Genomic DNA, 135,035 nt, shown 5'->3' on the forward strand with positions numbered 1-135,035 from the left:
AGTGGGCACCCCGGGAGCTGGGATCACAGAGCTGAGGTGGGAGAGGGGATCCCAGCCACCAGGATGCCGGGGGAGAGGATGCCAGGAGCGGGGTCCCAGGAGGGCGGAAGGATCTGGGGTCGCCAGACCCCGCCACTCCCCGCGTGGAGGTGGCCCCGCCGCCGTGGACTCGTTTGGGGTGGGGAGCCCCGGGGAGGGAGGTGCTGCTGGCCGGGCCGGGGTGCTGGACGGGGACCCCCGGTGCCGGCGGGCTCGGCCGCTGGCGGGGTGTCGGGGCAGCCGTGCCGGGGGGGCCGTGGTACCGGCTCGCCCCGATTTCGTTTGATTTCGTTTGATTTCTTTTGATTTCGTTTTATCCGAGCGGGTGCGGCGGGGCCGGGCGGGCCGGGCCGGGGGAAGCGCACCCACCCGCGGGGGAACCTGGCGGAGCGTGGGGAAGGCTTTGTCCCGGGGAGCGGTGACCCCCACCCGGGGAAGGGGTGTCCCCCGCCCGCCCGCTCCCGGGGCCGCCCTGGGCTCCCCGGACAGCCGGCTCCGCTAACGAAATCAGCGCTACCGGGGGCCCGGGGGGGGGCCACGTCGTGTCTGGGCACCCCCGGGAGGGCTCCGGGACGAGGGGGTGCCCCCGGGACCCCCAGCGCTCGGCGGGGTCCCCGGAGCAGCCGCCGGAGCCCGGGGCGGGCGAAGCCGCGGAAGCCTCCCGGTCCCCGCCTGTCCCGGCGAGCAGCCCCGGGGCCCGGCACGGGTGGGCGGGGGTGGCCCCGGGGGTGGCCCCGGGGCAGCCACCCACGCCCGGCCGTGGCAAAATGCACCGCAGCGCTGCAGGGGGGTACCCTCGTCTGCAGTCCCGCGGGGACCCCGCGGGCTGTGCACCCTGCCAGGGCACCCTGCACATCCACATCGTTATCTGCTGGCGGGTACGCTCTGTCCGTGCACACCCACCCGTGTCCGTGTACGGTGACACTCTGTCCGTGCATACTCACCCGTTGCCACGCACGGCTACTTCGTATCGATCCACACGTGCAGCGTGCGTGGTTATAGCGTGTCCGTGCATACTCACACTGCAGTCCGTGCACGGTGACATTGTGTCCATGCACACCCACCCGTGTCCGCGCACGGTTACGCTGCAGCCCTGCCCACGGCTGTGCACGGTTGCACTGTACCCGTGCGCACACGCACCCGCAGTGAATCCATCAATCTGGGCACGGGTACGGTGCATCCCTGCACACCCACGCCGTAACCTGGGCACGGGTACAACGGGGCTGTGCACACTCACCCGTGCCTGTGCACGGTTACAATGAGCCCATGCACACTCACTCGTGTCTGTGCGCCGTTCCGGTGTGTCCACGCACACTCACCCGTGTCTGGGCACGGCTATATCGAATAATTGGATACGCTGGATCGGGCGCGGCCATCCTGATTGCTTTAAAAACAACCAAACAACCAAACAACCAAACAATCAAACAATCAATCGAACACTCCCCCCAAACCAGCTACCCCACGAGAAGGGAGCGGTGCACGGTTACACTGTCCCCACGCGCGGGTGCCCCGTGTCCCTGTACAGCCGAGCACTTTCACACCGTGTCCGTGCACGATTACACTGCATTCGTGCACATTTCTCCCGTGCTCATGCACGGTTCCCCCGTGTCCGTGCACGTTTGCTTCGTGTGCTTGCACATTTACCCCGTGTCCACACATATTTACCCCATGTCCGTGCACGTTCCCCGTGTCTGCGCACAGTTCCCTCGTGTCCGTACGCGGTTCCTCCGTATCCGTGCACGTTTACCCCGTGTCCGTGCACATCTCCCGCGTGTGTATCCACGTTTACCCGTGCCCGTTCCCCCGTGTGCGTGCGCGTTTACTTCGTGTCCTTGCACATTTACCTGTGTCCTCGCACGTTTCCCCCGTGTCCGTGCACGTTTACCCCATGCCCGTGCATGTCCCCCGTGTCTGTGCACAGTTCCCTCGTGTCCGTACACCGCTCCCCCGTGTCTGTGCACAGTTCCCTCGTGTCCGTACACCGCTCCCCCGTGTCCATCCACGTTTACCCGTGTCCTTGCACGGTTCCCCCGTGTCTGTGCACAGTTCCCTCGTGTCCGTACACGGCTCCCCCGTGTCCATGCACGTTTACCCCGTGTCCGTACACGTTCTCCCGTGTCCATGCACGTTCACCCCGTGTCCGTGCACACTTACCCGTGTCCGTGCACAGTCCCCCCGTGGTTCCGCACGGTTCGCCCGTGTCCGCCCCGCAGCAGGTCCCGTGCTCCGCCGCGCTGCCCTGGCCTGGGCCCGGCTCCCCGGCTGCCTCCGGCCGCGGCCTCGCTGCTCCGGCACCGGGGGACGTTCGGCCGGGAGCCGCGGGTGGGGCCGGGGTTCTTCCCGGAGAAGACCGCCCGTCTGCGGGGAGGGAAAGGTGGAGGAGGGTCCCCGGGCGGCCCCGGTGTCCCCCGGGCCGGTAAAGCCGTGCTCGGCGGGTTTGGTGTCCGGGGAAGCCCCGGCTCCGCTCCCGGCGGACATCCCCTCCCGCAGCCCGGGACCGGGACCCGCAGGCCGCCGGCGTGGGCCGTGGGCCCGGGGAAACGCGACCGCACCGAGCCGTGCCTAACCGAGCCCAGCCTAGGCGAGCCCAGCCCAGCCGAGCCGAGCCGCACCGTGCCGAACCGGGCGGGCACCGGGCCGGCCCCGCGTTACCTTCATTTCCAGCGCGCCGGGGGTGCCGGGCCCGGGGAGCTCCGGGCAGCGGATCGGGCCCCTTCGCCAGGGCGTAAAACGGGAAAATGATGGAATATTGGGGGGGTTTGCCCCTTCGCCGCCCCGGGAACGGGAGCGGGGGAGCGGGGCGGCGGCTGAGGAGGGCCCCGGGGCCGCGGCACCGAGCAGCCGGGCTCGGCGGGGACGGCGGCGGTGTCGGGAGCCAGCGAGGGGCCGCTGGACACGGGGCTGCTCCCGGCGAGCACGGCCCCCCCCCCCCACGGCCGGGCTTCCCTGGGCTGGGGTCTGCTCCGCACGGCCCGAGCGAGAGAGAAAAAATAGCAATAAAAATAGCAATAATGACAACAATAAAGGTAATAGCAACGATAACACGAAATCAACAGCAGTAATAATGATATCCTCATCATCATCATAAATAATAATAATCAGCATAATTTTTATTATTCTGACGACTGTTCTGGTTTGCTAGGAGGGGACAGGTCAGGCAGAGGCTGCCGCAGCTCCGCTCCAGCCTGCGCAGCCCGCGGAGGAGCGCGGATCCCCTTCTCCGCTTCTCGGGAGCGGCGGAGCGGCGGCGCGGGCTCGCACCGGGTATTTCCCTTCCTCTGCTCCCCCGCAAGCTGAGACCCACCCGGAGCAAATCTATTATTATTATTAATGTTATTAATGTTAGCAATAGCCATAACGAGAAAAATAGCAGCAGGAGAGCAGGAGCCGGGGGTGGGCGATGTGGGGCGCGGCGGGGTCTGGGGGCTGACCGGGCTCCGGGGCCGCTTCTCGCCCGGTTGTATCGCTGCCGCCCGGTGCCGGGGCTCGGCGGAGGGAGGATATTTCGTTAGAGCAGCCCCGGGACGGCGGCTGCCCTCCGTCTTCCCCGCTGGAGACCGGCCCGGAGCCCTTCCCCACGCGTGGCCGCCGGGCATCGCCTCTGCAGGGCGGAGGGTGGGTTCGGGTCGTGGTTATTTTTCCTGGTTTTCGTTAGGAATCGTTTGCCAATGTCACGACATGAACCACCCTCCAGCCGGGCCCGGCGGCGGGGGAGAGCGGAGCCGAGCTGCCCGGCCCCAGCCCGGCCTGGCCTTGCGGCAGCTCCGGGAGCCGGGAGCGGGGAAGCGGGAGCGGGGAGCCGGTTGTCGCCGTCAGCGCCCGCCCCGAACCGGGGCTCCATCCCGCCGCCGCGCCCCGCTCGCCCCTCCCGGCCCCGCAGAGCCCAGGGTCCGGGACCACCGGCCCTCCGCGGAGACGGCTCGGCCCTTGCACCGCGCCCGCCCGGCCGCGTCCCGGCTGCCCGCTCTCCCCCTGCTCCACGTTATTCGTTTGCTTTATTGTCTTTTTTTAATTTTTTAAAAAATTTTATTTTTCTCCTTTTATTTTAATTTTTTTTTCTTTAAATTGTTTTCACTTGCTCCGCGCCGTTTCGGTTCTCTCAGGGACGGGCACAGGCTGCCGCAGACACGGACACTCGGGGCCCACCCCAGCCCAAGGGCACATCGGAGGCCTTGAACTCCCTGTGCCCGAGCCCGGCGCCTCCTGCCTCGGCCGGGCTCTCCCTCCGCGGAACCGGGCCGGACCGGGACCCCTCCGGGACACTCCAGCTCCGGCCGAACCCGCCGCAGCCCTGGGCTGCGGGAGCGGCGGAACCCGGGTGGGTGTCGGGGGGTTTGGAGCACCGGTGTGTCCTTCGTCAGGTCCCGGTCGCTGGGGATTGAGCTCCCGGGGATGTTGGGCTCTCGGCAATTGGATTAACAGCTAATTTATTTCTTTTTAATCCACCGTCATTACAACCGCTTCGATTTGAGGGGATTCAGGGCGAGACGAAGTGGGGTGCCGCCCGCCCCCGCCCGCTCCCCGAGGTGAAGCATCGCCGCCGCTTTTCTGTCCGGTTTTGCCCCGTTGCAGAGAGCGGCGGAACGGAGCCCCTCGAGGTGGGGGAGCTGCCCGGGACCCCCGGCCTGGGAAGGCCGCCCGGGAGCCCGTGCGCCCCGGCTGGGCACGGGGAGCCGCTCGCCCCGGTCCCGGTGCTCGATCCGGGGTCAGCACGGGGCGGGGGGGGCCGCGGCTGTGCCGGAGCAGGGGGGTTTGGGGGCTCCCTCCCTGCCCGATCCCGGGGAGGCGGTGGGGTAACTCCGGTAGCAGCGGGGACCCCCGGACTACCGGGCAGAGGGGCCGGACCCCCCCTCGGCCGGCCCGGAGGGGCGCGGGCAGCCCGGGAGGGGGGCAGAACCGCGCCGGGGTATTTCTTTATTCATTTCCATCTCGGCGGGCCCTTCTCCGCCGAGGCGGGGGTCCCCGCGGTGAGCCCCCCGAGAAGAAGGCACCCACGCCGCGGGAGCAGGAGCCAGAGCCGCCGCCCCCGGCCCTGCCCGGCCCTGCCGCCGCGCTGCCCGCACTCCCGGGGCCGGGCAGCGGCCGCCGAGGGGCTCTTTGTTTACCAATCGGTATCACGGACCGGGAGAGCAGGAAATTGCGTCTGTGCCGGGCCGTTAATTTAAAAACGCTCCTTTCCTCCTCCCGCCTCCCCCCGAGCCGCTCCCCGCCGCGGCGGGGGCTCGGCCGCCCGCTCCCGGCTCCGGCGGCGGCCGGGGGATGCGCAGAGGAGCGCGGCGGCGACGCGGGGGAGGGCCGGGCCGGAGGAATAAGGGCCCCGTCTTCTTCCCCGGTCCCACCCCCGCCTGCTTCCTCCGCATCTCCCTCCCCTCGGCCTCCCCTTCCCCTCCGCCCCCCCCAAATCATCACTACCCCCCCTCCCCATCTCCCGGTATTGATTTCCCCGCACGCGAATCCCAGCGCAGCGCGGCGAGCCCGGGCACCGGCGGCTCCCTCGCCCGCTCCCGCCGCCTCCCCGCCGCTCGCCTCCCCGCCGGGACCGGCGCTCCATGGAAGGGCAGCGGCGGCGGCCGGAGCGCCTGAAGTTTGCCCGGAGCGAGGTGCCGCGGGAGGTGGAGCTGGGGAGGGCGCGGAGGGTTGGGGGGGGGCTCAGCCTCCTGTCAAAGTTTTTGAGTCCTTTTTCCCCCCCTCGCACCCTCTCGGGACGCCCCGACGGGTCCCGCCGCCTCACCACCGCCCCCGACCCCGGCACCACCCCCGGCCGGTGGAGCGAGGAGGGGGGTGCGCTTTAAATGCCAGCCCCCCGGGTGGGAGAGGGCCGGCTCCGCCGCGGAGAGCCGGAAGGGCGACGGCCCCCGGCGGTCCCCGGCCATGGGGGTGAGCTGGGGCGCTGAGCCCCGGGGGGGTGCGGGGGGGCCGGGAGGGGCGGGGAGGGGAAGGGGTCTGGGGAAGGTGGGGGGGGCTCCCCTCCCCCCCCCCGCCTAGTCTTGCCTCCTCTCTCCCTCTCTCCGTCTCTCCCTCTCTCCCTCCTGATGTTTGATCCCGCCGCGGCGCCCGCAGGGATGAGCGATGGAGGGGCCGAGCCTGGCAGGAGCCCCGTGCTGCTGGCCGAGCCCGCAGCCACCGGGCGGGCCCGGGAGAAAGCGCCCACCCGGGCGGAGCTGGAGAGCGCCCTGCGCGGCGGAGGCGGCGGCAGCGGCTTCAAGGACATCCCGGGAACGTCGGCGGTCAGCCCCGGCTCCTCCAAGGAGTGCGCCCCGGACAGCGAGAGCCCGTCGGGAGCCGGCGAGGCGGACTACTGCCGCCGCATCCTGGTGCGAGGTACGGGCAGGGTCCCCGGGCCCCGGCTCTCCGCTTCCCCCACCGGGACACTTCCCGGCTGCGCTCGCCCCCGTCGGCCGGGTCCCCGCTCCTCTCCCCGGGGCCGGGTGGCAGCGGGCTGGGGGATGCTTCCCCCCTCCCGCCCCCCGGCTCCGCTTCCAGCGCATCCCCGGCCGCTCCCGGGCGCTGGCCGGCTGCGAGCTCCGGCCTCCCGGCCCCGCGGCCGCTTCCCCCGGCTCCGCTCCGTGCGGCGGGGCCCGGTCCCGGTCCCCCAGCCCGCTCCGCCGTGCGGCTCCCGGGAGCGCAGCCGGGCTTGCCGTGCGTGCCCGCCCCGGTTTGCGGCCGAGGGGCCGGGCTCAGCGGGCCGAGCCGGGGTCCGGGGAATCAGCCGCGGGGTCACGGACCCCCCGGGCCGGCTGAGCCCCGCCGGGGGTCGGGCAGGCAGCGGGAGAGGGGTGAAAGCATCAGCTTTGCTTTAAAAGCGTTGTCGCAGGAGAAAAGCGTCACGGAGCGGCGGCGAGTTAGGGGGCTATTTTTTTTTTTTTTCTCTTTATAATATCACTCGCTCGCCCGGGGATGGGGGGACGCGGCGGGTTCGGCCCGGGCTCGGAGCACGGCGGGACCCGGAGTCGGTGTATCCCGCCCCGCCGCCCGCGCTCTGCCCACCGCCGGCCCGGGGCTGGCCGGGATCAGATCGGCCTGGGTTGTAGCGAACCCCAAAAGTTTGGGGTGCCTCGGCGGGGACGCGGCAGGCGGGCAGGTGCCGAGCGCTCCCCGGCTCGGGGCTCCCGGGGCGGCAGCGCTGCTCCATCCCGGGCCCTCCCCGGGGCCGCGCTGGGGATGCTCGGCGTGTGTCCCCCCCCCCACATACTCCGCCGCTCCCCGAGCCCGGAGAAGCTCCGCGGCCGCTCGGTGAGCAGGGCCGAGGCCGCCCGGCCTTCGCCCCGGCTTCAGCCCAGCGCTCGGGCAGCGCGGCGGGGACCGGAGCCGCGGCCCCGGCTCGGCCGTGCCCTCGCTCCCTTGCTGCGGGGCCTGGGCCGGGTCCTGCCCGTTCGCCAGCAGCGGGGCCTGGCACGGCTCGGCTCGGGCATCCCGGCCCGCCCGGAGGCTGCGGCGCGGTTGGCAGCCGGGTTGCAAGCGGCCCCGCCGCCCACCGAAGCCTCTTTCCCGGTTGTCGCGATAGGCGCCTGTCGCCGACAGCCCGGCTGTCGCAGCCCGAGTCCTCCCGGGCACCTCGGCAGGGTAGCGGGCAGCGCTCGGAGCCGGTCCCGGGGTCTCGCCCAGGGTGTCTCCGGGTCCCCCGGTGGTCGCCGAGGCCGGGCCCGGCCGCCACAGCCCCGGCCGGGGTCAGGCGGGGGTCAGGCCTCCCCTCCGCCCGTTCTGGGCCCGACCGGGGCCGCCCCGACGGGCCCGGGGCTGGGAGCGGGGCGGGGGTCTGTCCCCTCCCCCGGGGCAGGGTCCCCCCATCTCCCGGCCCCGGGGACAGTCGCCCGGGAGCGGCCGGTCTCACCATCTTGCTGCAGCCGCCACGGCGCGGACAAAATGGTGGCGGGGAGAAACGCCGCAAATAAACGGGAACGGAGCCGAAATAAAGCGGGGGGATGTGGTGGGGAGACCCGGTCCGCGGGGCCACGGGCCCGCCGGCTCCCAGCCCTCCCCGGCCGGGGTCCCGCTCCCGGGGTAGGGGTCGGTGCCAAGCACGGGCCGGTGCCGGGGAAGCGCTTCCAGGTTGATTTTTCCGCAAGGTGCGTGTGGGGTTAAATTTTTATTTTAAAAAATATCTATATTTTAAAATATTTTTAATGTCCCCCTAGGCGAGGGGCGAGCCAGGTGCCGCAGGAGCCGCTCTCCCCCCACACCTCGCTGCCGGCCCCGGGGGCAGGGGCCGCATCCACCCCCCGCGCCCCGTCTTGCCCGCGGCCCCTCCGCAGCGCTGCCCGGTGCGGAGCCGCTGCCCCGGGGCCGCCTCCCCCCCCCCCTCCAGCGCACCCCCGGTGCCCGCCCGCGGTGCCCTTGGTGGGGACGGGGCTCTCGGGGGTGTCTCCCCGGTCGGTCGGGAAGCGGCGGGGTCCTCCGTGCCCTGGGACGGCCGGGAGGCCGGTACGGCACGGTACCGGGGACAGGCCCGTGCGGGACGGAGCCTCCAGCCGCCGCGATGGGACGGCTGTGCCCACGGAGGTGGCCCTGGCCGCCCGGCCATCCCCGTCCCGTCGAGGCGGCAGGGCCGGCGGGGTTGCAGGCCGGCGGCGGGCCGGTCCTCCGCGGGGATTAACGGCACAAGGACTCGCCGGCGGCGGCCAGAGTAGCCGGGCTGCTCGGGGCCGGACCCGCTGCACCGTGGGGGCTGCAGGGGCAGCTGGAAAAAGCGGGGGGCAGATCCCTGGGTCACCTCCCGGGACTGCCCCAGCGCTGTGCCCGGGGGAGAACGTGGATGCAGGGAGCTCTGAGGGACCGCGGTGCTGCTCGGGGTGTGCTGAGAAGGGCTGCGGACCCCTGTGCCCCCCAAGTGTGCCCCGGGGTGTGTGTGCCACCATGGCCACAGCAGCCTCCGGCATGGGGAGGGATGGGTGTACGTGTTTGGGGCTGGCAGGCGGGTGTGCGCCCCAGAAACGTCCTGGCAGCCATGTTGGTGCAGAGACCCCATATACACGGGTGTGCACGGTGTGTCCCTGTGCAGGGGAGAGGGGTCCCTCGTGCACACGGGTGTGCGCGGTGTGTCCCTGTGCAGGGGAGAGGGGTCCCTCGTGCACACGGGTGTGCGCGGTGTATCCCTGGGCGTACGGGGGCATCGGTGCGTGCCTTGCTCTGCTGCGTGTGTTGGTGTGCAGGATGTGTCCCTCCTGGCCTGCTGTGCTGCGCCGCAGCGTGCACGGGCTGTAAAATCGCTGTTTACCAGCTCGGGGGTCGGTGCCCCAAAGCTGCTGCCTGCTCTCCTTCCCTCTTGCCCCCCCCGGCCGGGTCTGCCTGTCCTGCCTCCTCATATTGAGCTGCTAAGGCAGAGGAGAGATTGATCCTCTTGGCACCAGACCTCTTTCCAAGGATTTCAGTGCCAGACCTTGTCCTGGACGTGCTGCCATCGGGTGTAGCCCCGTCCCCAAGAGCAGAACCTGTCACCGGCCCCGCCAGGGAGGCCAAGGGCTGTTGGCAAACCCCAGGGAAGCCGCGGCAGGACCCGGCGGGTGTTGGGGGTCTGGGATCCAGCTGGGGGAAGGCTCTCAGGAGTGGGTTCCTGATGCAGGATGGTGCTGTGCCCTTCCTGGCATGGGGCGATGGCTGTAGACCCCCCAAAACCCACACGGAGGGGCAGCGGGGAAGGTCTGCGGCATGCAATAGGGCTGCGACCTGCCTGCACCACGGCGGCTGGGGCAAGGGGTTTTTCCTCTCCCCTGCCGAGCTGGCACCGCAGGCTGTGCCCCTTTCCCTCCGGTGCTGTGCCCAGCCCGCTCCCCCCGCCCCGCTCCCCAGCTGCCAGGGGGAAATAACAATAAATAATACCCGTAATAATGCCGGCAGCGCCGTACGGAGCGGCGAGGGTGGAGGGGCAGATATTGCAGCTGCGGCTGGAAAGCATGAGCGTCTCTGTTAGCTGCTCCTTGCTGGCAGCCTCGGCTGTTGTTGTGTCGGGGGACCGTGGCATGGACGCGGGAGTGCGGACGTGGTCTGGGCATCATCTCTGCAAACGCTCTTTCCCTCACGAAATGATTCCCAGGCTGGCGTCCCGATCCCACCAGGGATACCCTGCTAAAGATACCTCCAATCCACCTCCAACCCCTTTCTTTTCTGACAGCCCCGTGCCCGCCCATGGGACTTGGGGATGCAGATCAGAGCCCGCGCTCCTGGTCCCACCGGACCCTCTCCCACCCTGGCCCTCCCCAAGCCCTCTGCGGTGCCATGCCCTGCTCCAGCGTGGCCCTGCTGGGATGGCGCCTCTGCCACATACCACAACGTGGTGGTGGGAAACCAGCTTCAGGATTGGGGTCCCTCTCCCAGGTCTGTGCTAGCTCCCCACTCCTGCTGTCCCCATGCCAGCTCCGCCGTCCCCGTGCCAGCTCCATCACCCTCTCCCAGGCTGCTCCTCACTATTTCCCCCCTTCCTACCCCAGCAATTTTATAATCCTTTCATGCCTGAGTCAGCCAGAAAGAGAAAAAGCAACTTACCTCCAGCCAGGGCTGCCGGGGACCTCGGGTCCCTCCGGGCACGGAGCGAGCAGCCCTGCTAGCAGGGCCTGGAACCGGGGCTGCTTGCCCAGCGTGGCTTCTGTGGCTGGTTTGTAACCTGCGGGAAAGCCACTGGGCAGAAATGGGGAGCTCTGCGGCCGGGGCTCACCCAAACCGGGCTCTTCACTGGTGTTGCTGGTGCTTAAGGAGAACTGGCAGCAAGGGACAAGGAGCACGAAGGGTTTGGGGTCTGGTGGGAACCCGGCGGGCAATTTCCAAGGCTCATTTTTAATACCCGGTGCTGCATCTGGCACACAGAGCCCGTCAGGGCACGTCCCAGCCCACGGAGGTGGGACAGGCTTCCTGGCACCTCGGGGCTCTGCGGATTTTTCTGGGAGAGCTCGGCCTTTCTCAGCAGAAAGTAAAAGCCGTGGCTCCTTTGGAGGGGCTGCAAGCGGCATCCCACGGCGTGGAAGGGGCCGTGCGGGGCTAACGTGGGAGCTAAACCCACGGGGGGGCTTTTGTTTCCCCACGGCCGGCTGTGGGCAGCGATAGTCCCAGTCTGGTAAAATCTGCTGCCATGAGTGGCTCAGGGGGTGCAGCACTTCCAAAACTTGTCCTTTAATAGAGAATTGACCCAAAGTAGGAGCTACTGCTTTTCAAGAAAATATTCCTTTGGGGAGAATAATTCTGGAAAGAAGGGAATTGTAATAGAGAGAAATTTTTCCCAGTATTCCCAAGGAAGGACAGAAATAAAAACCAAAATATAAATGTAATTAAAAAATCTTTAATTTGAACTCTTTCTTGGAATAGAACTTTTTTCTGTTTCTGGCTTTCAGAAACTATTATTTCTGTGATTAAGCGCTCTGTTTTCCTTGAAGACTTTTTGGTTTCTATTTATCTCTTTAACCCCCCCCGCCATTCACGAAGACTTGTCACGGTTCCCTGGAGGTTTAGAAACTGGCAGCGCTGGGGGCCGGAGGGAACAACCCAACTGTGGGATGTCGCCTCTTTCAGCCGCGGTTTGGGGGATTTTCACCGTTCCTCCTCCGGCGAGCCCGGTCACTCGCCCCCCCCCGGCGGGCACCAGCCCTGACGGTGCAGCCGCTGTTTAATTCAGCTTTTCCTCCCCTCCCGTAATGGCTGTTTTGCACCAGTTCCCCCAATCCCTTTCCTCCCCGGTCTGGTTTTTCTCCTCCCTGGAGACCTTTTCCTGATGGCCTTTCTCCCCTGCTTCCCTCCCAGATGCCAAAGGGACGATCCGGGAGATCGTGCTCCCCAAGGGTCTGGACCTGGACCGGCCCAAGCGGACGCGGACGTCCTTCACGGCGGAGCAGCTCTATCGCCTGGAGCTGGAGTTCCAGCGCTGCCAGTACGTGGTGGGCAGGGAGAGGACGGAGCTAGCGCGGCAGCTCAACCTCTCCGAGACCCAGGTAAGGGTCGTGGCGGCTCCTCCGTGGCGGGGACATCTCGATGGCCCCGTGGCGTGGCCACATGCGGCCCCTCGGGGACAGGCGTGCCGGCCACAGCGTGGTGAGGGCGGTGGGGGGAGGCAGGAGCAGGCAGAGAGCGGGCAGCAAGTGGGGCTGGGGTGGGCGAGAGCCACCCTGGGGGGAGCCGGGGCTGGGCCGAGCCTGCGGTCCCAAACCCGGGTGGAGGGGCTCGGTGCTTGCCGGGGTGGAGGGGCGCTGGCCGGTGTTTCGGTTGGGAGCTGGGCTGAGCGCGGCCGGGGGGGAGCGTGCGTGGTGCTGCGGGCAGTGGCTCTCCGTCACCCCTTTTGAGCCGAAGGAGCGGTTGGTTTAGGGTAAGGGGGGCGAGGGGCAGCCCTGAGTGGGGTCCGCAGGGACCCCCCAGGTCGCCCCGCTGCTCCCCCGTGGGCAGCATCCCCCGGCTTCCCTGGGGGGGGGTCTGGCAAAGCGGGGAGAAGAGCAGGAGGGCATCAGTGGGGACCCGAGGTCCTTCCGGCAGCACCCACAGCGCAGGGTGGGCGCCGTCGTGGGTGCAGTCGGGATCAGGCATTTGGCTGTGTACGAGCTGGACGGATCCTGCACCCCACCGCTCCCCCCTCTGCTGCCTCCGGGGCTTTGCTGTCCCGCTCCCAGCAGGGTGGGGATGCCGCTGGGGACTGTTCCCCCGAGCTGCGGCGTAGCCTGGGCATCTCTTCTCCATCACCCCGGAGCTTTGTCGGCAGGGAGGGATTTTCCCGGTTCTCCTCCGCTGAGGTTTGCCCGGTGCGGAGAGAGCTGGGGCAGCCTGGGCGAGCAGAGGCAGGAGAGGCTGCGCGTCGCTCGGGAGTTGGTGTGGATGTCTGCTAAGCAAAAAGTGCATCTGCTGGGGTTGCGATGGTTTCGGCTTGAAAATTTATATGGAAATAGCAATAATAATAATAATAAAATTATTGTGCAAAAGAGCACAGCTGGGAAGTACAGAGAAACCCCGTCAGCCCAGTCTGCCCCTTCTCTGGCCGGGAAGGTGCGTTTGGAGACAGCTACATGGTTTCTGTAAAATAATAATAATAATTTCAGGAAATAATTTCAGTTTTTCCAAACCCCTTGAGGAACAAGGTGCTTCAGCACTCGCTGTGCGGCTGCTGCACGGTCCTGGCAGGGGGAGCAGAACCTCAGCACGTTAAAATTAGCAGCTCTTGCCTCTTTTGGTGGCAGAGTGGGTTTTTTTGGTAAGGAGCAGGTTTCTGTCTGTGGGATACGTACCAGGAGGCGCTGGCAGCTGGTGCGGCTGTGCCGTGGTTAGGAGTGAAGCACCCCGCTGAGCTGGGCACTGCATGGGGGTCCCTCTTCCAGGGGGCCCAGCCGAAGCCCCAGTCCCAGCGTCACCTCCACGGAGCCCGGAGGGACCCGGCCGGGCTTGGCCATGCTGGGGGAAGAGCTGCGGCTCCCCGGGAGGCGCGGGAAGGGACGGGCAGCCCGTGCGGCCGGCAGCAGTGCGGGGCAGAGCGTTGTGCCGAGCGGGGTGCCGGCTGCCGCAGCCTGGGGCCGGGAGGGTGCAGCCTGTCCGTAGGGACTAATGTCCACTTGTGTACGGCTTGCTTGGTGCCTCATTGCTGCCTTCATCGCCCAGCGAGAAAATTCACACCCTGTAGGCCACGGCTGTCTCTTCTCCTCTTCTCTTCTCCTTCCCGCATCCTCTTTTTCCCATCTCTCTCCTTCATCTCTGTCTTTTTTAATCCCTTTCTGTGCTTTTCACAGCATTTCCTTCCCTGTGGCAAAGTCCCACTTGGACCTTCCCGGCTTCCCCCCTGCCGCCCGTCCCTCCGCAGCCACCACCGTGCCCGGGGACGGCAGTGCCAGGCTCGGTGCCCAGCCTCCTCCTCTCGTTATCGGGGTGCAGGTCCCCTTGGGTCATGGTTTCAGGCTCTCTGCACACTCAGGCATCGCCCCTCACCCCGGTCCCTGGCTGTTCATGGCTGGGAGGTTTCCTGGGTCGCTGCAAGAGCTGGGTGACGGCAGGGTTTTACAGGACCCCTTGGGTCTGGAGGGTACTGCACGGCTCCACGCAGCGTGCCGGTCCGCTCCGGATGCAGCCTGGAGACGGGATAGCCACCAGCACCACTCCTGTCCCACGGGGCTCCTCTGTGGCCCTCAGCCCAGACAGGGACAAATCCAACATTTGCAACAATCAGAGTATTTTGGGTACTTGTGGTGATTTTCCTCCCAGCGTTACCCGGGAGCAGCTCCCAGGATTTAGGGCAATTCACGGTCTAATTGCTCCATCTAAAGTTTTGTTGGGGGATTCCCAACCAGCAACATCTTGTGGCTCTTTCTTGGTCACCGTTTGCGTTGTGCTGGTGGTTGGCATGTTGGGACAGGTCCTTTCCGTCCTCTCGTTGAATGATATCCTGGTTTCAGATTTGCTCTCTGCAGGGACCCCTGGGTGCGATGGGAGCCCACCGCGTCGCACCACGGGAGGGGAGAGCAAAGCGGGGGGCACGAGGGAAGGGGCCGCCGAGGAGAGGTTTCTGTGCCTGCGAATGTTCGGGGGAGGAAGAATGATTCAGCTCCGCTCCTCTGCGAGGAGAGAGTGGTGCAAACAGCGTGATGAGATAGGAAGAGACACGATGTCATCGCAGCTGGGGAGCTGCAGCCAAGCGTCCCTGCAAGTGGGTCCGCTGATCAGGCTGCGCCCCTGAGAAATCCTGCCGGAGAAAAAAAAAAAAAAAAAAGCCTCTTTTAGGGTCTTATTTTACTTTCCTGGCATCTGATTCTGCTTTTTGGTAGACTTCGAGGCAGGAGGCTATCGCTGCCCCTTGCAGGGCAGCCAGAACGACTCACCTCCGTGTTGGGGAGCAGGGATCCTCCTGCTTTCTTGTCTCTGGCCCCCGACCCAGGGCAGGGGGGGCTCGCCCAGACTAAGGCAGGCAGCAGCAGCAGCAGCAGTGCCGGGCCGGGGGGATGCTCAGAGCCGCGCGTGTCCCCGCCGGTGCTGCCCGGCCCGGAGCAGCAGCAGCCGCCGCAGAGGCCGGTGCCCGTCGATGAGCCTGTCCTCTCCTCGCAGAGCCGCCCGCCGCCTTGCCCCGCACCTTGTCCCCGTGCCCGCCCGCTGCAGGGGCTCAGCCAAGCCGAGGGATACGGCGGGGGGGGGGGGGCAGTTTTGGAGCCACCCGCGCTCAGGTGAGGATGAGGAGGGTGCTTCCATCTACCCCAGCTCTCCCCAGCCCGGGGAACTGTCCTCCTCCCTCCAGGGAGCCGTGTACCTGTCCTGCCTCGCCGGGAGCTGCTCGGGCTCCAGCCCAATGCCATGTGTGCTTGTTCTAATTAACCCGGGGACATAGTCAGTGTTAAGCAAGTTTAATTAGCCAGTAGAATGTTTTCATTAACTTGTCAAGCCGCAGCCTGGAGGTGCGGATGTGCGTCCCAGGCGAGCTCCCACATCCCTGGCATGGAGAGCTGCGGAGGGGCTGCCCGAGCCCACCCCGGCACGACCCATCCAGAATCCGTTGCCGTGCTCCGAGCGGAGAGTAGCTGGTATCCGTGCGTCGGGCTTTCTCCAGGCAGCGCATCCCAAGGCGTTAGGGGAAAAGTGCCCCTTCTTAGTGTCATTAAGGGATAGAAAACGCAAGGCAGAGAGGAGGCTGCGAGGCAGAAGGACCACGGGGGGACGGCGGCGGGAGGAGGATAATTCCCACAAATCCCCCGGCGGGAGGAGAGGCGGGATGTGCTGGCCGGGGGGATTTGCCCGGGCTGGGAGGCTTTGCTTTCTGGGTCAGGAGTTCAATGCCAGGCTCAGGTTCAAGTGACCCGGCGTATTTGCCAGCTCTTCCTGCCCTCGTTAGGGCGAGGACGGAGGAGTGGCATCACTCGAACAAGGGTTCCTTTTGAGGTCAGGACAGGGCTGGGTGTGTGTGATGTTCTCCACGCAGCATCCAGCTCTGAGCCTTGTCCCTCTGCCGAGAGGTAGCTCATCCCCTCCCAACGGCCGGAGCTTTGGGGACAGGGATGTCCTCAGTCGAGGAGGCCCATGCCCAGGAGCGCTGCTGCCAGCTCTTGGACCTGCACACCTCCTGGAGGACACTGGTGAGCTCTTGGGCTCCTTGCAGCATCTGAAGACCCTTTGAAAAGGGATGCTGGGGCACAGAGTGGAGAGCGTTGTGCTTCTTGCGTGCCTGGCTGCTGGAAGGTCCGTGGGACCCCCATGGACCCCTTGGTGTTCCCCTCGCTGCGATGGGCTCCATCACAGCCAGCCTGGCAGATCTTCCTTGGGACAAACCCCTGGGCCACCTTGGCAGAGGAGGGTCCTACAGCTCTGTCACCGCCGGTGGCCCGATCCCCCTGATCCCCCTGCGCAGCGAGGGGAGGGCGCTCGCAGCACAGGGCTTTCGGGACTGCGATCCCCCCGACGTGGAGCAGAACATGTGAGAAAGCAGCTGAGCCAGAGAAGGGGCGGGCAGGTCTATTTATAGCCTGGCAATTAAGATGATGCCGTTAAAAATTAATCGCACCTCAAGTCATTAACAACTATCGGTCCCTGCAGCGAGAGAACAATGAAACAACGGTCGGTGCCAGCACAAGTGGTCCTCTCCTGGGGAGAAGTGCAGGAGAGCTGGGGGCCGGAGGGGTGAGGGTCACCCAGAGCCTGGCGATGGGGGCTGTGGGCTGGGGCTTCCCCAAGGCACGAGAGGCAGGTGGGACCGTGACGCTGGTCTGCTTGCCGCCGCGCTCCTCGGCCTTGGAGTCTCTGCAGTCCTCAGGGTACGGGGAAGCTGAGTTTCCAAAGCTTTGTTGGAAATCCCTTTTCTAGACCGTGAGAAAATACACGTGTCATAGCCAAGTGCGTTCTTTTCTGAGGAGACATCCATCCACCTGCCCCTCCATCCCTCCCTCCCTCCTCACACTCTGCCGTGCACAGAAAATAGTCTCCAACATCTTCCGTGGTTCGTCTCGCCTCCCCCCAGCTGCTTTTGTAGCGTCGCTGTTTCGCGCCGTGGGTGTTAGGCTTCCCGTTCTCCCGTGGGTGACTGCCCAGCGGGGAATGGTTTCTCCCCTCTGCTTGGGGAAGCCGCAGCCTCGCCGCACTGTGCTGCGGGTCGGGGTCCCCCATCCTAATGCAGCCCGGTTTGAGGGGTGCTGCTCCCACCCCCCCAGTGCCGTTCCCAGCTGGGTGCTCCCGTCCGTCCCCCTGGGCCACTTCTGGTGGAGCTTTTTTCTGGACGGGCTGAACTAACCGACCCAGCAGAAGGGTGCTGTGTGCTCTGCCAGACGGGGTCTGTCCCACCTCCTCGAGGTGCTCAGGGCTGGCCCAGGGGACGTGGGGACAGCGGGGCAGGGAGGGAGGTGGCCGGGGAAAGTGTCACGTCCAAACGCAGTAGCCCGCGGCCAGTTCCTGCCCCGAAAAACTCGGGTACCGAGTCTGTTCTGAAGCGGGTGGGTGGCAATGGGGGATGCCAGCCCGAGTGACCCTCTGTTGAATGCTTCCCAGGTCGGATCCCGATGCCGAGGGCATCTGGCTCCCACTGACCTGGAAGGGACGGGGGTCCTGGGTCCCGTTGCAGGAGGTGGCCGCCGGAGATGCCCAGGGTCACCCTGGAAGGAGCTGGGCATCTCCAGTAGCTTCTGGGTCCCCTTTCCGCACGCCAGCCCGTGTCAGAACACGCTTGTGGAGTAAACCTGCTCACGTGGACGAGCTAATCCCGTCCCCTCCTCGCGACGGGGGCACGTGGTGGGGTTTACCCTGCAGCCCGCAAGGTCCTGGGCTGGTGGCATTAAATCTGTGTCATAACCAGGTACCACGTAGCGGCAGGACCGGGCTGGCACAGCCCGCTGCCTCCCTCCGCCTGCCTGGCCCCAGCCCCGCCGGCCCCTCGGGTTCCTCAAAATTTCACCTTTTTGGCATTTTGTTTCCCAGAGCACATCAGGGAGCTCTCCTCAGGGGGAACAAGGGGATCCTCTTCTGCAGGCCAGCTTCTCCTGTGATAAATTAGATAACCCCAAATATCCCGGTACCTCTAGAGTTCCCCAGGCTCAGCTGGCATGAGGCAAAATGGCTAATGTAAGTAAATGTGCAATAATTAATTGAGATTTTTATCATTAAGCATTTTCAATTGAAAATGCCTGCACGGTAAAAAAAAAAAAAAAAAAAAAAAATTTCAAAATTTGTGATTGAAAGTTTCAGTCCTAAATGTCACGAGAGGGCTGGGTGTTTCCAGAGCGACCTCCAAGGCTTTCTCAGCATCCTCCTTAAGGGAGATCGTTTCCTAAGAATGACAGTTCCTGATGGAAATCGCTTTCCGTGACGGTTTTGGATCTGCCTTCCATAGTGGGGCAGGAGCCCCAAACACGAGAGCCTGAACCCTGGCCACTGCCCGGGGTCCCACCACCCACCCGCACCCTCCGGCCGGGTGCTCCCACCTCCCCAGTTATAGTTTGTTTTCCACTGGGAGAAAACCGCACCGGTTTGCCCCGTGCCTGGAACATGGGAGGGAGCAGCACCCAAACGGGGTGCCAGTGGCCGAGAGGCCGGGGAGGCTCTGCCCTGGGTGACACCGCCCCGCACACCCGCGCCGCAGCCCGTCCTGGGCAAATCCCGCTGGGTGTCGGAGCCCCGGGGCTGTACGGGGAATGTCCCTGCCGGGGGCGGGGGACGGACACGGCTGGTGCCAGGCGGTGTGTCCCATCCGTCCCAGGCCACACTTTCTGAATCCTCGCTGAATGGAGGAAAACAGCCGTCAGCCTTCGCCGGCACCTCCAAGGAGATGGGAGCTGTCTCTGCCCGATTTTGGGGTGTTGGAGGATGCTCCCGCCGGGACACCTCGCCCTGGGGCCAGCAGGATGGGTGGTGGGACCCTTTGCCCCCGGCAGACCTGCCCGCAGAGCCCAGCCCCTCTCTCCTTCACCCCGTTCCATTTGCAAAGGGCGCGGGAGCACCGGGGAGGTTCCGCTGCTGCAAAGCAGGAACTACCCTGAGTTATGGAGCAAAAGCAGGCCGAGGGCGTGTGTCTGGCTGGAGTTTGGGATCAGCTCCCAGTTTTGGGATCAGGGACGGGCTCCCGGCTGGGGGCACAGCCAGGTCCCAGCGGGTCGGGGACGGTTCCCACCTCGGCCATCCCCGGCACGCTGCCCGGCCGCGGGCTGGGGCTCGGTGCAGCTGGGGGCATGGCCCCAGGCACGTCTGCCCTGGGCTGTGGCAGCGGGTTCGGGGTGCGTGGCGCAGCTGGGGTGGCCCCAGGCGCTGTCAGGGCGCAGAGGGAAGCCGTGGGATGAATCCATCCCCGCTTGGTGCTGGGTCCCCATTCCCGCCGTGGCCGCGGCGAGGCAGATGGGCCGTGCAGCCGCCGCGCTGTTATGAAACCTCTGGCCGAGGCAGCTTTGGGCAGCGAGCCCACTGGCTTACGCAACGGCGGGAGCCCGAGCCTGCTCCGAGCCTCCGCCTGCCGCGGCCTCCATGGCTCTGCGAGCCCACGGTCCCGCTCGGGACCGAGGGAGGAGGAGGAGGAGGAGGAAGGGCGGCCAGGGTGCCGTGGGGAGATGGCGGTGCAGCAGGCTGGGTCCCACCTTCCCCCGTACCGCGGCGGGCGTCAGCTGATGGCGGCGGGGAGCTAATCCCGGTGAGGAAAATGGCCTCGTCTGGCGGCTATGAACAGTCCCGGGTGGCCGGCGTGCCAGAGGTGTGCACGGCGTGGGACGCGTGATGGCGCCGGGGTCAGCCCCGGGGCGGGGCTGCCAAATAATAAACCCCACTAAACGCCAGCAATATCTCCCCCAGCCCTGCCCGCGTGGCTGCCGGGGCCCGGGGCGACGCTCAGGGGTGTCCCGGGGCAGAACGAGGACCGTCCCGTCCCGCTCGGCCGCCGAGCACGGGGAGGCCGAGGGGCTCAGGGGCTTGGGGGCGGTGGGGGATGCTGGTGTGCGTGTGCGCTGGTGTGAGCAGGGTTTGATGAGCAGGCGTGACGTGCCCGCTGCCTGGGACCGGCGTGGGCTTGGGGGCTTGGGGCTCCCACCAGCAAAGCGGGATCGCTCAGGAGCCACGTCCCACTGCTGCTCAGCCACAAGCCGGCATCGGTTAGGTGCCGGGTGATATCAAAAATTGGCTGAAGAGAGGAGAGGGCACTGCCCGTTCCTCGGCTGACCAGCGTGGCCGCATCCTGCTCTGCAGGGACCGGAGCGGGCAGGGGAGCGCGCTGGGATGGACGAGCGGAGCAGGGGCAGTGTGGGGCAGGCACGGGGCTGAAACCCTCGGCAGATCCCTGGATCACCGTGGGGTGATGGGCTCCCATCCTGCGCCTCTCCAGCCCCTGGCGCACGCGGGGAGCTCAGCCTGCCGGCGGGGGGTCTCCGTCGGGATTAACCGCTTGGAAATAATTTGTTTTGGAGCTCGGAGGTGGTGGATGGAGGGCAGGGATCGGAGCAGCATCCCAGCATCGGCAGGGCAGGCACAGCCACCGGAGAAGGGGCTGGTGGAGGCGAAGCCCGGGCTCAGGCGCTCCTCAAGTTTGTGGCACAGGACAGCAGGGACCAAACCCCTCGTGTGCTCAGTCCCGGTGCCACCGCGCTGCCGGTAGCCGTGGAAAGCCGTGCTCACGGCACACAGTGCCCCACGGCTGCTCCTGCCGCTGCCGGGGCCAGGAGCGGAGCTGCCTGCTCCCGCCGTGCCATGGCACGGGTGCCGTATGCCACCGGCTACGCCGCGCTCCGGCGGGCAGGGAGATGCCGCGTCCCCGCTGCCCGGGTTTATTCCCTTCCCCGGAGCTCTGCCTGCGCTGCTGCCCTCACCCTGCCCCTGCCCAGGGAACGGGGCGCCCGGGCAGCTGCAGGGAGACGTGACCCTGTGCGGATATTCCGATTTTGGAGGGTCCGTGTGCACGTACGGGCACGCGTGGTGGGGCACGTGTGAGCACACGCGTGTGTGCAGGAGCGCGCGTGGAGCGGGGTGTGCGTGTGCACGCAGGCGTGCGGCCTTTGCACTAAAAGGCGTAGACCCCTGGGCGCAGGACGGGGCGCGCTGGCGGGGGTCTGGAGCGGAGGGGGAGGGCGGCTCAGCCGCCTGCGTGTCCGTCGCACTGCGGACAGACGGACAGACGGTGCCTTTGCAGAACGCCCCCGCAGCGGCGCCCCGAGAAGTTCAGATGCTCGGTGACATTTTGAATTGCTTCCCCTTTGCGAGGGCAGCAGGTGACACCGAAGACGCGGCTCTCCTGCCCGTGGGGAGGGACGGGGAGAGGCCGCGCTGCAGCACCGAGGGTCCGGGGGGCTCCTGGGGCCAGTTCCTGGGGGATGGATCCTTCCTCGTGGGATGGAAACCACATGCAGAGAAAAACCCGGTGGGTGGAGATGTCTGTGGGTACGTCTGTGTGACCCTTGGCAGCTCATTGAGTCGCGGAGCAGGCACTAGGGTGTGTGCATTTAAAATGAAATAAGACAATATAAAATAAAAAAAAAAAACTAAAATAAAGTAATAAAATAGAATAAACCAAAACAAAGCAAAATAAACTGAAATAAATCGAAGCAGAATAGAATAGAATAGAATAGAATAGAATAGAATAGAATAGAATAGAATAGAATAGAATAGAATAAAATAAAATAAAATAAAATAAAATAAACCAAACCAAACCAAACCAAACCAAACCAAACCAAACCAAACCAAACCAAACCAAACCTGGCTCAGACAGACTCAGGACCCGCAGGCAGCACAGCCAGGGGGACGCGGGGACCTCCTGCCAGGCTCGCCGAGGGCTCCGCTTCCCGCTCCCAGGCGTGCAGTTTCCGAGCCGGCCGGTGCCCCCGCGGACGCTCTCACTGCAGTGAAAGCTGCTCGGGAGCGGAGGGAATTGCAATATTGGTTTCCCGGCGGCGATCAGCGCTGTTCCTGCACTTTCCTTGCCTTTCTCCTTGGAGGGCTCGCTCGGTGTTTGGGCAGCATTAGCTTTGGTGTGAGCAGGGGGGAGCTGTTTTGGGGGGAAAGAGGGGAAAAAAAAATATATTCAGCCTTTGCGTCCCTGCCCCAGAGCGGCTGCGGCGCGCTGCCGGCTCCCCCGAGACCCTTCTCCCCGCAGTTTGGGGTTTGTCTGTTGTGATTTCTTTTTGCCTTACTCCCTGTAAGTGGGAACGTGATGGGAGTCACGTAGCCTGCGATGGATGAACTCGCAACTCGAGGTCCTCGGGGGGTCGGGCCCTCTCCTGTGCTGCTGGGTGACAGCAGGACTCGCAAGAGACGGGGAGAGGGCGACGGGGTGAGAGTCTCCGAGGTGCCGTGGGGAGGGCTACCAGCTGGTTTTCACACCGCGCCCTAGGAAGCATCTCCTGAAATGATCAGGCAGCAGGTTTCAACCTTCCAAACTGCTTTTCCACCCAATATGCAATTGAGGCTTCATACTCGTCGTCACTGGGAGTTGGACACCACGTCCAACCTCTCCGCCGGCAAGAAAAGGATTGACCTTGCTCCAGGGAGTAGGTAGCTTCAGCCTCTGATGTGGAGAAAAGAAAATCTTGCGTAGAGGGCAGGAAAAGTGTACCTGGGACCACCAGCGAGATGGTGGTGGTGGTTTATGGTATGCTGAGGACTGCTGTAGGGAGTCCTGAAGGCTTTGGGTGACTCTGGCAGTCTGGGACAGACTGGACGGACCTCTTAGGGTACTGGGGTGGTCTCCTTCCCTTTCTGCTGGTCGTTTTGCAGTTTGTGCTCTGGTAGCACCTACAGAACTCAGGGGAGGTGGGGACCCATCATCCTCAATACTCAGACACCGAAACATCCCTAAGCAGCACGTTTCCATGCAGGGTTGGGCAGAAAACAGAGGGGTGAGAGGTGCCAGCGTCCCAGCTGGTTGATGTCAGTGGTGGGAACGACCTGCCCGTGCCCCAGCTGGGTACCTTCGGACCTTGTCTTGTATCTACAACGTGGCAGGCTTAGACCTGGATAAGTCTTCTAGGAAGGAACATGCTTTTTTCCCCTCTGGTTAGGGTCTCTGCTCCTCCAGAACCACCACGTTGCTGTGTTAGCATCAAGCCATCCCATGCTGGCCAGGGCTCGATACGTTCATGGTGTTATCAGAGCGGGGAATGCATGACGGTGTGACCGCGTCTGTCACGCGTGACCCAAAGCCTGCAAGTCAACGTGGTGCTGGTGAGAGAGTTACGGGGCCCTTGTCCCTCCTTGGCGAGCGCACGCATGGCTGTTCTGGTGGATAGACTGAGATCTCTGCCCTGAATTTTTGATGGAAACATCCAGCCCAGGACAGAACAGATTTTCCTGCTGCAGGACCTGGAGAAGTCATAAACTTCCAAGCTCAAATGGACTCGAAAGGCAGATGGTCCTTTCTGATCAGCTCGTAGGATTTTCCTCCTCACTCTAGTCGATCCAGGACATCTCTGTTAGGAAAACCTCCTGCGCTAACCAGACAGCTCAGGCATGCGCCCCGGGAACGGTGCTCCGTGGGCAGTTCTCCGCAGGGTCCACCCGTAGTATCTCCGCCTTGCTTCAGCCCCGGGATCACGTCCTACCTCTGCCCACTCTGACAAGATGTTCCCTGCTCTTACCAGTCTCTCTCCTGCTGCAGAGACCGAGCAAAGCAGAATTTCCAGATCCAGAAACACGAGGGGCTTTACCCTGAGATCCCTCCAGCCAGTCACTGCCCTCATGGAAGCATGGACACTAGACCTGGTCACGGGAATTGAATATCCAGCACCAGGACTCCTCCAGACACTCGTGTAGACTGATAAATCTGCAGATCACGCTTATCATCATACCTTCAGCACCATACTGCGAGCTCTTGCATGCCGCGTCTCCTAGGGCTTTCAGAGCCATCTTCTCTCCGCGGCCTCCCTCCTCCCCGTCCTCTGAGAGTCACCTTCCTTTCCTGGTGCACGTGTGACCTCTCACGTCCTGCTCTTCAGTCGCATCCCAGTGCATGCTGTCATCTATTTGTCTGCATCCAGGCTTGACCTGACCCCCCCGCCACGTGTGGTCCTGGACCCCGCAGCCCCAGGCAGGGCACTGCCAGCCGCGGGAGCCGTGGGCTTTTCCTGGGGCTTCTCCCCCCTTCCTGTGCCCTCCCCAGCCGGCTGTCCTGGCTGTCCCCCCGAGTGGCACACCTGCGAACTGGCCGCTGTCTCCATTCCTAGGGAAAGGGTGTCCTTGGTCTCACTTTCTTCTCCCCCCCCACCCAGCCTGGCAGGAGAGCTGGAGGTGACGAGTTTCCTCCCACAGCCCTTCAGTTAGTACCGTAGCTCACTGGTCGGTGACCGAGGAACAAACCATCGCAGACGGGGCTACGTTACCTCCTCCATAGGTGCTGGAGATGTGGTGCCCACCAGGGATGTGCCAGCCTGGTCCTCCCTGCCCTTCCTCCAGGCCAGACCAGGAGGGGTGCCATCGCCACATTGCAAGCACGCACCAGTTCACCCAGTCACTTGGGTGAGGAAGAAGGCTGCTCTTTTAGAGAAGGAAACGAAGCCAATCTCATCAAAGCGGGCTTTGGCTAAGCACTGTGGTGGCTGATGGGGAGTGATGAATGGAGCAGAAGCTGACTGGAGAACTTGCCGTGCGGAGGAGAAACCGTAATCGAGGGGAGATGGTGGAGGATGCTGCTGAAAGACGAAGGATCAAGGCTGGAGGGAAATTACTCATGGACTTGTCAAGGACTGTGTCTGGCTGAGCTTATTTACATCTCCAGTGATAGGAACTCAGGGCTTGATCATAATGGAGGATGAAAAGGACATGGATCTACTAATTAACGACAAGCTGTATATGAGCTTTAGCCATGAAGGCAAATGTGATCCTGCTCATCTGATATGTCACCAGTGCAGATGGGGAAGAGCTCGTGTCAGTCTACGAGGCACGAGGAAGCCGTATTTAGCACAGCACGTTCAGCTGGGGTCACGGTGTTCGAGGGTGATGGGTGCAGAGAGGAACCACAGAGGTGGGTCGAGGATGGGAGAACCTCCTGCAGGAGGAGCCGACCTAGGATGAGGGCAGGGTGGGCTACAGAAAGTTTCTCTCTATAGCTGAATGGAGCTGCAATCACCACTGATGGCATCAGCCCGCCCTAGCAAAGGAGGAGCGAGAGCGGAGGATATTCCGGCTGGGAAGGGGCTCGGTGCTGGGATGGGGTCCCAGCAGCAGCGCTGGGGAGGAGGAACCCAATGGGGTGTGAGGACCATATTGCCACCCTTCCCCAGCTGAACCCCGTGTCGGGACATTTGAGACCGGTGTCACCTCCACCCTTTCTCCCTCCTGTCCTTCAGCATTTCCCCTCATGTCCCCAGGGGTGTGGAACAGGGGGTCAGCACCAGAAATTCATGCACATCACTTTATATCCATCTCTTTATTGGACTTGCCCGTCCGGATTGCTATTGATTGCTGGCATTGAGCGTCGTACCCGAACAGATGACTGCTGCCCCTGGAAGGTTCCTCCCCGGCTGACCAGGAGCTCCCAGGAGAAGCAGCAGCGCAGACCCAGCACAGACCAAAAGCCAAAACACCCAGGAGAAAGGAGCTTCCCCGGGAAGGGCCAAGGGCCCTTTGCTGTTACTGAGCTGTGCTTGTTTTTCACAACCTGGAGACGACAGCCAGAAGATAAGAGCTGGCCTGAGGGGACACCAGGGCTGCGGAGCCTGTCTCTGCTGGTGGCCAGGGGTGGAAAGAGTAGAGGAAGCAGTATGTGGGGTGAAAAGTGGTCCTGTCCTTGCCATGTCTTTCCAGCGTCGTAGGAAGCGCTCATCACGAGGGGGTACCCAGATCGTCACGTTAAATCTCGATGGCTCTGTTCTCCCGCGGTTTCTTTGAGTCTCCTTGTCAGCCCACTTGCGTTTTGGCATCCAGGGCGCCCTGTGGCAGGGACTAACACCGTCTGCTCAGGTTTCCAGCCGCTACCGGGTGACGGCACCTGATACCTCCTACTCCTTGCGTTAGGAGAAGCCCTGACTCCCGGCGGCCGGTCCCCTTGGCTGCACCAGCTGCCACGCTGCGGAGCGGGAGCCTGCCGCACCTGCCTCATCCCCGGGGGCTCGGTCCTCGCTCCCCTGTCTGTGCTTGTCCTCCTCTGACGTGCGGTGATGAGGCTGTGCTCTGCTCAGGTCGCTTGCTCCAAAGTCAGTAGGAGTGGTAACCGACGGAGCGACACCCTGCCCGGGCTGCTCAGCGGGATGGCGGAGTAGATGTGAGGCAGAAATCCTTCCCTGTGAGGGTGCTGAGGCCCTGGCACAGGGTGCCCAGAGAAGCTGTGACTGCCCCTGGCTCCCTGGCAGGGTTCAAGGCCAGGTTGGATGGGGCTTTGGGCAACCTGGGCTAGTGGAGGGTGTCCCTGCCCATGGCAGGGGTGGCACTGGGTGGGCTGGGAGGTCCCTTCCCACCCAAACCAGCCTGGGATTCTGTGATTCCGTGTCCTGCAGCCTCTTCCTGCCGTGTTAGGAGCCGCGATTCAGAGTGCTTTGCAGCGCAGAGCACTTTGCAGGGGCTGTCCGTGCCTCAGTTTCCCTTTGCACTGAAATCCGTGTGCAGCTGTGAAATCTCTGAGACCCATCAGCACCTCGGGGTGCCTGGAGGGGATGCACTCAAACCAGGAGGGTGCGGGGGGGGGCAGCTGGTGGTGGGTTCCCAGCCCTGGAGCCTCCGCAGCGGGCTTGGGTGGACGCTGGGCTGAAGGAATCAGGGTTCAGGTTGGGCTTGTGGCTGCGGGGCTCTGGAGCACCCAGGTTTGGGGCTCAGGGACGGAGGATGGTCCTCAGCCGAGAGGATGAGCTCCGACACATCCCTCCGTCTCCATCCTCTGTGGCACAGCAGGTCAGGAGATGCTGAGTGCGGTCTGCGGGCAGTGGTGTTGGGTGCTGGGTGGGTGCTGGGTGGGTGCTGGTGGGTGCTGGTGCGCCCTCCCTGCCGAGGAGACGAGCAGCCCACTGCCACCTCCCGCTGCGCACCTGGCTGGGCTGGGAAAACACGGGCAGCTCCGGGCACTTGGTGCCCATCCCCAGGGATATAATCCTGCTGACGGGGTTTCTTGAGCTCTCGCTCCCGCAGAGTTGGCTGGGGGATGCTTCGAGCGGAGAGCGCTGGGGGTCTGTGTTTCTGTATGGACTTACAGCAGACCTTCGTTAAGGTGTCAGTAATGACACGGGATTGGGGGGCTGCAGGAGTCCCACTGGGCCCCGCCGCCTGTGCCGGGGGGCTCTGTGCTCCCCCGAGTTTGCAGCTCTGGGAGGTCCCACCAGAAAAGCTGGTGGGCTGCTAATTCTGCGTCAGGTTGCCGTACCCCGGGACGCGGGACCGTGGGAGCACGCAGCCCTGCCCAAACCCGTCCCGCTCGCTGGCACGGAGGGACCGACGGGGACATGGGGAGGGGACGTCAGCCCAGGGCACCCGGCTGGGCTGTGACGTGGGCCCAGCGGTCCCGGTGGCAATGAGGGTCCCTGTGCGGGACCGAGGTGTGCACGGGCAGGGAACGTCCTCGAGAACTTCCACATGGGACCCCGTGGGTAAGGGGGGGGCAGGACGTGGGCTGGCAGTGGTCCGTGGTCCCAGGAGGTTTCGGCTGTGGGATCTTAGCTCAGCCCCGTGGTCCCGGTGTCCCCCCATCGCCCGGGAGCACCTCCCACCGCTCCTCCCGGAGCATCCCCAGCCTCCGGCCAGCTTCGCCCAGACGTCGTCTCCACTGTTATGTCCCCGGAAAGGGGCCGGGGGGCTGAGACGTCCTCCACCCCCACGCTCCATTAGCTCTGTACTGTGGGTCTATTGTGCCGGGGGACGCGCGAGGGCCGTGTCAGTGAGCGACTGTCCTGCCCCGATGAGTTTCCGATGACTCGGATGAGTTTGAGACCCGCTGGCCCCAGAGCGGACGGGGACGAAGCCTGTGCTGATGTGCTGGGGTTTATTCCCAGGGTCCTGGCCAGCGCCCGACTCGTCCGCTCCCGTCCGCCACGCTCTAATCCGAGTGTCTTCCCATCCGTCTCCTTCCCTCACCTCCATCTCCATCCGTCTGTCTGTCCCTCACGCCTCTCTCTGTCTCTCTCTCTGCCTCTCCTACCCCTCTGCTCTGCCAGGGAGGGACGGAAACGGGGGGCTGCCCTCCCAGGGGAGAGGTTAGGGGGTGCGGGGGCAGCCGCAGGGGGACGGGAGCTGTGGGCTGGGGACCGGGGACCACGTCCCACTGGGCGAGTCCGGGGCAGGGGGGTCCCATGGGGCCTCAGCCTGACCCACTCCTGACTTTGGCCAGAGGCAGGCGGGGGTGGGGATGTCCCCTGCTGGGTTTGGGCACAGAAGCGGGTCTGTGCCCAGAGATCCACGGCCACCAGAAGCCATCCTGTCCCCTAACGCGTTCCCCTGCACCGTAGCAAGGCCAGGGACCCTCCACCCTGCCTCGCGTCTTGGTCCGGCGAGGGAAGGGTTTGCAGGCGGGGACACAAACTTGGGTTTGATGACCATCGCAGAGGAGAACCCAGCACACCCCGTAGCTCAGCTCCCCCGGGAGAGCCAGCACAGCGGCAGGGTGGCTCAGCCCCGGGCTTCTGGCTCTGGGCTCCATCCCAGGGCTCCCATCCCTGGGCTCCCATCTCAGGGCTCCCATCCCAGGGCTCCCATCCCAGGGCTCCCATCCCAGGGCTCCCCATCCCAGGGCTCCCATATCAGGGCTCCCATCCCAGGGCTCCCATCCCAGGGCTCCCATCCCAGGGCTCCCCATCCCAGGGCTCCCATCTCAGGGCTCCCATCCCAGGGCTCCCATCCCAGGGCTCCCATCCCTGGTCTCCCCATCCCAGGGCTCCCATCCCTGGGCTCCCCATCCCAGGGCTCCCATCCCTGGGCTCCCATCCCCGGTCTCCCCATCCCAGGGCTCCCATATCAGGGCTCCCATCCCAGGGCTCCCCATCCCAGGGCTCCCATCCCAGGACTCCCCATCCCAGGGCTCCCATCCCTGGGCTCCCATCCCAGGGCTCCCCATCTCAGGGCTCCCATCCCTGGGCTCCCATCCCAGGGCTCCCATCCCAGGGCTCCCATCCCAGGGCTCCCATCCCAGGGCTCCCATCCCAGGGCTCCCATCCCAGGGCTCCCCATCCCAGGGCTCCCATCCCAGGGCTCCCATCCCAGGGCTCCCATCCCAGGGCTCCCATCCCAGGGCTCCCATCCCTGGGCTCCCCATCCCAGGGCTCCCATCCCTGGGCTCTCATCCCTGGTCTCCCCATCCCAGGGCTCCCATATCAGGGCTCCCATCCCAGGGCTCCCATCCCAGGGCTCCCATCCCAGGGCTCCCATCCCAGGGCTCCCCATCTCAGGGCTCCCCATCTCAGGGCTCCCATCTCAGGGCTCCCATCTCAGGGCTCCCATCCCAGGGCTCGCCATCCCAAGGCTCCCCATCCCCGGGCTCCCATCCCCAGGCTCCCATCCCGCTCCCTCCTGGCACCTGCAGAATTTGCCATTTCCCTGGAAGCGGCAGGCGGGAGCGACTTCTCCGCAGTCCCTGTGGTGGGGGATGGATCTCACTTGGGCGTTTATTTTAATACGTCTCTCTCTCTCGTATCTCTCACTCTCTCCTGGTTCTCACCTCTCTTTCCCCGGCCCCCCCCGCGCTCTCTTTCTGTCCGTGCCTTTCTGTCCCCCTGCCCCGTCCCCCCCCGTCCCCCCACCCCCAGGTCAAGGTCTGGTTCCAGAACCGACGCACGAAGCAGAAGAAGGACCAGAGCAGGGACTCTGAGAAACGCTCCACCGCCACCTCCGAGTCCTTCGCCACCTGCAACATCCTCCGGCTGCTGGAGCAAGGCCGGCTCCTCTCCGTCCCGGCCCCCCCCAGCCTCCTCTCTCCCACCTCCAACCCCATCAGCAGTCCGACGGGCAACGGATCCAGCTTGGCCACCCCGGGAACCACGTCCCCCGGGATCGGCAGCGGGAGCAGCCCCCCGGGGCCGGGAGCCTTCAGCCTGCAGGTCCCTTCTCTCGCCTCCTCCTCTTCCTCCTCCTCGCCCAGGCTGCCGGCCGCCCCGCTGTGCTTTGGGGGGCCGCTCCTGGGCAGCCTGCACGACCTCCCGGGCACTTACGGACTGGGCACTTCTGCTTTTGAGCCTTACACGCGCCTGGAAAGGAAAGACAATTCTATACCCAGCAAGAAACCAAGCCCTTAAATCAAAATGAGTGTCAAAAGGTCTCCCCCCCGCGCCCATCCCCGCGGCCCCCACGCCCCCCACGCCCCACACCGGGGTTTGATTTGGCAGGTGGGATGTGGAAGACCCTTTACCACCCACCCGGGTGTGTGTGCACGAGTGTGCGCACACGTGTGTGAGCGTGCACGCCTGGCCCCCGCCCCAGACACCCCGACACCGCCGTGGATGACACCCCGCAACTCCTCACCCCAGGGCTGACGCTGACCCCGGTCACGCCTTGGGGGGGTCCCCGGGGGTCCCGTGTCACCGGCGCTGTCCTGTCCCTCACCGACGCCGCTGGATCTGCCCGGGGCCGGGTCCCCCCTCCAGGTATCGCCCGTTCGGGGTTTGGAAGACGATGCTGTGGTCTGTGCTGGGCGGGCTGGGAGAGGAGCGGCTCCGGGGGGGGGGATGTTGGGGGGGTGCTGATGCCCCGTGGTCTTTCACCACCTTTGGTGGGTGAAACCGCAGAGCACCGGTCCCTCGGGACTGTCACCCTGGGGCCTGTGGCACTGGGGTCACCGCCGAGGCCCCGGGGAGCGGGAGGGCACCCCGAAAGGGAGAGCGCAGGGCAGTGCTGGGCTCGGTCTCTGCCCGGCCGTGGTGTCCTTGGGCAAGCGTCGGGCCTCAGTTTCCCCACCTGCCAAGGGCTTTGTGTTCTGGCTGAGGTGGTCTCGGCGCATCCCGGTGGCTGTGGGGTCCAGGTCCCCTCAGCCGGCGGGGAGCACTGCCCCCATGGGATGTTTGTCCTGCCGGACCCCCGGCCCGGGGAGGGGGGAGCTCTGGGGGGACCGATGGTGCCGGCGATGTCTCCAGCCCCCCCCACCAGTGGTCCCTGCGCGCAGGAGCAAGCGGCTGCCCTGACTCCCGGGACATCGCCAGGCTGCTCCATGCCTGCTCATGTAGAGCCAAACCGCTGCCCCAGACCCTGTTTTGGTGCTGTCCCACCCCGACACCCCCGGGGCTGCTGGAGGAGCCTCCGACCGCCCTGGGGGGGCTGTGCTGGGATGCAGCCAGGCCACCGTCCTGCCCCCGGCACGGAAACCCCTCCGAGGGGGATGCGGACGCGTGGGCAGTTGTGACACTGGGACCTGCCCCTCTGGGTCGGGTCAGGCCACGGGGGCTCTTTGTGGTGCCCAAAAGCACCCCCAGCCCTGTCCTGCAGTGAGCCCCATCCTGAGCACCCCCCGCCTTGCTCCCATCGCCTGGTCTAGTCCTGGGGGGTGCTGAGCCCCCACTGCCTGCGAAGGCAAGGGCTCTGCCCTGACTCCGGGGCAGCCTCAGCTGCTGCTCCCCCCTTGACACCCCAATCCCAGAGGGTGCCGATGGCTTCCCGCGGGGCAGGATTCGGCCTCAGGTGTGCGGTGCTGGGGGCCGTTCTCAGGCAGGGCACGGCTTGGGGATGTTGCGGGGGGAATGAGCTCCGTAGGGCTGATGGTGGGCTTGGAGCCCTGCCAGTGGCAAAAAACAAGAGGGGAATTGCATGAGGGGGACAGTGTGGCCCCCCGGCATCTGCTGAGGGGGGGGCTACGCCGGGCAGAGCCTGGCCGTTCCGTGGTGTGAGCATCGCCGTGGCAGGGGACCCTGCGGTGGCATCGCCGTGGCAGGATGCTCTGGTGACGCAGCCCCTGCAGGGACACCGCTGTGGCAGGAGCGGGGTGATACCCTCAGCCCCCTCCCGGCACCCAGGAGCTACCCTGGGGCTCGCCCCCCCCCCCCCCCCCCCCCGCTGTGGTTTAGTGTATAATAACAATAACGACCGCTGAGCAACCCCCCAGCCTGGCCCGGGCCGAGCATCGCTGCAGCCCCCCCGCCGAGGCCGCTGCTCTGTAGGGACCGGTCCCTCAGGGGGACACAGCCGCCCCGCCTGCGTGCTCCCAGGATTTTGCAGGGAAATATTTAAAATAAATGATTTCATGAAAAGGTTTAGGTGATTTTTTATTTTTCCTTTGAATCGAGTGTTTCTATGAAATAGCATTTATTGGTCACCTCACGTCCGGAGCACTTTACGGGAGCGAGCACTTAGGTCTCGTGCTGCTCTGCGAGCTCAGGAGGGGTCGGTACTCCCCGGCTGCAGGTAGGGAAACTGAGGCAGGGTTTGCCCAGGGATGCAGACAGCAGGGACAGAGTTTGGTTCACGGTGAGGAGCTCCCCTCTCCCATCCCGGCTCAGACCACAGCTCACTGCCAACACCTCCGTACCTCTCCCTACAAGTGGTATTTGCCAGATCCTCCTGGTGCCCCGGGGTGCTCAAACCCCGACACCCCGATGACGTGTTTGACTGAGGCTTCAGATCTTGACAGGACAAAGACGTTCTCCCTTCCCCTCGTCACTTAATTTATATTTATATTGCCGTTCTTCATCCTCCCCCGGTCTGCAAACGTGGTATTTAAAGACATCGAGCGGAGGCGGGCAGAGCGGGCAGCGGGGAAGCCGAGATGGGGGATTCTGCCTGCAAACCTCCCCCGGGACTTGGTCTGCTTCGGTTTTCCCTCTTCCCCCCGGGAGCAGCTGAACCGTGGGAATTTTCCGAGGTTACCGGACCCCGGTTCCTCCCACGCTGGGCTCACTGGGAGGAACCTTGGTCCGGTTTAACGGAAAAGTGACCTCCTTGCACCTTCACGGGTAGAGGAGGCTTTGGGGCGTTTCAGAGAAAGCAAGATCCAGTTGCATTTTCAAAAGAGCCCCCAAAGCCTGGGAGTTTTGGGGGGGGGGGGGTCCCCAGTGTGTTTGCCCAGCTCGGGGCATCTACACGGGTCTCCTGCGTCCTCCTCCCGCTGCCGGAGGGGAGAGGTGGGAAGCGAGGCGGGGAGGCCAGGGGCTGCCCTGCAATGAAACAGCAAGCCTCCTCTGCAAATTTAAACCTCAATGCTGCTTTCACAAAGCTGATCCAAAGCTGCTGCTTCTCCAAAGTCTCTTTTCCCAAAGCAAATATCCCCAGCGAAGCTGTCCCGGGGGGTTGAGAAGGTCCCGCGGGGAAGCCAGCTCGCCCCCAGCCCGCCCCGCTCTGCTCGCCTCCAGCAGCTCCTCCTGACCTGTACAATTGGAAAAAAAAAACAAAAAGTGGAAAAAAAAAAAAGTACTGGATATAAAACTTTAATGAATAATGTGATTTCTTATGGTTTCTAATGGTTAATAAAAGTTACGTCCTGCCTCATGCCTGCCTCCTCCTCCATTGCCTTCGGGGGCTGTGGCTGAGCCGCCCCCCCCCACGGCTCTCCCGGTACCAGCAACCTTTAGTGGGTGGCGTTGCGGGGAGGTGGTGTGAAGCCCAGCGTTGCCTGCTCTTCTGACCTCTGTGCATCGCCAGAGCCCCCTCCGTGCGTGCACACTTGGGGATATCGCCGCTACACCCCCAGCAGCCCCCCATGCCCCCCCTTTCGCAGCAGGCACAGGGCTGCCCTGTGCACAGGCCCCATCCCAGACGCTGCAAAACCCCCATCGCACCCCACACCACCCCCCCCGCCCCCCGGGCCTGATCCCAGCCCTGCTCTGCCTCTGCACCCGCACCCAGAGCCTGCAGAGTTGGGGGGGTGCAGACCCCTCACCCCTACCTGTCCCCATAACCCCAGCCTTACCCCAGCCCTCCCCCCAACACATCCCCACCCTTCCCCCTGCTCCTAATGCTGCCCCAAACGCCACCTTTATCCCATTTTTACATCCCATCCCCATCCCTATCCCATTCCCATCCGCATCTCCATCCCATCCTCATCCCATCCCCATTCCCATCCCATCCCCATTCCCATCCCTGTCCCCATCCCATCCCCATCCCCACCCCATTCCCATTCCCACCCCACCCCATTCCCATCCTCATCCCATCCCCATCCCATCCCCCTCCCATCCCCCCCATTCCCATCCCCACCCCACCCCATTCCCATCCCATCCCCATCCCATCCCTGTCCACATCCCATCCCATCCCCATTACCATTCCCCCCCACCCCATTCCCATCCCCACCCCATCCCACCCCATTCCCATCCCATCCCCATCCCCACCCCATTCCCATCCCCTTCCCACCCCATCCCCATCCCATCCCCACCCCATTCCCACCCCATCCCATCCCATCCCCACCCCATCCCCACCCCACCCCATTCCCATCCCATCCCCATCCCATCCCTGTCCCATCCCCATCCCCATCCCATTACCATTCCCCCCCACCCCATTCCCATTCCCATCCCATCCCCATCCCCATTCCCATCCCCATCCCCACCCCATCCCCATCCCATCCCCACCCCATTCCCATCCCATCCCATCCCTGTCCACATCCCATCCCACCCCATTACCATTCCCCACCACCCCATCCCACCCCATTCCCATCCCCATCCCCACCCCATTCCCATCCCATCCCCTTCCCACCCCATCCCCATCCCCATCCCATCCCCACCCCACCCTATTCCCATTCCCATTCCCATCCCCACCCCATTCCCATCCCCACCCCATCCCCACCCCACCCCATTCCCATCCCATTCCCATCCCCATCCCCATCCCATCCCCACCCCACCCCATTCCCATCCCATTCCCATTCCCATTCCCATCCCATCCCCACTCCTACCCCTACCGTCACTGTCCGGCTCACCCCTCCCTGGCGCCCCCCTCCCCGCCCCGCTGCCCCCACCCGGACCCCCCGGACCCGGCTCCGCCGCCCGGCTGAGGGGCTGGGGGGGGTGCGGGAGGGCCGCTCCCGCCGCTCCCTCACGCTGTTTACAGCCAACACGGGGCCGGGGCGGCTCTCGGGGCTGTCGGGGCTGCGGGCGGGGCGGCCCCGGCGGGACGGGACCGGCTCGGGCCGGTGCGGGGGGGTACAAAGCCCGGGGCGCTTTCCCCGGCCCCAGCTCCGGTTCCAGCCCCGGCCATGGCCGCCGCGAAGGTGCAGGCAGCGGCGGCAGCAGCAGCAGCAGCCCTGCCCGCCGCCCGGGAGCACGCCCTGGCCGTCACCCGCGACTACAGCAGCAGCCCCAGGCTGAGTGAGTGCCGGGGGGGGGGGGACACGGGGCGGGGGGCGCGGCACGGCACGGCACGGCCCCCCTCTGCCTCCGGGCCGGGGGGTACGATGGGTGCGGGATCCATCCCTCCCTGCGCCCTGCCCGCACGCAGGGGTCCTGCCTTCGCTGCCGAGACCCTGGGAGGGAGCGTGGGGCTGGGTGGGTCTCCTGGGGGGGGGGCACGGGGACTGTCGTGGGTCTGGGGGTCTGTCACCCCTCCTGGGGTCTGCAGCTGCAGGGGCTGCGGAAGGTGTCACGGTCCCCCAGGGCCCCCCAGGGCTGTGGGGTGCGCGCTGGGCTGCGGCCGATCCTGCAGCGGTGCTGGGCTGCACCGGGTGCCCTCCAGGCGATGGAGCCCCTCCTGACCCGCCATGGGGGGCAGATGGGGTTGACAGTCCTGAGACCTGGCAGCGAGGGACCACCCACCCCCGTGGCGGCTCCGAGTCCTCTCTGGGGGTCCACCTCCCCAGTGTGACCCTCTCCCCGGCCCCAGAAGGGTGCAGCGCTCCTGCGTGCCGGTGCAGGCCCTGCCAAGGTGACCCTGGGGTCAGCCGTGCGTGTGGGGAGCTGCGGGCGCAGCCTGGGCACGCAGCCGTGCAGGGAGGCACCGCGTCCCAGCGGCACGGGGACAGGGTCGAGGGACCTGCCGGGGAGGTGTTTGCCGAATGCGCTATTCCCGTGGCCTCTCCCGGCACGCTGCTTTGCTGGAGCCCGTGAGGACGGCCGCGGCCATCGAGGGGATGTCTGTGCGTCCGTACCACCAGGACTGCGTGCTGTGCCATGCAGGTCTCCCCCGTGCTGCACCCATGGGTGCTGGCAGCTCTCTCCATCCCCGTGCGCCCCGCTCACAGCAGCCCACGGGTCCTGCGGCTGCTGGCTCAACGCTGGCACCCTCAGCCCCCCCACCCCAGGCTGCACCCCCATCCCACCCTGACCTCAGGGAGTGGGGCGTCACACCAGCCCCACGTCGAGGGGTGGGCTGTGACCCCCGGCACCCCGTCCCTCGGCACGGCAGGCGCTGAGGCATCAAGGACGTTTGTGCGACCTTTGTGCCTTCGCTCTGGGCCAGGACAGCTGGAGGGAGCTTTGTTGTCACCTCCCTCGTCCCGAGCCGGGTGGCTCTGGGCTGGCACGGTCCCGGCTGCACCCTCCCGGCACAGCTGAGCGCAGCCGGCTCTGCCCAGCCGCCCGCCCGTGTTTGCTGTCAACACGGACCAGGGAGCAGCCACCCACGGGTGACTTCTGCCCGGCTCACGCTGGGTGACAGCCAGTCCTTGGCCCGGGGGGGGGCACTGGGTGGGCAGGGAGGGGGCCGCAGGGAGCCCAGGCTGTTTCTCGTGGCGTTAGGGACAGGTCCTACCCTCCCGGTGGGCTCCCTGGCCGGATCCTGCAGGCACAGGCTCCCGCCGCTGCGGCTGCTTCTTCGTGCACCCATGGGAGACAGTTTGCTGGGCTGGGAGAGCAGCCGCCCCCGTCGCCTGCCTGGAGGGTCCCGGCCTGGAGCGGTGCCCCCCCCCCGAGCAGCCCCCAACGAGCCTCTGAGCAGCCGCTCTGCCCCAGCCCGGAGGGGACAGGGCAGGGACCGAGGGCTGGCACGGCGGGCTCCAGCGGGCACCCGTGGGGTGCTGGGCCATCCTCCACAGGCGCAGCGTGGGGCCGAGCTCCCACGGGGTGTCTGTGGGCTTTCCCCTCCCTGGAGCTCAGCTGGACCCCTCTCGTTCCAACATCCTGGCTCAGGGCTCCTGCGCTCTTCCTGGCTTTTCAAGGCAAAACCGCTTGTTTCCAAGTTTCTTCCTGCCCGCCGTGACCGCGGCCAAGTACTTTTCTTTTAGAGGAAGCCGTGGTTTGCCCCCCCCATCGCTTGGCCCCGGGAGCTGCACGGGCAGTCCCAGCTTTGCCAGGCTGGCTCTGCAAAGCCGGACACCCCAGCAGCCACATCCAGGCTGGGACAAAGTCCTGCCCTGGGTGTCCTGTCACCACTGTACGTCAGAGAGAGTTGGGAGAGGTGCGTGTGAGGAGCACAGGACCGTAACCGAGGGCGGCTGAGCGGCTGGATGGTACCACGCCACGTGGGTGCAGCGTGGCAGGTCTGGGTGGGACGGGTGTCTGCACGCTGTGGGTATCGCCGGGGATGCCAGGCCCCTGTGCCAGGGAGGTCTCTGGCGTGTGCCACCGCGCCGGCTTCCCACCCTGCGTGCCCCGTGGCGATGCCACAGCCTGTCCGTAGCCCCACGGCTGGGTGCCCACCTGCACAGGGTGCCCGGGGTCCCGGCAGCATGGGATCCCAGCTGCACAGGAGCAGCTACATGATCCCCAACTACAGCCTGGCACCCTGACCCTGGCCCAGCACCCGGAGCTGGGGGAAGCCGGGGGGGGGCCGAGCAGGACCACGGGCAAGCAGGGCTGGCTGGCAGGAGCAGGCAGAGAGCTGCCTGCACTGCTCTGCTGGGGCCGGCTCTCCTGAGAGGCGGGAGAGGTATTAGCAGCTGCTTCCCAGCGCTGTGAATCCATTAGCACAAGCGAGTAGAAGAAGCACTTATCACCTCCTGGCCTTTGGCTTGACCCATCTTTACGAAAAACAACCCAGCAAACCATGCCGCTGCCCACACGTGGGCTCGGCGGCTGCTTGCGCAGAGTGGGGCGCCCCACGCCCTGCCCCACAGCGTGCTTTAAACTCAGCGAGCTTGAGGGCTGGGCTGCTCAGGGGTGGGTGGGTGGATGGGTGGGTGGGTGGGTGGGTGGATGGAGCAGGAGGTTACGGGCAGCAAGCCCGGTGACACAACGATCGTGCCGTGTGATCGCAGCCCGGGAAGGGGAGCTTGGTGGGACACATCTCATCTCCTCTGCCGTGTCCCGACAGCCCCGTTAGCCGTGACGCTCATCTCCTGCTGGGACTCAGCGCTGGGTCTGGGCACGGTGGCAGCGCTGGGCTGGCCGCAGACAGAGGACGGTGCCTTTGGGAGCTGTGGCTGGTGGGGTTTGGGACGTGGCGTTGCCCGCTGGGGACGTGGGAAGCAGGAGGAGAGGGACCAGGGAGATCCCCAAGTCCCGGGCACCCCGACACGTCTCTCCTTGGGTGCTGCTGCTGGGCAGGAGCTGGGTGCTGAGCCTCGTGGGGTCACATCAGGCTGTGCCCTCAGCCTGGGTCCCCCCAGCCTCCGGGGAGGAGCGAGGGGCTCGCGGGGCTCAGCACCGAGTCTCAGGACAGAGGAGCATTGAATTGTCTGCTCTCTTTGCTTTCTCTGCCCCTGCTGTTCCCTGCCTTGCCCAGCAACTTGGATTCAGTTCCAGACCTGAGATTGCTCCCTGGGGTTGTGACCCTGAGTCGCAGCTCGGCAGAGCCTCGGTGGAGGAGTCCAAATTTAGCTCCCCGAGAGCCTTGTGAAGGGTTTCCGGGACCCCGTCGGCTGCGGCAGAGCCTGGGGCTGCGCGGTGGGGACCGGGGAGGGAGGGGATGGTGGCATCGCAGAGCGGCACCACACAGAAATTGGATTTTTTTGTGTATACGCACACACGGGCCGCCTGTCCCTGGGCAGAGGGAGGTTGCTGGCGATGGAGAGCTCGCTGCTCCCGTGGCCCTTTTCCCATCTCATAACTAACCCAGCAGCTCACCCCCTCCCCGGCGCTGCCGCCGCAGCATCCCAGCGGTGCAGACGGGAAGGTCCTGGATGACCTGGAGAAGACGCCGGGATCCCCTTGCCCTCTGCGCTGGAGCTGCCGGGCCACTCGGAAGCGGAGCTGGACACGTGTCCTTGGCGTGGCTGCGGGAGGTGGCAGCTGCCATGGGTTTGCGGGGGTGGCCAAGGGGCTGGCGGGTTCCTGGGGGCTGCGGCCATTGCGCGCCCACATCCTGCTGCTGGCCGAGCCTGGGGACGATGGCTGGGTCTGTTCCCTGTGCTCCAGCCCCGGCTGCAGGAGCCGTGCATCCTCCCGCCCCCCCACCCAGCACCCCACGGTCCATCCTGCCGGGGTGGGATCCTCTGCCCCAGGGCAGGGTGGGATCCCCCAGCCCCGCAGCCCCCCTCTCCATCACTTCTCCCTTCCTCTTGGGGCCGTCTCCTCCCCTCAGCCTCTCCAAAATCCTCAGCCCAGCTGGTGCCTGCATCGCCCGCCCGGGGCCGGGGTCCGGCAGCCCCGCTCCTCGCCACCCGCCCCCCCTCCCCGTCCCTGTTTTGTCTGATAGAAAATGCGACAGCAAGCCCAGCAATTTATTTTTTTTTCTTTTTTTTTTTTTTTTCCTTGGGTTGGCTTGTTTGGTTCACGCTCGGCTGGTCCTGCCATTCTTTGCCTTTCCTCACATGACGTGCAGGTGTGTATGGGAACCCTCGGCCGCCGGGCCCTAATTAGTGGCATAGAGTGTGACCCCCCGCTGCGCCTTTCACCGGCTCCGCCGGGCTGGGACAGGCCGGTGGGTTTGACAGCGGCACAAAGTGACACATGGCACAATGGGCAGGTTGCGGAGGGGGAGAGCGGTCACTTAGGGACTGTCCGAAAAGTCCCAGGACGGCCCCGGGATTCTGCGTTTGCCACCCGGTGCAGGATGAGGCTGCCGGGCGATGCTGGCTCCTGCAGGGCCCAGGGGACCGGTCACCATCACGGCTCCGGGGACGAGGACGGGCAGCGCCGAGCGGGGTTTTGAGCTCAAAGTTGCCATCGGGGCCGGATTCCTGCCCCGTGCCGGGAGCTGGGCTGCGGCACCTCAAGTGTCGGCACGGCCCAGCGTTGTGGTTAAAACCTAGGTACGCGCGTGATGAAATGGCGAGTGGCACCTAGGGGGATGCAGGATGCATCCGGACCGGTCCGGAGCAGCCCAGGGACACCCTGCACCTTGTGCTCTGCACACCCAGACCCCTCTGCCCCACGGGGTGTCTGCTGCCCATTGGGGACCCCCACCCCACGCCTGCCACGTGTGAGCTGGGGGATGCCCGAGACCCGTCCCGGTGCCACGGGGTGGCTCAGGACCGGCTCAGGACCGGCTCAGGACCTCCTGAGCCGCCTGGGCTGGAGAGGAGAGATTTGGGGGCTGTTTATCAGCCCCGTTTCCTATCTTTGCTCCAGCTCGGTTCCTTCAGCCCCTGCGCGGAGCCGAAGATGGGAGAGGGTGTGGGGGGCTCCGACGGCGGCGTGCGAACCCCGGGCCCGTAATTTGGGGTGGGGGACGTGCGAAGCATCGCCCCTTGCACACCCTGACCTAGAAGCCGAGGTGACCGTCCCCGAGCAGGCGACAAATTTCTCCAAAATCAGCCTCGGAGAAGGCGATACCCTGGGCCGGGGCTGGGGCCGTGTCCGTGTCCGTCCCCCCGGGGCCGTGTCCCGGGACCCCCGGCGCACTTTGGAGCCGAGCCCTAAGGCGGGTGCGGGGCAGGGGGAGCGGGCGGCGGTGCCCGGGCAGGGGCAGGGGGCTGGGGAGGGCAGGGCGGCTGAGTGGCAGCAATTAGCGGCGGGTGTAGCGGGGTCGGGTCCCCTTTGTCACCGGCCCCCCCCCCGGCCGCCGCGGTGGTTAGTAGTGCGTGTCAGGGCTAACGGAGATTGCATCTGACAGGAGCTGTGAATTTGGGGCTGGGGGGGTGCAGGGACCAGGTTGAAAGGCTTTTCTTTTCTCCCGGCCCCTCTCCCCCCCCCTCGCCCCCGGCCCCCGCCTCGCCCCCCCCCCCCCCCCCGGGCCCGGCCGGCCGCCGCAGCCCACCCACCCCGCCGCCCCCCCCCCGCTTCTTCATAACAGCTCAACGTCTTAATTATCCGAATTAGTGCTTTCCGGTAGCAGGGGCTCCCCCTCCTCCGCCCCGTCCCTCCCCGTCCCTCTCCTCCTCCTCCTCGGTCCCCCCCACCCCCGCGCCCATTCGGTGGGCTGTCACTCGGCGTTACTGTCGTGATTTCCTTCTCTATCGCGATAGAGCCCTTTGCACCGCAGAGATGGGGACGGAGCAATGCAACAAGTGCTGCTGGCACCGGCGTGGCCGCAGCGGCCGGGGCTGGCCGGGTTTGGGGCAGGCAGGGGCTGGGGGGCGAAGCCCCGGGGCTCCCCCGTTTGTGAAGCCGGGAGCTGCCAGTTCCTTTGTAGAAAATGAGAATTTTTTGCAGAAAATTCCTTTGCGTGAGATGAACGTTTGCATGGTATCGGCTGGGGCGTTGCTCTGCCCGGGCAGGGAGAGGCAAGCCCAGCCCGGAGGGAAGCCCCCCAGGATGGCTGGCCAGGCGAAGCCCCCCTGAGGTTTGCGAGGGGCTTTTCAGTGGAAATGGTGAGGAACAGAGCGTCGTGGATGTCACCTCCCTGTTCCTTTCTCCATGAGCGAGTCTGGATGGCCGTCTGTCCATCCTCTGGAGGCCCACTCTCCAAAAAGCCTTTGCTTGGTGGGAAGGTGGCCGAGCACCAGACCCTCCATCTCTGGAGATCTTCAAACCCACCCTGGGAGCAGCTCTGGGTGCCCTTGCCTGAGCAGGGCTTGGACCAGAAGATCTCCAGAGGTCCCTGCCCACCTCCACCATGCCGTGACTCCGAGCCCGAGCCCGGATTGTTGTCACCGGAGTTAGAGGTGATGCTGCAGGGCTGTGTGGCCAAGCCCAGACCTTCGGGTTACATTTCTCCCTCCGTGCTGGAGATGCTGATGGTGTTGCCACCGCCCCACAACCCACCCCAAAGCAAAGTCACGAAGGGGGAGGTAAGGGGATCTGGGGACAGCAGCGGGCAGCTCCTTTGCAAACAGCCTGGTGTGGTCAGAGAGGAGCATGTGGGAAAGCCAGCGCTGAGCCCCTGCGCTGCCAGGGACCCCTGTGAGTCTGGACTGGGGAGCCTTCCCTGCCTCAGTTTCCCCATGAGGAAATGGGAGGAAGAGTGCTTCCCTCCCTGAGTGATGGCTGGAGGGCAAATACATGTATATGTGTTATTTAAAGGTAGATGGATGGAGGGAGGGAAGGATGCATGGATGGAAGGATGCATGGATGGATGGATGTAGAGCTGGATAGATGGATGGAGGGATGCATGGATGGAAGGATGGATAGATGGATGGATGGATGGATGGAAGGATGGATGGATAGATGGATGGATGGATGGATAGATGGATGGATGGATAGATGATGGATGGATGGATGGATGGATGGATAGATGGATGGATGGATGGATAGATGATGGATGGATGGATGGATGGATGGATAGATGGATGGATGGATGGATGGAAGGATGGATAGATGGATGGATGGATGGATGGATGGATGGATAGATGGATGGATGGATGGATAGATGGATGGATGGATGGAAGGATGGATAGATGGATGGATGGATGGATGGATGGATGGAAGGATGGATGGATAGATGGATGGATGGATGGATGGATAGATGGATGGATGGATAGATGATGGATGGATGGATGGAAGGATGGATGGATAGATGGATGGATGGATGGATGGATAGATGGATGGATGGATGGATAGATGATGGATGGATGGATAGATGGATGGATAGATGGATGGATGGATGGATAGATGGATGGATAGATGGATGGATGGATGGATAGATGATGGATGGATGGATGGATAGATGGATGGATGGATGGATAGATGGATGGATGGATGGATGGATAGATGGATGGATGGATGGATAGATGATGGATGGATGGATAGATGGATGGATAGATGGATGGATGGATGGATAGATGGATGGATAGATGGATGGATGGATGGATAGATGATGGATGGATGGATGGATAGATGGATGGATGGATGGATAGATGGATGGATGGATAGATGATGGATGGATGGATGGATAGATGGATGGATGGATGGATAGATGGATGGATGGATAGATGATGGATGGATGGATAGATGGATGGATGGATGGATGGATAGATGGATGGATAGATGGATGGATGGATGGATAGATGATGGATGGATGGATGGATGGATGGATGCAGAGCTGGCTGGCTGGATGCATGCATACATGCATGCAGAGCTGGATGGATGGAAGGATGAATGGGTGGATGGATGGAAGGATGGATGGATGGATGGATAGGCAGAGAGCTTGCCCAGTGACCCAGTGTCACAGCCACAGAGCACAAGCAGTGCTGCCAGAGGGTCTGATGCCCTTGCTGGGAGAAGACAGCCCGGTGCATTGGGAGGAAAGCCAGGAGGGTCCCGAGGGGCCTGGCAGCCATCGAGGCTGGGCTGGAGACCACCGTGCTTGGGGGAGAGGGACGAGCGTGTCCCACGTGGGTGGCTCCCCAACAGCTGGGGCTGCAGAGGAGAGAAGAAAAGAGCCCAACAAAACCTCCCGGGGGAGGGGAAGCAGGCGAGGCGGCGGCAGATATTTGTGAAGGAGTTGGAAGGGGAAATAAAAGGCAGAATGGTCACTTTGGGAATAAAGGAGACAAAAGGCGGGGAGGTTGGTGGCGGAGAGCCGGCTCCCCGGCGTGCCAGCCCCCCAGGCTGCTGAATGGGCGACCGGCAGGAACCGGGCGTAATTGGGTAACGGGGAGAAGGCTAATTGCAAAAATGGCAGGGATTACCGGCACCGGCAGCATCCGCACCGGGGCACGGGCTGGGCGAGGGAAGGGGGACGCTGGGGACCCCGTTGTGCCACGGGGGGTGACCCCACGCTGGGCTGTGGAGTGGCCAGGAATGGACGCTCCCTCTCGTGGGATGCGGCCGGCGAGGGGCAGACGAGATCGGTCCCCCAGAAATGACGTTCCCGGGGCTGGGCTGGTCGGGCTGCTGAGCACGCGTGCGGGGCCAGCTCCTGCGCCCAGGGAGCTGCGCCGGTGCCGGCATCGCCGGAAGGGCGACCGGGATGCTGCAGCGTGGGGACCCGCATCCCACTGCCGTGACGTGGACCACCCATCCCCGCAGCCGGCGGGAAGGAGGCCGGCGAGCTCGCCAGCTGGCCCGGCCTCTCCAATCCTATTAGGATCATGAGTAAATCAGAGAACCGGGTGCGAGAAGAGGGGGCAGAGGGATGAAAGGGCCCGGCGGGGTCAGCGAAGCCAGGCCGTGCCATGGCAGGCGTTACGGCGTTTGACACATCGGTAAAATGATCAAGGAGCGGCTTAGAGCCGGATCAGTTCCCCAGCACCTGCACTCGCCTGGGAAACCGCTCCTGACCCTGGCTCTGCCCGGCCCCGGGGACCTGCCTCCTCTCGCCGCGCTCGTACGCCGGTTCATCCCCGTTTGTCATCCCTGTGCTTCACGTCCCAGGTGCCTCCCTGCCCCGCGGTTGTCCTCAGGGTCTTTGTAGTCGCTTGCAGAAATCACATCCCCAGCACCCTCATTTCCTCGCCCGAATGCAGCGCTGTGCAAGCCGCCGGTGCCCTGAGGTCTCATCCTGAACCTCGGGGTCCCAGGCCAGCACCCCATAGCAGCGGGGCAGTGCCACGCAGCGGGCAGGACCAAGCGGGGTGCTCGGACCTCGCCTTGGCACTGGTGGCCCCGAAAGCTTGTCCCCCCTGCTCAGCAGCATCCAGCTGGGGTTGTGCACCCCGGGGTCTCCCCTCGGGACAAGGAGTGACCTGGCGAGACGGGGACACCCTGCTGGGACCTGCAGGAGCTACCGGAGCAGCCGACAGGTCACCGGGCTGAGGTGCCACCTCGCTTGGGCAGCTGTGCCGCCGGGATGGGGCTGCCCAAGGCTGGGAAGCAATCCTGGTGCTGCTCGGGGCGGGGAGCCAGGGAAGAGCTGGGGATGGGGAGGACATCGCTCATCTTGGGTCCAAAACCTGCCGGTTTGGGGGGAAACTGCCCCCCCGCTTCTGCGCTGCCCACTGGGCCCATCTCTGGGTGGGATGTGGCTCTTGTGACTTGGTAATAGCTTTTTTTCCATGAAAAGGTGTTTTGGTTTTGGTTGTTGTTTTTTGTTTTTTTTTTTTTAAAAAGCAAAATCTTGGTGTAATGAAAAACCGTGCTTGGAAAGGGAAAACACGGACTTGCAGCAAACCTTTCAGCTCGCTGGCTGGGGCAGGCTGCTGCTGCCGCCGTACTTCTGGCTTTAAATGTCCTGCCTTTCTGCGCGGTTTTTCTCTATAAATGTTTGATACGAACTGCAATGAACCTGATTTAGTTAAAGACGTTTCCTGCAGGATGGAGGTTCTGGGTCTCCAGTTTAGCAGCCGCCAGTTGCTTGGTCCGTAGCTAGGATAAGGAATGGGACAGCGGGACCCGATGGCACTGGGGTGGGACGGATCCTGCCCTGCCGAGGGTGCGGTCCCCCAGCGCCCGCTGTTTGGGGGTGCGGGGAGCGGCGTGGGAGCATCCCCGGCTCCGAGGGCTCACAGCGTGTCCTCTCCCCCCAGCCTACAGGACGGTGTGCGGTGTCAACGGGCCCTTGGTGGTGCTGGACAACGTGAAGGTAGGAGCCCGTCTGCCGCCGGGTGACGCGGGGACCCCTCGACGGTGTCACTGTTGGGGGCTGTGCGGGGACCACCGTGCTGTCCCTGCCTGGGCCTGGCTGCCAGCCCCTGTCCCGGGGCAGGGAGGGAGCAATGGGGAGCGTGTCCCCTGTCCCCTGGGCTGTCCCCTGGGCTGTCCCCTCCTCTCCGGGGTCCGTCAGCCAGCTCCGAGCTCCCTCCTCTGGACACGGCCGGCAGCAGAGCCCGGGTGCCAGCCTGCACACGCGTGTGGGCGTGCAAGTGTGCGTGCTTGCGTGTGTGCACAGGCAGTGGGGTCGCGTGTGCGCTCTGCCTGGCGCCTGCGGGCACCCTGCGCTCGCCCCGTGTCCCCCTGCACCCAGGCACCTGCTGGCCCCCATCCCCTGTGCCCCCATCCCCCTGTGCCCCCGTCCCCTGTGCCCCTGTCCCCCTGTGCCCCTGTCCCCCTGTGCCCCTGTCCCCCATCCCCCCTGTCCCCCATCCCCCCTGTGCCCCCGTTCCCCATGCCCCTGTCCCCCATGCCCCTGTCCCCTGTGCCCCTGTCCCCTGTCCCCCATCCCCCCTGTGCCCCTGTCCCCTGTGCCCCCGTCCCCTGTGCCCCTGTCCCCCGTGCCCCTGTCCCCCGTCCCCCCTGTGCCCCCATCCCCTGTCCCCCATCCCCCCTGTGCCCCTGTCCCCTGTGCCCCTGTCCCCTGTCCCCCATCCCCCCTGTGCCCCCGTCCCCTGCGCCCCTGTCCCCTGTGCCCCTGTCCCCTGTGCCCCTGTCCCCTGTCCCCCATCCCCCCTGTCCCCCATCCCCCCTGTGCCCCCGTCCCCTGTGCCCCTGTGCCCCCGTCCCCTGTGCCCCCGTCCCCTGTGCCCCCGTCCCCTGCGCCCCTGTCCCCTGTGCCCCTGTCCCCTGTCCCCCATCCCCCCTGTGCCCCTGTCCCCTGTGCCCCTGTCCCCTGTCCCCCATCCCCCCTGTGCCCCCGTCCCCTGTGCCCCCGTCCCCTGTGCCCCCGTCCCCTGTGCCCCCGTCCCCTGCGCCCCTACCCCTGCTCAGCTCCATCCAGGTCTGAGCGAGGCCACGTCATGAACCCCAGCTCAGCCCGTCCCCCCCCCCAGCACCGGGTGACACCGTGGTGGCACCCTGCCCGGCCCTGGAGCAGGCGCTGGGTTCACTTGGGTGGGCGCCGGGTGTCTCGGCATCCCCGCGTGGCCTGGCCAGCTGGGACCCTCCAAGGGCCTTTGTTGGCCGCTGGCTCGTTTCTATGGCCCCTTTCACGCCGAGCCCGGCAGGATGGAAATTAATAAGCTCAATTAAAGAGCCAGACCGTGGCGGGTGTTTCCTTTGCTTTGTTGTCCTTTATGCAAAGGTCTTTACAGAAGATTTAAAGTCCAAAGTTCACAGTGCCAGAGCCAGCCCCGGTGGCTGAGAGCGAGGAGGAGGAGGAGGAGGAGGAGGAGGAGGAGGAGGAAGAGAGCACAGGGCATGCAGGGCAGGCAGGGCTGGGCGGGCGCGCTCGTGGAGCGACCCCCCCTCCTTGGACGCTGTCTCTCAGCCCAAAAGTCCCCTCCATCACCCCGGGGGTCCTGGCTGGGTGGGGGGGCCGGTGAGGTTGGTGGGTGTCCCTGGGGGGCTGTGACCCTGGCCCTCCACGGGTGCTGGGTCCCGCTCGCCCCTCTGGCCCATGCGAGGTGGCGGCAGCGTGTTCCCCACCTTAACCTTTCCCAGCTCGGGGGGATTGCGGGGTCTGGAGCAGCACGGGCAGCCCGGGCCGCTCTGTCCCGCAGGGACTGGCAGCGGGGGGTCCCCGAGGGGTGCCACCAGCTCCGGGGGGTTTATCTGGGGCTGCAGATGGGCTTTGGGAGGCTCTCAGATGCTGCTTTCTGGCAGCGATGGCTCTGCTTCTGGTGGGACAGGGGTTTGCATCCATCAGTCATCGGGCTCTGGGGAGCCCACTGTGTCTGCGAGCACCCTTGGGGGAAGGGGGGCACCCTGCAATGTTGGGGAAACTGAGGCACGGAGCAGTGCCGCAGCCTGGAGCGTGCTCCGGGGATGGGGCAGGCTGCACCTTTGCCCCCCCCGCTCCTCCTGCCTGTGCTGGTGGTTCTGCCTGCGCCTGCCCGGCGTGGTGGGTGCTGCCCGGGTGCTCGCCGCAGCTGCTGAATGCCCCCCCGGTGTTCGGCGCTGTAGGGAGCATGAACCCCCCCCCACCACAGGAGGGGAAACTGAGGCAGCGCTGGTGGGCAGCCCCGTGCAGGCAGGGTTGCAGGCAGGGTTGGCAGGCAGGGGCTGCAAGGGGCCGTCTGAGGCGGGGGGAGAGGAGCCCCCCCCCCAATCTCACCCTGCCCCTGTCCCTGCAGTTTGCCCAGTATGCCGAGATCGTGAACTTCATGCTGCCCAACGGCACCAGCCGCAGCGGGCAGGTCCTGGAGGTGATGGGCTCCAAAGCCATCGTCCAGGTGAGCCCGGTATGGCGGGGCCGCGGGGGGACAGGGCACGCGTGGGTGCTGCGTGGCCTGGGGCTCTGTCCCGGGGCTCTGTCCCCCTCCAGCGGTGGCAGTCGCAGCCGGCAGGACCCTGCCGGACTCTTGTCCCGGCGTGGCAGGCTGCAGGACCGGTGTCCTGGCACGGGCAGTGTCCGGCGGTGCGGGTCCTCGCCGGCCCACAGCCCTTCGGCTGGAGCATGGGCCGGTGGAGCAGCACCGGTGGGGATGGAGCTGGTACCTGTGCCGGCAGCTCGGGGCAGGAGTGTCTGGGTGCCACAGCTAACCGACGGCATCGGCGCAGTTTCAGCAGCATGCAGGGGTCAGGCATGGGCATGGCCCCGTGCCGGGTCTCCGTCCCGCTGTGCCTGTCCTCCCCTCGCCTGAGCTGCCCACCCAGGTCCCCTTGCCCCCCATGTCCCCATCTGGGCGATGCCGCATCCTCCTCGGACCCCCCCCCCCCATCCCTCATCCCCACGTCCTTCCCGCCGGTCTCCCTGGGCTGCCTCCCCCTCCATCCCAGCAGGAAAACTTAGGACCCTCCTGCCATCGCCCCACGGCCACCAGCCCTCTGCGAGACCAGGACCGGGGCGGGGGGGGGGTTCCTAGGGTGCCCCCCCCAGAGCGGGCCAGCCAAGCGGCGGGGTTTCACCGCGAGCACCGGGGCCGTTCGGGACTGTCCTGCCCAATTAGCCCGGGTCCCCTCTGCCCGGGTCCCCCTCTAATCCGGGCCGGGTCCTGGCTGGCGAGCTGCCCAACCTCGCTCCTCTAATGCCGCCCGGACCTCTGCAGCGCCCTTTTAATCCTATTAGGGAGTCAGCCTCGGGAGGAAAAAAAAAACAGGGGGGGAAAAAAGGAAAAGAAAAAAAAAAAAAACCCAAACCCAAAAGCTGCTTTTGCAGGAGCAGCTTTGCCGGGGGCTGACCTGCGTGCACCTGCGCGCACCCGGGCGCTGCGGCCATCACCTGCCCTCGTGCCTGCCGGCATCCCCGCCAGCCAGGTGCCCCTGGATTTCCCAAGCTGGCCCTTCTCCCAGGGGCCGCACGGCTCTAATTAAAGCAGTGGTCTGGAGGTTAATTAATACAAATGGTGTCAAATATTATACCGATCAAAAATGCCTTTGGTTTCGCTGCCCTGCCCGAGGCCCTTCTGCTGCGCTCATTGCATTAACGAGAGCGTGGTTCCCCCTCCCCTGCTCCCCCCCCCTCCCTCCCCGAGCCAAAGCCCCTCAGAAGGGAGTTTTCTTAACCTTGGGGTCTCTCCCCCTCTTTTATCACCTCTCCCTAACGAGTTTTTCGGGTGAACGCGGATCCCGTCACCTCCCTGCGGAGAGCCTGGCCGCCCCTGACCCCCCCCCGGCCCTCTGCGCCCGCTAATCCCCACTAATTGCCACCCACCCGCCTCTTGCCCCGGGGTCTCCGCAGGTGTTTGAAGGAACATCTGGGATCGACGCCAAGAAGACCTCCTGCGAGTTTACGGGGGACATCCTCCGGACCCCAGTTTCTGAGGACATGCTGGGTAAGGCCAGCCCGCCGCTGAGCCCCGACACACCTCGGTGCATGGATGGTGGGGTAACCGGGGTGCCTGGGTGGGGCACAGACGTTTGGGGGTGTTGGGGTCTCGGGGTTTAGCTCTGCTGCTGCCCAGGGGCTGAGCACATCCCTGTGCACGCTCTCTGGTTCCTGGAGAGTCACATCCAGCGTGGAGAGGGGCGATGGTCACCTTCACACGGGGCTGAAACACCCCCCTGGGCCCACTCTGCCCAGTTATCCCAGGAGAAAAAGCTTGGGCTGGACTGGGAGAAGGTTTCAGCCCGTGGCCGTGCCATTAGCACTGTCATCACCTCGAGCTCAGGAGAGCTGGGGGCTGCCCGACATCTTCCCCGTCCACGCCGAGCCCTGAGACGTGGCCAGGCGTGAGGACGCATGGGGGGACCCATGGGCCGCCCCACGGGGACGCCCACCCGGCCAGAGCTGGGTGCTGGCAGACCCCCGTGCCCCGAGCAGCCTCCCCCAGCGCCGCTCAAGCTCAACCCTGGCCCCTTGCCCCCCTCCCCCCAGCCATGGTAGAGGCTCCTGAGGGTCCTACAGCCCCCAGAGCAGCCCCGGGGGCTCGCAGGGGTCGCAGCCGGTGACGGCGGTCGCTCGGGGTCCCGGTGGAGGGACCCTCGGCTCACGCACGGTCTCGCTCCGTGCTCAGGGGCCGAATGTCTCCTGCGATCTCCTTCCCGTCTCTGCCGGCAGCGCGAAGCCCGGCCAGAGCCCTGCCTGCAAAGGGCAGCGGGAAAGGGCAGCCTGTCTGGGGGGGGGCAGGTGTCGAGCGCGGTACGGCGGCGTGCGGTGACGGCCCGGCGGGTCCTGGCTCCCCGGCAGCGGTGGGGGGAGCCCCCCGCTCCTTTCGCAGGCAGGGTCCCCCTGTCCCCAGGCAGGGCCCAGCCGTGAGTCCCCCGGGAGCGGGCAGGGGCCGGGCAGGGGTACACAGAGTCCGTCCCGGGCTGTCCCCGCTGCCCCCCAAGCCACCCAGCCCCAGCTTGGGGCGGGGGTTCCCCTTCCTTCCCCCACCCCCCCACCCCCCCACCAGGCCAGGGTCCCCTGGGTGCTGGGCTGCATCGCCCCTTCCCTCCCCTCCGCCGCTCTTTGTGCCGCGACGCTGAACTAAGCGGCTGCGTGCCGGCGAGACGCGGGTGCCCGGCGAGCGCCAAGGTTACTGACCTTTCATGCTCCGTGCTCCCGCGCCCCGGCCCTGCCGTCAGCTTGATCTGCTCTGACAAGGGCGATGCTTCCCCGGCCCCGACGGGGACCACGGGAGAGTCCCATGAGGGCAGCAGCGGCACGCGGGGGTGCCGGGGGGGGCGACGTGGCCGGCACGTCAACTTCGTGGCTATCGATCCCACGGCTCGGAGCCGGTCGATGAGGCTGAGCGGGAATGCTGGTGCAGCGGCTCTCCGGGAGCCTTGTACCCACCCCACCCCCGGGACGGTATGGGGGGGGTGTTGGTGTCACCCCACCTACACGGAGCTGGGGACCCCATGGGGGAGGTGATGGTGGGGGGCTCGGATGGCGGGGGGGTCTCTGGGGACCTGGCCCCGTGTGCTGGCGTCTGCCTGCCCCGGGGGCTGTGGTGTCACCCAGCCCTTGGGTGCCATGCTCCTTGCCCTCCCTGTGCAGTGACATGGGAACACCTCGTCCCCCGTCCTGGGGGGTGGCTGTGGGACGCAAAGTCCTCTGCTCCTCACCCGCAGACACCCAGCGCGGGTACCCGTGTCCCCTGTGGGACAGCTGGGGCAGCTGAGATGGCCTGTGGCACCTATGGGTGCTCTCCGTTTGCCCACGGCCGGGGCGTACTGCGGAGGAGTTTGCCCACACCCGGTGTCTGGGAGCAGGAGGTGAAATGTTTCATGCTAAAAATGTCCTGACAAGGGTCTAGACCGACCGTGCCGCTGGCTGCCAGGGACCAGGGTGCTGCTTTCGGTGCCCCGCAGCCAGCGCAGCTCCCCAGACCCCTCCGCTGCCCACCCTGGGTGCTCAGACCCCCCATCCAGCCCTGCCGCGGGGCTTGGCCAGACCCGTCCCCTCCTGCCCTCGGGGGGGCTGGCAGCGAGCCCTGCTGCCCATCCCTGCCCTGCCTGCGCCCGGGATGGAAACCCTGCCCCAGAGCCATGGGGCAGGCAGCTGCCTGCTCGCAGGGCTCCGCACCGGGCTGCCTCGTCCTCCCCGCCCGGCTGGCGCGGTCAGCAGGGGCCGAGCAGCTCTCTCCTTGCAGGTCGGGTCTTCAACGGTTCTGCCAAGCCCATCGACAGCGGTCCCCCGGTGATGGCCGAGGATTTCCTGGACATTAACGGTGACGGCTCTGGGCACGGCGTTGCTTTCCCGGCTCCTTTCGCCAGCCACGGGCGATGCGGGAGGGTCTCGGGGACAGTCCGGCATCTGGGGATCATGCTGTGCCCTGATGGCCAGAGCAGCCCTGGGGTGCTACCCCCAGCCCAGCTCCCGGGGGGCGCCCATCCGTCCCCGCTGGGGTGCCCTGGGTGGGGGTACGGGTGCAGGGGTGGTGCTTGCTGATCCCATCTCTCCCCAGGGCCGGTGGGGGTGGCGGCACTGGTCGCAGGGCAGAGCGTGCTTCTTAGCTCCAGAAGCTCTTGCCTAATTTTTGGCACCAGCCGGGCTGATTCCTCCATTTCGGGGTGCCCCGCGGGTGCCTCATTCCCTTTCCTGCCCCAGGCCAGCCCATCAACCCCCACGGCCGCATCTACCCCGAGGAGATGATCCAGACCGGGATCTCGCCCATCGACGTGATGAACAGCATCGCCCGGGGCCAGAAGATCCCCATCTTCTCTGCTGCCGGTCTCCCCCACAACGAGGTGGGTCCCCACGGGGCACCGAGGTCCCGGTGCAGCAGGCAGAGGAGGAGGAGGAGGAGGAGGAGGATGGAGGAGGCAGCGCGGGGGGATTGGAGAGGGCTGGCGCCTGCCTTCTGCGTCTCTCCTCCTCTCCCCGCTGTGCTCTGGCTCCTTGTTCGGCTCTGCTCACCGTGACGGGCCAGATCCACCGTTTGGGGTGGCTGTTGTGTTCCCTGACCCCCCCAGCCACGCAGGGTGATGGGTGGTGCGTGCAGAAGAAGGGAGGCGCACGTTACCTCGTGCCTCAGTTTCCCCGTCTGCACAGCGAGGGGTAAAGCAAACCCTGCTACGCCAAGAGTTGCGCTGGAGGGGGCAGAGGTGATCTGGGCTTGTCCAACGTGGGGTCCCCAAGCCTGGGGAGGGGGGCACAGGCCACCCCACAGCACTGCGAGCGCAGCCGTGTCGGGCGCTGGAAATACCAACCTGATCCACGGGCGCACCGGTGCGGTGGATGGGCAGCGCCGCCCCGGCCCCCCCCGGCACAGACGGTGATGCGATGGGATGGAAAACCGGCCCTGACAGATCGGGAGCGACAGAGGAGGGTGACCACGGTCAAGTCGGGCGCCGTGCCATGGCGAGGGGACGTGGCTGGCTGCGGGGGGAGAAGCCCCTGCTCCCCCCCGACCCACAGGGCTGGGCACCCACCTGCGGGCTGGGTGGGCGGCTGGGGGTGCCGGTGCCCGTCCCAGGTCGCTCTCTCCTCTGCTGGTTCCTGTTCATCCTGTCTCCATCCCCAGCACCCCCTGCCCCTTGCTGCCGTGGGGGCCCTATCCTGGTCCCAGGGGGGATTGCGGCCCCTCTGGGGGGGAGTTGGCCACGGGCGCTGGCCCCGCGCTGCCCGCCTGTCCCTGTCCCGCTGCAGATCGCCGCACAGATCTGCCGGCAGGCTGGCCTGGTGAAGAAGTCCAAGGACGTGGTGGACTACCACGAGGACAACTTCGCCATCGTCTTTGCTGCCATGGGGGTGAGTCGGTCCCGGGACAGGACAGCCCAGCCAACCTCAGCAAATCCTGCCGGCGGGGAGCCCAAATTGCACGGGACGTGTAGGCAGCCTTGCTGCCACCTCCCTGCACCGCCTCGTCCCTCTCCTGCCTCAGTTTCCCTATGCTGAAGCCGCCCGCTCCTGCTGACTGGCTTCTCCCGCGTGGGCAGGTGAACATGGAGACGGCTCGCTTCTTCAAGTCGGACTTTGAGGAGAACGGCTCCATGGAGAACGTGTGCCTCTTCCTCAACCTGGCCAACGACCCCACGTGAGTCAGCACCATGGCTCTGGCATGTGGCTCTCCTCCTCCTCATCCTCCTCCTCATCCTTGTCCTCCTCCTCCTCATCCTCATTCTCCTCCTCATCCTTGTCCTCCTCCTCCTCATCCTCATTCTCCTCTTCATCCTCGTCCTCCTCCTCCTTTGTCCTTGTTCTTCTCCTCCTTTCTCCTCTCCGCCATCTGAGGACCTGATCCATCTCGGGGGGACCGAGGTGCAGGGGCTGGTGCTGGGTGCAGCTGGGGGGGTCATGAGGGTCCTGCCGTGCGTGGGAACCCCAAGGCTGTGGGTCCCTCTGCTCCTGGGGGCCAGCCCCGCTCCTGGGCTGAGTGGCAGAGGGGGACTGCAGCAGTGTGCGGGGGGCCATCCTGCACGGTGCTGAGTCCCTCGGGCTCCTCCGCGTGCCCTCCTGGCACCCCCAAACCAGCCTCCAGCGTGGTTCAGTGAGGGGCACCGTGGGCGTGCAGGGGGTGCGCGCAGGCTGGGCTCTGGACTGCCCCCACGAATGCCCTGCCCCACACGCTGCTGGGCGGGGGGACCCCCGGGCTGGGCTGGGGGACCCCTGGGCTGGGGCAGCCGTCCTGGGCTCTGGGCAGCGGGCGGCCCAGTGGGCAGCGAATGGGCAGGGGAGCTGGCCCCGAACCCGGCCGGCTTGTGGGTCGCCGTCCCTTCCCGCAGCGCTGGGAGCTGATCCCCTGGGGGGGCAGCGGGTGCCTCCCTCCTCCTCCGCGGCCATCGCCCGGTCCCAGCTTGGGGACCCCCAGACCTGGGGTCCCTGGGGGTGCCCGGTCCCCCGCGCTGCAGGGAGGCCGTGCGGCTCAGCGCCAGGTGCGGGGCTCCAGGGATGCTCCCCGGGGGGGTAACTGGGATCTGGGGGTGCCCACCCTGTCCCCCTCACAGGATCGAGCGGATCATAACCCCCCGCCTGGCCCTGACCACCGCCGAGTTCCTCGCCTACCAGTGCGAGAAGCACGTGCTGGTGATCCTGACGGACATGAGCTCCTACGCCGAGGCGCTGCGGGAGGTCAGCATGTGTCCCCCGCGCCTGCCCCGCTCCCCTGTGTCCTCCCCCAGTAGCAGGGGATGAGGACTGCCCTGTTTGGGTGCTGGGGGTGCCCGGGGTGCCTGGCCTTCCTGGGGTGCTTGGGGTGCCCGGGGTGTTTGGGATGCCCACGGTGCTCAGGGCGCCCATGGTGCTGGGGGTGCTTGACCCCCCTCCAGCACTGCCGCCAGCCCCCCATCCCGCAGGTGTCAGCAGCCCGGGAGGAGGTGCCCGGCCGCCGCGGCTTCCCCGGCTACATGTACACCGACCTGGCCACCATCTACGAGCGGGCCGGGCGCGTGGAGGGCAGGAACGGCTCCATCACGCAGATCCCCATCCTGACCATGCCCAACGATGGTCAGTGGCCCTGGAGGGGGGGGGCACGGGGGTCTCCGTGGGGTGTGCGGTGCCACTGCCATGCCCGCACTGGGAAACCGCAGGGCTGGGAAATGCCAAATTATTTTGTTTTAACAAATTCTGGGGGGGCTCGTGGGATCTGCCGGGGTACTGAACCCTGCTGGGATGCTTTAGGGTTATTTCCCCCCGAGTCGTCCCTCTGGGCCCCCCCAGCCGGAGCAGAGTGCTGGGTTTCAGCCAAAGGACACGGTCTGGGGAGACTCAGACTTGGGGTGCCTGGGGGTGCCTGCAGGTGTGGGGGTGCCCACGGGTGGGTGCAGGCACAGGCCGGTCTCTGCCTGCTGATGGGGGGACCTGACCCTCGCTCCCAGCCGCAGGCTGGTGCGGCTCCCCGGGGCCGTGCTGCTCCGGTCACCCCCCGGCGCGGGGCACGGCTATGTCCCAGCCCGGCTGGGCAGCCAGCCCCGCTTTGGGGGCTCACGGCACCCCGCCTCCCCCAGACATCACCCACCCCATCCCCGACCTGACGGGCTTCATCACCGAGGGGCAGATCTACGTCGACCGGCAGCTCCACAACAGGCAGGTTCGTTCCCGTGTCCCTTCCCGGCAGAGCGGGGATGGATCTGGCACCGCCGTGCCCGCCGGCATCGCCTGGGGCTGGAAACCGCCCGCGGGCACCGGGGTGGGGGGTACTGAGGGCGGGGGGAGCCCGGAGGGAGGGCAGCGGTCCCCTTGCCTGCATGGGGGTGCCTGGCAGGGCTGGCAGTGGGTGAACGCGGTGGGGGGGGTCCCTCTCGCCCTGCAGATCTACCCCCCCATCAACGTGCTGCCCTCCCTCTCCCGCCTGATGAAGTCGGCCATCGGGGAGGGCATGACCAGGAAGGACCACGGGGACGTCTCCAACCAGCTGGTAAGGATGGGCAGGAGGGGGACGACGGTGGAGGGGCATCGTTTGTCCCTTCCGAGCCCTCCTCCCCCTGCCTGGGGCTGAGAGCTTGGTGCTCTCGGCCGCCGTGGACTCGAGCGCTCGTAGTTTCACCACCTCCTCGACGTGAGGGGGAGTTGGGGTAAGGGGGGGGTTGCTTTACCCTGGGAACTGGAAAGTCCAGGGGACGCAAAGCCCCAAGGAGGGGGCAGAGCTGTAGCTGTCCTGCTGCAAGAGTCCCAGGCTGACGGCAAGCCGTGTTTTCTCCATGCAGCACATATTATTGTCTGTGATACAATTCTGTATAACTGGGGACGCTGCAGAGGCTTTGAAAAGTGCCTGCAAACTGGCCGAGCCCGGGCACGCAGACCCTGCGCGGGGCGGCCCCGGTGACACAACCGGGCAGCAAACGGCCGAGCGGAGGCTGATGTACCCCAAACCCGGGCACGGGGGGAGCCGGCGCTGCTGCCCCTGCTCTGCCCGCCCGGCGGGTCGCACGGGGCGTCCGGCTGCCCTGACGGCTGCCCGCCTGGCCCGCAGTACGCCTGCTACGCCATCGGGAAGGACGTGCAGGCCATGAAGGCGGTGGTGGGGGAAGAGGCGCTCTCGCCCGATGACCTGCTCTACCTGGAGTTCCTGCAGAAGTTCGAGAAGCAGTTCATCACCCAGGGTGAGCCGGGCGGCCGGACCCCAGCCCCGGAGCCGGGAGGGGGTTTTGGGCCGGGGCCAGACCCCCAGCATCTCCCCGCTCCTGCACCTCCCTTGTCTGCATCTTTTCCAGGGCCCTACGAGAACCGGAGCATCTTCGAGTCCCTGGACATCGGCTGGCAGCTGCTGCGCATCTTCCCCAAGCAGCTGCTGAAGCGCATCCCCGAGAGCATCCTGGCCGAGTACTACCCACGCGAGGCCAAGGCGCTGGGCCAGGGGCCGGCCAGCACGGCCCTCTAACCCCCCCCCCCCAGCGCCGGGCTGAGGAGGTCAGCTTTGGGGGGCAGCCTCGCCTCCCCCAAACCTCTACGGAGCAGCCAAAGGTCCCTGCGGCGGGGCTGGTCGGGCTCAGCTGGCGGGAGGGCGCGCACGCCTGCGGGTCCTCGGCACCGGCATCCCAAAGTGGCGAGAAACCTCTGCTCCTTCCTCAATAAAACCAAACCCCCCCCCGTGCTCTTTCGCTTCCCACTGTGGCTGTTTCCTTCCCACCCCCGGTCCGTTCCCATCCATGCCCAGCCCAGGCAGCCCCGTGCGGGCAGAGCTCCCTGCCTGGCAGGGCAGAGGTGCGGGAAGCTGCCCAGACTCCCACTGATGCAGCTGGCATCTCCTCAAACCACGGCATTTTTTTTTTTGTTTTAAGATGACCGGGGAGGTAAAGGCAGCGAGAAGGGGGGGGTGTTTGCTGCCGGGCTGCACGGGGAAGGGCCTGGTGGACTTGGCGGAGCGAGGTTTGCGGTTGGACTCCATGGTCTGAAAGGTCTTTTCTAACCTGAGTGATTCTGCGATTCTGTGCCCTGCGCATCTCCCTGGGCCAAAGCGACTCAGCCGGGGCAGAGCGAGTTTTGGTTCCCGCTGGCTTTTGCACCAGCACTTCTACCCTGCTATAAAAGCTGTCCTGCTCCGCTGGGTCCAGCTTTGCACCCACACCGAGGGCTCAGCCAGGTCCGGCTTTGCACCCACACCGAGGGCTCAGCCAGGTCTGGCTTTGCACCCACACCGAGGGCTCAGCCAGGTCTGGCTTTGCACCCACACCGAGGGCTCAGCCAGGTCCGGCTTTGCACCCACACCGAGGGCTCAGCTAGGTCTGGCTTTGCACCCACACCAAGGGCTCAGCCAGGTCTGGCTTTGCACCCACACCGAGGGCTCAGCCAGGTCTGGCTTTGCACCCACACCGAGGGCTCAGCCAGGTCTGGCTTTGCACCCACACCGAGGGCTCAGCTAGGTCTGGCTTTGCACCCACACCGAGGGCTCAGCCAGGTCCGGCTTTGCACCCACACCAAGGGCTCAGCTGCTGCTGCGGCAGCACCGACCCTGCCCGGCTCAGGGTGCTCAGCCCCGCCGTAGCTGGTGATGGGGATGCAGCCAACTGAGCCTGCGCCGGGACGATGTGGTTTCACTTCCCCATGGTGGGTGGGGAGGGCGAGGCGAGCGCCGGGGTGGGGGGCCAGCACCCTGCCGAGCTCGGGGTGTCGGGTGCCGCCAGCCGCACCACCATGGCCTGGGCTGGGGGGGGCGCGGGGCAGCTCTCAGGTAAGGTCCCCCGCGTTCGAGGACACGGTGGGTTCGGTGGGCTCACAGGGCGGGGGGGGGTGGCTCTGGCTGTCCCCTGTGACCATCACCATGGCCTCTGGGCACCATGGGCTGAAAGATGGTTTGCCGGGGGCAAAACCAGCCTCAAAATGGGCCTGGAGAGGGATTTTCTCAGCTCAGCCCTGTGTCGCGGAGGGGCGAGTGACTGGTGGGCTGTATTTAGGTGGTCCGGCAGCTCCGGGCTGGGGCCCGTCCCGGCTGCCAGCTGCGGTTCAGGGCTCTCGCTGGCGTTCGCACGCTCGCGCCCTTCACCTTGCGAAGCCGAGGCCACGGGGAGCAGCGCCCTGTGCACAGCCCGAGCCCCGCGGGGGTCCCGGCGCGGGGGGTCCCGGAGAAAGTCCTGGGGCCTTTGCTGGGCAGCACGCCCGTCCTGTGGGTCCCGGGGGGACCCCCGGCCCTTGCGGGTGGTGAAAGGTCCCAGCAGCAGCGGCTGGGTTACAAATGGGGGGGGATTTAGATTCCAGCGCGCGTTCCCCACCGGGTTAGGTCTGTTATGGGAAGGGTGGGAGGCAGGTGCCGGATTCCTGCCCTGCCGCCCCCCCAGGGCTGTGCCGCACCGCAGCCCCTCTGGGAGCTGCCCCGGGGGAGCCGGGTAAGCAGCCCCCCACCCTGGGGTGCCAGGAGGACCCCGGAGCACCTGGGGGTGCAGCAGCCCCCGTCCACCCTGGGTGCGTCCCCTGCGGAGCCCCCAGCCCCGACTGCTGGGGACCACCAGCCCCCGCCAGTGACTGTCCCAGGGACACGCTCCCGGTGCACACCCACGCACACTCACTGGGGTCTCGCACGGGGGTGTCCCCCCCCTCAGAGCAGTCGGTCACCCCCGGGGCTACGGGGCCGGCTCACCACGGCGTCCCCCCACAGCCGCGGGCACCAGCCGAGCCCGGCGAGGGCAGAGCTCTGCGGTGGCACCGCTCGGGCGGGCTGCGGGCGAGGGCAGCGGGGTGCTCTGGGGCGGCTTCTCCCTCGCCCAGGATCGCTCAGCCGGATTTTTCCCGGCTGTGCTCCCGCCTCCTCGAGCAGCCCCTTTCCTCCGACACTCTCCGCTCCTTTGCTGCCGCCTTCAAAGAGCTCCTTGCTGTCGGGTTGGATTTTTGCAGGCTGTTCCTCCTGCTCCGGGCTGTCCTGCCATACAGATTTCCCCATTTTCCTTAGGACACGGCCCCATTTTCCTTAGCGGCCGCAGAGGCATCGCCAGCCCCCGCAGCCCGCGGTGCCGGGGGTGCTCAGCCCCTGCCCCTTGCAGGCAGCGCGAGGCTGGGAAAAGCAAAGGGATTGAAACACCTCCCAGGCGTCCACCTGCACTGGTGACCTCGTGTCGTGCTCTCGGTTCCCCCGCAGCCATCCTGGAGTCAGACAGCAGTGAGGAGGAGGAGGATGAAGAGAAGGAGGAAGAGGGTGAAGAGGCAGCTATGGGGCAGGTATCACCCACAGGCTCATTTTCTGTTCATTTCCTCCTCCTGCCCGCGTAACTCCAAGGTGATGAAGAGCTGGTTCCCCTGTGCCATCCCCTCCGGCTGTGTGCCATGACGCCAGGGTGCTGGTCACCGGGTGTCACTGTCACAGCGTCCCCAGCACGGCTGGCGGTGTCCAGGCGGCTCGGGGCTCCCCCAGACCTGGTAGCACCGTGCCAACCCAATGCAATGCCGTGCCCATGCAATGCTGTGCCCATGCAATGCCATGCCAACACAATGCCGTACCAACACAATGCCGTGCCAATGCAATGCCGTGCCAATGCAATGCCGTACCAACACAATGCCATGCCGTTGCAATGCCGTGCCGATGCAATGCCATGCCCATGCAATGCCGTGCCGATGCAATGCCATGCCCATGCAATGCCGTGCCCATGCAATGCCGTGCCGACGCAATGCCGTGCCGACGCAATGCTGTGCCGACACAATGCTGTGCCGATGCAATGCCGTGCCCATGCAATGCCGTGCCCATGCAATGCCGTACCAACGCAATGCCGTACCAACGCAATGCCGTACACACCTCTCTCCCCCAGCAGCATCTGCCCCTTGGGCAGGAGGTGGACGAAGCGGAGGAGCGGCTGGCCGAGCTGGAGCAAGGTGAGCCCCGTCCCATCCCGGTGTCACATCCCGGCATGGTCCCATACGGGGACTCCGGGGCGGCTTCAGCCCCATCAGCTGCCTCAGCGGCGCCGGCGGTGATGGGGACAGCCCAGGGAGGACATCCAGTGGGAAAACCCCTGTCGTGGGGCAGAGCCGGGTGCCGTCCCTGGTTCTGGTCCTGGTGCGGCAGGGGGGGCTGAGGGCAGGGGGGAGGGCAGGGTGCCAGCCGGGACCCCCACTGGGCACCGAGGGCCGGGTGGGCGCCTGAATCCGGCCTCTGCCGCGCCCAGCGTCGCAGGCGCTGCTGGCCGAGCTCTCGGCGCTGGAGACGGAGTTTGAGATCGAGAGGACGTGCCGGCAGCAAGCCGAAGCCTACGCAGCCCAGGTAGGGGCGGGCAGCGTGCCCCTGCCGCCGTTCCCCCCCCCAGCACCCCCATGCCCGCAGCCCCTCGCTGTGGGTGCCTGGGTGCCGGCGCATCCCCCCGGCGCACCCGGCTCGGTGGTGCAGCAGAAACGCCGATGCTGGGGGCCGGGGGGGTCTCCATCCCACCCCAGGTGAAGCAGGAGAACAAGCAACTGAAGCGGCTCAGCCTGGCCCCGACGGCCCCCCTGGCCCTGCCCGATGAGGAGCCCCCCGAGGAGGACCCCGACCCTGCCCAGCGCTACGGGCAGCAGCTCGAGGGTGAGCCGGGCTGGGGGCTCCTGGCTAAGCCCCAGCCTCAAACAGTGAAGCCAGAGGCAAAGCACCGGCCCCTGCCTGCCCGCCCCGTCCCCGTGTCCCCTAAGCCTGGCTCAGCCCGGCCGTGCGGTTTTAAGATGTGCCTGGGCCTTGTTCTGGTTACACAGTGAGAAAGCGATACTGAAATCAAACGAAAAAAAGTGAAATGAAAGTGCTCTAGCTCTCGCTTCCTCCTTTCCCATCCTGTTTTCCCATGTCAGCAATATCAGCTGCATTTGCAGCCCGATGCTCCCTCTGCCTGTCAGTGCTGGGGGGGCTGGGGATGCACCCCTGGGCGGGATGGACCCCTCGGGGGGGGATGCACCCCTCGGGGGACGCCCCGCTCCAGCCAAACCCTCCATATTCAGGTGACGCTGTGACTTGGCCCACGGGCTGACCATGGGGGGTGCTCGGGGGCAGCTTCGGGCAGGGAGAAGGGTGCTGAGTACGGCCCCCGGTGTCCCGTGGGCTGCTGTTCCACCCCATTGCCATGTGTCTGTCCCTCTGGGTCACCTCCCAGAACCAGCTTCCAACAGGGTCACTGGTGACACGGCCAGGATGGGGGGGGGCAGCTGGGGGGGGTTGCTGTAGCCCCACCAGCCTGGTCCTCAGGGACCGACGCCGGGAGAGCTGCGCTGCCCTTTCCCACCCCTCGCTCCCCGCTTTGCTCCCAGATCTGCAGGAGAAGATCTCCTGGCTGCTGGCGCAGCGGAAGGACCTCACCATCCAGGTCCAGGAGCTGCAGAGGCAGAACAAGGACCTGCAGGACCAGGTACCTCCTGGGACCCCCTCTGCGATGCCCTGGCTGAGCGGGACCCCCCCGGGGCAAGGTCCTCCTTCATCACCCTCCTTCATCCCCTCCTTCCCTGGCTCCTGCTCGTCCTTGAAGCTCATTGCCAAGCTCAGGACAGGTTTTTGGGAGGAAAGACCTCCCTCTGCAGCCCCTCACCATCTCCCTGATGTCCTGGGGGCAGGGGGTGGGCTGGGCATGGTGGGACCCCCCCGGCTGAGCCTGGGGCTGAGCAGGGACTTGTCTGGCTGCAGCTGGAGATGGGGCAGGAGGAGCAGCAGCGCCTGCGGGCAGCCCTGGGCACCAGCCAGCGGGCGCTGAGGTCCTTCAAGAGAGGTGAGTTGGGTGCTGGGTCCCCACAGCCACGTCCCTTCCCCATCCCGCTGCGCCCTGGCGAGCCGGCGACGGAGCAGCTGGCAGCCCCCCAGTGCCACCAGTACCACCCAGTCCGGTGAAACGGTGAAGCCAAAGGCAACGGTGCAGCACTGGGGGCTGCAGCCGGGTTGCCGGGACGTGGGTGTCTCTGTCCACGGGAGGTGGCTGTGCCGAGGCCCCGGGGGGGCATGCAGCCCCCCCCTCCCCGTGCTGGTGTCACCCCCCCGAGCCCCCGCTCTCCCCGGCAGTGTCGCAGATCGTCACCCAGGATTACTGCGAGGCGATGCAGCAGCTGGAGCTGGAGCAGGACCTGCGCCTGCACGCCGAAGCCTTCGCCCACGAGGTGCGGCCAGGCCGGGGGTCACCCTGCCTATGGGTGCTGGGGGGAGGGACAGGCGCCTACGGGGGGTGGGAGAGCAGGGAGCTGCTTGCTCTCAGTGTCCCTTGGTGCAGACACCCCAATACTCAGCCCACGGCTGGCTTAGCCCTCCCGAGAGAATGGGGATGCTCCCGGGCACCCGTCGCGGTCCCCCGGGATGAGGTCGGAGAGGTTTTGCTCCCAGCCTCCCCGAAAAGGGTTTTTTCTCTCGCTGGGGTGAGCCCGGGGCCTCGGTCCCTCCCTGACCCCCGTCCTCGTGGGCAGATGCTGGTGCAAAAGAAGGAGGCGAACAGGCAGAGCTCGATCCTGCTGCAGAGCGCGGGGCCCAGCGCCCAGCTGCTGGCAGCCCTGCAGGAGGTGGGACGCCTGACCCGGGCGCTGGAGGAGGCCAGGCAGGAGCAGCAGCAGCGGGTGAGGAGCCGTCCCTGACGGGGGGTGACACGGGGTGGGGAGCGGGGCTGGGCTACGGCACGGCTCCGGGGCTGGTGGTGGCTTCCCCTGGGTGCAGGACCCAGCTGCGGTCAGGATCGGGCCCCTCCGTGCCCGTCCCACGCTGTGTCCAAGCCTGGAGAGGTTTTTTCCCATGGATTTCCACTAGCGCATTTCGAATGCCGGGGAGAGGGTCCCACGACCGGGCTACGCCACGATGGGACCCCCCCACACTGGGCTAGCACCCCCCAGCCCCCCGGGCTGCCATCGCCCAGCTCCAAAGTTCCTTGTAAGCGGCCAGTTTGTGGAGCTGTGGAGCATCCCTGTCCCTGGCAGGTGAAGGAGCTGGAGGAGCAGCTGGGGAGGCGGCCGGAGCCGGAGGAGCTGGATCTGGCCCGAGCCGCTCTGGCCGAGGCGGAGGACGAGAAGCTGCAGCTGAGGAAGCGGCTGCAGGAGGCTGAGAGGCGGCTGGCGGGGCTGGAGGAGGAAGGTGGGTGGTTTCCCCTGCCCGGCGCGGGCAGGAGCCGGAGGGATGCCCGTGGCACCGTCTGCCCGTGGCACCGTCTGCCCGTGGCCGGGGTGGGCTCAGGCTGCGAGGGGCACCGGCCCCCCGCACAGCCCCAACCGCACCCCGCTGCAGTGGCGTCGCTGCAGAAGAAGCTGGCGCAGGACCCGCTGCCGCAGAGCCAGACCCCCGAGCCGGTTGCGCCCGCGCCACCGCCGCCACCGCCGCTGCCACCACCCGCACCCGCCGTCCCCGTGGAGTAAGTGACACCGCCGGACACCCCGGTCACCTCCTGCAGAAGGCAGCTCCGGTGGCCACGGGCCTCCAGCTGTCTCTGTCGTAGCACATGAGCCGGGCTGGGGGCAAACCCTTCTCCCCCCACCCCGACCCCACCGCTCTCGCCCGCCATGCCAGGCTGGCCCCGCGCCGTGCCCGGGCATCGGCCCTGGCAGGAGGTGCAGGCTGGGGAGGGGGGGCAGAGCTGGCCGCAGGGGCCAGACCCCCTCAGGGTGTTGGGGAGGGTGAGGTGGGCACGGGTCCGAGGCGGGGGGGGCCAGGCGGCTCCGAGCCGAGAGGCGGTGGGTGCGCTGGGCATCGCACCCGGCTTTTTGTGGGCGAGGGGCGCAGCTCGTGGGGCTCTCACCTCCCCTCTCCCTTGCAGCCCGCTCTCGGCGATCAGGCAGAGGAAGGGGCTGGCAAACACCCGGTGCAGTAAGTCCCCCCCACGCTGCCCCGCTGCACCCCGGGGGGCTCCTGGCGCCGGGGGGCTCCCCTGGCAGTGCCGCGGGGACGGGGTTTCTCCGTGACAAAGGTTTGCCAATGCCGCGCTGGCTCGGGCATCTCCCACCCCAAGCTCCTGTTGTGGGGACACCCTGCCAGCCCCCCGCTCCCCAAAGGAGGGTGCTCGGGCCCCAGCACCCCTGTTCTGCCCGGCACGGGTGGGAGATGAGCCCTGGCAGGGTCGTACCCAGCCCTGGGTTGTGGCCGGGTTTGGCCTCGTGGGAAGGACCCCGGGCATGGGGGGGGCTGCAGGGAGGTGGCAGGTCCCCACCCCAGCAGGGACTGAGCCCTGTCATGAGTGCGTGGGGTCTCAGCGTGGTGCTCCCTGCACAGGCAAGCCAGAAGCGGACGATGCTAAAGCCCGCGCCGTGCAGGAGATGATGGAGCGGATAAAGAACGGGGTGGTCCTGAGGCCCGCGAAGGAGCGGGTGCCCCTGGACCAGGTATGCAGGGACCTGGGCTCGGCCGCTGCCACGCACCCCCCGTCCGTGGGGGAATGTCCCCGGGGAGCCCCGGGACTCAGGGCGAGTTTGGGCACCGTCAGCAGCCCCAGGGAGCTGCGGGGATGGCAGGATGCGGCCACATCTCCTCCCTCCCCTCCCGCAGGGTCCGGCGGTGGCAGCCGGCAAGCGGAGGAGCGCGGCTCTGGAGCTGCAGGGCATCCTGGTGAGCAGCCCCGTCCCAAGGGGGGGTCACACCACGCCATCGCGTGGGGACCCGGGTGCCATTGTCCCCAGCTGCAGCCGTCCTGCGTGGGGCTGCATCAGGGCTGAACTGGCTGGCTGGGAGCGGGGGCCCGGGGGTCCCGGCACCTGGACGTGATCCCTCAGCGTCTGGGCTCCGTGCGGTGTTCCCCAGGGTGCCATGAGGAGGGCAAGCAGGAGGCCCAGCGGGCGGCAGAGCAGCCTGAAGGGCAGGGACAGGCAGCTGGAGTCCATCCTGCAGCGGCGACGCCGGGCCGTGGATTCCTCCCTGCCCGCCCCGCCGCCTGCCCCCGGTCCCCAGCAGCAGGACCACGAGGATGCCGGGGCTGCGGGAAGGACGGAGCCTGGTACGGGGATGGGCATGGCGGGGAGGGGATGCGGGGGCCTGGCCTCGATGACCCCCCCTGGAGCGAGAACATCCCCAGGGACCGGTACAGAGGTGACACCCACACGTGTCCCCTCCCGTCACCGCTCCCGGTGATGCGCTGCCGGGCGCTGCCGCGGGTCCCACGGGCTCTGCTCTTGCTCTCGCCCCGCTCCACATCTCCATCTGTCTCTCCCCAGGGGACAAGGACATCGGCACGGCTTCATCTGGGCGCTCGCCAGGGAGCGGTGGGGACAGGGTCCCGTTCAGAGCCCGGGTGGCCAGCGGCCTCCCCAGGACCCGGCCCCTCGCCTGCCTGGCCAGGGACAGGGGGGAGCCGGGGTAGAGGCAGCTGCCCACCACGCTGCCGGAGCCACACGGCCACGGCGGGGCGAGGAGGGGGCACGGCCGCGTGGACGGCTGCTGCGAGCTTTCACCCTTGTTTTTGGGCAGCTCGCATCTTCTTGTGCTTTCATTAAACTGGGTCCCCATGCGCCGCGTTGTCACCGGAGAGGGACGTCTGCTGGGTGAGGGGGTGGCAGTGGGACGGGGCTGGGGCTGCTGCAAACTGGTCCTGGCAAGAGACCTCGTGGGACCGGAGCGGGGCACCCACCCCCCTGCCACCCAGGGGTGCCCGGCAGCCTGGCAGGACACAGCTAGCACGGCACTTACCTGCTGCGAGGACGTTATTTGTGTCCCCGCTCACCTTTGCGGTCTGAAGTCTCCCTGTTTAAGGAGGGAAATGGCGCCCAGACCCCGAAACAAAGGGACCCTGGGGAGCGAGACCCAGACCTCCTGCTTCTTGGGGGGGGAACCCCCAGACCCCTGAAGGTCTCTGGTTTTCCTGTGGAGGCGGCTGCACTGTTACAGCCCCCCTGTTCCCCCCAGCTCCCCCCGATCCCACAGGCAGCCCCCGCAGGGGGAGCCCCATCTCTGCAGCTCCAGCCCTGGGGGGGGGGGGCTTGTGGGGGGCCACACTCTGCACCCATCTCGATGTGGGGGGGGGGTTCAGGTTCAGGCCGGCCGTTCCTGGGTTCCCGGGGGAGCACAGTCCAGTTGAATCCACATCTCCCGGTACCCCCACGTCAGGCAGCGCCTGCGATCCAGCTCCCGGGCTTCACCCAGCAGCAGCTCGGGGTGACGGGTCCCCCCAGGGCTGGCAGACCCCTAGTTCCTCTCAGGAACGTCGCCCTTGAGCCCACACTTGTTTCTAAGCGTTGGGGTGCACAGGAGCTGGGGTTCCCTCGAGCTGCCGGCTCTAAGGCTGCTCCCAGCGAAGGGAAAGGCGTCCCTGCACCCTGCCCTGCCGCCGTCCCCCCGTCCCGTCCCCAATACTGGAACGTACTGGGAGACGGGGGGGGTTTAAGGGCTGGTTCCAGTGGCAGCGGCTCCCAAACCCTGCCGTACCCCTCCCTCAGTCCCAAGGAGCTTTTGAGCCACAGCTTTTCCTTTTAAACGCAAAGAACAAAAGCATTAAATTAATTGTGGTTTCTCCAGCTCGGCAGGAGACGCGGGGCAGGGGAAAGCGAGCGAGGGCCCCCTCAGCCCTTGAACCGGACGCTCAATCAGCCGGGGCAACTCCCTTTCTCCTCTCGGGGCTGGTTTCGTTGCAGATGGATTGCACGGGTCAGGTCCCGAACTTGTGGCAGGGAGGACGAGCTGGGTCGGTGCTAAAACCTGGGAGAAAACGGAGCTCGGCCATCAGCACCCCCCGGAGAGTGGTTTTGGGGGGAAGCTGGGTGCCGGGGGAGGCTGGTGGGTCCTCAACCCTCCCTTCCCCGGGTGCAGGGGCCACCCCTTCCTTCGGCGGGGACCACAGAGGATGCCAGGGCAGGTTCGTGCTGCCGGTCACTTGTGGGGGCTCGGGCCCCTGTAGAAGCAGGCACACGTGTCTGGCAGCCCCTGTGGATGGGGGACAGGCAGGACGCAGGCAGGACGCAGGCAGGACGCAGGCAGGACCCCTTCTTTCTTTTCTACGGAGTTGATTCAGTTGTGAATGAGGGCAGTCAGGGGCGGCCGGGACCGCGGCTGCTCCCCAGCGTCCCCCTCCCGTGTCACACCTCCTTCCAGGAGTTAATTATTCTCCCCGTTAAAAATGCACGCCTTGGCTGTAGTCTGCATGTAGGTACCTTCCAGCCAACGATCTCTCGTGCAATAATTAAAGAGCTGTCTGGGATCAGACTGAACAGCCCAAAGCAATAAGGACGTGCCAGGAAACCTGCTCCGCTGGCCACGGTGGCATCGGAGAAGGGGTGAGGGGACAGGTCCCTTCCCGGGGGACCCACGGTGGCTGCCGTCCCCATTTCCCAAGGACGGCCAGGACAGGCTGCCGTCTTACAGCACTCCATCTCTGCTTTGTGTTGTTTTTTTTTAAAATACATTTTCTTTCTCCTTCTCGAAGGCGTAGACAACTTGAACTGAAATATTTAAGGCAAGGAGGCTATCTTCGTAATTACCGAGCGTTTCTCATCCCGCCCTTTCGATTCTCCAGACACCTGAGGGCTGCCATGTGGAAAGCAGACAAGGCAAGGCTGCTCCTGAGCCGAACGAGCTCACCAGACTGAAGGATGAACGGCACTCTGTTGAACAGATCCTCTTACCCGAGAAGGCGGCAAGAGCCGCTGGGACCAGTTTGACCAGTTTGGAGAGCCCGGGGAGCTCCCCCCCCCCCCCCCCCCCATCCCTGGCCCAAGCTGAATGTCTCCAAATGCGGCTTTTTGGGCCATTCCCATCACGGGGGACCCAGCACCGCCCGGCTCTCGCGTTTCGATCCCCGCTGAATTGGGCCTCCCCCACGCACCCGCTCGGCGCCGTCGAGGGAAATGTCGCGGCCCGAGCGCGGTTACTCATCGGCAGCCTGCCCTTTCCCACCGCCGTGCTGCCTGCGCTCCGTATCGAGTGAATTCCTCTCCCCTGATTACACCCTCCAAACATCCATGAAAATCAATGCCGGCTCCGCTCCCGCGGGACGGGAAAGCCGTGCCCCGCCGGCTACACCAGCCCCAAGTCACTGGAGCCCCCACAGCCAGGGGAGAGCTGCCGAGAGCTGCTGAGCAGAGACGCTTCAGAGGGCAGCTGCGTATTAATATACATGACTTCTAAATACTTAATCAAAGTGGTAATTCACACTTCTTTTTAGAGCTGGAGCTTCTCGCAAACCCTCTGCGGGTGAACCCTGGAGCATCCTTGCCTCCTCCCTTGAACAACGTGAGATTTTCTCTCCAAGTCACCAGATTTCCCGGGGTCCCCAGGGCAGGGAACGGGGTGCTCTGACCGAGAGGGTGCATTTTCAGGAGCCATCCCCAAAGCTTTCCGCTTACGGCAGGAGCCGAGTGCGGGCCTCACAGCCCCTGTGGCCTTACGTTCTCCCCACGCAGCCGGAGTCTTCGAGGGGGCTTCTTCTGATGCTCACCTTTTAAATATTTATAGGGTTTCGCTCACTATCACCCGGTTATGCGACTTTGAGCTGAACCACATAAAGAAATGCGTGTCGTTAACATCTTAAACACTCCATGATCACAGGCAGTAGTCAGGAAAAATGGACTTGTCATCTGGAAAAAGACAAAGTGATCTACCCTCACTTTCTGGCTAAGGGAATGGGAAAACAAGGATTAAAAAAACCCGGTAGAAGGGACATTAAAGCTGCTGATCTTCCCCATTTACATCCTATCTGCTGACTCAGCGGCAGGAGTCCTGGGGCTCTGCCCTGCCCTCCCTGCCATGGCAGTGACAGCTCCCGAGGAGTTTTCCATCCCTCCCGCATCGTGTTCAGAGACAAAACTAAATTTAAAACCTGACCTGAGGCTGGCAAGAGCCACGGCACTTGCCCCGCCATCCTCGGCCGTGCCCTGCGCATCACGCAGCCCGGGGGGCTTTGCCTCCCCTGCCGCCCCGGGCCAGTGAATCTCGCCTGCCCTGGCCCACCTGGCTGCGCCCGAGGGGCTGGAAACTGTTAAACACAGCTTGGAGCAGAGCTGTGAACCCACATCCAGGGGCTTCCCCCCTCCCCGCGCCACCCCCAGCGCTGCCGGTGTCCACATCCCTCCTCCACCACTGGGAAGTTATTTTTCAAGCCTAAATTTGGTCAAACCTGTCCATCAGGGAAGGGAGCAAAAGCGCCTGGCTTGTCCCGCTGCTCGCCCAGGCGGCAGCGAGCTGGGGCAGGGGACAGAGCTCGGGCCCAGCATCCCCCACCCTGTGGCCTTGAAGCAAAATTACAGCACGGAGCAGCTTTTCCGGGAGCTTCCCAGCGCTAAGGGCACGGCCGATGGGTCTCTCCCACCCCTGCCCTTGCATCTCGTGTGCTTTGCCTGTGACTGATCACTCTGCTTTGCTTTCAGCGCTTTTACCTTCATTTGTCTCACTCCCCAAGAACAAAGAGCTCTGTACCGAAAATACACACCTCCTGCTGACCCCCCTCGGTGATCAGGGCCTCTGCGATGGGCCTTCTGCAGCCCTCGGGCGCTCGCGAGAGCTCTCTCGTCCTCCGCTATTTCGCAAATAAAATAAAAAATAACCAGCAGGCACACAGGACGGTTTTCCCACGCGACACCGACTCAACACGGGAGCCAAATGCTTGTGAGCCGGAGGGACAACACCGCACCGAGCCTCTCCGATACGGCGAGCTTCACCTATAGCCTTTTATTAGACGAGCAGCTCTCAAACAGCAACCACACTTCTACTAAATCAGCATCAAAACACGCCAGTGTTAGCGGGCCCTGAACAAACCCGGGGGCAGGGAGGGGTGCGTGGGACTCGGCACCTCACCTTCATCTTCTGGCCACAATATGAGCCATTTTCCACAGAAACTCCTCAAAAAGCTTTCCCGAACCGTGAAACTGCGCTGCCAGAGCCGGGGTGTTCCTGCGCTACAGGCACACACAGCTCCTGGCTGGCACGGGGAGATCTGGTTCTGGCACAGGCCGAAGGTGACCAACGACAAAGCAAAAAAGGGGGGAAAAAGGGGTGTTTTTTATGATTACAAGGAACAAGAATGAAGGGTTCACCTCCTTCTCAGTACGATCGTCTACGACGGCCAAGGGGAGCCGAGGCCACTCGCTCACCGTCTCGCTCCTCTCACGTGGAGGGAGAATCGCTCTCAGTGGAACAGCTTCCCAGGGCTCACCCCGCTGGCCGGCACTGCCGCAGCATCCCGGCCGCTCAGGGAGCCTTCCGGCAAAACCAGAAAAGAGAAAATGGGTATTTCTAACATGAAAATCAAAGAAAAAATGACATCGAGTCCTTCCAGGTCACCTCCCCGCAGCTGTGGAGAGGGGACGCCAGCATCCTCCAGCACTGGCAGGCTCCCAGCGGGAATACGTGGGAGTTTGACAGTTTGGTTACTTTATTTTTTTTTGTTTGTTTTGTTTAATTAATGGCTCTGTGTAAACCTCAGTTAAACGTCAAGCGCGTTCTGCCTCCACACCAAGGGAACGGTTCCCACAGCCAAACTACACCACGTGCAAACTCCTGGCTTTAAACCCCAGAAGATGACAACGATTTCCAGGTCCCTGAGCGGGGTGGGCAGCGCTGGGGAAAACAGACCCTCCTCGCGCTCGGCTGGAGCCAAACATCCTTCTCGCACGCAGTCCCGGGGATCAGCAGAGCTGTATAAAAAGGCGCGTGCCCTCCCCGTGCATCTGTCCAGCGCTGCTGGCACCTCTGGCCATCACCCGGTTTATACGTTTGTAGTAAAATCCCTTCGAGAGACATTGAGGAGGGTTGGAGCGAGGGCTGGGGACAGCGCTGCCTCGCAGCCCTCTGCACAGTTTGGGTCTGCCCTGCTCCTTCGCCGTGGCCGACACCGGCTGCATCTGGGGCTCAGTAAATCTTCTGTCGGCTGGGCAGGATGGCCTCCTTGATGCAGGAGAAGATGAGGAGGATACCGGAGCGCTTGCCCCTCTTTCCCTTGGTGAAGTAGTTGGAGACCACGTCGTCTGCGGAGAGAAGGGAAGAACAATCAAACACAAACCCGCCGACAGCTGCAGGAGCCCTGGGATGGGTCGACTCATTTCAGGGAGACACACGAGCTGCCTTCAAAGCCCAGAAGTTTCTGGTTCGCTCACATCCAGCCTACCTGGGCGCCTCCGTAAGCCACGGAGCCCAGGTCCTGAGCTCCCCTTTCTTATGCTGTAGGGAGAGTCCAGGGAAAGTGACCTGGCCCCAGGACTGGAGAGACGCAGGATGTAAAGCCGGAACAGAAGCCCCCCTCTTTTCCTGCCTCAGCTTTTGGAAGGGTTTACCCAACCCGCTGCCCCTTTCCCCGCTCTGTGGGGGGGCTGTTGAGCGCAGCCCCTGTCAAAAACCAGCGGGCGCCTGCCCGGGCCTCACCTCCAGGCTGCACCGTGGAAGGCAGGACGTTCTCTCCGGCCGACAAAGAGACGAAAAAAGCAACAGGAATTAACCACAGGCAGAAGGTGAAGTAGGCGAGAACCTGCGGGCAGAGCAAGAGAGGCAGTGAGAGCCGAGTGGCGACACACTCAGTGGCCTTTCACGCGCTGACTCCTGTCCGGGCTGATGCCTCAGCCCCAGCCGAACCTCCCTACGGTACACCCCAAATTTCTGCCCCAACCCCTTGAAAGAAAGGGCACTGAAGGGGCAGAACTGCCACTCGACCTCTCCTGAGTCTCTCAGGTGCTGATAAGGGGATAAAATTTACCCAGCAACTTCCGCAGAACGACAGGGTGTGCAGGGAAAGCCCTTGCTCCTGTCCAGGCGCCTGGAAACCTTTACCGTCCCAGAAACCAGAATTTTAAAGGGCACAAATAAACAGGCAGGAAATTGGCTGGGCCCTTATGACTAATTAAATCCTCTTCACACCTCCCAGGGACTAAAAGGAAGAGTCAAGACCTGGGCTTGCTCCTCCTGCCCCGGGGTGGGGTGCTGGCATAGCCCGAGGAGTTGGCACTTGGGGGAGCAGCCGCCGGGGTTTGGGGAGAGCTGAGCTGCCGCACCAGCGCAAACGCTGGAGAAGTGTTTAACTTCAAATAAAACAACAAGCTTTTTATATTTTGGTGGAGGTTTTTGTTTGTTTTTAAAATTTGCATTAGCCAGCAGCTACTGTTGGGCCCAAACGAACCCCTCTGTGAATTCAGACCTTTGTCTTGGCAGGTCTGAGGGCGGCGAGGCAGAAGAGTCAGTGTGGCAGAGACATAAAAATAACGAGAAGTAATAATGCCAAAGGGGAAGTGATTTGTGGTTAGCTTGTAAAAAAAATTAAAAATAGTATTATTTTCTATTTTTCCTAGTTTTTAGCATTTCAGAACAAAACTCTGCAGTTGAGATTCAGTATTTCTTCTGCCCTTCAGCTGGCTGAGAAAGCCCCAAGTCCACACCCAAGAAAAGAAACTGCGGCTTCCCTGGAACTGGGAACAGGAACAGAGGAACCCCCAGGGAAGGTCTGCAAAAAGTATGCTCAGCGTGTCTTACTGCTGACCAAAAAAAAAAAAAAAAAAAAAAAAGGCATTTCCCTCTTTTCCCCCTCCCAGCAGCAGCTCCACACTGGTTGGAAGAACACGGATCAACTCCTTCCCAAAGTCTCTCACCTCGGAGAAGAGGTAATACTCCTCAGCGAAGTACTGGAACGCTAAGTAGTGATTGAATATAACCAGCACTGCCGAAGGAAAACACAAAGTCAGTCCCCAGCCCAGAAGCAATACTGTCAGGTTATTGCAAGGCCCCCGAAGGAGGACATCCACCTCCAACAGCTCCTCCCTGCTGCCCGTCCCCTTCCCCACAGCCCCTGTGCACCTGGAATCCTACTGTGGCTAAACCATTTTCACACATCTAGTGAGAAATGGTGAGAGCAGCCGGAGTCCCCCCTCCCAGCTCCGTTCCGTTACTCTGTGGAGCCCTGGGCGAGTCCCTTGTCCCTCTGGTTTTTTATTCTCCATGTCCCAGAGGGCACCCTGGAGAGCCCAGGTCTGCCAAAAACACAGCTCTGAGCTACGCGCCACGGGGGAGCTACACTCATTTTCAGGTAGTGGATAAAATCCTGCCTATGTGATGGCTTTGAGGAGCAAAGGTGTTTTAGTCGTACACAGACAGCGCCCTGAAATATGCATAAGGATCCAGAAAGTCACGCTGGAAGAAATCTTGCCCGTTCGCTACTTAAGGCGTCACTACAAATCACTCAGAGAAGTCAGATCCGTGCACAGGACACCAAAACGCACGGGAGACTTGGCAGCTCTCCGTGGAAGGAAACCACCTGACCTACTCAAGCAGCCAAAACCCAGTTTAACCGGCAGAGCTACCGGCCCACCACCCCAGACCCAGCGGCAGACCTACTCCCCGGTTCAGCCTGCGACACGGCTCTGGCTGTGCATCGCCCGAGTGTGGCAAACGAACGACTAAGCTGCCCGCTTCGGCCACAACATCGGTGCTGCAAAGGGAAGCCCCTGCCCGACCCCGCGCTGCAGCCCTGCACCCGCCGCTCAGAGGACAGGGGAGACCCTCGTGCCCGTCTCAACCAGGGCTTGCCCAGCTGGGGACAGAGCCACGATGGCCGCAGACACGGGCTCAGCAAATACCACGGGAAAGGTGCAAACGTGAAGAATAAAAATCCCTGATTTAAGCTCTGCAATGCACTTTTCGAACAGGACTTTCTCCTGATGAATTTCTGCATTAATCGTGGATATTTGTCTCAAAGCTTTTCTTTCTTGGAACATCAGCTCCTTATGACGACACACACGCACGCGATGCCAGGCTGTAACTACACACGCCGGGTTTTTTAGTCTGCTTCAAAATCCTCCTGCTCTTTATCAGGACCCAGGACAGGAGGTCTGCAGGGAGGATGCCGAGCTTTGCGCCAGTCAGGATCTCATTTTCCTAGCGCTGCTGCCCGAGTTTGGAGCGGAGCTGCCCGGAGGGCGAAGCAGAAGATGCCCTGGGAAATCCTGGCCAGCTGGGGCACAAAACCAAAGGTGCTTCCCACACCACCAGGCCCAGCCCACAATTATCACAGCCACATCACAAAGCGCAATTAAAAAGCACCGCACAAAGATCAAAGTCCTTGTAGAGGCCACGAGGCGGGGGGGCTGCAACAGCAAAACCCAAACCTTTGCTGCCACCCAGAGCCTGCCCAGCAACGGGGGTGACAAGGTTTCCTCCGCCCAGGTGCCCACTCCCACGGGAAGGTGATGGCCCCACTCACCGCAGGACAGTATGAAATTGGAGGATGTCAGGACGATGAAGGGGAAGGTCTGCAGCAAACCGAAGTAGACTAGGTTGGTGAAGAGCCCCACGCCCACCAGGAAACCGGGAAAGTGTTCGAAGAGGTAGAGGCCGACCAGCACGGCCGAGGAGAACTGGAAGACAGAATGGGGGTTGCTGGGGTAAACGTGAGGTGCTGGCAGCAGGACATCTGTGCAGGCAGGAATCCTGTCGCAATCAGGGTGATTTTTAGTGCGCTCTGACGGCACCACATCTCCCCACGCACCTTCCACTCGGCACCGGCCCCGTGGGAAAGGTCCAAAAGGGAAACCCACCTTGCTGCTGCGGCTCCTGGGAGGACACGCCACGCTGGGCCTCAGTTTCCCCAGGCAGGGGGGAGAGGTGCCACCCAGGAGGGGCTAGGCAGGATCACCGCCTCCCGGTGAAGCGAGGCGCCGATTGAAGCAGCCTCTGCCAACCTCCCTCCTCGGGAGCCATCGCCGTCTTCGGAGCAGGGGAAGCCGGAGCTTCCTGACTCTTGTCCCCTCCGCCCAGAGCTGATGCCCCAGGCCACAGCGGCTCTGCCAGCCCCGCTGCTGCCCCAGGGGTGATTTTGGCAAGGAGCTGCCCGTTCCTGCAGGTGCAGGGACTTACCCAGATCATGTATTTGATTATCCTCCTGGTGACAACCGTGTACTCCTCGATCAGCTCCGCCAGGTAGTACAGCCCAGCAGCTGTGGGAGAAACGCCTGGCTCAGCCCCACGGGCCGGGGCAAACACTGGCACCTTCAGCCAGGGGGGTCCACGCTCACCCGGTCCGGGGGGGGACTGAAGGGCAGGGGTGCCCCCTCCTCCCCGCAACTCTCTGGGGCACCCAGGGAACCTCGGGGGCACCCCCAAACTCTGGGGCTTCCACAGGACCTCAGGAGCACTCAGGGGCCTCGCAGGCACCCACGGGACCCCCCCGATCTGTGGGGGATCCACAGGACCTCAGGGGCACCCAGGGGACCCCCAATCTCCGGAGCACCCAGGGGGCCTCGGGACACCCCTGCCCACGGGAGGCGCTGGCGCGGCGGCCCCGAACCCGGTCCCAGCAGAAGCCCAGGCTGCCTCCTCCCCGAAGCCACCCCCCTGCCGAGAAACACACGACATTATCGCGACAGGTGCCGGGAGGAGCCTGCGGCCGGGCCCAGACCCCGCGCGGCGGCACCCCCGAGAGTCCCGGCCCCTGGCAGACCCCCGGCGGCGGGCTCACCGATCGCCAGGGTGACGAAGGCCACCTGGATGAGCAGGGACAGCCAGCTCAGCGCGTAGATGAACCACATGGCGGTACGGGCCGGGCCGAGCCGGGCCCCGCCGCTGCCGGTTCCTGCTCCCGCTGTGGCGGCGGCGCGCGGCGCTGACCACGCGGCGCCGGAACAAGCGAGATGTACCCGGCTCGGCCCGGCCGCCGCCACCCGGCTCTATGGCGACCCCTGCCGGCGGGGAGGGCTCCCGCCACGCTGCTGGGGAACCCCGAACTGCGGGGGGACCCCGAAACGTACAGGGACCCCAAAACTGTACAGGGACCCCCAAACTGTACAGGGACCCCGAACTGCGGGGGGACCCCGAAACGTACAGGGACCCTCAGAACTGTACAGGGACCCCCAAACTGTACAGGGACCCCAAACTGTGGGGGGACCCCGAAACTGTACAGGGACCCCAAACTGCGGGGGGACCCCAAAACATACAGGGACCCCCAAACTGTACAGGGACCCCAAACTGCGGGGGGACCCCGAAACGTACAGGGACCCCCAAAACGTTCAGGGACCCCAAAACTGTACAGGGACCCCAAACTGCGGGGGGACCCCAAAACATACAGGGACCCCCAAACTGTACAGGGACCCCAAACTGTACAGGGACCCCAAAACGTACAGGGACCCTCAGAACTGTACAGGGACCCCCAAACTGTACAAGGACCCTGAACTGTGGGAGGACCCCAAAATGTACAGGGACCCCCAAACCATACAGGGACTCCTAAATGGTACAGCAACCCTGAACTATACAGGGACCCCCCCATGCTGTATAGGGACCCTGACCCCCCCAACTGCATAGAGATGCCCTAAAAATGGACAGGGTCCCCAAACCACACAGGGACCCCCCCAAACTGTACAGGGATGCCCCCAAAATGCACAGGGACCTCCGCACACCATATAGGGACCCCAAACCATATTGGGGACCCCCAGAAACCATTTGGGGACCCCCAAACCACACAAGGACCCCTCTAAACCATACAGGGACCCCAAACTGCATGTGGACCCCCCAAACTGTACAGGGAACCCCCCTAAACTTGGGTACAGGGACTCCCCCAAACCATATAGAAGCCCCCCTGCACCCCTATCGACCCCCTGCACCCTTATGGGACCCCCTGCAGCCATACAGAGATCCCCCGTCGTGTGTCTAGGGACCTCTCCTGCGGCTCTATAGGGGTCCCTGCACCTAAATAGGGACCCCCTGCCCATACAGGGTCCCCCCCCACCCATAGGAACCCCCTCTGTACCTGTGCAGGGACCCCTGACCTCTACAGGGACCCCTGCGTCCATCCAGGGATTCCTCTGCACCCATCCAGGGACCCCCCTGCAACTCACACCGGGACCCCCGCACCCACATAGAGTCCCTTCACCCGTATAGGGACCCTGTACCTGTATAGGGACCCCCGCACCCATATAGCGACCCCAGCACCCATATAGGGACCCCAGCACCCGTATGGGGACCCAGCACCCGTGTAGGTACCCCCGTATCCCTACAGAGACTCTGGGTGCCCATACGGGGACTCTGTCCATCCATACAGGGACCCCACACCTACCCAGGGCCCCTGGGCTGGGACCCCAGCACCCGTACAGGGCCCCTTCACCCACATGAGGACCCCCCGCATCCACACAGGGACTCCCTGCACCCCTACAGGGATCCTCGCGCCCACATGGGCACCCCAGGCCGGCACCCCCACACCCATGTAGGGACCTCGTGGGGACCCCCAGCCCAGCACCCTCACACCGGGCCAGATCCTGACCCACCCCAAAGCTCGGGGACCCCCGGGGGACCCTCAGCCTCTTCCCTCCCCTGCAGCTGTGGTGGGGTTGCACTGGGCTGCACTGGGCTGTACTGGGTGTCACTGGGCTGCATGGGGATACACTGGGCTGTGCTGGGCTGTACTGGGCTGCACTGGGCTGTACAGGATGTCACTGGGCTGTACCGGGCTGCACTGGGCTGTACCGGGCTGTGTTGGGCTGTACTGGGCTGTACTGGGCTGCATGGGGATACACTGGGCTGGTGCTGGGCTGCATGGGGTGTTACTGGGCTGTACTGGGCTGCACTGGGCTGTACCAGGCTGTACTGGGGATACACTGAGCTGCACTGAGCTGTACTGGGCTGTACTGGGCTGCACTGGGCTGCATGGGAATACGCTGAGCTGCACTGGGTGGCACTGGGCTGTACTGGGCTGCACTGGGTGGCACTGGGCTGTGTATCCAGGCCAAGGCTCTCCCTGGTGACATCCCCTCCTTCCCCCGCACCCGGGGGGTGCCTGGGACCCCCCCCAGCCCTGCCAGGGCACCCAGCAGCCCCCCATCCTGGATGCATCCCCGGGAGAACAACCACCGCGGGGAGGATTTTGGGGTGCTGGTGTGGAGGTCCTCACTGCTGGGTGCTGGGGTCCTCGCTGGGGTGCTCGCTGCGGGGGGCTGGGGTCCTTGCTGCGGGGTGGGGGGGTGGGGGGCTTAATGTCCCCCGGAGCTCGAGGTTAGGACAAGCTCACAGGCAGGACCTGTCACGCGTTCGCCTGTTTCTGCGCGTGCACCCACGCACGGGCACCCACGCGTGCACCTCTGCACCCCTGCACGGCCCCAGGGACAGAGCTGGTGTCCCCCGCTGGGAGCCGCTGGCTGTCCCCCCCTCCCCGGGGCTGGTGGGGGGCAGCGAGGGGGCTCAGACGAGCTCCTTGCACCCGCGTCTTGTCACCCTGTGCCTGGCACGGGCCGGTTCACGCTCACCTCCGTGGGTCTGCAGCTTTGGGGCACGCTTAGTACGCTCCTGGCAACACCCCGCGTCCCCCTGCCTTCCCCTTGCACCCGCCCTGCACCCCTCTGCACCCCCCTGCATCCCTCTGCACCCCTCTGCATCCCTCTGCATCCCCCTGCACCCCTCTGCACCTCCCTGCACCCCTCTGCACCCCCCTGCACCCCTTCTGCATCCCTCTGCACCCCTCTGCATCCCCCACACCCCTCTGCACCTCCCTGCATCCCCCTGCACCTCCCTGCACCCCTTCTGCATCCCCCTGCACCTCCCTGCACCCCCCTGCATCTCTCCTGCCCCCTCCTACATCCCCCACACCCCCTGCACCCCCCTGCACCCCTCTGCATCTCTCCTGCACCCCCTGCATCCCCCACACCCCCTGCACCCCCTGCATCCCCCACACCCCCTGCATCCCTCCTGCATCCCCCTGCACCCCCCATCTCCCCCTTGCCTCCCCCTGCACCCCCGCACCCCCCTGCACCCCCACCTCCCCCCGCAGGCGCTGCCCCCTCTCCACCATCTCCCACCTCCCCCGGCCCGCAGCTGTCGGTGCCCGGAGCACCCACGGGACAGTGGGGTGCAGCTCAGCCCCCCCACTCCACTGGGCAGGGGCAGGGGGGGGGCGAGGGGGGCAGAGCAGGCAGAGGGGGCGATGGAGGGAACCGCGCACCCCGTTACCGCAGGGTTGTGCGGGCAGCGAGCTGCGTGCCCAGCCTGTTATTGTAGGGTCGCAAGAGAAAATGGGTTGGGGGGGGAGAGGCAGCGCGTGTCCCCGGGCTGTTTGTTATTGTAGGGTTGCACGAGCAGCGTGCTGTGTACGTGACCCCTTGGTTATTGTGGGGTTGCACAAGCACCAGCCCGCGCACCTGAGCCGTTACTGTAGGGGTGCCCCGTGCCGTGCCCCCCCAGCGGGGCGGCCCCTGGGAGCACCCACCCGAGGGGGGCCGCGGGCAGCACCCACTGCGCGGGGCAGGGCCGAGTGGGGCGCGGGGTTCAGGCCACCCCCCCGGGGCTCCCGCTGCTGCCGCCGCCGCGTCCCCGCCGGCACCTCGGGGTGGGGGACCGTCCCTGTCCCCCGCCGAGCTCGGGGTGCCCCGTGGGGTGACAGGGAGCCAACGCGCGGGGTTTGCCCTGAGAGCACTCGGGGCGCAGCAGCAGCAGCGCTCTCCCACCCACCCGCCACCAGCTCCCAGCCCCGGGTGGGTACACGGGGGGTGTGTGTGCACGGGGTGTGTGTGTGCATGGGGGGGGTGTGTGTGTGTGTGTGTGCACGGGGTGTGTGTGTGCACGGGGTGTGTGTGTGCATGGGGGGTGTGTGTGTGTGTGTGTGTGCACGGGGTGTGTGTGTGCACGGGGTGTGTGTGTGCATGGGGGGTGTGTGTGTGTGTGTGTGCACGGGGTGTGTGTGTGCACGGGGTGTGTGTGTGCATGGGGGGTGTGTGTGTGTGTGTGTGCACGGGGTGTGTGTGTGCACGGGGTGTGTGTGTGCATGGGGTGTGTGTGCACGGGGTGTGTGTGCATGGGGGGGTGTGTGCATGGGTGTGTGTGTGTGCATGGGAGTGTGTGTGTGCATGGGGGTGTGTGTGCATGGGGGGTGTGTGTGTGCATGGGGTGTGTGTGCATGGGTGTGTGTGTGTGCATGGGAGTGTGTGTGTGCATGGGGGTGTGTGTGCACGGGGTGTGTGTGCACAGGGTGTGTGTGTGCATGGGGTGTGTGTGTGCATGGGGTGTGTGTGCATGGGAGTGTGTGTGTGCATGGGGGTGTGTGTGCATGGGGGTGTGTGTGTGCACGGGGTGTGTGTGCACGGGGTGTGTGTGCACGGGGGTGTGTGTGCACGGGGTGTGTGTGTGCACGGGGTGTGTGTGTGCATGGGGGGTGTGTGTGCACGGGGGTGTGTGTGCATGGGGTGTGTGTGCATGGGAGTGTGTGTGTGCACGGGGTGTGTGTGCATGGGGTGTGTGTGCATGGGTGTGTGTGTGCACGGGGTGTGTGTGCATGGGGTGTGTGTGCACGGGGTGTGTGTGTGCATGGGGTGTGTGTGTGCATGGGGTGTGTGTGCATGGGAGTGTGTGTGTGCATGGGGGTGTGTGTGCATGGGGGTGTGTGTGTGCACGGGGTGTGTGTGCACGGGGTGTACATGCACAGGGAGGTGTGTGTGCACGGGGTGTGTGTGCATGGGGGTGTGTGTGCATGGGGGTGTGTGTGTGCATGGGGGGTGTGTGTGCATGGGAGTGTGTGTGTGCATGGGGGTGTGTGTGCATGGGGGTGTGTGTGTGCACGGGGTGTGTGTGCATGGGGGTGTGTGTGTGCATGGGGTGTGTGTGCATGGGAGTGTGTGTGTGCATGGGGGTGTGTGTGCATGGGGGTGTGTGTGTGCACGGGGTGTGTGTGCATGGGGGTGTGTGTGCACAGGGTGTGTGTGCACGGGGGGTGTGTGTGCACAGGGTGTGTGTGCACGGGGTGTGTGTGTGCATGGGGTGTGTGTGCATGGGGGGTGTGTGTGCATGGGGGTGTGTGTGCATGGGGGTGTGTGTGCATGGGAGTGTGTGTGTGCATGGGGTGTGTGTGCATGGGGGTGTGTGTGCATGGGGGTGTGTGTGTGCATGGGGTGTGTGTGCATGGGGTGTGTGTGTGCATGGGGGTGTGTGTGCATGGGGGTGTGTGTGCACGGGGTGTGTGTGCACGGGGTGTGTGTGCATGGGGGTGTGTGTGTGCATGGGGGTGTGTGTGCATGGGGGTGTGTGTGCACGGTGTGTGTGTGCACGGGGTGTGTGTGTGCATGGGGTGTGTGTGCATGGGGTGTGTGTGTGCATGGGGTGTGTGTGCATGGGGTGTGTGTGCATGGGGGTGTGTGTGTGCACGGGGTGTGTGTGCACGGGGTGTGTGTGCATGGGGGGTGTGTGCACGGGGTGTACATGCACAGGGAGGTGTGTGTGCACAGGGTGTGTGTGCATGGGGGTGTGTGTGCATGGGGGTGTGTGTGTGCACGGGGTGTGTGTGCACGGGGTGTGTGTGTGCATGGGGTGTGTGTGCATGGGAGTGTGTGTGTGCATGGGGGTGTGTGTGCATGGGGGTGTGTGTGTGCACGGGGTGTGTGTGCATGGGGGTGTGTGTGCACAGGGTGTGTGTGCACGGGGTGTGTGTGTGCATGGGGTGTGTGTGCATGGGGGGTGTGTGTGCATGGGGGTGTGTGTGCATGGGGGTGTGTGTGCATGGGAGTGTGTGTGTGCATGGGGTGTGTGTGCATGGGGGTGTGTGTGCATGGGGGTGTGTGTGTGCATGGGGTGTGTGTGCATGGGGTGTGTGTGTGCATGGGGGTGTGTGTGCATGGGGGTGTGTGTGCACGGGGTGTGTGTGCACGGGGTGTGTGTGCATGGGGGTGTGTGTGTGCATGGGGGTGTGTGTGCATGGGGGTGTGTGTGCACGGTGTGTGTGTGCACGGGGTGTGTGTGTGCATGGGGTGTGTGTGCATGGGGTGTGTGTGTGCATGGGGTGTGTGTGCATGGGGTGTGTGTGCATGGGGGTGTGTGTGTGCACGGGGTGTGTGTGCACGGGGTGTGTGTGCATGGGGGGTGTGTGCACGGGGTGTACATGCACAGGGAGGTGTGTGTGCACAGGGTGTGTGTGCATGGGGGTGTGTGTGCATGGGGGTGTGTGTGTGCACGGGGTGTGTGTGCACGGGGTGTGTGTGTGCATGGGGTGTGTGTGCATGGGGTGTGTGTGTGCATGGGGTGTGTGTGCATGGGAGTGTGTGTGTGCATGGGGGTGTGTGTGCATGGGGGTGTGTGTGTGCACGGGGTGTGTGTGCATGGGGGTGTGTGTGCACAGGGTGTGTGTGCACGGGGTGTGTGTGTGCATGGGGTGTGTGTGCATGGGGGGTGTGTGTGCATGGGGGTGTGTGTGCATGGGGGTGTGTGTGCATGGGAGTGTGTGTGTGCATGGGGTGTGTGTGCATGGGGGTGTGTGTGCATGGGGGTGTGTGTGTGCACGGGGTGTGTGTGCACGGGGTGTGTGTGCATGGGGGGTGTGTGCACGGGGTGTACATGCACAGGGAGGTGTGTGTGCACAGGGTGTGTGTGCATGGGGGTGTGTGTGCATGGGGGTGTGTGTGTGCACGGGGTGTGTGTGCATGGGGGTGTGTGTGCACAGGGTGTGTGTGTGCATGGGGTGTGTGTGCATGGGGGGTGTGTGTGCATGGGGGTGTGTGTGCATGGGGGTGTGTGTGCATGGGAGTGTGTGTGTGCATGGGGTGTGTGTGCATGGGGGTGTGTGTGCATGGGGGTGTGTGTGTGCACGGGGTGTGTGTGTGCACGGGGTGTGTGTGCATGGGGTGTGTGTGTGCATGGGGTGTGTGTGCATGGGGGTGTGTGTGCACGGGGTGTGTGTGCACGGGGTGTGTGTGCATGGGGTGTGTGTGCATGGGGTGTGTGTGCACGGGGTGTGTGTGCATGGGGGGTGTGTGTGTGTGTGCATGGGAGTGTGTGTGTGCATGGGGTGTGTGTGCACGGGGTGTGTGTGTGCATGGGGTGTGTGTGCATGGGGGGTGTGTGTGCATGGGGGTGTGTGTGCATGGGGGTGTGTGTGCATGGGAGTGTGTGTGTGCATGGGGTGTGTGTGCATGGGGGTGTGTGTGCATGGGGGTGTGTGTGTGCACGGGGTGTGTGTGTGCACGGGGTGTGTGTGCATGGGGTGTGTGTGTGCATGGGGTGTGTGTGCATGGGGGTGTGTGTGCATGGGGTGTGTGTGCACGGGGTGTGTGTGCATGGGGTGTGTGTGCATGGGGTGTGTGTGCACGGGGTGTGTGTGCATGGGGGGTGTGTGTGTGTGTGCACGGGGTGTGTGTGCATGGGGTGTGTGTGCACGGGGTGTACATGCACAGGGAGGTGTGTGTGCACGGGGTGTGTGTGTGCACGGGGTGTGTGTGCACGGGGTGTGTGTGCACAGGGAGTTGGGGGTGCACGGGGTGTAGGTGCACGGGGGTGTGCCCGTGGGGGGGGCCAGGCCCTCGGACCCCGCGCGGCTGTGGTGGAGGCAGCTGGGTGCTAACGGCAGCACCCTGGCACGTCTGGCAGCACCCTGGCACGTCTGGCAGCACCCTGGCACGTCTGGCAGCACCCTGACACGTCTGGCAGCACCCTGGCACGTCTGGCAGCGGCTGCCGGTGCCGGCGCTGATCCCGGGGGCTCGGTGACCGAGCGCTGACCCCCGCGTGGGGGCTCCAGCCCGGCCCCCCCCCCCCCGGTTCCGGGGCCACCCCAGGCACCCACGAGAGGGAAAGGGGCTGCGGGGGCCGGTGCTCAGCCCTGTGGGTGCTGGGGTGGGTGCAGGTGTGGGGGTGGGTGCAGGTGTGGGTGGGTGCTGCCATGTCCCCTGGGAAGCCCCTCCTGCACCGCTTCTCCCGTTCCTGCCCCATGGGGTGCAGAGCGTCCCTGCGCTCCCAGGAGCATCCTTGGCCGAACCCCTTGCCTGGCTCCTGCCCGCCGTGCTGCCCGCTGTGCTGCCCGCCGTGCTCCTGCCTGCCACGCTGCCCATCGTGCTCCTGCCTGCTGTGTTCCTGCCCGCCGTGCTGCCTGCCATGCTGCCCATCGTGCTCCTGCCTGCTGTGTTCCTGCCCGCCATGCTCCTGCCTGCCATGCTGCCCATCGTGCTCCTGCCTGCTGTGTTCCTGCCCGCCATGCTCCTGCCTGCCATGCTGCCCATCGTGCTCCTGCCTGCTGTGTTCCTGCCCGCCATGCTCCTGCCTGCCACGCTGCCCATCGTGCTCCTGCCTGCTGTGTTCCTGCCCGCCGTGCTGCCTGCCATGCTGCCCATCGTGCTCCTGCCTGCTGTGTTCCTGCCCGCCATGCTCCTGCCTGCCATGCTGCCCATCGTGCTCCTGCCTGCTGTGTTCCTGCCCGCCATGCTCCTGCCTGCCATGCTGCCCATCGTGCTCCTGCCTGCTGTGTTCCTGCCCGCCGTGCTGCCTGCCACGCTGCCCATCGTGCTCCTGCCTGCTGCGTTCCTGCCTGCCGTGCTGCCCGCCATGCTCCTGCCCGCCGTGCCCGTACGGCAGCGGCACCGAGCGCGGGGCCCAGCTGCGCGGGGAGGCTGGGCTGTGGCGGGGTGTAACCGCGAACCCGGGGATGGGGGTGTGAGGCACCCAAGCCCCCCCCAAAGCAGCCGAAACGCCGAGCCTTTCCCGTCACAAAACACGGGTTTTTCCCAAGCGGGCGCGCGGCGCCCGGGGTTTGCTGGGGGGGGACAGGTTTGCACACCGGTGCCGGAAAGCTGCTGGGAAGCTCTTTGGAGAGGCCACGACCCGCATTCAGGGGGATGCGCGCCGGGAGCGGTGGTCGGCAGAGCCAGCGGTGCCCGGCCATCCTGGGCCGTTGCCCTCTCGCCGTGTCCCCCCGCGCCGAGGTTTCCCGTTTTCCCTGCAACCCCCCTTTCCTCCCCCCCGGGGAGCTGCGGCTGCTGCGGGGTCTGCCCGTGCGCTCCCCTGCCCCTGCCCCTGCCCCTGCCCCTGCCCCTGCCCCTGCCCCTGCCCGCTCCCGGGAGAGGCTCTGGCTGGAGCGCGGGCCCCAAAATCAGGCTGGAAGCAGCAGCGAGCATGGGGAGGGGGGTGTGGGGGGGGGGGTGTGGGGGCAGGGGGGCAGTTTTGCCTTTTGTACCCCGCTGTGCAACCGCAGCAGCACCCTTCACCGCTGCCTGGATGACGGGCACCCCGAGAACCCTGGGCACCCCGGGCACCCCAGGCACCCTGGGTACCCCAAGCACCCTGAGCACCCCAAGTATCCCAGGGCACCCTGAGCACCCTGAGTACCTCAAGCATCACAAGCACCCTGGGCACCCCCAGCACCCTGAGCACCCCAAACACCCTGGGGACTCCCAGGGTAGCCCAAGCTCCCAAGAACCCTGGGCACCCTGAACACCCTGGGCACCCCCAGCACCCTGAGCACCCCGAGCACCCCGGGCACCCTGAGCACCCCGGGCACCCTGGGCACCCCAGGCACCCAAACAGGGCAATCCTCGTGCCCTGCAGCCCCCACACCAGCTCTGCCCGGGGGAGGCAGGCTGCAGCACCCGGGCAAAGCACCCACGTCACCCCACTCCCCATCCCACTCGCACCAGCGTCCCCAGAGCCACCGTGTCCCGTCCCAGAGCCTCGGGGGATGCCTTGCCTGCACGGCGGTGCTCAGGGTGCTGGGCACCACAGGGTGCAGGATCCGGCCTGGAGGGGCCCTGGGGATCCCGCCTGGCCCCAGCGAGGGGGTTTGGGACGGGCAGCGGGTGGGTGGGCACGGCCGCACACCATCTGTGGGGCTGGGCAGCACGGGGGCTATTTTTGGAGATTTTTTCCCCCTTTTTTTTTTTCCCTAGTTCAACCCAACAACAAAATGGCTGTGAAGTTCATCTCGCGCCCCGCTGGGAGCTGCCTTCCCTGCCCGCGCTGCCGGGGCACCCAGGCACGACTAATGTGCGAGAGCACCCCGGGAGGAGGTGCGACCGGCTTTTTCCCTTCTCTTTTCGAGCTCTTTATGTATTTGACAGAGCTTTTTGCCGCTTCTCCCCCCCCCGACTCTTTCTCTGCCTCCCCACTCCCTGCCCGCGTGGCATGGGGCACCCCGACTCCTGCTCCCCTGGCCCCCCCACATCCCCGGCATCCCCAGATATCCGGGTTTCTCCCTCTGCCTCCAGCCCCTCTGCGTCCTCGTGGACCGGGGTGGGGGGGGGAGGGTTCCCCCCCCCCCCCGGATCCCCCCAAATCCTACCTGCCACCTCCCAGCCCTGCTCATCCCCATGGACGGGATGTTGCCCCCCCCAAACCCCGAGCATCCCCCCGGATGGGATTTCCCCCCCCCCGCAAACTCTCCCCCATCCCCACGGATGGTGCTTTCTCAGCCCCCCCCCGCACCAGGATGCCTCCCCCACCCCACGCATACCCCCCCCCCCACCCTCCGGCTCTGGGGGCGGTGGGGGGCAGCGGCTGCGCGGGGCCGAGCCCCATTCCGTATGCATCCCTGCGCTGATGCAGCCTGACAGGCCAGTTGCGTTGGGTACGTGGCGCGGCCGCGGCCGGAGCTGCCTGCTATTTTGGTTGATGCTAATTTGCTCCGTGTTGGGCGGCGGGTCGCGCTCCGGTCAGCCGTGCCCGATACTATATTCCCGTTTGTTCCGGTAAAGGTTTTGCTGTCAGCTCCCCTTAGCTTCGACGTGCTCCCCGAACTGTGAATGCAACGCAGTTGGGGACCGCGCCATGTGAGCCTGTCAGCTCCGCTCAACGACCGGCACCGGGGGCACCCCGGGGTGGGGGGCACCCCCATCTCCTCGCCCCCCGACCGCCACGTCTCGGGGAGGGGAGAGGTGATGGGGTGAGGGAGGAGTGGTGTCAGGAGCCCCAGGGGGGAGGTATAGGAGCTGTAGGTACCGGTGTGATATACCCCCCCCACGGCCACCCGTGAACCTGCTCCCCTGCCCCAGCATCACTCCAGTGCACCCCAGCTGGGCCCAGCGCGTCCCCACGGGGTTCTGGGGGAGCCCGGCATGTTCCCATGGGGTGGTAGGGGACCCCAGCACATCTCCATGGGGTTCTGGGGGAGCCCAGCAAGTCCCCATGGGGTGGTAGGAGACCCCAGCACATCTCCATGGGGTTCTGGGGGAGCCCAACATGTTCCTATGGGGTGGTAGGGGACCCCAGCACATCTCCATGGGGTTCTGGGGGAGCCCAACATGTTCCCATGGGGTGGTAGGGGACCCCAGCACATCTCCATGGGGTTCTGGGGGAGCCCAACATGTTCCCATGGGGTGGTAGGGGACCCCAGCACATCTCCATGGGGTTCTGGGGGAGCCCAACAAGTCCCCATGGGGTGGTAGGGGACCCCAGCACATCTCCATGGGGTTCTGGGGGAGCCCAACAAGTCCCCATGGGGTGGTAGGAGACCCCAGCACATCTCCATGGGGTTCTGGGGGAGCCCAGCAAGTCCCCATGGGGTGGTAGGAGACCCCAGCACATCTCCATGGGGTTCTGGGGGAGCCCAGCAAGTCCCCATGGGGTGGTAGGAGACCCCAGCACATCTCCATGGGGTTCTGGGGGAGCCCAACATGTTCCTATGGGGTGGTAGGGGACCCCAGCACATCTCCATGGGGTTCTGGGGGAGCCCAACATGTTCCCATGGGGTGGTAGGGGACCCCAGCACATCTCCATGGGGTTCTGGGGGAGCCCAACATGTTCCCATGGGGTGGTAGGGGACCCCAGCACATCTCCATGGGGTTCTGGGGGAGCCCAACAAGTCCCCATGGGGTGGTAGGGGACCCCAGCACATCTCCATGGGGTTCTGGGGGAGCCCAACAAGTCCCCATGGGGTGGTAGGGGACCCCAGCACATCTCCATGGGGTTCTGGGGGAGCCCAGCAAGTCCCCATGGGGTGGTAGGAGACCCCAGCACATCTCCATGGGGTTCTGGGGGAGCCCAGCAAGTCCCCATGGGGTGGTAGGAGACCCCAGCACATCTCCATGGGGTTCTGGGGGAGCCCAACATGTTCCCATGGGGTGGTAGGGGACCCCAGCACATCTCCATGGGGTTCTGGGGGAGCCCAACATGTTCCCATGGGGTGGTAGGGGACCCCAGCACATCTCCATGGGGTTCTGGGGGAGCCCAACATGTTCCCATGGGGTGGTAGGGGACCCCAGCACATCTCCATGGGGTTCTGGGGGAGCCCAACAAGTCCCCATGGGGTGGTAGGGGACCCCAGCACATCTCCATGGGGTTCTGGGGGAGCCCAACATGTTCCTATGGGGTGGTAGGAGACCCCAGCACATCTCCATGGGGTTCTGGGGGAGCCCAACAAGTCCGGGGGGGGCAGAGGAGGTGGCCAAAGGCCTGGCAGGGCTGGTGAGATGCCCCAGGGCCCCCCACCCTGGCTGTGCGCTGTGGGGTGCTGGCCCCCAGGGAACCCCAGCAGGGGGGCTCAGCTGCCCGTTGGGGGGTGCAAGGGGCCCCCACCATGGCCCAGCTCCCCAGCGGTGAAAACATCTGTGGCTTCGGGTACTCCTCTGGCCTTGGGGTGCCCACCTGGATTTGGGGTGCTCCCCTGAATGTAGGGTACTCACTTGGACTTGGGGGAGGTCTTGGGGTGCTCTCCTGGCCCTGAGGATCCCACATGGATTTGGGGTGCTCCCCTGGACCTGGGGTGCTGACTTGGATTTGGGGTGCTCCCCTGGCTCTGAAGGAGGCTCTGGGGTTCCCATCTGGATTTGGGGTGTTCCCCTGGCCCTGGGGTGCTCCCCATCTCTCACAGCTTGCTCTCTCTTCGCTCCATCTCCCGCCCCTCTCCCTGTCACTCACGGGGTGTCCATGCCACCCCTCTTGCCCTCGGTGGGGTTTGGGGGTCCCATGTCCCCTCGGCAGGGCATGCAGAGCCGCTGCTCGCCGGCCCCCGGCTCTCCCGAGCTTGGACTGCCCTCTAGTTTCCCGGCTGGTGGGGACACACAGCGGGGAGCTCCTGGGGTGGCTTCTCCGCAGGACACCCAGGACGCCCATGCAGTGGGTGCCCCACTGGTGACGCCACCGAGCCTGGTCCTGGGACGTGGGTCTGGTGCCGGCAGCCCTGGGTGCAGGGGCGCGGGCACGGTGCCAGGGCATGGCAAGCCCCCCCACGGGGGGCTCATCCTGCACACACCCTGCGGCTCGGCCCCCAGCACCCAACACCCATGAACGCCCCACACAGCGGGTGGGGGGGATGCCGGTGCCCTGGGGGTGCAGGCTGTGGGGTCACTCCCCCCTCACCCCGCACCGCATCCCATTGCACACCCAGCACCGCGTTGCACATACACCCAGCATCCCGCTGCACCCCTGTGCCACGTCAGCACCCACATGGTGCCCCACTGCACCCACATTCCCCCCTCCACTTCCACGTGGTGCCCCGCTGCACCAACACAGCACCCTGCTGCATGCCAGCACCCCCATGGCCCCAGCACCCCCATGGCCCCAGCACCCCCATGGCACAGCCACACACCAGCACCCCCCCAGCACCCCCCCCAAGCAGAACAGCACCCACCCACCACCCCAGCACCCACCCAGCTCACCAGCACCCAGTGACAGGGTGCTGACACAGCCCCCCACCGCATTCCCCTTGCCCCCTCTGCCCCCCATAGCACCCAGGCAGGCAGGGCAGGCAGGGGCTGGGCAGGGCAGGCAGGGCAGGCAGGGCAGGCAGGGGCTGGGCAGGCAGGGGGGCTCCTGCCCTGCTGCACCCCACGGAGTCTGGGGCTGGCGAGGGGACAAGGGGACAACCTGGGCTTCCTCCCCACAGCCACGGGGCTGCGGGAGGACCAGGGACCCACTGGTGACCCTGGATCCCCGTGGGCAACACCAGCCCCGGGTGCCGGGGGGTGGGGGGCCGGGGGGGCCGGGGGCTCGCGCTGCGTCAGCCGGGGATTAGCGGGGCCGGGATCTGCCTGAGCCCCTGATCCCGCTTAACACCCGGCCCCGGCTTAGCAGCCCCTGACGCCACCCGAAGCTGTCACCAGGTCCCCTGCGCCCCGAGGGAGGGACGTGGGGACATAAAGGGGGAGGTGGCAGCTGGCATCACCGGAGGGCCTGGTCTACCTGGGCTGATCCCCAAATGCCCCCCCATGCCACGTGCTGGGGGTCCCCTGCCACGGGGGCGGGGGATTCTCGGGTGGCTAGTATGGGGTCAGCACCCCGCTGCCCACCCCACGCTGGCTCTGCACCCGCTGGGGCGGGAGGAGGCTTTTTTTAGGGGACAACCCCCGCACCCCAGCATCGCACCCCGAGACCTCGGCCCCTCCGCCGGCTGCGGGCTCAGCCCCGGGCTCCCGGGGAGCGCCGGGAGGTGCTGGGAGATGCCGCGGCACGAGCACGGCCCCACGGCCACCCATAGGTGCGGGGGGCCCTGTACCCCCCGACGGCACCGTGGGGCTCCCCAGTGCCACCACCACGGCGGCTCGGCCAGCGGCACCGTGCCCAGGGAGGCGATGGGGGCAGCCCGGTGACGCCAGCCCGGTGCCACCAGCCCGGTGACGCCAGCCCGGCTCTGAATCCCTCCTGGGAGCAGGAAAAACCCCTCCTTTGGAGTTTATTAACTCATTTTCAGAGCCCGGCCCCGGCGGCTGCCGGCGCGGGAGCTAACTGGGTCAGGCGTGTGGCTCTGCCGCCGGCCAGCGCGGCCACGCCGGGACCAACCGCCGTCCTGCCGGACGGGGCCACGGGGGGCCACGGGGGGCCATGGGGGGCCGGGGTCACCCCAGCACCCTGCAGTCAGACCCACCCTCAGGGCTGCGGCGCAGGCAGGGGCCGTGCATGTAGGCGGCCACGTGCAGCCCTGCGTGCGAGCGCACGCCTTCCCACACGCGCGTGCACGGCCGCGCGCACGCTCGTACACAGGTGTGCGCACGCACGCGCCTTCGTGTAGATGGGGAAACTGAGGCACGGGGCGGCAAATGATGCGCCAAAGGGGCCCTGGGCCAGGCCGGCCTCGGGGTGCCCCTGTCCCGGGGGGATCCTGCCCCCCGCCCCGCAATAATCTCGATGGGAGACGCACAGAGCGGCTTTGACGAGCGGCGTCCGGCAGCTCGGCCGCCCTCTGCCCCCACCAATGCTCTGCCTCTTGCGAAGGGGCTCCGCGGCCCCCACCCAACATCGGGACCCCTGCGCCGGGGCTGGGAAACGCTGAGTCGGCAAACCTGCTTTGGGGGGGGGGGCTGGTTTAGGAGAGGGGCCGAGGGGCCGGTCTGATGGTGACGGGCACCGCTCAGCAGCGGGTCGGGTCGTTGGAGGGCATCTCCCTCTGCCCGGGGGGGGCAGGATCTGTCCCTGTCCCCGTCCCCAAGGTTTCTCTCCGGTGCACGGGGCAGCGTGGGCAGGCTGGGTGGGCTCCGGGGGAGGCGGACGTGGGTGACATTCCCCAGCAGAAAGGTCACTGGGGGCTGGCGCTGCGCTCGGCACCAGCCCTCGGAGACGCCTCCGCTCCCCGAAATGCGCGGCAGCCCCCCGGCACGGACTGGTGCCGTGGAGCCACCCTGAACTCTGGTGGGACCACCCGGGTGTCCCCAGCACTGCGACCCTGCACAGCCCCAGCTCAGTCCCTGACGCTGCCTTCTCCATTGCCCCCCCATCTCCCTGTGCCCCCCCTCCATCTCCCTGTGCCCCCCTCCATCTCCTGTGCCCCCCCATCTCCCTGTGCCCCCCCATCTCCCTGTGCCCCCCCTCCATCTCCTGTGCCCCCCCATCTCCCTGTGCCCCCCCATCTCCCTGTGCCCCCCCCTCCATCTCCCTGTGCCCCCCCATCTCCCTGTGCCCCCCCATCTCCCTGTGCCCCCCATCTCCCTGTGCCCCCCCATCTCCCTGTGCCCCCCCATCTCCCTGTGCCCCCCCTCCATCTCCCTGTGCCCCCCCATCTCCCTGTGCCCCCCCATCTCCCTGTGCCCCCCCTCCATCTCCCTGTGCCCCCCCATCTCCCTGTGCCCCCCATCTCCCTGTGCCCCCCCTCCATCTCCCTGTGCCCCCCCATCTCCCTGTGCCCCCCCCCCCATCTCCCTGTGCCCCCCCATCTCCCTGTGCCCCCCCCATCTCCCTGTGTGTCCCCCCCTCCATCTCCCTGTGTCCCCCCCTCCATCTCCCTGTGTCCCCCCCTCCATCTCCCTGTGCCCCCCCCGCCGTCTCACCATGCCCCCCGCTGCCTCCCCGTGCCTTTCCAGGCCCCACCTCCATGTCCCCTCAGCAGATGGCCGGGTGGCCGGTGGCCGGGATGGCACGAGCACAGATGCCACCGCACCGGCCAGCAGTGCTGGGCTGTGCCAGGGACCGTCTCCCTGGGGTGGCCGTCACGCTGTGCCCCCCAGGCGCTGGGGACAAACCACCCCCACACCCCAACGCTTCGTCCCGCCAGCCGGGGGGATGTGTCCGACCCACACAATCCCCTTCCAGGGGGGACGGGTCCAGGGGACCCCCCGGTCAGGCACAGCCACGGTCTGGCTGGTCACGACAGCCCACGCTGAGCTGTCCCTCGGGCAGGCACGGGGGGCTGGAGATGGCGGGGCGTGGAGGGAGGGAGGGAGGGAGGGATGGAGGATGGAGGCAGGGAGGGAGGGATGGATGCATGGACAGAGGGATGGATGGATGGAGGGAGGGAGGGATGGAGGGATGGAGGGATGGATGGATGGAGGGATGGAGGCAGGGAGGGAGGCAGGGAGGGAGGCAGGGATGGATGGTTGGATGCATGGACAGATGGAGGGATGGATGGAGGGAGGGATGGATGGAGGGAGGGAAGGATGGGTGGGTGGCAGGACAGACGGACAGACGGACGGATGCTATGAAAACAGGCAGTAGGACACAGAACCTACCGCACAGACGGAATCTCTGGGAACAGAGAGGGGTTATGGAGAGGCAGAGGAAGATGGCTGGGCGCGGGGAAGGACAGACGGACGGGGCCCGCTTCACCTGCGTGTCCGTGGCTCTGCTCTCCCAGAGCTCTTCTGGCCGGTGCCTCGTCCCGCTGCTCCCGGGGCCGGTGGCACAGCGGTGTCCCTGTGCTGTGCCGGACCGGACCAGGATGCACCACAGCCCCAACACCACCGTGCCAGGACGGGGATGGGTTCGAGGAGTCGGCTGCTCGGGGTGAGCGCTCCAGGTCACCCCGAATCCAACCCCAAGGGGTGCCCGGCCGTGAGGCAGTGTCCAGCCCCCCTGCAGCCCCCCTGGAGCTGGGCAGCCACCGCCCCCGTCCCACCGCCGCCCCAAGCCCCATTTCACCGCTCACCAGCCTCTTCCTCCACGCAGGGTGTCCCGGGGATGGACCCAGTGCCGGCTCCGGCCCCCGGCTCAGCACCGCACCCAGCCCGCCCACCGCTGCAGCCCATTTCCCGACTCGCTGGCAGAGGGACGGATCCGGACCCCCAGAATATATCTCAGCCCCTCCAAGATCGGCACTTCCACGCCGGAGCTGAGGGCGGCAGAGCAGAATAAATCCACTCCCTGCTGCCACGGCAGGGCCTTCCTCCCACCTCTCTCCCTCCTCTGCCTCCCGAGCTGGGTCCTGCACGGCAGCGGGTGACTCTGGCACCCACGGGATGCTCGAGCGGACGAAGCGGGGCTCGGTCGAGCTAATGAAGCGGGGCTCAGCCCACGTCCCCACGCGCCGACGTCCTCTCTCCGCCCCGGTGCCCTCACTCGCCCTCCCCACGCCTGTCCAGGACCCATGGTGGCTTCAGGGCTGGAGCCGCCCAGGGATGCTGGGGTCCAGCGGGAGCAGGGTGTCCCCTGGAGCATTGCTGGCTCCCGCACCCCATTCCTGGGGGGTCTGCGGAGGGGCGCGGTGGAGGGACTGGGAGGATTTGCTGCCTGTTTGCCCGCAAACCCCAAATCGCCGTGTCTTACCCCAAGCCGGCGCGGGACCCACGCGCCTCTCACGCACCCAGGCTTCGGTCTGGCCGGTGCCACCTCTTGCCCTGGTCAAATCCGGGATGGGGGGAGCCACCGCCACCAGGATGGGGACGGGCTTGGGGAGAGGGTCTGGGGGTCCTGGGGACCGCTGCCCTCCGGTCCTCTCCCTGAGTGCGGGGGCGGGATGCAGTTGGGGTGCTCCAGGCATCACCCCACCGGCTCCCTGGCACCGAGGGTGGCATCCAGCCCACACGGGGACACGGCCGTCCCATCCCACGGGCCTCGCGGGACACCCGCCACAGCCCCACGGACTCACCCGCAGCTCCCGGCCCCTCGGCAGCCACCGCCGGCTCCGCTCCAACTTTGCCACAAGTTGAGACAAAGGCAGCGGTCCCGTCCCCTGTCCCCTGTCCCCGCTGTCCCCAGACAGCCTGGTGCCACCAGGACTTAATGAGGGCACGAGGGCGGTGGGCTTGGGGGCTGCACACACGCGCGCACACACACACACACACGCACACACACACACTGCAGCTTAACCCTTCCCCTGCCGCTCCTCTCCGCCCCACCTTTGGGTAGCTGGGAGACTTTTGGGGGGCTCCCCTGTGCCCCCACTGCCTGCACGTGGTGCTGGCCTTGGGGGGTCCCAGCCACAGCCCCCCACGCTTCCCCACCCTGCAAAACGCTTGGGGAGGACACAGATACCCCCGAGCATCTTTGTCTCCCGAGCCATGCAGAGCAGGGCGGCCACAGTCCCCATCCTGTCGGGTCCCTCTGCAGCACCCTGGGGTCCTGGGGCACCCCCCGGCCTGTGCACCCTGTGCCCCATGGCGCAGAGGAGCCCTGGAAGGGCTGGAGCCCGCAGGTGGGGGGAGCTGACCCCAGCCCCGGGCTGGCTGCACCGCTGGTGTCCCCATCCCAGCACCCCAGGACCAGGGGACCCCCCTGGCAGCAGCGACGCTGGGCCACACGTGGGATGGCCTGGTCTGTCCTGCCTGGAACCAGCCCCTGCCCGCGCCGGGACACCTCTCCCCTCCACCCAGTCACTGTCCCGTCATCCCCACCTTGTTACACTCCCTTCTGCTCCTCCTGCCTGCCCCATCTTCCCCACCTCCCCTTTCGTTCTGATATGTCCATCCCTCCCTCCATCCGTCTGCTCAGCCATCCACCCTCCATCCACCCCACCCACCCCGGCATCCTCTCCGTCCTTCTGCCCTTCTGTCTTAGACCTCCATCCCTCCATCCTTCATCCCTCCACCCCTCCATCCCTCATCCCTCATCCCTCATCCCTCCATCCCTCCATCCTTCATCCCTCATCCCTCCATCCCTCCATCCCTCCATCCTTCATCCCTCCATCCCTCCATCCCTCCATCCCTCATCCCTCCATCCCTCCACCCCTCCATTCTTCATCCCTCCACCCCTCCATCCCTCCATCCCTCCATCCTTCATCCATCCCTCCATCCCTCCACCCCTCCATCCCTCCATCCCTCATCCCTCCATCCCTCCATCCCTCATCCCTCATCCCTCCATCCCTCCATCCCTCCATCCCTCCATCCCTCCATCCCTCATCCCTCCATCCCTCCATCCCTCCATCCCTCATCCCTCATCCCTCCATCCCTCCATCCTTCATCCCTCCACCCCTCCATCCCTCATCCCTCATCCCTCCATCCCTCCATCCCTCATCCCTCCACCCCTCCATCCCTCCATCCCTCCATCCCTCCATCCCTCATCCCTCCATCCCTCCATCCCTCCCTCCCTGCATCTGCCCTCCCCTCTACCCCCCCGCCCCCCTCCTCTCCGCCCGTCGCCCCCATCTCAGCCCGCGGCGCGGGGGCAGTGGCGGGGCAGAGCGGCTGTCACCCGCTGTCACCCGCTGTCACCCGCTGTCACCCACAGAAGGGACCGCGGTGCCCGAGGAGGGGCTCAGCTGCGCCACGACCCCGTCTGCCACTCGGCCGGGCTGCGGCCGATGGGAGCTGACAGCCGCTGCCGCGCTCGGGGGATGCTCCCACGAGGGGAAGGGGTGTCCACTCACGGGGAGGGGACCGAGCCCCCGGCCCCCCCCCCCCCCCCCCCCATGGGGGGATGTGGCGCTGGGGACAGAGGAGGACCCCGGTGCCGTGGTGGCTCCTGGCCCACAGACGTGTCCTCCGGCTCCTGCCCCACCGGCGGGACTGGGGGGCGATGGCTGGGTGGGGGCTGGAGTGGGGGACACCCCCACGCGGGGGCTGGTCCCCGTGGGACCCCCCTTTTGCTCGGAGCCACGATCCCGGGGGTGCCTGGGCTGTGTGCCTGGGCGGGGGTGTGTCTGGGGCTGTGTGTGTGCATGGGACTGTGTCCCGAGTGTGTGCGTGGGGGTCGGCTGTGTCCCGGGTGTGTGTGTGTGTGGGGCAGCGTCACGGGTGGCTGCATATGTAGGGCTGTGTCTGGGGCTGGGTGCATGCGTGGGGATGGGCTGTGTCCTGAGTGTGTGCGTGGGGGGTCGGCTGTGTCCCGGGTGGGTGCATGCGTGGGGCCGTGTCCTGAGTGAGTGGGGGTCTGTCCCGGGTGGGTGCGTGGGGGCCTGTGTCCCGGGTGGGTGCGTGGGTCTGTGTCTCAGGTGGGTATGCCGGGCTGTATCGCCCGTGATCCTGTACCCCTGCACGTGTACGACCCCTCCAGTGAACGAGCCCTCGCCCCCCGTCTCCATCCCGCGGGGGCTCCCCGGGGCCACGGGGCGGGGAAAGAGTGGTCGGACGGGCGGCACAGGGACCCGGGGCGGGCGGAGAGGCGGAGCAAGGACCCGGAGAGGCGGGGCGGGGCGGAGCCGGGACCGCGTGGCTGGGCGGAGCCACGAGTGGGGCGTGTCCGGGGGCGTGTCCGGGGCGTGGCCAGGAGCGGGCGGGGCGGGGCCCGGCGGCGATGGCGTCGCTGTTCGGCGGCGTAGAGGGGTGAGGGGTCTGGACGCGGGTGGGGGGTTCCCACGGGGCTCTGCGCTCCCCCCCCCCCCCCCGTGCCCGGTCCCCCCGGGTGCCCCCAGCTCGGGGGGGGGGGGGGGGCTGCAGCCGGACACCCCCCTCCCCGAGCCCTCCTGCTCCCCCCGGTACCCCCAGCCTGCAGCGCGGGGTGGGGGGGGCCCAGGGGCTGAGGGCAGTGGGACAGCATGGGGGGGGGCAGCGGCCCCCCACCCGGGGATCCCCATCCTGGTGTCGCCCCCCCTCCTGGTCCCACCCCTGCCCAGCACCCCCCCGAGGGCTGGGTTCGGGGCTGCGGGGGGTCCCCGGGGGTGGTGGGGCTGAGCGGGGGCGTGTGTCCCCCACGGGGGATGGGGGGGGGCATGGGGTAGTGCTGGCAGCTTCCCCCCCTCTCCGCAGCGGGGGCACCCACTCCAGGGTGGTGCTGGTCTCTGGAGATGGCCGGATCCTGGCCGAGACCGAGGGACCCTGCACGAACCACTGGGTGAGCTGGGGGACACCCCGTACCCTGCCCGGGGGGAGGGGGGGGGGCGAGACGTGGGGGGCCTGGCCCTGCTCGTCCCCAGGCTCCCAGGGCACTTGGGTGGGATGAGCCCACCGGCCGGGAAGCTTTCGGCCACGCGGGACCCCCCGGGGACGGAGCCTGGGGTTGAGGTTGGGGGCTTTAGCGCGTGCCCCCCTCGGCTCTCAGCTCATCGGCTCCGAGAAGTGCCTGGAGAGGATCGAGCGGATGGTCAGCGAGGCCAAGGGCAAAGCCGGGGCTGACCCCCACGTCCCCCTCCGCTCGCTGGTGAGCCCCCCGTCCCCCCCCCACCGTCCTCCCCTGGGACCGGCGTCCTCCACAAGGATGCTCCGGCTCCGTGTCCCCCCCGGGGGTGACGGGGACCCTCCGGCACGGGACAGGGGCTGTCCTTGAGCGGGGGTGACCAGAAGGATGCCATCGGCAAGCTGACGGAGGAGCTGCACCGGCGCTTCCCCCACCTGAGCCAGAGTTACTACATCACCACCGACGCCGTGGGGGCCATGGCCACCGCCACCGACCACGGTAGGGGACAGCTCGCCCCGGGGTGACGGCGAGGGGGACATCCCGGTGTGGGGGTGACTGTGCGTTCCCCCCCCCGCCATCCGCCGGCTCTGACCCCGCAGGTGGCATCGTCCTGATCTCGGGTACCGGCTCCAACTGCAAACTCATCAACCCCGACGGGTCGGAGACGGGCTGCGGCGGCTGGGGGCACATGATGGGCGACGAAGGCTCAGGTGAGGCTGGCGGGTAGGGGGGGGTGGGCACCGGGGGGGGCTCAGCCGGCTCCGTCCTCTCTCCGCAGCGTACTGGATTGCACATCAGGCCGTGAAGATGGTGTTCGACTGCATGGACAACCTGGAGGTGCCGCCCCACGACGTCGGCTACATCAAGCAGGCCATGTTCGACTACTTCCAGGTACTGCTGGGGGGCCGGGGGGGTCCCTGGGCTGCGTGCCAGGCTCCTGGGGGGGCTGCGGGATGCTCCAGGCTGCACACTGGGACGGTGGGGTCCCAGAGGGCTCCCTGGGATGGTGGGGTCCAGGGGATGCTCCAGGATCCACACCAGGACGGTGCAGTCCGGGGGGGCTCTGGGCTGCACACCGGGATGGTGGGGTCCCCGGGGAGCTCCGGGTTGGATGGCGGGGTCCCAGGGGTGTTGTGGGCTGCACACCGGGATGGTGGGGTCCCTGGGGGCTCCAGGTGTGATGGCAGGGTCCCCAGGGACTGGGGTCCCCTGTGCTGGCAGCTGGGATGCGGGGCTCACCGGTGGGTCTCCCCCCGCGGCAGATCTCCGACAGGATGGGCCTCCTGACGCATCTCTACCGCACCTTCGAGAAGTCCAAGTTTGCGGGATTTTGCCAGAAGCTGGCGGAGGGTAGGGAAGCCCCTTCCCAGGGGGCGCAGGGGTTAGGGGCTGCACGGGGGGGGGGGGGGCCCGGGCCCTGGGGGTGACCGGGGCTGCCTGTCCCTGCCCGTCCCTGCCCCCCCTTTTGCCGTCCCTCCCCGCGATGGCTCCCCGGACCCGATCTCTGCCCCCGGCGCACCCTTCGCCCCGAGCACCCTCTGCCCCCGTGCCGCTCCCCACCCACAGCCCAGCCCGGCTTGCGGGAGCCAGGGGTGAGCCCCGGCGGGTGCAGGGGTGTGAGGGGGGGGGGCCAGGTCCCCGTCCCACTCCCCCCCGCTCCCTGTACCCAGGCGCCCAGGCTGGGGACCCCCTCTGCTGCCACATCTTCAACAAGGCTGGCGAGGTCTTGGCTCGCCACGTCGTCGCCGTGCTGCCCAAAATCGACAAGGTGAGAGCTGATGGGGTGGGGGGGGTGCGCGGGGGGGGGTCCCGGTGCCGGATGTGACCCGCTGCCCCCCCCCCCCCCGGCAGAGCCTGTTCCTGGGGGAGCTGGGGCTGCCCATCGTCTGTGTGGGCTCCGTCTGGAACAGCTGGGAGAGGATGCAGGCGGGTGAGCGGAGGGATGGGGGGTGCTGGGGTGGGGGGGTCCTGCGGTCCCCCATCACCCTGCCCCTGCCTGTCCCCCCCAGGGTTCATCCGCGTGCTGGCGCAGGCACGAGAGGAGGCCCCCGGCCACGTCTTCTCCCGGTTCAGCCTGCTGAAGCTGAGGCGCTCCTCGGCGCTGGGGGGGGCCCGCCTGGGCGCCCGGAGCATCGGCCAGGCGCTGCCCTTGGACTACGCCGGCAACGTGGACGTCTTCTACACCCACGTCTTCTAGCCGCGCTCTCCCTGCTCCCCAACTCCTGCCCCATGGCCCCCCCCAGGACGGAGGGACCCTGCGCACGTGGCGCCGGGGGTTTGAACTAACGGGTTTCGTAGTTTGGCAATAAAAAGGTTGCACTGCCCGAAGGGAAATGGGCTGGCGCCTGGGTGGGGGCAATGGGGCAGTGTGGGGCCGGGAGTGTGGCTCAGCGGCCGTGGGGAGAGGAACCGGCCCCGGTGCAGCCTCGCTGGGAGGGGGAAGCTCTGAGCTGTGGTGGGGCTGCTGGAAAAATGAAGAAAAACGGACCTTGACGGTTCCTGTTTCGGTGCCCGAGGAGGACGGGCTGCAGCGGCCGGGGGCTGGAGCTCAGCCTGGAGCCTGCGCCTGCCCGAGCGGCCGGGGGGGGGGCCCAGACCCAAGCAGGACAAGATAGAGCTGCTGGGCAGGAGGAAGAAGAGGAAGAGGAGGGAAGAGGAAGAGGAGGGAAGAATGCCTTTGGACTTCAATACCCAGGATGCATGAAGTCAGCAGGGCACAGGTAGCCCCTGCCAGCGGCTGCAGGGACCACGGCGAGGAACGGCCCCGAGCTCGGCTGCGGCACCGGGGAGAGGGGAGCGATGCCGGGGCAAGGACTTGATGCTGCTGGGCACGACTGGGGAGCAGCGGCCCCTGCCCGCCTGACTTCAAGCGGTTTCTCAGGGCTGGTCTTCAGTTAAAAGGAAAAAGAAAAGCCCCTTTTGCTTCTTGTGTATGAAATATGCAGCAAAGGGCCCGGGTACTGCAGATTACCAAACCCCGTGTCTCGCTGGGGGAAGTAGCGGCAGCAGAGGAACGGTCTCACGCAGCATCGGCGCTGGGATTCATCACCTCCAGGAGGTTCCTGCCGGGACTGGGACAGCAGAGGAGCTGGTGTTGAATGGAGACCTCACCCCTTTCTCCAGGCAAGACTTCTGCACCGCTCGGTTCCAAAAAAAGTTTATTTTTAATAACGCATCGTCTGAAATTTACAGCAAGTCAGAGGGTAGGGGTGGGTTTTGGTAAGAAATCAAACAGAAACCAGAGGAAGGGGGGGAACAACTGTGCTACCGCTACAGAAGAAGTTTGCCCAGCGTACAGCTGCCCTTCCCCGCACCCCGGATCATGTCCAGCACAGCCCGAGCTCCAGCCCCGGAGCGGAGGGGGACTCCGGCAGCGGGAGGCGACCGCGCAGGCGCTGAAGGCACGGGTTGTACCGGGAAACAGGAGAACTCAACCCAAACCCACCACCGCCTCTGGGCAGCAGAGTTTAAGATGTAGTTGAAGACGGGCACCGGCTCCAGCTGCGGTAGTGTCAGGGTTTAGTGCTGGTTTTAAGACCGGCAGCCAGAGACAGGAGAACCGTTGCGTTACGGAGCGGGCTGTACCGAGTTAAATCACCTCAAACCTCCGCTCCCCGTTAGTGTTTGTGGTCCAATAACCCCGGGCCCTCCCGCTGGGCTCACCGGCGGGCGCCGGCTTTGCTGTGCCGAGCTAATGGAGACGGAGCAAGCCCTCCTCTCCTGAGTGGCCATTAGCTTCCATCTCTGCAAAGCCCACGGGGAGCTGTAATCCCCCTCCATTAACTACTTCGTTTAAGTAAAGGGAATACTGGAAGTAACTGCACCCGGGAGGTGAGACTTACACGGATGAGCAAGAACTCCTCACCCCCAAGGTCACTAAAGCCAGTAACTGTTTTAATCGTCAGGCTGCGCCCCTCACCGGGAAGCTGCAGCTTTCTCTGGATGCAGATTTCTGACCCCAGCTCTGCAGAGGAGCCCACTCAGGACAGGATTTACAATGCCAGAAGCGCCCAGGGCTGCGGTTCGGGGAGCTGAAGCCCAGCCAACTCCTGCCGAGGGGGATGGAGGTCCCCAAGAGCAAGTGCACCCGACAGAGGCACGGATCCTGCTCACCAAGTAGTGCTGGATAAGCTCAAGAGTCGAGGGGGGAAAATCCTTTAAGGAGAAGATGTGTTTTGTAGGAGCCGCCCTTCCCTTGGGAAGGACAGCTGGGGTGATGCCTGACGGGTCTGGTGTCCCCCAAGAGCTCCCACAACCGATTAAGCAGGGAGAACTCTCATCTACGCGCAGAGAAGCGTCTAAGTTAGTGTTCAGCACCTACCGGAGAGCTGGGCAGGCTGCTGCTTGGAGGAATTCCGGGTTTACAGTCTTGGTACACTTCACTTTAGAGAAAGAAATCTTGTGTAACAGGAACAGGGAAAGCCAGCGCGGCGCCTGGCCCAGGCTCGCTGCCTCTGGGGAGGGAGCGGGCGGGCGGGGGGGTCCCTACAAACTCTACTTAAACAAGAAAACATGACTTTTCTACTAGCAGGTTTGAAGCACGCATCGAAATGGGCCTCTGAAGCGGGGAGTGCTGGACTCCAGGGCAGACCTAAGGTCTGCAAGTCCTAGAAAGCAAAAACCGCCAAAAAAAAAAAGGTGATAGACGATACAAAGGGAAAGTTTAAAAAAGAAAAAAAGGTACTTGAAGCGTAGAGCAAGATTTCGCCACGTTGCAGCAACTCCACTACGGCGCAGAGTCCGGCCGGGGGCCGGTCCCCTCCCTCCTTCCCCCCCGCCACCTTCCCCCGGCGCAGGGACACAGTCTTTCCAAAGCCTGCCTTGACGGTCAGTACTTCACGCCGGGCACAAACTCCTTGGCATCTGGATTCAAGTTGCTTTTACTCTGGAAGAGAAGAGAGAGGGGGGGAGTCCATCAGCCGTCCAAATGCTGACACCTGCCGCCAAGCATCGCTCCACGGACCCGCTTATGGATGTTCACGCGTGAGAAGCGGCTGCCCTGGTCCTCGTGTCCTCGCAGGCACCCGCAGCACTTCAGAGGCTGCTGAATAAGTGCCAGCTTGTAAGCGGCTAGTCCTGGGCTGGGCTTTTTGGGGGGCAAAATGTGGCACAGGCCACTGTCTCTCCGTGTTCTTGTTCGGCACGGGGCAGCTGGACGTGCTGTGAGCTGCAGGCGGCTGTTTGCTCCCTGCCCACGGTGCTGCAGCTCAGCCTCAGCACGGTCAGCAGGGCTGGGCCAGGACAACCCCCACCGCACTGGTCCGTACAGCCCTGCGGCATATTCCCACTTCCAGGGATGGAAACAGGCGTTGACTTCAGGCTGCTGCTCTTCCAGCCACCCAGCAGGTTTTCACCACTCTAAATACAAGCTCGGGGTGCTCAGCACCCTTGGAGCAGACCTGGCTGGTCCTCCCGTACCTCGCCAGCCTGCCAGGACACCCCAGCTCTGCCCAGCAAGAAAGGTCCCGGCTTGTTCCGGGACCAGAGTCCAGCTCATGTGCAAGTGGCAGCCCCATTTCCGCGGCTTCTGGAGAGCAAGTTCTGCAAAGCTGGATACTTTTGTCTTTAGGATACGTGGATAAAACAAATAGCCTTGCAGAAAACTCCAAAGTGCATCATCAGCAGTGCGTTAGCACCAGCTCTTGCACCAACGCCCCGCTGCCACTCAGGAAACCCCCCAAAGGAAACCCACCCCCCTTCCCAGGACAGGTCCCGGCTCTTCGCCAGACCTTGCAGCACGTTCTCCGAGGTCCTTACCAGAATGTCCTCTGAACTGTGGCCGTCGCCAACGGAGAGCCCGTTCAGCTGCTGCTGCAGCTGCCCCATGCCCTGGGGCAGGTCGCGCGATGGAATGAACCAGTCCTGGTCTTCTTCCTCCAGCATCTCCTGGAAGCAGCGGTCGAGGAACTCCTGCTCCTGCAGCTCCTCCTCCACCTGCCCAAAGAGACCCGTTATCACAGGAACATCTTGGCGTTTTCCATACGCTGTCCCCACCTGGTAAAAGTAGAGTCTGCAACGCGCCTACCTCACCTCCGTGTCTGTCCGTGCCTCAGATACACCAGAGTAGAGCCAGAGCTAAATTTTAAACCTAGATGAACGCAGCTTTGTTGACTTGCCTGTAGCCAAGCCACAAAAATTGGCACCTTTGGAGTGGAGCAAAGCCGTGCTCGGGCACCGCTCCCCCAGCCACCGCAGCCTGCCGGGGCAGGGAGACGCAGCTTGCAAGTACGTGGCAGCAGGCGAATCCGGAAGGGAAGGGGATAGGATTTACGGGATGGCCAGATGCTTCAGCGCACGCACAGGATTTCAGGCTGCCAGGCTCCAGCAGAGCTTGCTGCAAAGTGAACGGGATGGCGAATAAAAATCACAGCTGGGAAGCCGTGCTGCTAGAGGTGCGCCTTGTTGTGCGGATCCTCTGCTACGGAGCGATGCTGTAGCTCTGTCTGCCTGTATTTTGCTTCCTTGCTTCCCGTGCTTCTCCAGCTAAACGCTGCGTGCTCTGCAAGCACCGACGCAGGGTGGCAGTCGGCTCCTGTTGAGTGCACCGTGGATGACGCCATGTCCGCTGCCGTAAAACTCCTCCCGAGGCCGAGGAAAGCCACAGGACCGGCTCGGGCTCCTGGAGCAGAAAGCTGCTCGCGCAGGGGTGTGCAGCAAAGCGAGGCAGGAGAGACGGGCAGGACGGGGGGCTGGGGGTCCCCGTCCTTACCCTCGAGCAGGCGCGTGCCATCAGCGGGTTGCGTTAATCAGCTGCTCCCATCTTCCAGGCTGGTTTTCTCTGGATGCCGACTCGAACAAAACGAGCGAGGCAGCGAGCTGGGCAGCCCGTGCCACTGCCGGCCTCCTGCTAAACAGGCACGTGGTCGCCAGAAAATGAGTAGATGGGGTGACAGCCAGAAAACAGCAGGGTTTTGAGCAGCTGTTACTGAGTCCAAGAGGGCTGAGTGGATCCATGAACCACAAAATGCTCTGAGAAGCTTAAACCCTTGCATTGCACCAGAAAAAAAGTAGAAACTACAACTGAAACTGGCTTTCTGGGGGAGAAAAGGGGAGCTCTGCAACCCACCGTGTCCTGCGCTGCAGTCCCTGTCACCAGGGGTGTACTGGGGTCCCACTGCCCCCCCCCCCGGCGTTTACAGAGACCTGTCTGTTGGAAATGGCTTGGGAGGGTAACCCTGGTAAACCCACAGTGCTGTCCACTTTCAGGCCATTCACAGCCAGTCCCTGCTACAGTTTAAATCCCACCCAGGAAAAATCCTCGTGAGGACAGGGAAAAGCTCTCGGCAGTAACCAAGCCTTGGGCGCTGTCTCCAGCCTCAGCTGCCTGAGAGCTGCTCTCCACCAGCCTCAAGCCTGGTTCCGGCCAGGGAAAATGCCCTTTACTGCGACCAAACCGCACCATCGCTGTCCCCAGCTGGCCTTCCAGAGGTTGTCCTTGAAACCACACGCTGCCACTAGCACGTGAAAACAGGATATTTAAAACCAACACACTCCAGGACTGCTGGCTTGCCATGGCAGGTGACGATGACAACGACTGCCCTGGGGTCCTGCTCTTCACGGGACACTGACGGAGCGAGCCCAGCTTTGTGCACCTCGCTGCACTCCACACGCAGGTGAATGTTCCCTCTCCTCGGAGCCTTGGAGCTGCCGGCCGTACTCTGCCCACAGCCCAGCAGCGCCCCGTCCCCCTTCCCACGCCACAGCCTTTTCAGTGCACGCAACCGGTCACGGGGGACGTGGTGACGATGTTGGTCCCGGACCAGGGGACAGGGAGGGAGAGAGATCCTGGCACGCTCACACCTGTACCTACCTACCTGCTACCCCCCAGCCAGAAGCCATCAACTCCTTTGCATCGTGACAACCCGAACCAGGAGGGAAAGGGTTTGGCATTTGCTCAGGGCTCTTCTTTGGCTTCCTGTGGTATTTAACACAGCTCTGTCACCTCCCGCCCCAGGTCCTTCTGCATCAATCTCACCTGCTGTCAGCACAGTTTCTTCTCAGCACAAGAGCCCACCACTCCCTTTTTGCCCTCCGGGATGTGCCGGCTCCATGGGAAAAGGAACGTCGCTTGCATAAATAAGGGACAAGCGTGCCAAGAATTCTGCTCGTGGGTTTCTGAAAACACCTGCCCGTTCCCCTTGCGGTGCCTGGATGGCAGAAACCCTTGTGTGGGCGAGGAGGAAGCAGCGTGGCTTCAGAAAGCTGAGGGAGATGGAAGAGAAAGTGGGTCTGGAGGAAGGCTCAGCCCCAGATTTTACAGCAGCCCCAAGCCACTAGGATGTGCACGTGAAGGCAACAGAAGCCACCATCGCCACCGAAGGGACGTGCCTGCTGTCCCCCACCCCGTGCCCCTGTCACCGGTGTCTTGTCCTCCCCCGGGGCACTCAGGCTGACTCCGGCCAGGGAGCAGAACGCAGCAGCCGAGAGGCACGAGGCCGGCATGCCAAGCCGAGCCCCACGAACCCCCTCACCAGCCCGAGGACGACTCCTTCCAGGAGCGCTGCCTTCCGACGGACAAAGATCCTGGCGCAGGATGGCTCTACCAGCAGACACATGGACTTCACAGCCCTTGAAGAACGACTCCAGCTCCTGTATGAACCATTTCCCCCCGGAGCAGTGTTTCACCAGGAGCCGGACGAAGGGCTGAGCTCCCAGGGCATTGCTAAGGAGCTGAAGTGCAGAAGCGAGGGCCAGCAGACCAGGAAAGCACGGGCGAGTATCTCGGCGACACGGTGCCTGACACAGGGAAGCCCTGAGGTCTTGGCTCCGTTTTCCTCCCTCCTCCATCTCCCTCCGCCAGCACATAGCTCCCCTCCACCCGGCCTCGGCTGGCTCCTCCGCCCCGGGACGCTCCCTCTGGCAGGGATCCGCAGTATGGTTTGCTTTGCACTTTGCCTTCATCAGGCTTTTAATCAAGACAGCGCTTTACAAACATTAACTAATTAATCTAGCACATTTCCATCAGCACAGCTGCTTGTGGGGGCCCGCTGCTGCCTAATCACGTCATTAAATAAAACAAAAGCTTTGAGTCACAGCTCACTAACAATTGCTAACGTGATGCGGGTGGCACAAGGCAGCTGCTGCACACTCACCAGGAGTTACTGTCAGCGGGCGGCTGCAGTTTCCTCCTGTGGGAACAAGACTTAAGTATTACCATATGGAGATTTTCTGCTGAGAACACCAGTAAAGCTGATGAAATCCTCCTTTGGTGACCAGGGGTGCGGTGGGGACGTGAAATCCCTCTGCCCAGCCGGCCCGCCGCTCCGGCACTCCCTCCCTGCTGGTATCGCAACACCCTGGGGACAGGAATCGGTGCTTGGCCACGCTCGTGGGGACGGTTTAGGAAGGGGACAAGTGTTCAGGATAGTTCAGGGTTTCTGCCTCTAGCACAGCTCGGCCAGCTGAAAGGGTAAACTCCTTCCTTGCCCAGTTCAAGGTGTCTGACTTCTCTCCAGCTGCTGGGATGATGGCAGGAGGGACCAGCGAGCCACCAGCAAGCTCGTCCCTGCTGCCTCGTGCTGCCCCAGCATTTGGATGCAGACTCAAAGCAGAAGCACGAGGAGGACGCTACGCAGCTGCTCCCTCTGCTCCAGCTTGTGGGGTGGCATCGGTCTTCCACCAACAAGAGCTGTTCAAATCCCACCACGATCTACCAGAAGCTCTCGAGAGCTCAGCTGGCCGTTACGGACACAGCAGCTGGTGGTCAAGGCTCCTACCAAGTGGTCTGGCTGCTCCAAGTGGTTTTGGGACAATTTCACTGAAATGGAGACTTCTACCCGAAACGAGAGGTACTAACCGCTGGAACTCACTGCTGAGATAGCCTGGCTACAAACGCTCTCAAATTGTGAGCACTGAATTTTGTGCTGGTCCTCTCCTTCCAGCTGAGCGTGCAGAAAGGGAAGGTCTCCGTCATCACAGCAAAGCACAGGAGAAGATGATGGTGCCGTCACCATCCCTCTGAGAAGGATCTTGAGAGGTTCAAAGGCATCATGAGGGTTTTATTTTCCGACTTTATCCATCCCATGTCCTTCCAGGCAGATCCAATATAAACAGGATGACTCTTCCCTTGAGCCACCATCTCCGTGCAGGGCTGGCACTGGCTGTTGACTCACACGCGCTTGAGGGTGCCCATCAAAGGAAACCTTTCCCTCGCCTCAATTTTAGCTGCAGAAATGCGGAGCTGACAACCACCCTCCCAGTCTTACCTGTCTGTTGAAGTCTTCTTCATTCTCCATCCACATGTACTCTGCAAAGGGGTTGTTTTCCTTTTCATCGTGGCCGTTCACGACTTGGTCCTCTTTGGATTTGGGACTGGATGCCGTCGTACTGGCGAGGTCGGAGCCATTCATCATTACTGACTCTGGGAAGAGAAACAAAGGGGGTGAGGGAGCTGCCGGGGTCCCCCGTGTCCCCCAACCCACACCAGCTCCCTGATGGATGCTTGCCGCTGACCATGCTGGTGGGTGACAGCTCTGGCTTCCTGCTGCTTCTAGGCTGCTTTTTCAAGGCACGGCGCTATTCCCGACTCCTGTCCTCTCCTCCAAAGTGCTGGAAGCAGCACTACACCTCCCTGGCAGCAGCGACATTTGGTTTTCATGGTTTTGACCCATCAGGAATAGCCTGAATGTAGTTGGTCCAGACTTAGAGCAAGGGGGGACCTGACCAGCAGCTCCTGGAGAAAGGCCTGGACAGACACCGGCACCCTACACCCCATCCGTCCATCCGATTTAAAATAAATCTGCCACAAAATACACCAACAGACCACCACAGGGTTATCACTGCACTCAACACCAACACCACAGAAACAGATTGCCCCCTACCCCAAAATACCAAGTTTTTGGCAGAACATACGTATGCCAGTTTGTGTCCCTTTATCTCTGCTGTAATTTCTTTATTTTTAGAAGGCATTTCACAAAAGCCTGCTGGTTTGTGACACGAAGGCTGTCGTTTTGTAACGCAGCAGGGTCATTCAGAGTCCCAGGGGCATGGCTCAAAGCAAGACAAGCCTTAGGGAGTCCCAGACCTCAATTTCTGAAAGCTTCCCAGGAGCAGATGGAGGGAAGGACACACAGACAGATAAATAATACAATAATTCAATAGCAAAATCCTATGGAATGGCAAAATGTGGACTAAGGGCAGCACAGCCCTGCTGAAAAACATCCAAACATCACGTAACGACATCCCAGCTGTATGTTTTACTCTCCCCTGGTAAGAGAGTACCGTCCAGCTCCAGCACGGCACTGGGACGAACTGGAAAGCATCCCGCACAAGCAGGGTCTGGAAAACACGGAGACTTGGGACGGCTGGCAGGAGGGCTGGTTTGGATCAAGGAGGAGCAGAGCCGGGGAGCCCCACACAACAGCCCTTTCGGTACAGAGGGAGGCTGTGGAGAAATCAGCCTTTTGCCCTTGTGGGTACAGAGGGGTTTGGGGGTTTTGCAGCAGTAAAAATTGGATTTGGAGGGAGGGCGAGGTCGGGGAGAGCACAGTGATGATGGGAATTAATGCCCTTTGCAGGGGAATGAGCCTCTCCCCAAAAGTTTCAGGAACAGTTAGTGATGGGCACCACGGGTAGCCCAGGTATGCCTAACTCTACTTTAGGAACACGAAGACAAATTAGATGACGTCTCAGAGTCCCCACAAGCTCCTACAAGGCTGTGGGAGCAAAGGACATCCCCGCTGGAGCCCCGTCTTTTCTGCCTCCACGCAGGCCACAGCTGCCGTCAGATCCACATCCAGCATCTGCCCCAGTTCCCCGGGAGCGGGGATCCCACGTCACTCATTAAATGCAGCCTGCTCCAGGGGCCAAGTGGACTTTTTTCTTATTTTTTGGAAGGAATTTGAAGCACAGACAGGTACACAACAGGTACTGCACGTCGCTCTCAGAAAAGCATCCCCATCAATAACAAAGGCGAGCAGCCCTTGTGTACTGCCACTCTCGGGTCCCCAAGAGCAGCAGAGCTTTAGCACGGCTGCTCCTGGGCAAAGGAAAAAGGGAAAAAAAGGGAAAAGGAAGAGCAGCAAGGGCCTCAGGCTGCCTGCAGACACAGCACAGGCCACACCGAAGCCACCTTTGTTATCTGCAGAGAAGCAAGAAAGGCTCCGAACCGAGCACGGAAACTCCCAACTGTGCTAAAGCCAACACAGCGGCTCTGCCGGGATCAACGAGACCTTCTGAGGGCAGAGCGCTCACGTCTGGCAGGAGGGTGTCGCGGGCAGGAGGGTGTCGCGGGCAGGAGGGCAGGGCAGTGGGGCTGCAAAGCAAGCGGAAAGGCACCAAAGGTTTGGCCGGGGCAGCTCTCCCTCCCTGCCGACTCCTCTGGCTGCCAGTGCAGATGTTTGCACAGAGCCCGGAGCTCAAGGACGCAGGAGTTCTGAGGAGCTGGCGGGGTTCGCTGCTTACATGCAGCGTCCAGAGCTGGGTCCTGTGTGCAGGCAGGATGGGCGCTGGGTCGAACCGAAAGTCCTCCCACTGCCCTGCCTGGGTCAGGCAGCCGCCATCGAGAGACCAAGTGAGGTGTCTGTGCTGGGCCGGCAGCTGCGTACCAGCCACTGCAAAGAACGGTTTAGCTAGAGAAGCAGCACGAGAGAGGAGGTAAAGCTTTTGCAATGTTTAATTTTATGTTTTACATGGTTTTTTAAATTAAAGAAAGAAAGCAAAAGCTTCCTCTCCCTCCCTGACACTCCCACATCCACGCTCCTTCCTAATCTGGCTGTGAAGAGACCTTGCTCCCGTGGTGCCAGTTCTCGGCAGAGCTTTGCGGCTCTTTCTGAACAGCAAAGGGTTTTTCCCCCCCGAGTGTTCGGTGTGGGTCACCCGGGACCCGTGGCGCAGCCGTGGGGAGCTGCGGGCACTGTGGGAGGAGGAGAGGCAGAGGAGGGCAGCTGGCCTGGCAAGTAAAGGCAGCGTGCTGTGGTCTGGGAGCAGAGACATGAAAGGACGCCTTGTGTCTAGTTTCCCCCCCGGGTTTGTAACGCAGCAGCAGGACTCTCCTTGCGGTTCCCGTCGGCAGGACAGGTTTGTCAGGCAGATCGGGAGCCACGAGGCAGCAGCTCTCAGCACAAAGTGACAGAAGCAGCGGGGCAGCCCCGAGCACTGCCAGCATCCCCATGTCTGTGTGCAGCCTGCAGCCCCTCGGCCATCCCCACATCCCACTCCTGCACCCGGAGCAAACCGAAGGGCTCCCGTGGGGCAGGCAGGGGCCAGGGATGCCGGCTGAGCTTGACTTCCCAGTTTTGGCTTCCACCATCCCGTAAGGGGCAGCCGGAGAGTCGGGAGCCCCGGGAAGGGACCCTGCTGCCGGCAGCCTGGGCATGCCGGGCACCATCCGCTGCGGTCCCCAGGCCACGCAAACAGACCCGCCGCTCCAAGAATTAGAGCGCAGGAAGTGTTTGTACGTCCACATCACGGTCAATGCCACTTGTTCACTCTCACCTACAGGTCCTTTTTTCTCCTTTCTTTCATTTTTTAAACACGCAAGCATCCAAAGCCCCATTCCCAGCCCCACTCAGTGCCCCCCATGTTCACCGTGGAAGTTATTTCACTGTGGTTCTCACACATTTCCCTACCACGCCATTCCCACCTCTTTTGTTCCATTTAAGCCATCCCAAAGCTTCCTGAGCCATCCCACGGCCATCCCCTGCCTGCTGTGGCCAGCAGTTTCCCCAAAAGCCCTGAGCAAAAAGGGAGCTGGGAGAGGCCAGCACGGATATTGAAGCATCATGGAGCGAGAGGCGATGCCCCTGCGCTTTGCTGGGAGAAGCAGCAGGCAGCAAGCGGCAGGCAGGAGAGGCAGGCAGCCACGCAAGCTCATCCCTGCCTGGGGGTGGCTCCTGCCCGCGCATCCGCTGGGAATATCCTGAGTGAAAGAACAACTCACCGAACAGGAAGGCAGGCACCCAAATGTCCGGGGGTGCTGGCCGGTATGGCGCGAAGGGCAGCGGATACCCAGGGGCAGGGGTAGGTGCACGGACGGCGACAGCACAGGAGTGACCGATGTGATGTACTGCTTCGGTAGCTCAAACGCAAAATAAAAAAAACCCGACAAAGTGGTTTTTTATCTCCCATTTATCACAGCTGGGTCTGAAGGACCCAAGGTCATGGTTTTCCCCTCTCAGCCGGTGCTCGGAGTACGCCAGCAGTCCCTCGCAGCAGCCCCGGCCGCGCAGAGCCATCCCTGCCTGGAAAAGGCCTTCCAAGGGTGCATTTTCCAGTCTGGCCGAGCCAGGCTCAATGTATGTTTTGGTCTGCGTGTTATTTATCTGAGTCACCAGAGCAGCGCTGTAACCGTCAGCCTGCTGACGCTCTACCAAGTACGCACAGAGCCAGGGTAATTTTGATATATTGCTGAGACGCTGCAGCAAGCTTACTGCTCTGAGCCATAGCTCTCCATTAAAACTAAAATAAAAATTAAAAAAATCTGCTTTCTTATAATGAAGCCTTCTTGGATTTATTTTTCCTTTCCCCTGGAAAATTAAATAGATGGAAAAAAAAAAAAAAAAGGGAAAGTAATCTTCAACCTGGGGACTGAGAGCTCAGGAACCACATCCAGAGCACACAAACCACCTCCTGAGAGCTGCACGGCCGGAGCCAGAGCAAATCCCGAGGAGCCATGTGGTGTGGCTGCCTCAAGGCAGGGAGGTCCCTGCTAGTCCTTGCAAACATCTTCAGCATTCTTAGTGCTCCCATACTCGCCCGGGGCTGGAACAGCCGCCTGGCAAGGTGGGTTTCCTTTGGAAAAGGTACTGGACAACACGAGGTGAGAAACAGAAATTGGCCCATTTGGGATTTGGGTGATGCTTAGAGGCACGATGCTTCAAGGCTACAGATTTTGCAGGACACAACCCTGGCTGGGGGGTCCCGGGGCCTTTAAACTGGAAATTGTCACCAATGCAAATTAGCACAAATGACAGAGACATCCAAGGGCAAACTCGTCAGTGCGGCTCACGCAGGAAGATGCCAACACAATACCACCGTCCCAGTGCTGATGGCATCTAAAGCAGATGGACTTTTTTTGGAATAAACGTCCACGTTTCCGTGTGGACAGGGCCCTTAGCCCCCGTGCTGCTGTGCAGAGACGGCGCCGTGGTCCGGGCACAAGACTGGGCATCGTCCAGCCCCGCTGCGGAGCTGGCTGCAGGGCTACGAGCGTTACCTGGCCTTTGGAGCCAAGGGGAGAAGCGGGAGGCACGATGCAGGAGTTGGCAGATGCCACTCCTCTGCCCCCAGCCCCTTTGGCAGCAGCAGCAAAGTACCGCAGGTAGTCACCCTCTGCCCGCACTTCTGCGGCTGCGGTCCGATCCTGCGTGCATTGTGCTGGTGCAAACCCTGCTGAGGCGGTCGGGCTGTGCTAGGTGGGGCACGCTGCCCTTGCTTCAGAGCAGAGGATGCGAGGCCAAGGGGACCACGTTGTCCTGCTGCCACCTCGTCCCGCTCCTTGGAATTACAAAGCGGAGCAAGAGCAAGGTCCTGTTGTCACAGCGTTGAGACATTTGATACAAGAAGAAGGGCAGAAGCTTCGTGGACCGACCCCGCAGAAGGTGGGGAAGGACTCCTTGAAGCAGGCAGCTTCCAAGCGTGGTGTAAAAGGGGTGGCTGAGCCCGAGGAAGACAAGGCTGAGGCAGAAGAGCGAGAGGACAGCCAGCACAAAGGTGCAGGTACCCACCGTGCTGCAAAGCCTCCGCAAGAGGAACACGGGAGGCAAGCGCCTGATGCAGAGAAGGAGATAAGGCAGCGTGATGTGGTCGGGATGGCAGGCAAGCAAGCTGATCTCGCAGGCAAGCGTTTTTTCCACATGCGGAGGGAACGGCAGGCAGGGCTGCATGTCGGCCTCGAGCGGGTCGGCAGGCTGTGGCACCGTCCGTTGGGCGGAGGGGGCGAGGAAAAGAGGCAGCAGACGGCGAGATCGCACTGAGGCTGGCACGAGCCGTCCTGGGAGGAGAGCGTACGCGCAGGAACGCTTCAGGCTCCTGCGGCGGAGCAGCATAAGGCATGGCAAGTTATTAATAATCTGGGTAACGCACTTTGATATCCCAGAATTGCACATACAGTTATCCGCTTTTTCCAGACAGGCCATTCGACCATTTCCTTACCTAATTCAGTGGATAACACACGGCAGAACAAACCAGGGTTAGTCACAGCGGGACCGAGGAACTCCTGGGAGGCAAAAGCCTTCACGAGACCCACACTAGTTGCTCACGTTCCTCCTCTTCGCCCCCAAAGAGTTAACAAGTCAGCACCAGACGGGAGAACCGAGCACAGCTGCGTGCTTGGCTCAAGGCAGGGACATATGGTCCTCCTTACCCTCCCAGGCTGGCGCGGCCAGAGCCAAAACCTCGGCGGAGGCTGCTCCGGCGGGGAGCGCCGGGTTATGTGATGGAGGAGGCTGGCCGGCCAGGGCTCCCAGCTCTATAAATAACTTTGGGAATCATCCTGTGCGCAGACGGGCTGGTCATTTAGCAGGAAAACCCACCCAGCGCAACCCAGACTTCAGTGGAAAAAAAAAAAAAAAAGAAAACAAACCCCGAGCCCTTCTTTTTTGCAAGGGCTGGCACACGGGAAGGCGAGAGGTTAGTGCTGCACCCTCATCCCAGCTGCACTTTGGGTTTAACAACACTCAAATCTCAACTTGTAGAGCGTTCATAAAAAAAAACCCCCGCTATTCTTCCCCCTCAGCCAGTGCAGAAACGCTTCCCACAGAGGAGGCATACTGGGGCATGAGCAAATCAGTTTGAAGTCCTTGACCAGAGCCCAGGACTGATCCATGCCCAGCGCTGGGGCAAGGCGGGGAGGAGAGGGCCGGATGTTTCTGCAGGCCGCCTTTCAACTCCTCTGAGGCAGCAATTACAGCAGGGCAGCTCGTTAGCCCGGTTTCCCAGAAGAGCGGATTCTCTCATTTCAGCTCGCACAGGTACTTCTCCAGCTCCACAGGTCGATTTGGTCCAGCCCCACTTCAACGCCCTCGCTCCTTCCCCTGCCCACCTGCGCCTCCTCGCACAGCAAACCCCCAGATTACCTTGCTCTAATCTCCGTTTGCAGATAAGCTCTCCGCGCCTCGGAGTCCAAAGCTGCACGCTTTATCTCCCAGCCGTGTGGATTTTTCCAGCAGCCCTGAGCGTTGCCAGCTGCCCTGCATGGCACTTGCGACGTTCCCCCCCGTCTCTGCTTCCAGCTGGGTCTGGCTTTTTTCTGCCAGGCTGCAATCCAGCTCAGGCCCAGCCCACGCTCCATCACCATCCTGACGTCTTTCAAGTATTTTTTTTTTTTTTCCCCAGGCTTCTCCTTCCTATTATACTGGCACTTCAGGTTTTATTCCCTACCACTGACGCTGAAGCGCTGAGCTGGCGAGCTGCTGCAGGCATTCAGGAGCCACCCAGAGCTCCTCGCCGTCTTCAGCCCTCTATAATTAGAGGGCGTTAAGTCTTCCAGGTTAGTCTGGACTTCTAATGTTAGGCTGGACTCCTGGTACTCCCTTCTCATGCTTGCTGGGCTGCTGGGGGGGTGCCAGTCCCTGCTCGCAGCAGATGTGGAGCTTTCCATTTTCAGCGCTCTCAGTTGCTGAGGAACTGCATCCTATTTCCATCTCCGATCTGGGGGATAATCTCATCCTGCACTATTTTAATCCGCATCCACAAGAACAATCCCCCACTTTGCTCACGCACAAAACGAAGCACCGCCAGATGCCCCCATGACTGTGAAAGCACCAGAAACATCGAACGCGCTCTTGAGCTGTGTCCAAGAAACACTTAGAAACCTAATTTCAACAAATTCATCCTAAATGCTTTTCATTGAGCTACTTTTAATCTCAGGCAAAGATGACACGTTCTGCACTTGACAGCTCCCAAACGGGTCCTGCTGCTCACCAGGATTAACGCTGCGACGTGCGGCCAGCCAGCAGTGCGCATGAGCGGCGACATTCTGTCACTGCTTTAAGGGAGCTGATAACAGAAATTTTAAAGACTTCAAAACAGAGCATCCACCAAGCAGCACCTTCCAGCTCCCCGGGCAGTCGCGGCCACTTCTCCTCCGGGAGGGGAAACCTCCTGACTGGGGCTGGGAGATGCTCTTCCCACGGCCACAGCACGAGCTTCCCACCCATGGGCCAAGGCAGGGCCGGCGTTCTCTGTGTTCCCTGCCTGCCCGCGTGCGGGCAGAGAGAGCCGAGAGCAGGAAAAGCCAGTGGTGCAATTGCTGCGGCAGCAGCGGCTGGAAATGGGGATCAGGGCAGCAAACCGAACACTTTGCCAGGGCTCTCTGGATTTGCAGGAGCAGCTTTATCTCTGTGCCAGAGGCCCGACACGGAGGCACCCGTCCAGGCCCCTCGCAGTGCGTGCCCCGTATCGCATTGCGGGCTTCGCCCGTTCTGGCACTGGGCAGGGATGGGGAAGCAAAGCGCGGCGAGGCTGAGAGGGCTAAAGGCACATGTGGTGATTCGACCTGCGTTTCGGGAGCTCAGGTCCGCACCTCCGGAGCTCAGGTCTGCGCCTCCGGAGCTGGACTGTGCTGGCTTTTGCTGCTCCCTCCCTCGGACGGCAGCACGGTCGCTGCTGCCAGGGCTCGGCACCAAAACCCAACGAAACGTGCCCTGTCAACAGCAAGTGAGTGGGCGCTGGGCAGGCTGGCTGGCAGCTGGCTGCCTTTCAGCAGCCTGGATTTCGGCTGCTGACAACACTGGCACGGATCAAATTAACACTGGGGTAAGGGCCGGCGCGATGACAGCTCCGGGGACGGACACTGTCCTGTTGCAGCCCCCGGGGCGCCACAGACCAGCCAGCCCAGCGAGTGATGGACGACCCAGAGGTGAACGGCTGAGGATCTCGCTTCACCGTCCCGTGGCCAGCTGTGAGGGGAAAACAAACCCAGCCTCAAGGGAAGGGAACAAGCCCGTTTCCCTCCTTGGCCGTTCACTCCCAGAACAAAAGCCTGGAAGGCTGCATGAAGGTCCAGCTCCCTGTATCGGAGTGCTCGGACACACCGTCCATCTGTACATGGCTGGTGTTTTCTGCCCGTCTCAACTAAGTACGTGGAGGATCCTGCAAGGACACGTGCGCATCTCAGATACGGCAGCACACACACCTGGCTCTTCCTTGCTCAGCCTGGAAAAGGGCCGTCCCCTCAGCTTGTCACCCAGGAGCTCTCCAGATGGAAAAACTGCAGGTCTCTTTGCGCAGAAAGGAAACGCGGACGTTTCCAATGCAGGACTGTAAGACGCATTTTTATCTCGAGCTATTAGGAACTGAACAAACACAACCGAGGGCTCCACGCAGCCTTTTCTGCGGCCTCTACGGCCAAGGCTAACAGAGGAACAAGGATCTGGATCAGTCATGCTCCAAAGTGACACAGAACTCAGCGTGCATCCCGTCAAGCAGTCACCGCGTCAGACGCAGAAAGTTTTCCTACCTGGCCACGATGCTCCTGTAGCAATATCTGACTTGTCACTGCACGCCAGGCTGAAACCTGAACAGCCAGCACGTAACAAAATATCTGAAGGGCACAAGCCAGGAGCTGGCTACGCCGCATCCCGTCCCATGTAAACACGGCTGGCGGGGGCAGGCCGGCTGGGCTGGGGAGGGCAATCTCCTCCCAGCCCAAACCCACCCGTGTGCCGCATCCCGAGCCCCCGCGGCACGGGCTGGGCTAGTTTTTTAGGTAAATTTGAGAAACCAGCTTCCAGCCACTGCCACTTGCAAAGACAGCAACACCGTGCCGCCTGCCCCTGCCTCGGGCGTCCCTCCGCTGCGATGGCAGCGTGCCTGTGCCTGTCCCTCTGGGGGAGCGGGTCAGAGGGGGCTGAGGAGGGAGAAGCCGATGTCCCCTGCCCCACGGCCTTACTGAACGCATCCCTGCGCCGTGGGCCAGCGGGGCCGGTGGCAGCTCCCCTGGCCTCGTCCCACGGGCGGGGGTCCTGGCCCACGCGGCGAGGAGCCCGGGGATCGTTTCGGGAGCCCGTTCCCCGGGGGAGGAGGAGCGGCAGGGCGGCGGGAGAGCGCCCGGCTGGAGCCTGGCAGGGCCCAGTTGCCAGCGCCGGTTCCTTTGGTGAAACCAGCCGGGACACACACACACTTCTGCCGGTCTCTCCGCCCAGGGTGCGCGGTTGAAGACCTGTCCCGGGTGCCCCCGCACCCTCGGGGGAAAGAGCTCCTCGGCAGCCCGAGCCCTGCGCTTCCCACCACGGCTTCACCTGGCTGCGCGTCCCGGGGAAGGACGCTCCCCGGCAAGACGCGGCCCCTGCCATCCGGTAAAGGACACCGACCAGAGCGGCGCTCCTCGACTCCCCGCCCGCCCTCCCGGGCTGTCCCCGCCGGCGGCGGCCCTCCCCGCCGGGCGCAGGCCGGAGCGCGGCCGCACAGCCGCTGCTCCCGGGGGAGGGCTGCCGGAGCCCCGTGGTCGCGCTGGCAGAGGTGCGAGGCGGGCCCGGGCCGCGGCCTTGCGAGCGTGGCCCAGCGGGGCTTTAATTCAAGCCGGGCCCGGTTGGGGCCTGCCCGGCCTGCGCCCGCCGGAGAGCCCCCTCCCCCGGCTTTTCCCCCCCCTCCCGGTACTCGCGCCGAGAGGCCGGCGGGCTGCGGGGCCCGGTCGGAGCTGCGCCCCGGAGCCGCCCCCCCACGCCGCCGTACCTGCGGGCCGGGCCGGGCCGGTGCCGCTCCGCGGGCGCCCGCCCTCCGCTACCGCCGGACCCCGCCGCCAGGCCGCCCGCCCCACGCGGCGGGGACACGCCCACCCGGCCCGCCCTAACGGCCCCTAGTACACTATTGGCCAGACCCTCCATGCGTCGCCGCCCCCCCCGCGCTCAGCTCTAAGTCTGGTTGGTCGGAGGGGAGTGAGAGCGTGTCGCTATTCCACCAGCCCGATGTCACTCCAGATTCTAGTCCCACCCGCTCCGCCGCCGTCTGATTGGACGCCCGGGTGCGCCTGCTAGCCTTCGGATTGGTTAATCTCGAAGGGTCGGATTGGTTAGGCGCACACGTCCCCCACGTGGGGTCAGACGGGCAGACCTGGTAGGCGGGACGGTGGCGGGGTGGGCGTGGCCGACCACAATGTAAATAACCATCACCCCGCCCCCTTCGCCCAGATCCTGATTGGCGGGCGCAGCGCCCAATGGGGAGAGGCGTCACAACCCGCCCGCCCCGCCGTGCGAGAGTGCTGCTAGAGAGCCGCTGATTGGCGGGTTGATGTAAACACAGCGAAGGGGCGGGGGATTCCCCGGACACCCGCGCCCGGGGGGGGGGGGCGCTGTCACGTGGCAGGCGCGTGGCTCGGGGGGGGCCCCAGACCTGCACAACCGGGGGGCCCCTGGGGGGGGGGGGGGGCCGGCTTTGCACCCCCGTCTTAGGGGCACCTGGGGGGGGGTCCCAGCCCCGTACCCCCAGTGCTGGGGCCGCCCCAGTGCGGGGGAACCCAGCTGGCACCCCCAGTTTTGGGGACACCTCGGTGTGTGGGGGGCACCCAGCCCCGCACCCCCAGAGTGGGGGGACCACCGGGGGGGCCCAGCCCCGCACCCCAGTGTTGGGGGCACCTGGGGGGGCCCAGGCTTGCACCCCTAGTTTTGGGTGCGTCTCGGGGGGGGTCACCCACCCCGGCTCCCCCGCTGCCCCCCGGCTCTCCCAGCGCCGCCCCCGAGGCCCCCCCGAGCCCCCCCCGGTACCCGTGTCCCGTCCGTCCGTCCCCCCCCTCCATGACGAGCCCGGGCGGGCTGCCAGGACCGAGCCGGGGCGGCGCCGGCCACCCGCGCCCCGGCCCCCCGAGATGCCGGCGGGCGGCAGCGGGGGCTCTGCGCCCCGAAAACGGGGCCCCCAGCGCCCCCCGGCCCCCGGCCCGCTGCCCCTCGACCCGCTCAGACGGTGAGTGCCGCGACCCTGGGGGGGGTCCCCGCAGGTCCCAGGGGTCCCCGCAGCCCCCCGGGGGTCCCCACGCCCGACTGCCAGCCCCTGCGCAGGGTGGGGTTTGGGGGGGGGGGGTTTGAGCCTTTCCCAGCCCCTCGCTGCCCCCCACTCCAGCGCCGCTTGCCACCCCTGGACCCCGCATTGTACGGAGGAGCTGGGTGGGAGAAGAAGCCCCTCTCCCTGGCACCGGGACGGGGCTTTGGCAGGAAGGTGCCCGTGGGATGAGGGTGCATCCCCATGGGGAGCCCCACGGCAGAAGGGGGGTGACCTAAAATCTCCTCCCAGCCATTGGGGGATGACCCCAAACCCCTTCCACCCTCCGGCTTGGGGGGCATGTGACAGTTGGGGTGGTCCATCCAGGAGGATACAGGGTCAGCCAAAGGACCTCCCCCCCCTTGCTTGTGCCAAGTCCCCCCACAAGTGTAGGGGTTTGCAACGCCCGGACCCCCCTCGCCTTGGGTAGGATGGCCCCCCGCAAAATGCTGATGTCTCTGCCACCGGTGTCCTGAATGTCCCTGGGCATGTCACTTCGCTCTCTGGCTGGTTGCTACCACGCAAACACTTGGCTGGGCTGGGGGACGAAGGGAGGGGGGGGGGCCGGATCCGGGGCTTAGCCCCGGATCCGGCCCCCCCCCCCTCCCTTCGCCCCCCAGCCCAGCATCTAGATGGTTGCACCAGCCCCACAGCCACCACCACCACGGAGCAACGAGCTATTTCTAACCGTGTGCCCTCATCCGTCGGGAACCTGCTCATCACTAGGTGCTAATTCAGGGCGAGTTGAGAAACAGGGACCCGTTATCGGGGGACAAAAATCACAAGGTGTCCCCGAAAACCGAGCGGCATGTCCGCAATGGCTGGTCGGGGATGTAAGATGAGCAGGTTGCTTCGGCGAGGTGACAATTTCACACCCCCCCCGCACCGTTGGCTCCTCTTCGCTGCCATCTACTTGGGTGACCTGAAATGTGGCACCCTGGGGACAAATTACGCCCCCCCCCGGGGCGGCTGATGGCTCCTTGTATGGCTGAGGACGGGGCTCTGCCACCAGACTGGGTAAAAATAGCCAGCGACCAAAGAGCCTGATCCTGGCATAAGGGGATGGTGCATCGGGTCTTGCCTGTGTGGGTTTTGGGGTGTGGGGAGATGCCGGTGGGGATCTGGGGGTGCTGCTGGGGTTCTGCTGGCACAGGGAAGGGCAGAGTTGGGGCAGCTCCGCTTTGCGGTGGCAGGGACGGGATGTGCCCGGGGCGTGGGGATGTTTGTCCTTGTCCACAAGGCTCTGGTGGATTTGCACTTGACCCCCCCCGGATCCCCACCTGTGGATCCCTTTTGGTTTTTTGGGGGCGCAGGGACCCCCATGGACCCAGAGGTCCCACACACATGCAGGGAGAAGACCTGAGCTGTTGGGGGCGGTGGTTTGGGGGCTCCCGGGTCACTGTGGGGTACAAGGCGATGGTGCAAGCGGGCAGGGCTCTGCCCCCAGCTCCGTCCCCGGATCCGCTGGGGGTGCCGGGATGGGTGCTGGGCGAGGGCAGCCCCACAAGGTCAGTGAAGGCCGTCGAGTGCCCGAGTTAGCCCAGGAATGCCACCGACACGCGGTCACACACTGCCCCGGCCCCAGCCGCCGACGGAGGAATGTCAAACGCAGTGTCCCTTGGCACCGCACGTGGTCCCGGGCACGGGGCTGCACGTCCCCCTGCTCTGTCCCCAACAGGGACACGGGGCTGCACGTCCCTGGGCAGTGAACCAGCCCCATCCTCCAGCACTCGTCTCACCAGCCCTGTGCCCGTGTCTCCCCCTCTTTCCTATCCATCTTGCTGCCATTTCGGGGTGCATTTGTGCTGTTTTGGGGGTACTGGTGGCCAAAGCAGCACCCAGAACACCCCAGTTGGGGCCTGTTTTGGAGCCAGATGAGGAAATTTGGGAGGGGAGAGCCTTGTGCTGGGGGGTAGGACACGGGGCATTTTCCGTTTTTTCCCCCCATTCCCATGCACAGGTCGTTCCAAATCCTGACAAACCCATCCCAGCCCCAGAAATGTCCCTTCTCCTCCCAAACTGCTCTCCTGCGCTAATGGACCCCTCCAGCAGCGCCGCTCACCCTGCACGCTGTGGGCAGGGGGGGACACGGAGCCAGTGGGCTGGGGGGGGGATGCGTCCTCCTGGGCAGGGAGCCCTGGGAGATGGCACGGAGGGGACGCTGGTGTGTCTGCGGTCCTCGTGGTGCCCTCCTGCCACAGAGCATGCAGGCCCGGAGCTCGGCAATTTCAAACTACATCGGTTGCTGGGAATTTTAAGCCTGGTGTGACCGTGTGGGGCACTGACAGCATTGGGGCTCCCCATCCTCCCAGTGTCCCGGCTCCCAGTGCTCCCAGTGTCCCAGCTGAGGAGCAGTGCATCAGCTCACCTGGCTGTAAAGCGGCACAGCGGGGACGGGGTCCCCCGGAGCTGCGGGCATGCCCGCCAGCTGTTTGGAGGCACGGGTGGGTGGCGGAGGCTGTCACCGGTGTCACACAGTGGGAGCCCCCCATGGTCCCCGGGGGCTGGCAGCTGCCATCTGGGGCGAGGGGCTGTCACACACCCGGGGGACAGCGGCGGAGGGAGCACAGCAAGCCCCTAGGCTTCTCCGTGCTGCGCCACAGCCGCTAAAATGTCACCCTTGTTGGGCCTTGCTGATTAATTAATAAATTAATGGCCACCCCCCGTTCGCTCCTCCATTTCATTCCTGCCCCTGGAGCCACGTGGAAAGAAGCAGAGGGATCCCCCCGCAGCTGGGATCCCCGTGGGATCCCCCTGCCCCGCTCCATGCCGCCGCACGATGCTGCTCCCACTCCAACGCTGCCTTTTAATCTCGCCCAGCTCAACATTCATTTTATTCTCGTAGCCTCCTTTACCTGCATGGCTTCATCTGTGCGCTCGGGATCGCGTTGCACTGATGCAACCCCGAGTCCCCCCCACTTCCCAGGCCTCGCCCCGCTTTTCCACTATATACACCAAGCGTTACAATTCACTCCCACAAGATTTTTTGAAGCATCCAAACCGAGCAGAGCACCTGCAGCAAAAGATAGGGAGTACGGTCGTGGCAAAAATGGATCTTAAGGGGCAGTTCCGGGGGGTGAGTGGTAATTTTGAGCCCTGGGATGCCTGGCTGGGAAGGCAGCCCCCGAAGCCCCGGCCGGCTGTGCAGGATCCCAGCCCCGCTGCAGCTCTCCCGGCTCAGAGGCACCATCTGCCGGGAAAGCTCCCAGCTCAGCCTGGCGGCTCTAACCGGGACGGATGTGCCAGCAGAGCATGAAGGAAACATCTTCCTCCGGTAAAGCCCAGCTCCTTCCCTGGAGAGCAGCAGCTGCAGGGGCTGCAGAGGGAAGCACAGCGGCCGAACGTGTCCTCAAGTCTCCAGCATCCATAAACACCCCCTGACAGAGAGACTGGGCTGCCCCGCGACTGCTCAGATCCTTTTAAAGCTGCTGTGAAAACATCTGCTAAGCCCCCGTTGGCAAACACGATGCGCTTTGAGGGCAAGCGGGGGTTTTTTTTTGCTGGGGCAGGAGAAACAGCGGTCATTTTTACAGCCCTTTTGGGCGTTTCTGCTCAGTGGGGAGAGCACAGGGAACTGAGGAGGCTGCAGGGGGGTCTGCAGGAAGGGGATGGCCTGGTGCCCCCTTGTCCTCACAGGAGGATGGCAGAGTGGGGCACAGATCCGGCACACTCCCAGGGGCTGCAGGCTCTTCTCCCGGGAAGGCCAGGGACTTGGTTACAGGGGTGATGAGGAAAATGGGGCTGCGGGGTCCGGGTGGGCGTGATCCCGAGCTCAGCTCTTCCATATGTACAGCATGGGCACCTCCGTCCCCAGGCACGGCAAGACGAAGAGCCGGCAAACCAGCTTATGTCCAGAGCTGCTCGACACGGGCTCTCCCCGTCAGCTGGGGCTGTCACAGCTCTGAGGCGTGCAGCACCCCTTAACAGCGACCTCCTTGTCGTTGCGATCGACAGGAGCACGCCTCGGGTGACTGTTTTGGCACAGAAGGTGCCCAAAACTCACCAAGTCATAACACAACTGTGTATCCGGACTGCTCTCCCGCTCCTCCGACCCCAGCCCTGGCTCTCAGCCCTGTTTTGGGGGTGTGACACACTTCTCCTACACAGTCTAATGGCAAACGACTCACCCAGGATGCTCTGAGGGAAGCGGCAGAGCTGCTACGTCTCTTCTGTAGGGGAAGCGCCTGAATTCCCACTGCCCCCCTGTAGCCCCCACACTGGGCAGAGGGACCGGACATCTGAAGATGTAAAACCAGTTAATTGGACCCAATCCGTTCCCAGAGCTGGCTGTGGGCTGAGACAACCCACGCTGTCACGCGGAGCGGGGCCAGTTGCCAAATACCGATGTGTCAGGCGAAGCGTACGGGGGCTCTGCAGCCGCCAGCCGGGCCCCGGAGTTCGCAGCCTAAAGGACTATTAATACCCGTCAGCCTGGAGCGGGACCAGATCGGATGGAAAACACAGACTTTGGGCAAGGCCTGACAATACGATGGGGATGGGAGAGCAGCTGGGAGCCAGATAATTTTGTCAAGCAGCCAAAAACCTGCCCGAGTGAAGTCCTTTGCATAAGGAGACGCTGGCTGCATCGGCTCCTTCCATGATTTACATCTCTTCTACCCGACGTAGCCAGCACCCTGCATTACACACGTGCCAGCTCCCTAGCAGCGACTGTCTCAGCCTGAGGCTTCGGCGATTACCCCATCTGAAAAATCCTTTCTTCTCGCTTCCTGGCTACGCCCCGAGAGTCTTCTGCCTGCAGTCCCATGACCCTTGTGAAATACGGGGTGGCTTACGGTGAGCTTCAGGGCCAGCACTGGAGGAGGACTCGGGTTCCTGCGCTGCAGCCCCGTCTCTCCTGCGTGCCGAGCTGCTGGGCTGAGCTTGCCGGTGCCTCCTGGAGTTGTTCTGGCAGCAGGTTTTGTGCTGTGGTCACACATACATCTCTTTTGGGGACCTTCTCTTATTTTGACCCAGAGCAGCACGTCTAAGAGCTAACGGGGTAAAGGCAGTTTGGGGTTACTAAGCACTCTTGGGAAGAGCGAGATCCCTTGTCGTGTTCTCACACGGACATCCCTTGTCTGTGTTTAAATATTCGGAATGAAATTCTATGTGCTTGTCATCCATGTCACTTTACAGTTAAAATGATCAGAACCATTTCCAAGAGTGAGCATTGCATTTGCAAAGGGCAGCTTGGTGACCTCAGCTGTGGCTGAGCACCCTGCACCGCACCTGGAACTGCATCAGGAGCACGGCAGGTTTGGCAGAGAACCAGCAAACACCTAAACCAAGCTGGATTGAGAGACCTGTCCCGCATCCCATGCGGATTTCTTCACCGGAGCAAGGGTAGGACCTGCCTCTGGCTGAAGCTCTTATGAAACTAGGAGACTTGTATTGCAATCCCTTTGCATCTCCCAAATTTTCCAACAAAGAGGCACAGTCCTGTGGCAGACGGGTCCTCCAGGCACTCAGCCCCACGCAGAGCTGCCGGGGCTCAAGTGTCGCATCATGTAATGGGAGATTGTGGTGGGACACCAGGATATGTCAGACAGATCAGGTTGCACAAGCAGCCTAAATGTTTACATTCCCAAAGGTCTTAGTGCTTCATTTGCTTAATTTTACCATCTTAACGATGCCTTTTAAGACAGTGCTGCTGTCATTGCTACTGGATATTTAGCAAACGAGACCATGGGCGTGATTCCAGCCTTGTTCGTGCCTGGACCTCAGCATGTTTTAACTCAGGTTTAATTTCTGATTTTCAGCTGTTGCGTTTTCCAGCTCTCAAGGCAGCACCAGGGGAGCAGGATGGCGTTCAAGCTCCACGTAGGCAAAGTGCTCATCTCATCTTTCTTTTATAAAGCCTTTGACCCAGTTGATCCTTTCCCAACAATAAGTTAAAGTCTCCACAGCAGGTGCCGGGCAGAATCCACCCTTGGGACGCTCCTAAACCTGCAGTTCACTCTGACAGAGTCCCCTGGTCTCACCATAAACACTGATCCCATCATTTAATTTACAACGGATTTTCCCTTCCAGACTACCTTGTCAGTGAAGATCTTCCAGCTGGCCTGAGAATGGCAAAACAGGCACAAATCATCTAATTTAGCTGTAAATCTGATTCTGAAGTTTAGGCAATAACAACTTCCAGCTCTCCCAAATGATCCTAGCTTCTTGCTTTCCCATGCTGTGAGTAAGGGATGCCTGTGGTCTACAGAAGTCACGGGTTGCAGGACTAGATGGCTCTGAGCAGGTTTCAAAACCCAAGAATAAGCAGAAGTAAGCAGAAGTCTTAACTTTTAAAGATTTTGAGAGTTTCCAGGACTGTGATGCGCTGGAGAGGAACCAAAACAGGTTTGGAGACAAAGACCAGCAACCTATTTCTGTGTCAGCCCAGCTTTGTCAGAAAATCCAGCACCAGCAAATCATTTTTGCTGGATGTACGCAAAGCGTCTGCGGGATCTCAAACACGACGAGAAAGACAAAACGCCCAAGTGACTTCAAAGCGGTACAGCCGGACAGATCTGCGCGGCAGCCGGTCTGCTGGCATTGCTCAGCCCACTCCCAGTCTGCTAAAAGAGAAGCTGAGTGGGTGCCTGCTGTCTGCCACGTTTGCAGCAAGACGCAGCGCTTCCAGCAGCTCCGAAATACACTCCCAGCACCCAGGCAAACAGTGTGGCTTTGGGCAAAGCCGGTCACAGGGCAGCTTTATACCGTACATGCTTTGGGGGCAGTCACTGTGATGCAGCAGCAGTGTTTCTGGCCGACTCCGTAGTTAGGTTTGGCGTCTGCTTTGGTATTTTCTGGAAATAACGTGACAGCTCTTAAAGGCATCTTTTCTCTCCTCAGAGGGAACCTGTGACTCTGCAAAGGTGCTTCTTGGGAAGAGTGCAGAGGAGCCTGGAGCCACATGAGCTCCCTGTGCCGAAACCTGGCAGGGCCACCCAAGGTGACAGAGTTGTTTCAGCTCTCCTTCTCAGGTCAGCACCAGCACCGCAGGCCTGAGCTAACAGGGGAAGCCAGCATTTGGGGACACCAACTCACTGCACCCCTGGGAAAATAAGCACGTTGGACATACCAGGTGTTGATGCTGCTGCTCCAAAAGCAAACATAATTCCAGGCAGAAGCATGGATAACCCCCATGAGCCAGGGCCTCAGAAGTCCTATGCTCCATGCTGGCTGCCACTGGAAAAACGGGCTGCCACTGGCTACCAGTCAAGCCCAGGACACCTTGAAGAGGACCTCAGCAGAGAGGATCCACACATTCACCTGGGGCCGTGGATGAGGCTGAACACGCAGAAACATAAGGCGGGAGCCACCCAAGAGGACAATTCCAGAAGCCTGTGGTGCCACTGAGGGAGGCTGGGGCAGGGTAGGGCTGGACAGCTGCTTGGTGCCCTCAGGTCTCCCAATTCCACAGGTGCAGGTCAGTGACCAGCAGCAGGCAAGGGAGGAAAAGCAGATGCCCTCAACTGCCGCCCGACTCTGAGGTGAGGTGAGGTGCGGCCCGGCAGCCCCACAGCAGTCACCGGGCCCTCAGCAGAGGAACGAGAGGAAGGCGACAAGCGGGATGAAAGACTGAGATGAAAGACTGAGGAGAGAAAAGGGGTGCAAGAGAGGCAGGAGCAGCAGCAGGAACCAGCACTAACGCCCAGCGGGACGCGGTGCCAGCAGACACACAGAACAACCACCAGCGGCCCCGCCACCCTGAGGCGCCATTATAGAGGGGAACTCCCAGCATGCTCCGCGGCAGCGGCGGTTGCCCGCTTCACACGAAGCGCATGCGCAGTCCTATCTTCGAGGCCAGGGCGAACCACTGCACATGCGCACTGCGGGTACCATGCCCACACCGAGGGAACTGACCCGCCGTGGCCTCGCGGGGCTCAGTGCGCCTGCGCAGCGGGTCGCTGCTCGCACGCCTGTCCTGCGCATGCGTGCTCCGCGTTCGCTGGGGGCGCCCCGCCCCTTCCCTCAGCCCCGCCCCGCCCGCGCGCAGGCGCAGTGCCCGTTGTCTCTCTCCTCCGGGCTGCATCTCCGCGGCCGCGGCGCCCGGCCCGGCCCGGCTTGGCGCGACGGAGGGGCGGCGGGGGCAAGCGGCGGAGGAAGCGGAGCGAAGGGCGGCTGCGAGCAGCGCGGCTCGGTTGCGCCCCGTCGGAGGTAGGAGCTCGTCGCCAGCCGCCCCCAGCCTCTGTGTGGCGCAGCGGGGACTGAGGGGGACGCACAAAATGGCGGCGGGTGGGGGCGGCCGGGGCTCCTGCCGCGGGCACGGCCGTGAGGACGGCACCTCCATCAACCCACACGGCCACCCTTTGGGTCCGCTCGCCCACCGGATCCCCAGACCGCGGCGGGGCCTGCGAACCTCACCGGTGCGGGCTGCCCGGGGCGGGGGGGGGGACACGACGCGGTGTAACGGCCTCGCCGCTTTCCTACGCTGATGGCAGCCGGTTGATAACGGGGTGTTGCGGCTGGGTATAGGTGCTGCAGTGCGTTGGGGCTGGCGGCTGCCGCCCCCTGATTGATTGTTGGATTTTGTTGCCGGGGGGATCCAGCACGGCGGCGGTGTTAGGGGTACGGAGCACGCTGCCAGGCAGACACAGGCGTGCCCTGCCCCAGCGACCCTGCATCTGCCTGTGTTTTCTTGCAATGTAAAAGGCAAATGAATAAACACGTGCTTGTAAACAGCGCTGTAACGTTTGTCTGCATTGCAGCCGAAGTCTCGTTACGCCAGCAGCGTGTGTATTGATTTAACAAGGTTGATAGTACAACGTCTGTTTACTCAATCTCAGCTTTTACATGTTTAAGTTAGGGAAACGCACCCTTTGCTTTCTGATTCTTACCTGTGTTCTGTCTCTGTCCAGCTGTCTCTTAGTGAAAGCTCAGACCTTTAATTAAATCCATAAATTGAGCACATTACATTGAAACAAAGCTATTTGGCAGTTTGGGAATAGCGGTTTTGGCTTTAAAACTGATCGTTGAATGAAGTAATATTTGCTCTGGTTAGCTGGAGAGACTGGTTTTCATCACCTACCCTTTGAGAGCTCAGAACGTAGACATGGCTTCTGGCACCTCATACTTATGTGTTGGGGTGCAAAAGAAGGCTTCCCCGTTTCCTGACTTGGAAGATGGCAGTAATTGGTCTGAATTGGTCAAAATAACTGAAACAACAAAAATCCTTTTCACCCAAGGCAAAGTGTTTTAGCATAATCTAGTTCATAGTGCTTACTCAGGAACCTCGCATGTTTGGAGATTTGACCTTTTTTTGCAGCTTAGACACATACCACTTTGGTATTTTTGCTCAGTTACAATTATTTTAATACAGTAATGTAATATGGGTTGTTAATTTTTTAAATTTGTTTTTCTATAGCATTATTTTAAAAAGTATTTAACTGATTAAAATGTATTTTGTTATTTAAAAAATCCAATCATCCATCCTGGTTTATAGCCCAGAATTGATGTTGAAATGTGTGTTCAGTTTTGGGTTATGTTCTTCTCTCTGGTATGTGATCATTCACTAGACATTTAAAATATTAATTTATAACTGTTGTGAGGTCTTCAAGAGGGTGGGTATAAAAGTGAGGTAATTATTTTTTCCTATTGAGAAGATACTCTTCAAGGACAACAAGTATCTTTAATTGCATTTTTTTCTGATTAAAAACCCATAATCTGCCAGAACTAACAGAACAATCACACTGGCTTGAAGGGTGGAGGACATAAGGGACAGGACCGATCTCTCCAACTTCTACGGCAACTGATCCATCTGAGTGATGTTTACCCAAGGGTGGAGTTCCACGTGGTTACAGAACTAACTGTTCCTTGCTATACCGCTGGATTCCTTTTCTTCCCTTCTGTTTTCCAACTATCTTGCAGTTTGGTTTTGGGGCTGAGCTCACTGAAAGCTCAATTTTACTTATGTTAGTCCTTACCAAATGTCCTGGTTTCAGCTGGGATAGAGTTAGTTTTCTTTCCAGTAGCTGGTGTAGTGCCCTGTTTTGGATTTAGTATGAGAATAATGTTGATAACACACTGATCGTTTTAGTTTTTGCTGGGTAGTTGTAGTGTCCACACTAAGTCCAGGACTTTTCAGCTTCTCAGGTCCTGCCAGGTGCCCAAGAAGCTGGGAGAGCACAGCCAGGAGAGGTGACCCAGGCTGGGAAAGGGATATTCCCTGCCATGTCATGTCGTGCTCTGGATATAACGGGGGAAGCTGGCCGGGAGGTGGGATTACTGCTTGGAAACAGACTGGGCGTCGGGTTGGTTTTGCAGGTGGTGAGCAATTGCATTTGCACATCACTTGTTTTATAAATAGGTCATAATTATTATTATCTTCCTTTGTTATCCTATTAAACTGCCTTTATCTCAACCCATGAGTTTTTTTCCATTCTTGCCATCCCCTTGGGGGATGAGCAAGCGGCTGCGTGGTGCTTAGTTATCACCTGGGGTTAAACCATGACACCAAACAAGGAGCTTTTCTCTGTATGAATTGGGAATAACATTGAGACCTTTGTTTTTTTTCTTCAGTGTTTCATACTAGAAGGTAAATAAAATGTCGTCTTATTTCTTTGCCATCAAGTCAAATATTCTGAGTGGGGTTTGGGGTTTTTTAGTAAGTTTTAGGCAGAAGTATTTGTATTTGCTCTTTGTCTGCGATGCCTTCGGGCACATCTGTCGCCACATCAGGTGTGCAGAGCTGCATATGCCTCAGAGCTGTTGTGTGTATGTAGATGTACTCGTGAAACAGCGTGTGGGATTTGTACTGCTCTAAAATTTGACCTGGAAAGTGAAAATTGAAAAAGGCCAGTAGATTTCTGCTGCTAATATTCCATGAAGGTGCTGAAATGCCCTTTTTTTGCTTCAGAATTACTTGCTGAAATACTTGTACTGATTTTTTTTTTTTTTGTTTGTAAGTGCGTGTGTGTCTGTATACAAATTTGGTGCATTGGAATGCTGGAATGGAATGGAGTCTTTTTGGAGTATTTCAGTGAATTATGTTATTGGGTGGCACTGGCTCTGGCTGGGATGGAGTTAACCGTCTTCACGGCAGCCTGTGAGCTGTGTTTTGGATTTGTGACTAAACTGGTGTTGGTCAGACACCGGTGTTTTGGCTGTTGCTGAACAGTGCTTGCACAGCGTAAAGGCTTTCTCCCCTGCGCCCCTGAGTGTAGGCTGGGGTGGACAAGAGGCTGGATTGGTTAAGGGGGTGTTCTATACTGTGTCATGTCCTGCTCGGCAGTAAAAACTGGGCTAAAGGAAGAAGAAAAAGGTGGTTTTGGCTTCCGAGGTGGCCGTTGCTTGGAGCCCGGGTGGGCACTGCTCTGTCTGTGGGAGGTGGCAAGTAGTAATTGTCTTTGCTTTGCTGCTTGGTTTTTTTTTTCCTCCCTCTCTTTCACCTGTTAGATTGTCTTTATCTTAACCCATGCGTTTTCTCACTTTTGTGCTTCCTTTTCTGGCCCTGTCCTGCTGGAGTGGGGGTGAGCAAGTGGCTCTGTGGGTGTTTGGCTGCTGGCTGGGGTCGACACCCCATGCTCCTTTTTGGAGCTCAGCGAGGGGCAGGAGGGGGGTCGAGATAGAACAACAGATTTGGTCCGAGTGTGCTGCACTGAATTTATTGCTGTTTAGCTGCTCCTTGGAAAGACTTTGAAATGGCAGCTTTCAGCCTTTGCTGTTTACTGTGTTGTTTTGTTTTGCCTGAGAAACCTGTGATAAAAGCAGTGCTTTGGACCTGGTCTGGTATTTGGCCTCTGTGTTGCTGTCATCCCAGAACTCCGGGAACCATGCCCTGGAGACAAACAGCGATTACACCTTCCTCCTTCTCTCCTCTGGGACGGATCCTGCCAACTTTGTTGCAACGGCCCATTGGCTTCTTGAACATGGTGGTGTAACCGAAACGTTCATAGTGGTGTTTACTGTGAACTGGGTTTTGATTTTGATCGTTGTTTATAGTGGTAATACTAGTGCCCTCCTGCCACCAGTGCCACACACACGCTGCCACCTCATCAGACTCTGAATCCACTCATCCAAATTTGGATCTCGGTGGATCTTCCAGCAACTGCCTGGCTGGGGATGGCAGACGGGAACGTTCCCTGCGGCAGCTGGCTCCTGGGTGGCACGGCGTGGGAGAATTTGGGCAGGTGCCTAGAATGGTTTTCACCTCCAACAGCCTGGGAGTTTTTGCCTGAAGAGGCATGTAATCCTGCTGAAATGACAGACCACCTGAAGGAGGGATGTCCTGTCTCTGCCGAAAAGAGAGAGCGGCTTCTAGGGCTGTGTTGGGACCTGGCCGATGCTTACCAGGCCTGTGTGCAGCAGCCTCGGAGGAGCTGGAGGGTCCCTGGATCCGAGGGTGTACAAACAGACACCGTGGCTAAACCAGAGACTCAGTGCAGGCATCTCCCGTTGAAGGTGGAGTGTCCTCTCGAGGATGATCTGGTAGACTACAGAGGCAAGGGGACCACCTTGTCTGTTACCTGAGGGAAGTGGTAGAGATGGTGTGCAGCGACTCGGACACCAACCAGGTCTCCAGAGATCTGGATGACATCCAGCGCACAGGGGCTGCATGGCAAAGGTTAGTCCTGAACATACCGGTGTCGTACAGCAGCACCTGGGTCGTGGTTGGCTGGCAGACATTGGGGCACCGGCCGTGGAGAAGCTGTCCTGTCATCTCCAGGGGTTGGAGGAGAATCTCATCCTCCTCACTTCTGCAGGCTGTGTGAAGGGTGCCGCACAGAGTCAGCCTTTCCCAGCTCAGGGGAAAGGGACTTGCAGGCACATGCCATGTGTCACCTGCTGAGTCCGTCTGTGCGACTGTGGGGAGCACCTGAGGAAGTGGAGTGATGTGCCATCTCGGGCCTAGATCCTGCGTTCGTGAATTGTGGGGGAACAGCAGCTAAGAAAGGTCCACTCAGGAGGATTACTGCTCAGGGCACTGTCAAGCAATTCCCCAGATGCAGTAGAAGGGCTGAGGATGCCTCTCCTTGTCTTGATGAAGGGATGTCTGGTCTGCTCCGACAGGAGTCGGATAATGAGTGCTCTGACCAGGAACAGGGTGGCTTTGTCTCTGGCCAGGCAGAGGATAAGGGACAGGCTCGACTGGACAGCGTGGACTCAAAGGCCTGGCACATCAGTCCCACGGGAGCACGAGGCTCTGGTGGACTCCGGTGCATGGCGTTCCCCAGTGCCATCAGGGTGCCCTGTCCCTGGGCAGCAGAGTGCACGCCATGGGCTGCCTGCATGTGGAGCTGAGTAACCCGGGGTGGAAGCTCAGCCCTGCCTTTTGCTGTGGACTGATACAGGCAGCACTGGAACAGAGTGAAGCCCCTGAACACCATATGCTGACAACATCATTGTATTGGGCAACACAGTGGAGGAAATGCTTGAGAAGGGAAGAGAGTAATCCAGATCCTTCTGAAGGCTGATTTTGCCACAAAATAAAGTGAGACAAAGGACCTGCGTAAGAGATCCAGTTCTTGGGACTGAAGTGGAAAGATGGATATCATCACATCCTATGGATACGGTCAATAATATAAGAGCCATGTCCCCCCCCAGCTAACAAAAAAGAAACAACAGCTTTCCTAGGTGTTCTGGGTTTCTGGAGAATGTGTCTTCTGGGTTGCAGTCAGCTTGTGAGTCCTTCCTGTTGAGTAACCTGAAGGAAGAACTCTTTCAAGTGGAACCTTGCAGCAGGCCTTCAGACAGATCTGACAGCAGATAGTTGGTGTGGTCGCCCTTGGGCCAGGCTGGGCAGGACCAGCTGTGAGCTGCAGCCCAGGAGCCTGGGGCAGAAACACCCTGTGGAGACCTGAGCTCACCTCCAGGGTTTTGGAATATTTCAGTGGATTGTGTTGCTGTGTGGTCCTGGGTCCGGCTGGGATGGAGTGTGGTGCTGTGTTTTGGATGTGTGGCTGAACCCAGGAAGGTAAGCACTGATGTTCTGGCTATTGCTGGACAGTACTTGCACAGCATCAAGGCTGCCTTGGTTTTTGGCTGGGATAGAGTTAATTTTCACCAGAAGCTGGGAGGAGACAGAGCCAGGACAGGTGACCCAAACTGGCCAAAGGGGTATTCCATCCCAAGGAGGAGGAGCTGCTGCTTGGGGACAGGCTGGGCATCGGGTTCAGGTGGTGAGCAAATTGGATTGTGTATCACCCGCTTTATGTATTCCAAGTACTGTTGTTATTTCCCTCCTATTTTGCTGTCCCAGTAAACTGTCCTTATCGCAACCCACCAGTTTTACCTTCTGATTCTCCTATCCCACCGGGGAGGAGGGGTGAGCCAGCCATTAGGCTGAGGTGCTTAGCTGCTCCCTGGGGCTAAACCATGACAAAGGCTTTTTTCCTTCCCTGTCCTCCCAAGCAAGCAGGCTGGGAGGGGACATGGCAGGGGCAGCCACCTCAAACTGGCCCAAGAGCTGTCTGTACTGTGTATCGTCATGCTTGGCAATAAAAACTGGGCTAGAGGAAGAAGAAAAGGGTGTTTTTGACTTCCAAGGCCCTGTGTGTTTTGAGCCTGGCTGAGCATCCATCTGCCTGCGGGAGGAGGCGAGTGACTGCCTTTGCTTTCCTCATGGTTGTTTTCCCCCTCTTCGAGGGGCGGGTCTAAAGACCTGTTAGACTGTCTTTATTTTAATCCATGGTTTTTTTGCTTCCTATTCTCTCCTCGCCCTGCCAATGTGGGGAGATGGTGAGGAGTGAGCGAGCGGCTGTGTGAGTGCTTGGGCGCTGGCTGGGGTCAGCCCACCACATCAGTATATATCAAATTTTGTTTACATTGAGGAAACTTTAGTTTCTGTTACTTTTTTCTAGGTGCTTTCATATTTGATATAGCTACATAATTGTTTGTGTTAGTGTCTTACTAATGCTTAACAACATTAATTTTATGTTTAGCTCATGCAGTTGCTCATTTTGTGCATGAGGTTTATGTAATCAGTTCATATGTGCTCACACATAGAGCTCGCTTCTGATTTTCACTACAGTTAGCAGTGGGACAGAACTGGGGGGCAGTTGCTTTGAATTGGAGCTCTCTGAGTGACCTGACCTGTGGTGGCTGTGCAGTTTGGCAGGTAGGAATGGTCCGGTTATTCTGTCACTGAATTCGGCCTGGGCAGCGAGAACAAGTATTACTGACTGCAGGGAGGGGGAGCGCTCAGTCCTCGCTTTTGTAGCCAGGCAGTGATAGATGTCTTGGTTAGCTGCCTTTTAACAGTGGTCTGCTCCAGCTCTAGGACTTTTTTCCCCCCGATATTGCTGTGCTGGTTTTGACTGGGATAGAGTTAATTTTCTTCGTAGTAGCTGGTATGGGGCTATGGTTTAGATTTGTGCTGAAAACAGTGCTGATAACACAGGGATGTTTTTGTTACTACTGAGCAGTGCTGACACAGAGCCAAGGGCTGTTCTGCTCCTCACACCCTCTCCCACCAGTGAGTAGGCTGGGGGTGCACAAGGAATTGGAGGGGACACAGCTGGGAGAGCTGACCCCAACTGACCCCAGGGATATTCCATACTATATGACATCATGCTGAGCATATAAACTAGGGGGAAAGTCAGCCAGGAGGGCTACTGCTCCGGGACTGGCTGGGCATCGGTGGGTTGGTGGTGAGCAATTGTTTGCCATTTGCATCACTTGTCTTTCTTGGGTTTTATTTCTCTCTCTTTTCGTCGTTGTTGTTATTCTATTCTTATGTCAATGCACGAGTTTTCTCACTTTTACCCTTTCAATTCTCTTCCTTTTGACCCTGCTGGGGCGGCGAGTGAGCAAGCAGCTGTGTGGTGTGTAGTTGC

General features: G+C 63.6%; 7 protein-coding genes across 17 annotated transcripts in view; 5 read left to right on the forward strand and 2 right to left on the reverse strand.

Moving 5' to 3' along the window:
• Positions 1-5,505: 5,505 nt before the first annotated feature.
• Positions 5,506-30,457, forward strand: VAX2 (ventral anterior homeobox 2). Of its 2 annotated transcripts, XM_054824602.1 has the most exons (4): positions 5,506-5,639; positions 6,100-6,360; positions 11,764-11,951; positions 29,583-30,457. In XM_054824602.1, the coding sequence occupies exons 2-4, from the start codon at positions 6,102-6,104 to the stop codon at positions 30,066-30,068; spliced, it is 933 nt and encodes a 310-aa protein (XP_054680577.1). In that variant the 5' UTR covers positions 5,506-5,639; positions 6,100-6,101; the 3' UTR covers positions 30,069-30,457. The 2 variants fall into 2 exon arrangements, with proteins under 2 accessions (XP_054680577.1, XP_054680578.1); XM_054824603.1 differs by lacking the exon at positions 5,506-5,639 and having other exon boundaries at positions 6,072-6,360; positions 11,764-11,890.
• A 4,447-nt stretch (positions 30,458-34,904) lies between these two features.
• ATP6V1B1 (ATPase H+ transporting V1 subunit B1) lies at positions 34,905-57,029 on the forward strand. Its single transcript, XM_054824222.1, has 14 exons — positions 34,905-35,048; positions 45,341-45,396; positions 47,762-47,860; positions 49,309-49,402; positions 51,647-51,724; positions 52,105-52,244; positions 53,146-53,247; positions 53,436-53,533; positions 54,444-54,567; positions 54,792-54,942; positions 55,443-55,525; positions 55,748-55,852; positions 56,408-56,537; positions 56,649-57,029. Exons 1-14 carry the CDS (start codon positions 34,937-34,939, stop codon positions 56,813-56,815), a joined length of 1,539 nt encoding a protein of 512 aa, XP_054680197.1. The 5' UTR covers positions 34,905-34,936; the 3' UTR covers positions 56,816-57,029.
• A 978-nt stretch (positions 57,030-58,007) lies between these two features.
• On the forward strand, positions 58,008-65,774 carry LOC129205955 (shootin-1-like). Of its 3 annotated transcripts, none has more exons than XM_054824468.1 (16): positions 58,008-58,105; positions 59,504-59,583; positions 60,168-60,231; positions 60,525-60,619; positions 60,790-60,916; positions 61,627-61,724; positions 61,997-62,078; positions 62,366-62,460; positions 62,761-62,907; positions 63,262-63,415; positions 63,566-63,689; positions 64,092-64,141; positions 64,544-64,653; positions 64,817-64,876; positions 65,069-65,261; positions 65,479-65,774. In XM_054824468.1, exons 1-16 carry the CDS (start codon positions 58,069-58,071, stop codon positions 65,622-65,624), a joined length of 1,662 nt encoding a protein of 553 aa, XP_054680443.1. In that variant the 5' UTR covers positions 58,008-58,068; the 3' UTR covers positions 65,625-65,774. The 3 variants fall into 3 exon arrangements, with proteins under 3 accessions (XP_054680443.1, XP_054680444.1, XP_054680445.1); XM_054824469.1 differs by having other exon boundaries at positions 60,171-60,231; XM_054824470.1 differs by lacking the exons at positions 58,008-58,105; positions 59,504-59,583; positions 60,168-60,231; positions 60,525-60,619; positions 60,790-60,916 and adding an exon at positions 61,094-61,320.
• Positions 65,775-69,894: 4,120 nt separating this feature from the next.
• TEX261 (testis expressed 261) lies at positions 69,895-95,850 on the reverse strand. 2 transcript variants are annotated; one of them, XM_054825462.1, is made up of 7 exons: positions 95,840-95,850; positions 75,684-75,797; positions 75,083-75,162; positions 74,430-74,583; positions 72,823-72,890; positions 71,609-71,711; positions 69,895-71,214 (listed from the first exon to the last, which is right to left on the reverse strand). In XM_054825462.1, the coding sequence occupies exons 2-7, from the start codon at positions 75,751-75,753 to the stop codon at positions 71,099-71,101; spliced, it is 591 nt and encodes a 196-aa protein (XP_054681437.1). In that variant the 5' UTR covers positions 75,754-75,797; positions 95,840-95,850; the 3' UTR covers positions 69,895-71,098. The 2 variants fall into 2 exon arrangements, with proteins under 2 accessions (XP_054681437.1, XP_054681436.1); XM_054825461.1 differs by lacking the exon at positions 95,840-95,850 and having other exon boundaries at positions 75,684-75,826.
• Positions 95,851-96,717: 867 nt separating this feature from the next.
• NAGK (N-acetylglucosamine kinase) lies at positions 96,718-99,683 on the forward strand. The gene is made up of 10 exons (XM_054824817.1): positions 96,718-96,788; positions 97,212-97,296; positions 97,504-97,602; positions 97,716-97,857; positions 97,959-98,069; positions 98,138-98,250; positions 98,622-98,709; positions 99,030-99,127; positions 99,211-99,289; positions 99,369-99,683. Exons 1-10 carry the CDS (start codon positions 96,760-96,762, stop codon positions 99,554-99,556), a joined length of 1,032 nt encoding a protein of 343 aa, XP_054680792.1. The 5' UTR covers positions 96,718-96,759; the 3' UTR covers positions 99,557-99,683.
• An 817-nt stretch (positions 99,684-100,500) lies between these two features.
• Positions 100,501-124,282, reverse strand: PAIP2B (poly(A) binding protein interacting protein 2B). Of its 4 annotated transcripts, none has more exons than XM_054824820.1 (4): positions 123,399-124,282; positions 107,565-107,719; positions 103,117-103,293; positions 100,501-102,244 (listed from the first exon to the last, which is right to left on the reverse strand). In XM_054824820.1, the coding sequence occupies exons 2-4, from the start codon at positions 107,709-107,711 to the stop codon at positions 102,188-102,190; spliced, it is 381 nt and encodes a 126-aa protein (XP_054680795.1). In that variant the 5' UTR covers positions 107,712-107,719; positions 123,399-124,282; the 3' UTR covers positions 100,501-102,187. The 4 variants fall into 4 exon arrangements, with proteins under 4 accessions (XP_054680795.1, XP_054680794.1, XP_054680797.1 ...); XM_054824819.1 differs by lacking the exon at positions 123,399-124,282 and adding an exon at positions 117,973-118,089; XM_054824822.1 differs by lacking the exon at positions 123,399-124,282 and adding an exon at positions 114,375-114,516.
• ZNF638 (zinc finger protein 638) overlaps positions 119,043-135,035 on the forward strand; it is a 61,257-nt gene continuing 45,264 nt past the window's right edge. For 2 of the 4 annotated variants that reach the window (XM_054824815.1, XM_054824816.1), the window contains exon 1: positions 119,043-119,196. In XM_054824815.1, coding sequence (XP_054680790.1) covers positions 119,102-119,196 — 95 coding nt within the window. In that variant the 5' untranslated portion in view covers positions 119,043-119,101. Of the gene's footprint in view, positions 119,197-126,850; positions 127,420-135,035 lie in introns of those variants that run through there. The other 2 variants (XM_054824813.1, XM_054824814.1) reach the window with 1 other exon arrangement.

This window comes from Grus americana, chromosome 4, assembly GCF_028858705.1.
Source record: "Grus americana isolate bGruAme1 chromosome 4, bGruAme1.mat, whole genome shotgun sequence".
NCBI classification, from domain to species: Eukaryota; Metazoa; Chordata; class Aves; order Gruiformes; family Gruidae; genus Grus; species Grus americana.

Bases quoted from the DNA above. Each gene is read 5' to 3' on its own strand.
- ATP6V1B1 (XM_054824222.1), top strand. From the start codon at position 34,937: ATGGCCGCCGCGAAGGTGCAGGCAGCGGCGGCAGCAGCAGCAGCAGCC. The intron at 35,049-45,340 runs GTGAGTGCCGGG...CTCTCCCCCCAG, and splicing joins CAGCAGCAGCCCCAGGCTGA to CCTACAGGACGGTGTGCGGT. The intron at 54,568-54,791 runs GTCAGCATGTGT...CCCATCCCGCAG, and splicing joins ACGCCGAGGCGCTGCGGGAG to GTGTCAGCAGCCCGGGAGGA.
- NAGK (XM_054824817.1), top strand. From the start codon at position 96,760: ATGGCGTCGCTGTTCGGCGGCGTAGAGGG. The intron at 96,789-97,211 runs GTGAGGGGTCTG...CCCTCTCCGCAG, and splicing joins CTGTTCGGCGGCGTAGAGGG to CGGGGGCACCCACTCCAGGG. The intron at 99,128-99,210 runs GTGAGAGCTGAT...CCCCCCCGGCAG, and splicing joins TGCTGCCCAAAATCGACAAG to AGCCTGTTCCTGGGGGAGCT.
- VAX2 (XM_054824602.1), top strand. From the start codon at position 6,102: ATGAGCGATGGAGGGGCCGAGCCTGGCAGGAGCCCCGTGCTGCTGGCC. The intron at 6,361-11,763 runs GTACGGGCAGGG...CTTCCCTCCCAG, and splicing joins CCGCCGCATCCTGGTGCGAG to ATGCCAAAGGGACGATCCGG. The intron at 11,952-29,582 runs GTAAGGGTCGTG...CCCCACCCCCAG, and splicing joins TCAACCTCTCCGAGACCCAG to GTCAAGGTCTGGTTCCAGAA.
- LOC129205955 (XM_054824468.1), top strand. From the start codon at position 58,069: ATGGCCTGGGCTGGGGGGGGCGCGGGGCAGCTCTCAG. The intron at 60,232-60,524 runs GTGAGCCCCGTC...TGCCGCGCCCAG, and splicing joins GCTGGCCGAGCTGGAGCAAG to CGTCGCAGGCGCTGCTGGCC. The intron at 62,461-62,760 runs GTGCGGCCAGGC...CCTCGTGGGCAG, and splicing joins CCGAAGCCTTCGCCCACGAG to ATGCTGGTGCAAAAGAAGGA.
- PAIP2B (XM_054824818.1), bottom strand. From the start codon at position 107,711: ATGATGAATGGCTCCGACCTCGCCAGTACGACGGCATCCAGTCCCAAA. The intron at 103,294-107,564 runs GTAAGACTGGGA...CTCTTTGGGCAG, and splicing joins AAGAAGACTTCAACAGACAG to GTGGAGGAGGAGCTGCAGGA.
- TEX261 (XM_054825462.1), bottom strand. From the start codon at position 75,753: ATGTGGTTCATCTACGCGCTGAGCTGGCTGTCCCTGCTCATCCAGGTG. The intron at 72,891-74,429 runs GTGAGTGGGGCC...TTCCTTCGGCAG, and splicing joins CAATTTCATACTGTCCTGCG to TGCTGGTTATATTCAATCAC. The intron at 71,215-71,608 runs GTGAGGCCCGGG...TTCTCTCCGCAG, and splicing joins TTCCACGGTGCAGCCTGGAG to ACGACGTGGTCTCCAACTAC.